Consider the following 144179-nt stretch of genomic DNA (forward strand, 5'->3'; position numbering starts at 1 on the left):
TTTCTACCCTGCCCTACATGAAACGGTTCGGGGAGACCCCTCGGACGTCCAGCAGCACGCAGGGCCTCGGGGCGCCTTCCCGGGAGCCTCTGCCGATGAGACCCACTTCCTGCCGCGGGAGGCGGCGGCCGCGCAAGGCCGCGGAGGAGCGGCAGCAGCGCCCCACTCGGCCCGGCGCGGCCGGGCTCCCCCGCAGCGGGGAGGGCGGCCCAGAAAAGCGCTGCGGCAGCCCCCGCTCCCCGCGCCGCCGCCCGGGGCATTCCCCGCGCTCCGCCCTGACCCCCCCGCTCCCCGCGCAGCCGCCGGCTCAGCCGGGGCCGCCTCGGCCGCCAGGTGTCGCCGGCGCACGGGCGTCCCCGCGGCCCCTCCTGCGCCCGGAGCCGGCGGGGCTGGCTCAGTGCGAGCGGGCGGAGGCGTCAGCCCGCAGCGGGGACGCGCAGCCCAGCCCGGCTCGCCTCGGCTCGCCCCTTCCTCGCACACCCCCGCGGCCCGGCTCGGCTGACGCTCTCGGCACCGCCAGCGGCCGGCCGGGCGGGTCCCGAGCACGGCCTGCGGCCGCTCTCCGGAGGCGGCGGCGGGGAGCCGCGGCGAGGAGAAAGCTGCTGCTGCGGCGGCGGCGGCGGGGGGAGCAGCCATGTTGGAGCGGGGAATAAAGTGACTTTCCTCGGGGAGGGAGCGCGGCCGGCGGTCCGCCGGAGTCGAAGGCTCTCGGGCGGCGAGGGGAGGAGGGGTTCGGCTCCCGGCGCACGGATACCGCTCCTAGGCGGAGGAGAAGGGGAAGGAGAAGGGGCAAAGGAACCGCCCCCGGACCCGCGAAGCTCCGGCGCTGCTGGTGAGTTGTGGCTGCTCATTGTCTCCCGGCCCAGGGGTGCGGGTCCGGCTCGCGGCGGGGTGTTGGCTCTCGGCCTCTCGGAGCGTGGGACGTCGCGGGGGGTGAGGTGACAGCGCGGCCCCGGAGCAGGGTGGAAGTGATGGTGGTCGTGGGAGAGCGCCCCGCGAGGGGGCCGGGGGCTGCCCGGGGAGCCCCGGGCGCGGGGAGCGCCGCTCGGCGCCTCCGGGCAGGGTCGGGCCGGGCTGCGGGGGATTTCCGCTGCCGGTGGCGGCTGGGAGCGGCTCCGCGGGGGCTAGGGAGCAGCTCCGGGAGGCTGAGCCCTCGGCGAGGGGAGCCGAGCGAAGGGAAGGGTGAGCCGGGGATGGCAGCCCCTGAGCGCTGCCGGATTTTTTGGTGATCCTGTGTTCGTCACCGTCCTTTCCCCACCGCCTCCTCCTCTTCAAGCGAGGCAGCGTTCTCCTGACAGCTCTTCTCCTCGCAGCCTCCGCACGTATGACACATCGCTCCTATTGCAGGTCTCCCCCCACACGCACACCCAAAATATGTAGGTTTCAGTGCGTGGCATAAGAGTACTTCTGCTCTGAGCTTTGAGTTAGAAGCTGACAGGATACGTGAACATTGTCTGACCCTGAACTTCTGTGAACTCCTCCCTCTCCTTCCTCGCTCAGATATGTAATGGCTTGAGATCAGTAGAGCAAAATGGTTCTCTCGAAAGGACGGTGGAAATCAGGTGGGATCTTGTGTATTTTATATTTCTGTTCAAATTTATTATGCCCACCAGTGACAGTACCGTGTTCATATGAGTGGATTAGCTCTTGCGTTAGAAGAATGCTGACCTTGATCCCCTTTGTCTCTCCTGCAACAATTTTGGTAGCTGGCTCTGGTTGTTTTAAAGTCATTGCTGTCTTTGGCACTTTGCTGATGGTTGTTAACAGTGTTACGGGTTTTATGAGCAAAACGGGGTTGATTTATAATCCAAACTCAGTAATTTGAAAAGCATCCATTTCCTTTTTTTTTTTTTTTTTTAATTATGGTGAATAGTTTCTGTTCTTTTGTAATTTTAACCGATCAATAACAGCATTCTTGTAGGTATCACGGTATAGATACAAGAGCAAGCCTGGTTTGGTGTTCTCCCATTACTTCTCTCCCCTCTGCTTTTTTATTGTATTAATTGAACTGGAAACAATATCACCAAAGGTTAAATACTAGGAAGATGGTGGGGGGCAGAAGAAAACGTTTATGAAATTAGATAAATTCAGATTTGTTTTTCTTATTAGAATTGGGAAAAAAAGGAAGTAGGTGATCTGGTATTTTATATGCTTAAGATGTTAAAGAAATTGCCATATTGCTTTGTTGTAAGAATTCTGTATATTCACACACAGCTCTTGTTATTTACATCTGCACTTCAGTAAGTGACACGAGAGAGGCTTGTTTTGAATAATTAATGTGGAAGTAACAGATATGAAAACATAAAATCACATGTTTGAATACATGGTGCAGTTTTTCCTTTAAAATTGTTTGTGCTTGAAAGAACAAACTGAATTCAATTCTCCAACATAGATAAACCATTGTAATGTTAACTTGGCATTAAAAGGACCACTTAAATTGGAAAGATGAAAGCATTGGGGTTTTTTGCTGGTGTTATTTAAATACTGTTTTGACAATAATGAGTCTGACTTAAAAAAATCTTTGGGAAGAATATCACAATGAGGTTCATACCTTTTATTTGCATATTGTGCTGTGTAGCCTTGTGTTTATCCAGGATGGAGCTCTACACAAATCATGAGGTGGGTTCTGCCTACATCCGTACTGAAGAGTTTGCAAATTAAAGCCCATGTTGTCTGAAGCAAATTATAGTTTGAATGTGGGGAGTCATTTATTTTAAGCTTGGCTAAGAATGTAGTGCATTAATTGATCTTTTTAATATGTAAAATGCCACTAGCGTGTAGTGAAATACCTAATTTATAATTGCAAATATAATTTAAATTGAGAAACAGATCATGGATGTGTATTTCTCCTGAATAGCTCTGGCTTCAATTTCTGCCTAACACTGACTGCAGTGTGTAAATATGGTATAGCTTATGACAGGGATGTTAAGATGCTCAGTCTGCATGTGTTACTGTTATGATGTTGAGCTCTTACGGTAAGACTATGCAGAATTTTTTGACTGGCCTAGTAACATACTGTAATATTGTAATTTCTAAAATGATTACCTGCTGCTAGAAAAAAAAAAATAGCCATGTTTTACTCATCTTAATAAGTTTATGTCCAGCAGTATATTTGTGTAATTGCACCTCAAAAGTGCAGTTGGGAAAGGCTTTGTTGAAATATGGTTCAGTGAAGAGTCTACATTAAAATCTTTCCATGAGTTTGCTCGTGACCCTCTTTTCATGTTAAGTGGAAGCTGTTGATATTCCATGTACAAATCAGTTTCTATTTTTTGTCCAAGAAAGCTAATGAGCTGTATTTTAAAAAGTTGTGTATACTAGTTGTTTATTTGTTGAATGCATCTATATGGTATGATGTGAAAATGGACAAGATCATGTCTAAAATCAAGCTCAGTAATTATAAAGCTTTTCTAGCGTAAACTTACTAAGTGTTGCTTATAGTTCTGAAGTTACAGATTTTTTAACTTTTTAGCTGCATGCTTTCTAATGCTTACTCTCTTTTTATTTCTGCAGCAAGCATTGTATAGCTATTAAGGCAGCTGGACACCACTGTAATCAGTGTCAGTTTGGAATTTTATATAATACACTACAACTTTAGCATGTAAAAATGCTTTTAAAATGCCAAATGTTTACTTGAGAGTTATGGTTCACATCTAAAGAACAAACTAAACCAGCATATTGTTAGCAATCACTGCCTTATTTTGCGATGCACATAATTATAGCAATGGCTTTTGCCTTCTGAATGTAAGAACTGGGAATTGAGGGGTTTTTTGTGCCTGTTCACATACTGATGTAGCAACTTGGATGATAGAGGTAAAAGCATTTTATATTTACATATTTTAATCACTATATATCACAGACAATAATTTGCTTTTAAAAAATAAGTCTAGGCCTAGGGGGCTTTTAAAATTCTCTCAATATTTTATATCCTGTTCTTTTTGGGCCCTGGTAATGTTTTTCCTCATGAAACAGGGCTTTCTCCAGGAACACCCACTAGTGGTGTGGGATGTTTGGATTTTTTTCCTGTGTATTTTGTGAAGAGTCATGATGCACTTTTGACAGTTTTTATCTGAAGAAGAATTAAAGTTAATGCTTGTTGGAAAAATGACTTTTTATAATTCTGTATTGAGTACAAATCCATAGATACTCATTCTTTGCTAACCTGATGGATTGGCAATTCTTCCAGAGTTGTTGGTTTCTTGAACTTCCTTTAGCAGTGATGTCAACTGTCAAGAGTTTAGTAGAGCTGGCTAATTAGAACATGTACAAACAGTAGTTTTAACCACCGATAGTCACAAGGAATAAACAAGACGTGTACTTCAGCTGATTTGCCAACTGGGAGCAGAACAACATTGGGAAAGGGGAAAAGAAAAAGGACTACTTTAGTTCTGTAATGCTGTTATGTGGAAAGCAATGACCATAATGGGTGCATAAATCAGCTAATTTGCATTGGACCAGCTTTTGGTACATCAGTCCTTGAATAGTAAGGCTTTAGCCACATCCTTGGAGATCATTATACCCTATACCTGGCTGTGTTATAAGATACCATAGGCACATTGATACTTGGAATTGTTCTAACAGTCCTTTACTGGCATATTTGGGGTTTTGTGGTATAGTGCTTGCTTTTAAAGGATTAGAAATCTCATTCACTAGGAAACATCAGTTTATCAGGAGTGCTATGCCTAAGCACGAGTGTTGGGAAAAAAGAAATATGATAGAGCAGCATTGTCAATGCAGCAGCAGAAGAAACAGCTGTCGAGTCACGTTTTAATTTTTCAGGCAGTAAGACGGAATTATGCAAAATGATTTTAAGAAGACCTAAAAGTACCAATTTTATAGCATTTTTAACTAAACACTAACACGTTTCTCTTAATTTCAGGACAATTCTCTGCTCCCTTATTTCAGTAACATGTTAAAAATGCAATAAGCTGAAGGACAGTTTTATCTCATGTTTTGGTTATGAGCTTTTTGGGTTTTTTTATTTATCTTCTCTGGAACAACTAGTTTTGCATATATAGTGATGATCAGGGCTGTGTTATTACAGCAGAACAAAGAAATGACATGTCTTTCACATGCACTCCTAGCTGCAGTTCTTGCCTATCTTTGATTTTAAATTGAACTTCTTAGGTATTTTGCGTAAGTGAATGTTAATCTGTGCCCTCTAATCAAATTTCATTTAATTATTATCTGTACCTCGTAATTGTACTCCCTTCTCTGACTGCTGTTGTTTTTAAAGGTTTGGTAGAGTTTCACAACAGTCTCTGATTTTTAACATCTGCATGTAGTCAGCTTCACTGAGGATACTTGGATGCTTTCAGTTTCTGTTAAAGTTGTCAGAATCATGACATTCTCTTCTCTGCTTGGTGAATTAGAGCATTTTGCAGGCATGTAGCTGTACTGAGACAATAATATCATAGTCAACTGTCATAACCTGTATAGTCTTTCAGAAATGTATTTTCCCAAGTATTTCTGACTTCTTGTTCTTATCTTACGATATGTAAGTATCTTTCTTTGGCTGTTGTTCAGGTGTGTGCAAGGCGTCTTTATACAGCAGTCGTCGAAATTAACATTTTGTGAGGTTTACAGTTAATTGGTCTTTGCTGAAGTAAATATCTTTGCAAAATATGGATTACTAAGAATTACCAAAGAATATTTTCAAATATTTCATCAACAAAACCATTGTCTTTTAATTGAAAGAAGAGTGTTTGGATTAAGAAGTTATGGTCTGTAGGTTAGTTTATAAAAAACGTAAAGAAGCTGGTTTACAAAAATTTAAGAAATTGACACTGAGATTAATTAATATGATTGATAAGAAAGGCCAAAGTCTGTGATGACGAAAGCCCATGTTATTACAATTAAGTGTATTTTAGGATGAAATTGTATTCTAAGAAATTCATTAGCCTGTTAGAAAAACTGAATAAAATGTAAGCATTTGATGTTCTTGATTTGATGAAAAACTGCTATATTCATAAGTAAACCAGCTGATAGTCATATGTGGTTCTCTGAGACATTTCTTAAGAGAACCTGAACGTGTTAAACAGCTGTCACTGAAGTTGTGAGGTAAGAATTGTAGAAGTTGGTAGGGCACTTTGTGGAGCGGAAATGCTGGTCATATATCTCCGTATGTCTAAGAACACTGAGAAATTATGTGATTTTAGCACAACTAAGGTTTCATTCAGTGGTTTTAGGAGTTAGTTATATGCATAGTAATGGATATTGACAGAGCGGGAGATGAAGCAAAGAAAACAACTGTTGCTCAGCATATATTTATAGAGGACCAATCTTGTGAAACTAACGTCTGGTTCTCTTGATAAGATTAAATACTTCATGTGGTATGTTGTTGATATTGCAGACAGGCGTCACTGAAACTTTTTACTTGGCTCTTACGTGGCATTTTGATTATGGAACTAAAATGATAGATCAAGTGACAACGTACGAAATGGTTTAAAACCCAGTGGATAATGTGAATCAAGTGGTTACCTATAAATAGTGGCTGTTACGTAACTGCATGTGATGAGGGCTCCTCATCGTCAAAGTACGTTGGTGAGGAAGCCCTGGGAAACCTGCTCAGTGTCAGCTGTTGGGTATTGCCACTAATGAAGTGAAAGTCAGTGAGAATTGCCCATTATTTCTCCAGAAAATTGGGAAAATTATAGCTCCAGAAAACTGGGAAAATCATAGATTGTGAAGAATAGGTCATTAGCACAGGGTGGATGCTTGGGAAAACCTGTTTGTTTATTTTATGCAGTATTTTATATCGGGCTTTAAAAGATTGGATACAGAGTAGTAACTTTTAAAATAAATCATTTATATTTGGTAACTAAATCAAATATACACAGTTATTAATATTACCTTTTAGTTTGCTTATTTTTTCTGTAAAGGTTTGGAATAGTTTCTCATGTATAATACAGAACAGACACTAAGTGTTGATCTGCATTCAGTTTGTGGGGTTTAGGGAGAGCTTTTAATTTGAAAATATAGTAATCAATAATATAATTAGTGGTACACAGGAGAACGAAAAACAGTTATGAAATAATAGATTACATTTTTTATTTCCATCAGTTATCTGTATGTCTTGAAATGAAGTTGAGTTTCCAGTGCAGAGTTCATAAATATTCTCTGTAGGCCAAAAAAGATGTGGCTGTAAATACATTTAACTGGGGAAAATGAAAAGGCATTTTTTCAGTCTGTCATTAGTTTATTTCCAGTGCATCTTCCTCTGTCCTTTCTCCTTGTCAGGACCTGGTTGTCATAAACAGCAGTGGAGTACCTACACGTGCAGGGGGCCTGTTGCCTGCTTAGGTGCTATTCAGCCTTAAAGCTGTGTCATAAATACCTACTAAATGGTTCAAGCATCTGCTTGTAAAGCATGGGTCTATTTCATAATTCACCTTATTTATGTGTGCCTGAAACCAAAATATAAAACTAAAGACTTCCTATATGACTATGAGAGACAAAGCTTGGGCTGATGCTGCCTGTGAATAACTTGGTTGCTCCACAGAAGAATTAAACCTGGCATAACTCTGGTGCTATCACTCAAAGCTGCAGTGATTTTCCCTTTGCTGGCTGCTGCTCCCATCCCCACATTCCTGCCCTTGTACCAGCAGGTGTCTTATGACTTTGTCAGGGAGGTTACATTGTGTGTTTGGGTTCAACTGTACTTCCATGTTTACAGGTAAATAACAGTCACTTTCTGCAGTATCGATGGAAAAACAGCAGTTTGTAATGCTTTATTTTTTTAAATATCCTGAGCAGATGGGAGGGGAAACTTCCTGTGTACAGAGAGGAAAGGAGGTGCTCAGCTGCTAAATATATCAATCATATATGCTGCATTAAAGTCTTAAAAATGATGTGTAAAACAGCAGCTCAGAAACCTGCTTTGGTACTGGGTAAGAAGGCACAGTGTGGAAATAATTACTGATATATCTTGTAAAATAGATTCTTAATTTTTAATATAGGTACGTGTTTGAGGTGAGAGTTATGAAATTAAATAGGATTTTTGGTGTGGATATCATTAGTGTTGGACGAAAGACGTCTAAGGAAACTAAAAATTACATTTTATTTCTTGCAAATAATATTTAAAAAAACTGAACTAAATAAGCTGAAAATTAACTACAGTAGGAGTTTGAAAATATTTGGAAGATGCCACAATAAAAAAATGACTTAACTGTAGTATTCGTGTTTTAAAATGGGCCTAGTACTGCAGTTGTGCAGGATTCTTGTTTTGTTTCTGAAGAATTAATCACCTCGGGAGAGACAAGATAATTGGCATCACTGAAGCCACAGTTTGGATTTAAATCAGTGAAATTTACAGACACAGTGGTCTTGAGAATAATGACCTGTATGATACTCAGGTAAAGCAATTTCAGAGGCAATTCCAAAAATGTAAGATTTTCTATAATGTTTCATTACCTTTGTAAATGTGATTCAGTAGGTTATGGCAAAGAAGCAAAATATTTTGAAGCTTACGCTATTTACCTTCGGGATTAAACAAGATAAACAGCTTAACAGTGTTCCCATTTGCACAAGTCACAGTATTTTTAAACCTGCTGCTCTTAATTCTGGGTTGTTTATCAGGAAATACAGTTAACCTAAATGTCTTTTGGAGGCTTGTTTCTGATACATCTCAGTACAATTCTCAAAACCAAAAATGTTTCATCCATAAGCCAAAAAACAGCTTTAAAATGTATTTAGTCAGAAGGTGGCCTTTGGTTATTGAGCACAGTCTTTTTTTTTTTCCCCTTGTGGGCTGCACAGGAGAAACAACATAATGGTGTATAGTAATTAGTTTCTTCAGTAGTTATATGTGTTTTTTCTTGGATTATGCAATTTTAGTATTTTAGAAGCAATACAAAGCAGATTATGAGCTCTGAAGATATGGATTTGGTATGCTTTGTTAGTCAGCTTAGTTACTAATACTTAGTATTTTAAAATGTGTTTGAGTATGGTTTGTGTCTAAAATATAAAATGTTCAGTGCTGTTAATCAAGTGTTCTGAACTTGCTTTCTTTAAAAGGGACTTTTTCCTTTTTTTATACTGTTTGTGGTGGTCTTACATAATAGGAGTTTTGGCTTCCTGGTATTTGTGAATATTTCTGGTAGTGGAAGAAGTAGACATTACTTGAAGGATTTAAGTCATTAGTTGTTTCTCACTGTTAAAAGTTAATTTGGGCATGGATAGATAGCCAGTGATCATTTTCTGATGCACCTGTAGCTGCATCTAACAAAATACCTACATTCTTCTTAATCATCTGTTTCTAGCAGCGGGTAGATAAAACCTGAAATTTATTTCAGTAAATAAATTATTCACATCTAAAATATGAATTATGCCAGATTGACCGATTTGCATTGTGCCTTTTTTTTAAAATGCATATATCTGTAACCAGTGGAGAGAAATAAGTTCAGAGGGTAATTCAAAGATCTTATTAGAGATCCACCTCTCTTTCCCCATTTACCGTGGAGAGAGCCCATCAGAACCATTGTTCTTGTATTACAGCATTACACTTGGAGTTGAATTAAGCACTTATTTCCAAATAATTTCTGTTGCATCAGTAAACTGAGGAGGTTTGCACAGCTGTCTGCATTACAAAGTTGATGGTGAAGAAGGAAGAGAGAGACTGGCTGGGGGATGGAGGCAAGCATTTCCTTACTGGTGTTGGGAAACTTTAAAGCGTCTCCAGCACTGCTGTGAAATTTTCTCTTAAGTGCCTCAGGTGCCTAAAGATGATGAGTGTCAATTCCCACTCCCTTCCACCTCTCCCATTCATGCATTTTGGTCTTTCAATATGTAAGCAATGAAACATGCATATTTTTCTTTATTCATCACTCCTGCTTGTGAGTATTTAGCATTTTAAAATTCTAGTCATGTGAGTAGTAGTGATAGTATATTTTAATATTGAAATAGGTTCCTGAAGAACTGTGTCCATGTTGTGTCTTCTGGCAATTTCAGAAACTAGGATTGCAAGGACAAATAAAAATGATCTGTTTTTTTGTAGTAGAAGAATTTTGTTCTTTGACTATATGTGCTCTGTGATGAAGTAAGACAAGTGAAGATTTGAGCATATCTTACACCTGCAGTTGATGTTCATACTTGACTTTTTAATGAGGTTATACTTCATTAAGTTAATGGTGAATTTACGTATTTACATGATTGGATTGTCATATCTGCTTTTGGTAACTGGAGTTGTATTTTAGTTCAGAGTCCGTTGTTTGTTTTGTGTTTTTACTTGAAAGATAGGATGTGAAATCTCTCTTGTACTTAAATTTTGAGAATTATTTCCTTGGATTGGTTGACATTATTTGCCAACCAAACTATGCTAGTTTAGATGAATTGTTGACGATATTTCGAAATATAACTGCAACAGGTTTTGTGTGACATTGTGTGCAACAGGTGTAGTGATATTGGTCAGTTCTCATGAAAAGTAGTGCATCACTAGCTAAAAAAGTATGTAGGGGTGGATTATGCCAATTTTGGGTTGTTTAATTTGAGGCTTCTTTAAGATGCTGATTTTAAGGTTATAGGTGCTGAGGATGCTTTGAAAATCAGCCTTAGTGGAGTTGTCTGCACAGACATGTTAATAGAAATTAACATTTATACCCATAATATCCTGACAGTATCTGAAAACCTAGTGGCATAGATTCTAGTAAATACTTCCAAGAAAAAACTGCAGGAGAAGCAAAGACGGTGTATCTATAAAATACTTCTAAGCTGCCTTTATACTAACAGCATGGCCTAGCTTTTCCTGTTTCTATGGCTAGATGTTATCTTGCTCTCAGTCTGTTTATACCAATGTGAGTCTAACCTGGATTATTTAATCTACATTAATGCTTTATGTCTCAATGTAGTTAATTGCGTGGGGCCTTTTCCAGTCATATATCATACCAAGCTAACATAGTATGTAACCTCACTGCTTCCAGCCAGATCTGAAACACAGACTTGGAAAAGAGCCCCGTTAACTGTCCTGTATAGGGAATGTCTTCTCCTAACTACATTTTATATGCAAGGCTTCCAATAGTAGGTTGTTAACCCCCCCCCCCCCACAAAGGTCTTTGTCACTGAAGAAGGAAAAAAGCCTGAAACGTCTGATAAAGCACAGGAAGTAAAATTGTTGACAGAGAAAATTCCTTTTCTGTATAGTCACTTTTATGAGAAAGTGCCACTCCCCAAAGGTAATATAATTAACTGTTAGTGGATCCTTGTGATATAATAGATTTATTTTTTTTTCTTGTGTTCAAAGGTTAGAAAGGGATAAAGAAAACTTCATGGATTAATATTCTTCCAAGGGTTTTTGTGGTATTTTGCTGTGTCGTCTGTGCTATGTTCTAGTTTATAAATGTTTGCTTCTCTGTGATCATAAGAGGCTTTGGAAAAATAACATGTTCTGTTTTGTGCAGAAGTGGGAGACATTTATGATGGTCTTTTCACCTTGTTTATCTCCTTCCACAATGTGCACAAGCCTTGCTTTTTTTGCTAGGTAGTAATATTCCAGTTGGATTGATTTATCGTGGCTCTTTATTGGAAAGTCTAGGAAGCTTTTTGATTAAGCAGTGTGAAATACAGAAAAGCTGCACTGTTTTACAGCATAGAGATACATCTTTATTTTTAATAATGTCCCTTTGCCCTCTTTGGATGAGTAGCTCTGTTGCGTTTTTGAACCAAACCTTAGGGTTAGCAGTTGGGTTTTCTTGGGTAGCAGAGAGGGCAGAAGGTGTCAGAAATGGGGGAAGGAATGCATAACCAGGACCAAAAGAGCTTTTCAGGTGGTGCATGGTGTTCTGTGCACTCATCCAGAATTGGATTACTGGAGGTTGTTTGTCCAGGCTTTCCTTACTCTTCTCTGGGTTTTACTACATGTGTTGTGTAGAAATCTGTTTACTTAAATGATTCCATGAGATTAGCTGTACAAATTTGTACTGTTGTAATAAAGATGGAAACTTTTAGCTTCTGATAAGGGAAATCTATGTGTGAAAAGATTGCCATGTAGAATTACTTAATTCTGTGTAATTTCAAAGTGCTACTTAGGGACAGTCTATCTATTACATGGAAGAGGGTTTGATCTTGAATTTTGTTTTCTAAATGGCGTGCTATCTAACTGTTAACTTGAAACAAGTAAATGGAGGAAATATGGCATACTAAAAAGTAATTAAATTAATAGAAAAGAGAAAGCCAGATGGATAGAAAGAGATTCTGACCTTGTAGAAAACAGGAGGTATTTAACAGTATAGTAAGCATTAGTAGGCCTTTGTTTGTTTTGCTTAAGGAGTCTGAAAGTAACTCCACTAAATGTGACCTCTTTTTAGATTTTGGACTACTTAAAATCTTATTTATGATGTATTTGGAAGTCTTCTTACTTGAAAGGTGCAAGGAAAATTTCAGGTATTTCCTTAGTGAAACTTTCCTGTATATTGAGAGGAGGAGGTTTAAAATTGCAGTTCTATGCCTGGGTGAAATTTATATGTAGCAAATGAGATGTAAAAAAAGGCAACCCCATATTCTTCACACATGCAAGAGCATGTTCTGTCAGCACTTTCTGCAGTTACTTTTGTTGCACACTTCATGATTAGTTAATGTGTGTTGGGCATGTTATAAATGCATGTCTGGCATATCAGGATATGATTTATACTGTGTAAATCATAAATACTTCATTCAGTATTTTCACTGCTCATTACCCAGAATTGTCTAGCAGCACTTGAGAGAGTAAATGAATTCTCCTAAGACCTAAATGCTGTCATCAGCAATATCTCTATGTTTACATTCTCAGCTGCATGGACCACTTTTTGAAATTACCTGCTGTGTGAATAAAGAAAAAGTCTTTGTCATGCTAAAGTAGAATTTTAATACAAGCACTAAATAAATTAAAAACACTGCTCTTTTCTGAAAGAAATTGATGTCTCAAATTTAGATATCCAGTCTCAAAACAGCAGTATTAATCATCTAGTTGGGATAAAGAGAAAGTTGCTTTTAAACAGCTTTTGGTTGTTATTCAAAGTTAATTGTTTATTTTAAAGGGGGAAGTGAATTTTCTTTGTATGAAATGGTGAACAGTGCTAAAATTAACCTGATCTGAAGCATGTGATGCACTGTTTAACAAAATGATGCAGTTCAGTTTAGGATCGTTTAGGAAAATAACAATATCTTCTAGGTGTTTTTATTTATACAGTCAGATCAACATAAATAATCTGAATTAAAGCCAGAGTTTGAGTCTTTATCACAAGGGGTCATGCCTCTGTAGGAGTACTGGAAGTGACATTCCAGTCCTGGAGGGTATGAGACTAACTGGGTCAGGGCATGGTGGGGACCGGGATCTTCTTAGCCTGACTGTGCCATGGAGAATGATGTGGCCACCAGGGCTTCTCTTCTGTGCCTCTAGCGGGTGCATTTTTTAATGATAAAACTAGGTTGCTACTTTAAAGCTCGGAAAAGCATCTTAAATTGTTGCTTTAATCCTTTTCTTTCAACTAGTGATACCTGGTAAATTGCTGAGTTCTTGTTCCTGTCTGTATTCTCACTAACTTGATCATTTGGTCTTCCTAGCTGGCAGACATACACTCAGTTAAAGTTTGATGTTGGCATTGATGTAAAGAGATGTCTCGGATATAGATTAGATTGAGAATAGTGTGAGCTACAGGAGAACGAACATTCATTTGCAAGGTATTCACCTGTTTAAGCTATACTTGTTTTAATGAAAAAAAAAAGCTGTGGTTTAAGAGTAGAAAAGCTTTGAAGTAAATACGTATTTGCTATTACCTCTAAATGTTCTGCCTAGGTTATGTACTGATATGTATGGGATCCCATTGTGATTAAAAACTTTATTAGTTAACTCTGCCTGTCTATATGAAAGATAGCAAATTTGTGTTACTCTGACTTCTGGCTTTAGTTCATAAAGCTGTAATGTGAGGCACAAACAAAAATGTCGCTGATTTTTGCCTGGTATTATCCCCCTGCTACTCTACAGATACAGCATAAAAACTGATTCAATGTCCTAGATGCTGGTAAATGTCTTTATTTATAAAATCTGGATAGGAGTATGCATGTGTTTGTTTCTTAGTAAAAGAAACTGAAGCTGAACCAACTTGAGTAAATTCTTTTTCCCCTACTGCACTCTATATGAGGTTGAAAATAACTTGCTTTAGCCTTGTCCCCACACCATGCTTTCTGTCAATGTGGTGGTCATGAAGGTAGAGTAGTGATGGCCTTTTCCATCACCTGATGGTCCAGGACAGCTTTCCTCCCCTGCAGACTTCAAAGGACTCCCATGATAGGAGGAGGTAACACGGCATGGTAAATATGTTGTGGTTTTCTCTCTGAGTGGGAGTTTAAATTAATGACATTTAGAAGAGTTCATGTTTAGTCATCCCATTTTGTTAGATGAATTGTTTGCTGCAAAGCTCTTTCCTGTATATGCTCATGGGTCTAAGCACTAATGTGTCAGACTGCTGTTCATCAGACCTATGCATTCCAAAAAATGGCACGTTTTCAGTTTGTCCTCCAAGATGCTCTGCAAAGTGCATGTAGTGTACTACAGAACAAAGGGAGATCCTTAGGTCTTTTAGTTGACTTGGTGATTAAATTAGGTAGTCTTCATAGAGGATGCTTTGACTCTGGTCAAAAATGAAGTGAAAACCTGTTCATTACAAGCCTTATTAATTCTACCCTTACACCTCATGCATAACCTCATCTTATTTTAATAAATGTCAGCTAGTGTAATACATAATTAAACTGTTTTGAACCATTTCTCAATTATCATTCTAAATTGTGAAACAAACTCTGTCAATCCTTTAAGTCATATCAAAACAAGCTGTTTTTTGGGCTTATTGTACTGTCTTAAGGAAATACATCAATGAGAATTTTTGCTGAAGGTTTGTAAACCATGAACTGCACAAGAAATTAAGCTTCGGAAGCTTACTGAGATGTAGATAAAGTCATAATGTTCTGATAGTAGCAGACTCTGATCCCTATCCCTGCTTTTATTTTATTTTATTGTGAAGTACAAGGGATTCAGCATGGTATTTACAGCTGGATTTGTTTGTTTACACCTGAGAACGGAAAGTTTAGCTTTAGGTGTCAAGCTAGTATATATGACAGGCAATGTCTGTTTCAATTCTTTTCCATTTTTTTATTTTATGTTCAATCTGTTCTGTATAACTGTTGAGGAAATACAGTAACATTTGATTTCAAAGGGTTGATACAAGATATTTTAAGTGCTTATAAATCTTTGGGTTTGGCTTACAAAGTTTTCTTGGCCTTGCATATGCTAACTGCAGTGGGATGCCACATGTGTATAGCTTATTTCATTAATCTTTGAGTTGGGGGGTTTTATCTCAAGTCTTCTACCAAATGAAAGTTTGCTACTGCATTTTGGTATTTTACATCATCTTACTGGGATACTCATGAGCCGTTATTAGGTTAATTTTCTTTATATTGGAAGTTCTAATCAACTAAAAGTATTTTCTGCTTGAGTTTTGTACTTGTTTATAACTCTGTCATATTTCAGTAGTAAGCAAGAGCTAATCTAGTGTGCAGAGAAGCAGGATACCTGGTTTGTGTAACTCTGTTGTAAGAGATTTTCACAGCATGTGGCAGTATATGTAGCAAGAATAAGCTTAAAAAGAGTTTGTCCCAACTTGACTTTGTAAATCAGATTTGAATATTTAAAATGCAAATTTAGTGATAAATTTATATTTCAAAAACTAATCAATGTGAATGGTGTTAACCCTGTGGAGGGGAGATTCTTTGATAGAATTATAGAGGTTTTTATTTTAAAGTCTTGTTAGAGTGGTAAAGAAGTTGGATGATGGATGTGGGGGAAAGGGCAGCTCATACAGATCAGTCAGTCTTATTCCTAGGGCATCCTGATTCTGTCTGTCACTGACATTCAGCATGTGAACTCTGCCATTTATTTTCCTCTTGATGTCTCAATTGAGACAAATAGCTGATTTTTTTAATTTTTTTTTTTTTTTAAATCCAAAGCTTAAAGCTTTTTCTATCAGGTTATGAGATAGTTGTATGTTTAGTTACTTTCCCTCAGAAGTTAACTGTGTGACTTAGTTAATTGCTCTTTGTTAAAGGGGGAAGTTACTCTTCAGGCATAGTTTGATCAGCTGCAGTGTAAATGTATCTGCATGAGTGCTGTCTTCTGCATGCATCTGAGATCTGCAAGCTGCATGTAGTTGTATTTGCAGGTTCAGTATTTTTTTCCTTAGTCTCTCATACTTAATGAAGTTCTTCAAGCTTGTTACAGGTACAGATTAATTCTTGGGAAGATAATTGATCTGTATCTAGAAAATTTATGTTGTATGTGGGAATCATGCTATCTTTGTTACAAGGACCTGATTAAAGTTCATGGAAGCATATAATGGGGAATTAGGTGTTGGGAAAAGAGGTCCCTCTATGCTTGGTTTGTTTCAGATTTGCTTTGGTAGTGTTTGACTGTCTTTGCTTTTATGCTGTCAAAATGTCATTATTTGGATCTTTCCCAATGTTTTTATTCAAGGGATAGGAAACAGAAGGGAAAGCACTAATTGGGATGAGTCTAGGAAACATGCTCTGAATACACGTACAGCATTTGTGCTTTCTTAACCAGATTTCCAGCATGTGAGATGTGTGATGGCAGAGGCATTGTTGACAATGTAGTTATATCTCATAGGGAGTCCAAAATGTATTTTCATCCCTTCTGCCACTAAAGCAAAGTGTGTATTTCTCCTTAGTGAGGTTCTCTCAAATTCTTGCATTATAAAGAGGAGCTTCTCTTGTTAGTTCATGAGTAATGGCTACATCCTACTATCTCTTTTGTCAGCAGAGGGTAGGATTTCCTCCTACACCCAGGGAAAAAAGAGAAAATTAGAAAATAGAAGCTAAAATCAAAATAAATGTGAGAAGAAATAGGCCAGCTTAATCACTGATTCTGTGAAACTGCAGTTCTTTCTTTAGGTGAGAAAATTACTCTTTTCAGGGGACCAGGCAACACCTCTGTTGCTGGGCAGAGGGTACTTACATGTATTGATGTTATACATTTGATTAAAGTAGAATGGAAAACTACCTGCAGTTCTGAAGCACCTGGTACCTTGGTTGCTTCACTGGAAGAGGCTAAGGCACTTAAAAACTCAGTAAAATCTGAAATTGTGAAAACTTAGAATTCTCTTTGTGCCTCAGCATAATTGTGAGGGCAGTATAGGTGGCAACAATTTAAACAAAAGCATGAGGGGAAATATTTTGTGGTGGATTGTGTATCTTTTTCATTATCTTCTGTGTACTGCAGTCCTGCAGCAGTGATACCTGAGCTGGCTGTAGAGCAGTTGTTGTGCACACTGCTACTGGCAGAAGCCTTTCACTGGAAGTGGTTGCAGAAAACGTTATAAAACTTTCTATGAAGTCTTACCAGTTGTCTCCCTCCATGACTTGAAGTTTTTTATTCCCTGCAGGTTTAAAAACCTTTCACTTTTCAATGTTCCATTTAACTTCAACATTTGGAGACTGGAGTCTGATATTTTTTTTTTTCCAACTGTTAATCTGTTTCATTATCTGTGACAGCAAGTGGTCAGTGAATGATTATTTCCCCCTCACCTCAACAACTTGGTAGACCATTTGAAATACAGTCTAAACACAATAAAAATAGCCCATGTCATGCTGAAGTTGAGATGTTTGCTGAGGCTGTGCAAAGCAAGAGCTTGTTTGAAAACTGTGTATTTTGTTGGATTGTCATCACCGGCTATCTATCATATTACAAGTTTTCAAATCTAAAATGAAGTATTCCACTGTCAGTCCTGAAATATGCAGTATCAAAATGTTACATGGAGTGTAATTTTTGGCCATCCTTTAGATAAACCTTTCTCTCCACTGTTGTTACACTAGTAAGGTTTTTACTTGTGGGGATACACAGCTTAAAACAAACTTACTAGGGAAGTGTATGAGTTTAAGTGGTCAGGATCTCCGTTTGAATCATTGGTAAGAGTTATGTTAGAAGACAGGAAGTGTGGCATTGCTGATACTACTGAATGAGAAAATTGCTTACAACTTCTTGCCTGTAAACCAAGCCTTTGTTTTTTGGGTTTTTATTTTTCCTTCTCCACCCCCACCCCCAAATCTGGAAAGCCAGGTAGTTGGAAGCCATTTTTGCCTTTTTCTTCTTTATTTATTTGTTAGCTTGGTTATTTTGTTTTTCTCTAGACAACAGTCCACAAGCATAATGGCTTTTAGCTTTAGTTGACTTTCATATTGGTAGTCTAATGGCGAGATTTAGATGTAAGTTTATATAGAAAAGACAAATAATACCAAAAATAGAGAGGGAAGAAAAAGTATTCTTTTGGATTTTTTTTTTTTTTAATTTATTTAGATTCAGAAAACTCATATTTTTAAGGATGACGTGAAATATTAACACATTTCTGTTGTTTTTCCAGTCTATATGATAATTATTGATTCTTGGGAATCAGTACTTTGGCTGAATATTTTGAGGGTTGATAAATTGATTGAATATTTCAGATTTGCTAAATTACAGTCTGTCAGATTTGCAAGTTACAGATTTTCACCGGCAAAACTAAATCAAATGTGATCTTTATTTTTCAAAATAATTTGGTTGTGTATATCTTTGCTATGATCCCTGTTAATTTCTTCAGTTCTTTTTTACAATAACTTACTGGACTCAAGTTTGGGAACTTCAGAAAAATGATACGATTTCTTACGTGTTTCCTACGTATCGTGAAAAGGGTAAGATTTCCTACGTAATTCGCTCAGCATCTCTCAGTGTTAAAAATAGATCTGTGAAATTCTTCCCATTTTTTGGCGATTTTTCATTTGTAATGGTGCTATTTTGGTTACTTTTATTTCTGATATTTAAACAAGCTATGCTAGCATGAAAGTGGGAATTTTTAAAATCAAAGCTAAAGGGGGGGAAAATTGTAAAAATATTTGTCAGGATTTGAGCCTTAGAGTAGTTAATTTCTGTTGCTTTCAGTAAAAGCATCTCACAGATTAGTGTTTTGTTCTTTTTATTTTAAATCTTCATTCTAGCTTTTCTTATTTCACTGAATCTATTTCTTTATATCCAGAAAGGTTACCTTCAGCAGTTCAGGAGAACTTAATCCCTCGCCTATCTAGTGCAATCAGAAATAAGCTTTAACACACAAGGAAGAGTAAGCTAAACAGCAGAAATGCATATTAAAGTACTCTTACATAAGGAGGGTATTTTTAAATGATGCTGTCTTAGTGGTGTGGATTTTGTAAAGGCACTCATGGTCTTGTAAACAGATGCAGTTAAAAAAACAAGACTGTCATCTTAAGCATGAGAATTTTTCTGTAGAGATCATGGAGGGCTAAGAGACTAAATCCATTGTCAGTGTTCTTTTTCATTTTACTTGGAAGGTTGGAGGGTTATTCACTGGGGTGTTTTGTTGTAGTTTTTACTTCATAGCCAGATTCAACTTGAATGTAATTTTCAAGAGCTTTCACAATTTCCTTTTTTTGATGCTTTTATTAAAATAAGAAAAAAAGGAGATAAAAGATGAACCTGCAAAAAAATTTCACTACCTTGAAGGCATACTCGAGATTCTGAAAACACTTCTCTGAGCGGTGTCCATTATAATGGAATCTGGATCAGACTAGGAGCACCTGTAAAATGCATTTACTTTCTTCTGTTGTTATAATAGCAAGATGTGAACTTCAGCTGTGTCCTGGGCTGCATCCAAAGCAGCGTGGGCAGCAGGGCCAGGGAGGGGATTCTGTCCCTCTGCTCTGCTGAGACCCCACCTGCAGGGCTGCATCAGCTCTGGGGTCCCAGCACGGGAAGGACATGGAGCTGCTGGAGAGAGTCCAGAGAAGGGACACTAAAATGATAAAAGGGTCGGAGCACCTCTCCTGTGAGGAAAGGCTGAGAGAATTGGGATTGTTCAACCTGGAAAAGAGGGTCTGAGACAACCTGATTGCAGCCTTCCAGTACCTGAAGGGATTCAGTTAGAAAGATGGAGAGATGTTTCCAGGGGCATGTAGTGAAAGGTCAAGGGGGAATGGATTAAAATTGAGATTAGTTTTAGATGAGATACTAAAATGAAATTATTTGCTGTGAGGATGGTGAGGTGCTGGAACAGGTTGCCCAGAGCAGCTGTAAATGCCCCTTTCCTTGAAGTGTTCAAGGTCAGGCTGGATGGGGCTTTGAGCAGCATGGTCTAGTGAAAGGTATCCCTTCTTATGGCAGAGGAGTTGGAACTAGATAATTTTTAAGGTCTTTTCCAACCCAAACCATTCTAAGATTCATAGAATCACAGAATGGCCTGTTCTGTAATTCTAAATATGGCTGTAATATTTGTTGATGCTATTGAAAAAGATAAAATAATCATAGACTAGGTAATGGGGGAAAAGATGGGGAAAATGGATTCTAAAAGAGCATTCATAGTTTATGCTTTGATGACAGGCTAGTAACTGAATTTATAAGCAATCCTGAAAATTGTCAAGAAAAATGGATATGTTTTTGTATTGTTGACTTATTGACCACTTTATACTGTTCTTTGATTTTAATCTGTAACATGTTTCATGTTGCAGTTCCTTGAAAACTTAAATCCTAGCAGTAAAATCCCAATTTGACTACTGGATGACTTAAATAATCCCTACAGGAAACTGAGGATTGATACATACATTTATCCAGGGCAAATCCTTCTTCTAAGATTAGTTTATAGATAGATTGTTTACATTATTTTCTTTCCAGAAGTACTGGTTTTGACAGCATACTTTTCAACAGTGGGCATGCAAGTACAGTGAAGTTACAATTTTTTTTCATATTAATATTTTTCTTGTTTAATTTATCCATTTGTGGCAAAGTGAGACTGTCCACTTCGAGGGATCAAGTAGTTGGTTAATGTGTTCATACTGCTGTATATTTTTTCCATCTATTGTTTAGCGATACCTGTTCTTATATATTATGATAAAATACTGAAAATGCTTCAAATAACTGCATCTTCAATAATAATGCATTTATTTCCAATTTCTTGTTGTTCCTTTGCTGGTTAAAATAGTTCTGTAAAATGTGGAGCATTGAGAAAATAAACAGAAAAATCATCAGTGATGGCCATATAGCCCTTTGCTGTAGTATATTACTTTTCACAGTCAAGAAGAATCAGTCTTGCTTCCAAGAAATCAATTCCTCTATTAATATGTATGCTTAAGCAGTGTACTGTTGTACAACTGTTATTCATATGTATATCGTATTTTATGGATTCAAATGAAAATTCCTTGCAGGTTAGTAGCTTATTGTATCAGAAATTTTAGTTGTAGTTGCTTCAAAACCAGATATAAATATGCATTGTGACAATGCTGAAATTATGTAAAATATCAAATGTTCCTGTCAAATTGGCTGAGTCATATATTTCTCTGAACTTTTCTTTTTTTGTTATTTCAAATTTAAGGAACTGTTTTGCAGCATACAAGACAATTAGAAATAACAACTTCAGTATTTTTACTTTGAATCGTTTCTACTGCATGAAATTTAAGTTGGCCATCTAAGGTAGAAGACTGGACACAGATGGCAGAGTAATGGCTGGCTAGGGATCTACTTCATAGTTTAAAGGAGTACTTTAATTTTACAGGCAAGGAAGTCTAGTTTTAAAAACAGACTAGAGGAATTAATTTTTTAGAGCAAGCAGTTTAAGAGCAAAAGAATACATGATATTAAAACAGAATAACTTTCAAGTGCTATGCCTTTGCTTTAAAATATATCTGATTTACCAAAACCAGTAAATTTATTTACAGTGCACATTGAAAATTTTACCTAGACAGTGTAAGTAAGGAGTTGGCATACTCCTGTGTTTCTTACTCTGTGTAAGAGTTGGCTTTTGGCTTTGCGCTGGCATCCTCATAAATCACAGCTCTCTATTTTGATGTTTCTGAAAAGGAAAGGAATTGTTGTTGGTTTACCTGCAGGGGATGAGTTACAATTCCATTAAAAAACAGATTTGAATATTACCTTTTTTCTGAATAAAATTCCTCTTTGGGTTTTGAAGACCTTTGATAATTCTAGACTTTATTCTCTACTTCAGTTTCTCATGGCCTGACTTCTTATTTCATCACACTTTTGGGCTTTCCACCATTTTTGAGGGTGGAATAAATGAAGAGAGTACCAGACTGGAGCTTGCTGAGGAATGAGATCAATTTCTATGGTATCAGTAGTCATCATTCCTTTGACTAAATGTTCAGATGATTTTTAGAAGATAGCAACACTTCATTGACTTAAGGCTTCCTGTGCACAGTAAAGGAAACCAGAGATCTTTGAAGTATTGGAGATCTTGTGTGCCATTTCCTCTTAAAGATTAAAACTTGACATAGGCACTTAAGGATTCACTAATTAGACGAGGCAGATCATTAACATATTTTTCAATAGGTTAAAGATATGTTATCACTTTTATTCTTTCTTGCATTATTTTTATAAGAAGACTTCACAACTACAAACTAGCCCAAACTTTGTCTTACAGTTTTTTATGTCCTTTTTCGGAGTGATTTCTGAAGGAACAACCCCTTGAGGCTTCATAGAGATCTGACTAATTTTGTAAAGTTAAATTAAAAACAAAAATCATGACACTGAGTAAAAGAGAAGAATGGTATCTTGACTGAACAATTAATTCTTGTTCCCATGCAAGGCAGAGGCTTAGTTTCAAGATGGTCTTGGTTCTGAAACTTAGAAGTGGTTCTTGAACTTCTTTTTTTCTTGAAAACGCTTGAAAAATGGGTAAGTGAAGATTTGGAAAACAGAAAATTTCATATTTTACTATAAAATTTCGTGAACCGATAGGAACTTTTGAAAAGTTCCATTTGCAAATGAAATTTAAAGCAAGGCTTTAAATGTGGTAGGTTGGTCTAATGGTTCTTAGGGAAGTTGGAGAGTTTTCATGTCTTCAGTGGGAAAATAATTAAGTTAAAATAGAAATTTAAAAAAGGAAAAATTTTACTCAGTGGGGGGGAAAGACTTTTTTAAAACAAAATACAAATAAGTATGTTAGCCCATAAGTGGACTTCTTTCAAATCCTTGTTTCTTTGATGTGTGAAATAAGGCTGCTTAGGCAGCCATAGGGTTTTGTGGTTCCTGTTTTATTCCGGAAAGCTGTCAGTGCAGTTCTCTTTTTGCAGGCTCCTGTACCTCAGTCACAGCTGCACCTCCAGCAATGGCGGATTTGTTCATTACTCTCCCTGCAGAATCACCCATCGGTGAAAACTTGATCCAGGCTAAGTGTAAGCAAATAATAACACTTCTGTTGACTTGATCAGAACATGCAACAATACTGCTTTTCAGCTTTGTGGTGGCTGTGGTAGCACAGTTGATCCTCTGTTCACTGTAGGTTTGAATCAGAGTTACACTTAGAGTGTTTTGAACAAATTCATACCGAAAAGCTGGAAAACTCTGGTGTTGTGCATCATGTGAATTGTGTGGGCTTTTGATCTAATAATTAGGCAGCCTAATACCCAGTTTACTGTCTTGAAATGTAGATCAAATCTCTGTCGTTTTCCCTCTTTGTTGGTGAGAGAACTTGTTGCAGCTTACTCCAGTAATTTCTCTCACGGCTTTTTAATTCCTTGTGAATCTTCTCTCTACTTCAGTTTCTCCTCACTCCTCATTTCAATTTGCATCTGTCATTGCCCGTTGCGGTTCTGTGCTCAAACTTCTTTCTTCAGTGCTCTAGTTGTTTTATCATGGAAGCATTAATGTATGTTTAGCTTTAGAACTTGTTTTATTTTAGTTTTTTTAATTGTAGATTCCAGAGTAACTTTCCTATCAAGAACAATTTTTTATGCACTGCTTCACAGTCTTTTTTAGTAAATGTTTAAGTATTGGTATGATACTAACAATGAAAATAGGTGATTCTTTTTTTCTTTTCCCTAAGAGTGCTTAGTGATAGGACATAATTTCTCTTCAATAGCTTATATGGTATCATGGAATTGAAGACTGATAAACTGAAAGACAATTGAAGTAGGTTTTATATAAATTATAATGTGGACAGCAAAGTAGAGGCTGAGCTGTTAAAGTGAACATCACAGTGAAGTTAGGACTGTGTTTAGATCATTGTAATCTATGCAGTTCTTATATGTTTACTTGGTTGCTTTCTACTTTCGAAGATTTTTGTTTGAGATTTTGCTCAATTTCTTTTGTTTGGTTAGTTTCAGTAATAGTATACTAACATAATATGTATTTTTACTTGTTATTTCTCTGGAACTTGAATTTTTTTTTTTAGCAAGCCCTGTTTAATTTATCAAATCTGGTCTTGATTCTTGGGAACCATCTTCACTTTCATCAACTTGAGTATGTTTTGTATTTTTTGTATAAAACAAAGGTGATTATGCTTCTACTGCAATTCATCAGACAGAAGAACTTATTGCCTGCCACATGTGCTGCCATCATCAAGTTTCTCCTACTGCTCTAAGAAAACTAATGAATTCAGAAGGGAAATACTTCATAACTACATAACAATTTGTGACTGTTTTATCTTCATTCATGATAAATGGCTTCATTTTGGTCCCTGCTTCCAACAGTAGAGATAATTAAGTTGTGAAGGTCCAAGGCTCTCTTGATTCTGTAGGATCATAGAATGGTGTGGGGTTGGAAGAGACCTTAAGGATCGTCTACTTCCAACCCATCTGCCATGGGCAGGAATACCTTGTACTAGACCAGATTGCTCATGGCCTCATCCTGCCTGGTCTTCAGCACTTCCAGAGGTGGTCCACAAGTTCTCTGAACAACCAGTTACGGTGCCTCACTACCCTTACAGTAAAGAGTTTCTTCGGACTGTTTAATCCAAATCTGCCCTCCTTCAACTCTAAGGCCATTCCCCCTTGTCCTGTCAATACCTGCCACTGTTAAAAGTCCCTCTCCAGCTCTCTTGTAGGCCTTTTTTAGGTATTGGAGGGTGCTAAAAGGCCTCTCCAGAGCCTCCTCTTCTCACAGCCTTTCCTTGTAGGAGAGGTGTTCTGGCCCTCTGGTCATCTTGATGACCCTCCACTGGACTTGTTTCAATAGGTCCACGTCTTCCTTGTGGTAGGGGCCTCAGAGCTGGATGCAGCACTTCAGGTCTCACCAGAACAGAGCAGAGGGGGAAAGTCCCTTGCCTTGTCTTGCTGGCCTCACTGCTTTGGATACATCTCAGGGTACAGTTGGCTTTCTGGGTTGCAAATGCACATGGACAAGACTCATTGAGCCTCTCATTCACCCACACGCCCATGTCCTTCTCCTCATGGCTTCTTTTAAAACAACTTTTCAGAATTTCTGAAAGGATTTTTGTAAGCATTCTTTATCTTACTGTATTATGACGTTGTTTTAGTTCTGTGGTGAATTCTATTTCAAACTGAATTTAAAAACGTCAAGGTCGATGTCTTATAATATGTAGTCACCATAGCAGCATAGTGAAAGAAGAATCTGAACTGTAGAGACAATAACAATCATTTTGAAGAGCTAGGAGTCCCCCAGATTATATCTAAAGCTTATTTAAATACCCTGGTAAAAATCCCTTCAACAGGTGTTCCTTATAACCTCTGCTAGGCACATACTGGGTTCAGAGATGGACCTTGGAGAAACGGTGCACGTTTCAGCAGTGGTGTGGAATAAAAGATACAAATATCCCAATGAACTTAGATCAGTGAGATTGTTTTGAATTATCACAGTTGTTTGAAATGACAATAGTAATAATTATTTTTAAAGAGAGTCCATGAGATTAATCCAGATAACTGATATCTGACTAGTAGTTTTTAAGTTAATTTTTTTAAAGTTAAATTTCTAGATTTAATACTTTTAAAGTAACAAGATTGGGAAATAGAACCCAGATTTGTGCTCGGTTCCAGTAAATGTGGTCAAAGGTTTGTTCCAGTCATTTTGATGCAAGAAATGGTAATGCCTAGAGGATTATTTAGAGATAGTACCTATACAACATGAACCATGTTGGGAAGAAAAAGATGAGTTCATTTTGCTGTATGACTACACAGTATATCTTTAGGTGGCATATTGGCTGGACTGCAATCCAATGGTTTATTTCATACGATTAAAATCAGGAATGGCAGAGAGTGCATGTCAAAAATTCAGCAGAATGAAGCATGTACAGTTCAGCAGACAGAAAATTCAGTTTTTTATTTCCCTATTGCATAGTAGCTATGACCTGGCCTTCCTTAAAACTAGTATTTCTTTGTAATGAGCAAGGTTTGCTTACTGTTACCAAACACAAGCATAAAATTTCTTAATTGTGCATGTATATTTTGTTTCTCTGTGAAGCAAATCTATAGTTTACTTCAGTAAACAGTAGTAGTGCCTCTACTAATGCAAACCTCTGCCATTCTGGTTTACCATTCAACTGATGAGAAATTGCATTCTCAAATCTTGTTACAGAAGTGTATTGAAAAGATTAGAGTCCAGGGAGATAAAAAAATTACGGCTCACTTCATGGCAACAGTCTGGCAGATTTTTATTCTTAAGTTTTCATCTGAATGTAAGAGTGAAATAATTGCATAACTAGAATCTTAAAGGTTTGGGGGGTTTTAGTTAAGAAACCTTCTTTAAGAGCAATTGTAGTTAGTTTTAAGTAATAAAAAAACTCCACTTGTTTTACTTTAAAGATCATGTGGTTACTAGGTGTTGTGCTGAAACTGTATTCAAGATGCGCAACTTAAATTTCAGTATGGTAGTGCCTGATTATCTTATGCTTTACTAATGAGACAGGACTGGTCCTTTTGAAGGCCTTTTCTTTGGTTCCCTTTCATTAAATAGTAATGTAGACTAATTTTAAAGAAAGTAAAGCTATAAATCTGAATTACAAGTGGAAACTAGAAGCTTCTTGGACTGTTTAATTTCAACCTTATGGATCCTAATTACCAAAAGGAAATAAACTGCAGTGGGAAGATTTCTGGTTACTCTTCAGCATTCTTTGGTATGTTGAAAGGTAGCATACCTGGGTGGTAACGCAAATACAAGCTTCCCTTAGAATGCATGTAATATTATTTTAGAGAATATTTTGGCAAAAGGATACTGTTTTCCAAGGCTGTTGAAGTGTGCAATTCAAGATCAGCTGAAGTACTTGACATAGAAACAGTAGTTTGGCGAAAGAGTAGCATGTTCTCAAATTTTAAAGAAGTAGGCCTTCTGTTATATCAGTTAAAACATGATCCTGTGCTCTGTGAGATGACAGATGACATCAGTTGGACTTTGTATATTAAGGGTAAATACTGTGTATTTAAAGATTTGAATACAGGAGGAGAAAAACAGCAAAGGTGATCCAAAGGAGGACAAGGAACAATGAACCAAGTAGATTAAAAAGAAAATTACTAAGGTTGCTCTTAAACTTGGCTTATTAGTTTTGAATGTTAGTGCCATTTTAGCATGGATATTGTCTTTGTTTCTCTTCATCCCAGCACATAGATTCCCATAGGTTCCCATAAAAGCATTATGGGAACACAGTTGCTGAAGGAATGTAGTTGGAGAGGGAGGAAGAAATTGGCCATCTCTCTCATTTGTAGAGGGATAGTGGTCCAAATTGTTCTTGAGCCTATTGTGATAGGAGAATGGGTAATGGTATTAAACTAAAAGAAAGTAGATTCAGACTAGATAAAAGGGAGAAATTTTTTTATGCTGAGAGTGGTTAAACACTGGAGCAGTTTGCCCAGGAGGTGGTAGATGCTCCATCCCTGGAAATGCACAGTCAAGTTGGTCAGGGCTCGGAACAACTTGGTCTAGTTGAAGAGGTCTCTGTTTATTGCAGGGATGTTAGACTGGGTGACCTTGGAGGGTCTCTCCCAACCCAAGCCATTTTGTGATTCTTGTTGAACTGGACTAGTTTGAGAGTTGTGGCATCTGGTGACATTATAATACCAGGGTTGGTTTTTTTTCTCCCCTGGAGTTTTACAGCAAAACTGCTCCAGTATTTCTCCAAGTGAAAAACTTACTTTCAGTACTGATCTTTATTAGAGCATAATATTATATGATGCTGAAGTAAGGTTCTGTAGGGAATTTGGGTCTATGTAGAGGCAAAAATTTAAATTTACTTTTTCATAAAACATTTTCTGTTGGTGACACAAATCTTAGGTTTATCCAGATCATTGACAGCAGTAGCAATACCAGCCTCTGCAATGCAATTAACACCCAGAATGGAAAGTAGTTTGCTGTGCAAGGGTTTGGCTCACTGTTTGCCCTTGTCAGGATGAGACTGGGTAAGCACTAGGCTCTAGCAGCAGAAGAGTGATAGTGTTTATAGTTTGGAAGAAATTATTTTGAAGATAAATATAAAATTCTACTTTCTTCTGCCTGAGAAACAAAAAAGGGCAAATGCATCTGCCCAGCACAAATATATATTTGGAAACAGTGTTCTGTACATCCTATTTGATTCCTTAACTGTTTCTTTACAGAAATTTTATAGTAAAATATCCATCTGTCCTTACTCTGCCTTTAAAATACAGCTTGCAGGAAGATCCTACAGAAATTCTGCTTTTGTTGATGGTATCAGTGTTGCTTGAATGGCATTAGTCACAGTTACTTTACTTTTTTATAATTCTATTAAAAATAAATTTGAATACAATATGTCCTTCAGGTTGTGTTTGTGTGGTTTAATGCTATTGACTGATATTAATACTTGTTACTTTCCAAGGTTTCCTGTATACTAATGCTTTCTTACTGGTCAGACATTTACATGCAGATACACAGTTTTCTTTTTTAGTGGTTGCTGTTTGTCTCCTTTACTGAGTCAAGATGAAGTGTTGTCATTGACTCAGTTCTATATAACCTTTTGTTGTTTCTTAATCTTTCTCTGGTCTCTGTTCAAGGTCCAGAAAACTTGCTTGGATACCTTCAGGTAGAGAATTGTTTGTACTGAAAGGAGATAATGTGAAGTTTGAGTAAGCGTCCTTTGATGTGCCAGACTGTTTGCTCAGTCTGGAAGGGGAGCGGCCTCTCAAACTGATTAACTGGAGTCACCCAGATTACGTAGTGGTAATTTCATTGTTCTGCTTAGCTTCAGATCTGGGAACAGCCTCAGTTGTCTGGACAGCCTCAGTTACTTGGAGGAACAGCAGTATGTAGATTGTGTGTAAAAGACATGCATGATCTGCTCATGCAAAGAAAAGGAACATTGAGTGATACTGGAAGATCTTTAGTCTCCGTATCTGTTAGTCTCCATGTAGAGTTCTTGTCCTTGAGCCACCAGTGACAGTTTTGACAGCTTGATGTATGGCAGTTGCCTTATTTTGTATGTTTAAATAATGTTGTACCTTTTTTTTCTTTTCCCTGGCTTCTTGAACCCTGAAAAATATCTGTTGTGAGTCTGTCACCTGTTGAGACTTAATTTGGGAGCAGAATGTTCGTACAGGAGTAAGACAGAGTCTGCATGTAGTTATTGTGGTGGGAATCACAGTGGCCAGAACCTGTTGCAGTAGAAGAAGGCTCTTGTGCTTTGCTTTATTTCCTATCCATTTGTTATTTTCCCCATCATCTTCCCTTAACAGCATTTGCTGTTGTCCTTTATTTGGTTCACAGATTGCTTTTATTTCAGATCCCAGGTTTTGTTTAGCTAAGCTAAATAGGCTTTTAGCAAACCTGTAGTTTTTCAGGCTATTTTTCTGGTACAGTTCTATCATAGTGCTTCCTGTAAGGACAGTCTTACCTTGGATTTGATGTGCACTAATGATCAGTGTTCTCCTTCTGTGGAGGTACTAAATTGGCTTAAGCAGCCTCATGCTTTCCTCTTTGCCTTGCAGGGCATACTGCCATCACCTTGTTGCCAGCACAGCTATTTGCAAAGCTGCTTGGCAAAACATATGTTAAAACTCTTCTTTCTTACCCAGGTTGTCAGCTAAATAATCATTTGCATTAGGAATGGTGTCTTACATGGTTAGTATCCTTGGCAATGAATACTGAAATGATCCATGCGTGCATATTCGGTTGACCAGTAAATGGCGACATGAACACTTCAGACAGACATAGCAACATTTGTCTATATAACAGAACAAATTGGTGCCATGCTGTGACAATCTTGACTGCTATGTAAAAATTAATACAGCAGGAAAATACTGTAATTAGCTACTGTTCAGACATTTTCTGTTACAGAGGAATCTCTGAAGTTGTACTGATGACAGGATTGGAGAAGGGAAGAAAAGACAATAATTTGTAAGTTTTTTTTTTAAATACCGAATCAGAGAAGTTGATATGTTTGGGTAAAAGATGTTCATGGATTCAAAGAAATTTTTGAACCATAGTTCAAAGATTATTTATTTCAAGGATGAGTTTATTTACTGCTCCTTTGGAATTACCTATGGAATATCTCAGTGCAGTTATTAAACTTACCCTGACTATAAGAAACTGTTTTAGGCTGTAGTTTCTGTTAGTAGTTGCTTTCTTAGTTGTGGCCAAGGTATTCTATCTCTCTGTTATTTCAGGAATAATAGTTATAGCATTGACAGTATTACTATCATCAGAAGTCTCTAGAAAAACAGAATACAGAAGAAGATGGATAAATCTTAGGCATTAAATGTCTCAATAGTGTCAGTGTTATCATCTTAATGTCTTGTTTTGTGCCTCTATGTAATGCCTTCAGTGTATCAGGTCTTCTATGTGGCCAGTTATTTGTTAGAAAAATGCACATATATGTCATCAGTACTGTAGGATGTGTTCTGTGCCTTGATGCTTACAGGTCTCTTAATGCACTAAGTGAAAGCTCTTCCTGTGTTGCTATATCGTTCTTCCTTAAGAAAATAAATAAATAAATTCAAAAATCAACCATCAATTACTGTGAAAGAGTTTGTTTTTCCTGGCTTGGGGTTTTGTTGTTTGGTTTTCTTTGCATGCATATAGAAGTTCTTCTGCATGCACATAGTAGTGTAAGAGAAATGCATCCCAAGATGTATGTTTGTAAACCATTCATGGCTCTTTGATATTATTCTTAGGCACAGAGTTGTACATACAATAATTATGGAAGGGCTTGATTTTATATTTGCCTGATTTGCTTTACTGTCAGGACTTTCTGGGTTGCTTGATGGGGCTTTTTTTCTGTTCACACTATATAGAAAGTGTATAGAGGTTCAACAAGTAATAAACCAAAAATCTGACACTAGAGCTAGAAAACTGATTTTTTTATAACAGTCTTCATTTTGTGTGCAATCTTAACAATTACAATTTTTTTTTTCCTGGGATGAGTTCTCACTGGTGGTTCATTTCCAGGCAGGCCATCATAAGATTTCCCAAAAATCTCTCCCAGTGTAATTAATTTCTGTTCTAAGAGAAAAAGGCCAGACTGGTTTTTTTCTTGCTTAGAAATTTGTAGGCTTGTTCTAAGTTCATCCAAACAGATGTGTCTCCCAGTTTTTATCTAAATTCATATTGCTCTGGTGTCTTTGTATCTTAGTGCTTGATTCAAGAACATTGAAATAAGTTGAAACCTTTTCATTGCCTTAGGTCTCGGGCTGTAAATAAAACTTTTGCTAGCACAATAAGAAGCAAATGTTGAAGGCTCTTTTGTGGGAGTTCAGATGCTTAGAGGACAGGTGTTTCTTGGCTGAGAGCTACTGGAGTTTGGGAGAAGGTTCTTTGGTATGAGATTGTTTGATTTGGTGCCTGAACTGTGATGGAAAAAAAATAAAGCAGCCTTGAAAGCTGTACGTTTTTATTGGCAAAATTGCTCAGGTTCACAGAAAATTGCAGATGCTTTTCAGTCTTAGAACCAACACTGTCTTCTTGAACTAGAAGGAATTTCCTGCTGTGTTCTTCCAGAGACTTGCTTGTTTGCAAGAGTGAGAAAGACTGTCTCAGAAGTGATAGTGCAACATTGTAGATCTATTGCTTAATTAATAAGTGTTAGGGAAAAGCAATCTTTGTGTGCGCAACTCTTTTTTTTTTTAATATTTTTTTCCTGAATGCTCTATTAAGGCTTTATGATTGTTAATCAAAGCTCAGAAACTTACAGACATTGCATTTGGTTTCCAGTGCTCATTACATCTTCTGAGAGCTGAAGTTCTGTGACTGTCTGGTAGTATTTATGCTACATCCATGTAACCTTTTAGTTTTTGCCTTCCCCTTCAATAGAAAAGAGGCTTTCAGTTTATGAGTCTGACAGCAAGTGTAGAAGCTTTGCCAGTCAGCTCATTTGTTTTCTTGGCTTAAATGTCAGCCAATTTAACCAGACTCATACTGTGTTTTTTCACTTAGCAGTTGAGAGATCAGAGCCTTTGATAATTAACATGGAGCTATTAATCAGTATGACATATCTAATCCAGGGAGATCTATCAAATAGTACATCTCTGTTGATTTTGCTGTTTGATATTGCTTGAATCTACATGGAAGCAAATACATGTCTACATTTTAAAGAATGTAAACTTGCTGTGGTTACCTAAGTAAAGCTTTTTTGTCCAGAGAAAGAAGATAAGCATAGGATATGAAAAAAGAAGGGCAAAATTTGATCTTTTGGGCAAATTTGATGTTTTTCAGTGTTTTAAATTCTCTACCAATAGCATAGTTAAATATGCCTGTAGTAATGTTCAATATATATATACATTTTACTGAAAAGATTAATTAAAAAAAAAACAACCACAAACCCCTTGAACTAATTTATGTCCTTCATTATTCTTTAAAGGCAAAGGGTTTGGGGGGGAGCAGGGTGAAGATAAGGGAAAGTATTCATAGTCAAAATTAAATTAGGACAGGGTAATTTCCATATATTTCCTCTCTTTGGAGTGGTTCTTCCAGTTGATGATCTAGATCAGGAGCTGAATATAGATGCTCTCATTCACTTAGGGAGGAGCCTATTTGCCTATATTAACTAGTAAAACTATCCTCAGATAAGAAGCTAACCTTTGTAAATACCTTTGTACCTCCAATTTTGAGTAATTGTTTGGCTGTGATTCTATAAGTACATTAAAAAGGGCTTCACTGGGAAAGTTTAGTTCTATATTGAATATTGTTCCTAAAGGAAAAAACTGTGAGAGTCCTTTTGCCCTTTTTGCACTGGTGAGATCAGACTAAGCTGAGGTATTTGACTTCACAGTTTTCTTTCATCAGTAACAAAGACCTTGTTTGTCAGGTGTCGCTTGTATCTGTACAGTGTCAGTTCTTTGACCCAATGCAGCATAAAGCTAGTAACTTTTTAAGCAGCTGTGCTCCTGACAAGAGTCTAGTTGACCAGTCTCAAGTTGCTTCCAAAGGCCAAGGAAAAATGCAGTAGAAATTTTTTTTCACTGATCTTAACAAATGTGAGTTGAGACAAATACAAAGAATAAATGCAGTGACTGAAATTCCATGTTTGTAATCCATTCTTGTAGAGTAGAATTGTGATTGTAAGGAGGTATATCTGTACTATATGTGAATTTTATGAGTGCTCAAACTGGTTGGTTGTTATCCTGGATAAATTATCTATATATTTCTCATTAGTATAATTAATAGTTTGCTCTGTATTTGATGTGCCACATGCTAATGTCAGTGGTTGTGTTTATTTTTTTAAATTCAGGTAGATTGAGAACAGTTTGACATAGTGGAAAGCTGATTTTTTTTATTTTTCTTTAAATAAGGGGACAATATCCTTGACAGGTGTTTCCTATTTCAGTTTGTAATTAATACCATTTGCAGCACTCTTGAGTTTTTCAGGCCTCTCTTTCTGACACAAGGAGTTCATATAGAGTGCTGTTACCTGTTTTCTTTGATGTCTTGTTCCTGCGCACAAGTCTTGTACCTTAGTTTGTTAACTCATCTTTAAGGGCCATGCTGCATCCATGCTGTTCTTCCTGCTGTTAGGTAGGGTTTCTGATCCTCTCCTTTCCTTCCACTAAAGCTGTTGTCTTACAGGTGAGTTTTCCAGAACAAGAACTGCCTTTAGATGTTTGGAAAATACCTACTGCCTTGTAAAGCAACCTGTAAAAACAGTCTGGTTGCAACTTCACGGTCTATCTAAGTAGAAAAGTAATTTTAAAATGCTTAATCTCTATGTAGATGGACCTCGATGCAATATAACTTAAGAGTCACCACTTAGACTGATCCAAAGCTATTTGAAGTTGAAGGACAGGTTCCCTTTGACTTCAAAGGGCTTTGAATCAGCAAAATCTTAGTGATCTTTTGGTATTTGTGACCCTCATGAAATAAACTGACTAAAATTTAAGTTGTTAAATAGCTTTATTGGTTTTGAAAAATTTAACTGAATTTGTTTAAACTTACAAGGATTAAGCACACCTAGTAATTGTGTACAAAGGTCTTAATGCCTTACTTTTTTAACTTCCAAGAAATGAAGAATCTGGGAAATTGAAGGAAGTGGAAGGGCTTTTGAGAATGTTGGCCACTGGCAGTGTAAGACCTTTGAATTTTGGTGAATACATTTGTGCAAAATCTAGCTGAGTTACTGCTTTGGAATCCAAGTGCTTTCATGTCTGCCTGCTGTACAGTCTGGGTGTAGTGAACATACAGACGTGCTAAATGAGAAGTGCTGTCCTTCAGGTGTGATTAGTGAGATTCAGAGAAAGTGAACCAAAACACACCTGTTTAAATCTAATCTTACCTGGATCAGTTTAAAAAATGGAGTTTGTTTTCAGAACTGTATTACGAAGATCACTTTTAAAAGACATTGGGTTCAAGACAGGGGTTTAAGACTAGAGTAGTGGACTGAGTTAATGACAGTGACTGTTGGAAAACAGAAAAGGTAAATTTTAGCATTGTTTTCAAGGATTAACTTGCATTACTTTTAAGGACAAACAGACCAGTTTTTCAGGGTTGGACTGCAGATTGTAAGAAGCAGGAGTTCCCTTAATACAGTGTTGCTTCCTTAATTTGATATTAGTATAAGGATTGAACAAATATGTCTCTGCCAGCTTTTGTAGGTTGTATCAGATAGTGACATATCAGATTGCTTGTCCTCATTCTGTCTGCAGAAGACTAGAATTTGCATTAGTTGCATTCAAGTGTATGCAGCTATCTACTGTGACATCTGAAATACTTGATTTGGGTATGACTTAGAATAGAGAAATTTGCAGAATAGAATATGTCAAGCCTGTGGGCTCTGTTCTAAAACTAAATATAGAAATAACTGTATTCTTTTCACAGTCATTAAGAATTTGGGGGAGCATTGCTTCTACATGTATATTGCTAATCAAGTAATTCCATTTTGGATTTAAATTAGATTTGCTGTTAAAGGGAGATAATAGGTATGCATCTGCTGTTAACTGGTGAAAAATGGTTATCAGACAATTTGGACTTTTCTGGAAAGTGCTGTCATTTTAGAGAACCAGTGTTAGTTTTGGATTGTACAGATGATATTTTCAAAGCTTTGTTGTTCACTGATGTCTTGTCTTGAACTTCCAAGATTGAATAGGTTCTGCAACTTTGGCCATGAGAATAAAGAAGGCAAAAAGAGGACATTTCTAAGTGCTAGATACTAGTCAATACTTCCTTTTTTTCCCCCCTCCTTTACAATTGTGTACTAGCAAGAATACTGATGCCTTAAGGGAAAAAAAATAGGTTTCATATTGGTGAGCATCTTTTCCTTTAAAAAGCTGACATACATTTCAGTAGAAGAAAACACATGTGGATTCTTGCTCCTCATTCCTTTTTACTGCTAAATTATTTAAAAACCAAGCTATGAATTTAACCTGAATGTTAGTAAAAATGGTACTTCATTACTCGATTAAACAATCCCATAACAGGAAAAATGTTATAATTATAGTTGACAAAATACTTTGGGGGTTTATTTATTAGCTTGAGATTTAGAATGTTTTCTGGAATTTCTAATCCATATGTCTGCTAATTTATATGTAATATTTTTCAGCAGTAGACCTTTTTGATTAAAAATTTGTGTAGGCTTAAGTACTTGCCAGGATCAAAAGCCAGGAATGGCCTGTTTCCCTTTAAAGGCACCTGCTTTTTCAGTTACTGCCCAAGTGGAAAATTGGAAGGAAATTGTTGTGCTGTCAGAGAGCTTTGGGGCATTATATAGCTAAAAATTGCATGTATCCTTTTTTGAGAATAATACATGGAGGAAAATGCAGGTTTTAGAAAAACAAAATGGAAGAATTGAGTAAAACTACACATAGGTGAGGTGTCCTTCCAAATGTTTTACAAAATTGTCCTTTTAGAGAAACACAGGCAATTTTTTTTAAAAAAAGTTTGAATGCAGAAATAAGAGTTTCAAGATCTTTATAGCCTGGTCCTGAACAGGAAAAGTAAATGTTCCCTTTGGAATGTTCTCTGAATGCAGTTTCTTAACAATATCGTGCTTTTGAGTGAAAGAGTAAAATTATTAATCTTAAGGGCTTTATTGCACTTACAGCATTGCATTAAAGGGGCAGTTTAGAAACCGGTGGCTTAACTGTATTTACAGCAGTGTATTTTATTTCCTGTGTATCAGTACCCAGTCCCTTAATAATTCTGCTTTATATAGCTGTGATTGTCTGAGGTGTTAGTTACCCTGTGTTTTAATCCACCTCTTTCCCACTGGATGCAGCTGTTTCTTTGCCAGTGATTTTACTGTTCGTCTCAGACTTTGGAGCCAATATCCCAAAGGTCTTCTTTTATCCATCCCTAATGTGTTACTTGCTGTGCTAAACAATCTTGTCTTGTGAAAGTTTAGCCTATATAAGCATTCTCCTACCACCAGCAGCCACTTTCAAATTTGTTCTACCAATTTGTTCTTTTTATTATGAAGCTGAAAAAAGAGTAAGTTCCACAGTTGAAATGTGTATACTTAAAGGGATGCTGTCAATACGAAAGTAATTGTTTTTGCAGTTTGTTATTAAGTGTGGATCTTTGGCATACTACTTCTTACATTTCTCTGTTGAAATGAGAACATAGAGGAAAATCTGATTTTGTATGTGAATAATGAATTTTGGAAGGCAAAATAGGGGCAAAATAAACTGATGGGGGAAAATATATATGAGCATTTTAGACTTCAGTATTCTGCACTTGTGTTGAACACTGCATGTGTGATTCTTGGAGGCTATGACCAGATGAACAAATTACTGAGAAATAACATGAAGGGTAAACTGTCCATATGGAGTGAGGAAAGACAGAACTGTGTGTCTTGTTGTGCAAGGGCACACATATGGCACACCACAAAGTTCGCTTACCAGCTCAGACTTGTGGCAGCAAGTTTATTGACCTGGACCTTTGTTATTATTGTTTGTTTGCTTACAACTTTCCAGGGAGAAAGTGACTGCTGCTTTGTTCCCAGTTCCATTCTATTGCTTGACTCTTAAGAGAAACATCCATTCTAGCCATTGTTACCAGACTCTGGCTGTCCTAGTTCCCTAGATGGGATGGTGTTTGAGAATTCCTTTTGTGTTTAAAACTTCAAGCATTGTCCTCTTCTTCTGTTTGTGAAAAGGGTAAAATATAGAGGAGTTTGGTAAGTTTTCATCATCAAAAATTGGGCTGAAAAAGAGAAAAGGCTACAGTCTCCTTCTGCTTATTGGGATTAGTAAAAGAGACTGTGGAGGAGGCCACAGAGCACACACTCAGCAGGTTTTCAGATGACTGTTTCCTTTATTATTGAAGTGTAAAAGTCATGACTAAGTTAGCTGTTTTTCTAAAAAAAAACAAACAAAAAACCCAAACAAACCCAAAGGTTCTTTTTTTCCAAATGAAAATAAGAATTGCAAAAGTGTATGGGCATCAGCCTCTCAAAACATTCTTATACAGTTCAGTAATCTTGTTTAAGGATATTTTTTTTGTGTATAACTTGCATATTGTGCAAGTTTTCTGTAAGCCTTCAGGCATTTTTATGTCAGACAATTAAAGTTCCTTTTCTAAATAAATAATTTTTTCACACATTTTGTTCATTTTTTTTCAGGCTTCCTTAAGCCAGACTCAATATCGATAGAATGAAAAAATTTAAGAGAAGACTTTCCTTAACCTTGCGAGGAAGCCAGACCATTGATGAATCACTGTCTGAGCTAGCAGAACAAATGACAATTGAAGAAAACAGCAGCAAAGATAACGGTAAGCATATCTTTCACTTTGTAGAAAATGTAAGAATTTTGTCAGGCCCTATTCAATTGAGTATTGCAGGGATTTATTTCAGTTTTCACAGTTGCAGGGACTTTATCACTAACCTTTTCTTTTTTTTTTTTTCTTTTCTTTTTTTTTTTTTTTTATCTTACATTCCGCTACCCTAGTTCTTTCAACAGGTTGATATGTTATTGCATATTGATTTGGTTTGATTTGGTATTAAACTGTTATACAGCAATTTATGAAAAGCTACCTAAATTTATCTTTTTATGTTGTGTGCAGCAAGGCTTATAGATGTTCTTGCAGTGTATAAACCCATTGTATGGATTTAGCAGGTCTCACATCAGCTTCATATGGCTTCAAATTCAGTCTGTTCTCAAAATCATTATTTAGTAATATGATTGACTAATTGCTTAAGCATTCCATATAAAACTGTTTACCTTACATTGGTGATGCAGTACAGTACACTAAATTCTGTAATCTCTACATGTCTCTCAGTAAGTAATTCTCTTGACCAATATGAAGGTGGCTAGAAACATTCAGGATAACCAGCTTGTCTCTGTATTCTTACATAAGTCTTTGGCTGATCCCATAAATGTGCCGGCTGCTGTGAAGTCCACATTAGTGATGATGCCGCTTTTGGATGCAATCTGCAGCAGTAATGACTGGAAGAGGTTTTGTTGCTTGTTTGTTTCCTGGGCTGCAGCTTTTAAGTCATATTTCATCTTCAATGCTGATTAGTGTTATTTTTTGCTTTGCTGATATCTAAGATTTTTTTCATTTATCAAGAGATCTGAATTCTATTTTTCTCCCACTTCACAACAATAAAGGATTCTGAATTTTCCCACTGAAAACTGAAAGGGCCAGGAAATTCGAGTACAGGTACAGACAATGGAATTTGCCCTGCAGATTTTTAAAACTCCATTCAAATTCATTGCATACCAAGATTTTGGAAGCAGAATTTACCTTTGGCAAAACAAAGCTAATAATGTTTTTCATTTTCACATTTAATCCCTGGTATATTCATTGCTGTTGTCCTGTTTTTACTATGGGCCATCCCCAGTATTTTGTGAGACAAGGTTTATTACAACTTTCTGTATGTTGATACAACAGGTCTACTCTGGAGCAACAATTGCAGTATTTTTGCACTGATACCTATTTAGTCCTTTCTGAGACATTGAGTTGTCCCACATGATTTCACTTGTATTTGCCTTTGTTACTGATGTGTATTTTTTCAGACCTGTATATACTTCTGCAAGATTGATTTCATTATGTAAACACGTGCAAAGATTGTTACTTCCATGCTGAAAAATGAACGTAAAAAAATGAATCATCAAAGCATCAATGAGTGTACTAAACTGGGTTGCTGAATTGATTCATTGAAAACCGAATCCAGGAAAAATAAAAAGATTTTACCTTAAACTGGACCATGTCCTGGGTGTCAGCTCAAGGGACAGAGAACACAATAACTTCTTTACAGAAGCATGAGCTTATGCCCTCTTAAACCGTCTATAAAACCATTTGCAGCTTGTAATATTATCTGAGAATAATCCCAAACAGTAATACTTGGATGTGTGTATACTTGTTGCCAAACTGTGACGAGCTTAACTTGTCAGTAGATATTTCATGTTAAAATAAGTAAAAAATACAATTCAAGAAAATGTTCCTAATTGCAAATTACTTACCTAGCTTTTAGTGCTGTTTTTATTTTGCTTTTCATGGTAATTCATTGGCCAAAGGGAACCTTACATATTAAAACTGTGATAATAATATATGCCATGGTAATACATGAAGAACGTAGTCGATGCCTTAGTACAGTCTTCTTGGATACACTCAAGATGTTGTCGGTCTTCATGAAAGAAGACAAAGAACGTAACCCGTACTTTGCTGTGCCTAATTTTCAACTCATCATTTCATGTTATTAAAAAAAGTTTTACTGACACTTGCTACCTTTTTCAGATTCTTCCAGAATGCAGTTATTAGTACTTGGGCTATCTTTGATCTTGCAGAGGTGAACAGGGTGCTGCATTGTGGATTTTTGTTTTCCTTTGCTTTTCCTTTCTGACCTTACTTTTCTTAGAAAGTAGGGCTGGAAAATGCTTGCTGCTCTAGCTAGTCTTGCTTTTCTAAAGGACGCTCTACCATTTCCACAGATGAAGATAATTTGGAAAGAGTATTTTTCAGGCAGACTGCAGGGATTGGGCTTTGGGCAACAACAATTGTTGGAAAAACAGACAAGAAGTTATTTTTCTCTTTTGGTGAAAGACCAGTTTGGCAAAGAACATGACCTGGAAAAAATCCTTCAGTGGGCATTTAAAAAAATTTGCTTACATAGGAGTGCTTAAATGAAAAAGGTTTTCCTTGGCATCTTAAAAAATCACAGTGCTAAAAAGCCTCCACTAACTGTAAATATCCAGCTGAGACACATGAGAGGATGTAGTCTCTTGAAGAATATTTTATAAAGATAGCTGCATCAAGATCTTGAAAGTGCATCCTTTACTGCGATGGTGGTGATCTCAAGAGGCAGGAATAGCCATCTCCATAGTTCTGCTTTAAAGAATAAATGGCTCCTTTACCCTGTGGAACAGAGAAAGAAATGTGCCCAGTTAACAGGCTTTGAATCTGTTCCTAAAGAAAGTTTAAAAGCACTGTCTAGTAAATCAAAGGCATGCCAATATATTAATCTCAGAGAATCAAAGTCAGGGATGCAAATAATCTTCAGAAAGTGGTTCCTCATGTGTGCTTTATTTTCGAGCATTACGTTATGAACTTGAGAAGTAAGAGTTGAAGGGCATTGAAGCTGTGCATTTAAGGTCAGAAGGCAAGACTAGATCTTGAATGCTGAAGGCTTTAACAGCAGAATTTAATTCCATTGTTATTGTCCAATTTTTTTGTTTTAATTTTTTCTTTCTAGCAAATTGCTCATCTTGTCTCCTGTCATTCCATGCTGATGGCTGTGTTCACTGAGGGTTATAATTTATGCTATTTATTTTTCCTTCCTGGGAAACAGCTGTGTTACTGGGTTATAGAGATTGTAGAGACTTTGTCCATAGAAAAACACATCTGTGCTGACCTAGAATCCAGGTTTATCTCCATATTGTTTATATCCTGTGAAATACTTTCATATATATATATATATTTATATATATATATATGCATGTCTCCTGTAAAAATCTTCATTAGAAGTTGCAGTTCAGCACTGCCATTACATATGTAGATCACTTGTGCATGATACTAGGGACCTTTCCTTATGGTCACCTTTTTGCAATAGCCTGTGTTGTTCAGGCCCCTGCTAAATGTATCTTCTCCCACAATTGCCTGTGATTTCAAGTTAACTGCAGCTCCCATCCAGAGGCCCACCTTGTCATTAGCTCCAGCTTTGAGTGGGTTGTTTCAAGATTCAAAGAACAGTACTCCTAATGTAGAACAAATTGTCCCATTTGTAGCTTGCAGACATAAAAATAGATCTATAACTTTTGATTTCTTTGCAGTGCATTGGTACCACTGAATCAGCTACCCTTTTGTATGCAGTCTCATTTAATACACGGCCTCCTTCATCGTTTGATGTCAGTACAATCTCAGTATGCATCACTCATCCATGGGCAGCAAAATGGGATTAGCAGGGATCAACCCGTATTGTTCAATGCAGTAGCACAGAGCTGTTGCACTGAATATAGAATAACCATTGGGTTTGGGTTTTTTGGAACACCATCAAATTATTTAGTGACCAGAAACCTATATATACTTAAATATTTCTTACAAATTATGTTCATCATAATTGGCTTCTGGATGAGGAAGCACTGCCAAATCAGGTCATAAACCATAAAAATTGAGGGACATATCTGAAGCCTTATGAACTGTATGAAGTGCACTTCGGGCTAGCCTTTTATCTAGGGACAAAAGCTTTTCATGGTCTGTGATGTTTCAACATATAAAACTAATTAGGTGGATTTGTTGTATATTTTTAATTTTTCATACTAACAGTGTGCTGGCTTGCTTCTTTAATTCTAGATTTTACCTTAATATATGAATTTAGATTAATATTAAAAATATTAAATGGTAATTTTTAGCAGTTGACAACTAAATTTGCCCCTGAAATTTTTCTTTGGCAATGACATACTAATGAAATTTGGCTGGGAGTAACATCCAAATCATGCATATTTAAAGCCTAATTAAGTGTAAAATTTATGCAAATACTTCAAAAGCATATGATCTCTAATGAAAGCAAAAAATGTGGCTGTATTGTCTAATATTATGAAATGCATTATCACAAACTCCAAGCATGCTTTTAAGAATAATTGCAAGACTCATTCCAAAATACATCCACAGCTCTTGCATTAATTTATAAGTAATTTGGAAAGCATTCTATTTTGTTGGGTTTTTTGGTACAGATAAATACACATGTACATACTGAACCAAAAAAGATGAAGTTCTGATAGAAATGGCTACGTGAATTTGTAAAATAATACTTATCTCCATTTGGTCTCTTTTAGCTCAGTGATGTGATCATAGGATCCAGTCTCATGAACACTTGCATAATTTTTTTGTAATTTTACAGGTGTGAGTAATAATGGAAGGATCAGCTACGGTAAAGTGCGTAAGTGTTTTTTAGGTTTAAGGCATTAATGACTAGTTAATACTCTGATAAGAGGGATGAATGTTTATAAAAATTAACACATTGCGATACTGTCTCAGAACATCCAAATGCCTTTGTAGTTTTAATCATTTCATGTCATCTTCAACAGAGCTGAGAAATTCCCATTCCATCTGCTATGTATAATTCCTTGAGTGTGGAAGGAAAACAGTGTGTTGCAACATATTTTCAAGACAGTGTACTTGAATTGAAAATATGAGCACAGAAATGCTTACTGGTAATAAATTGGTAAAATTTCTCTGTTGATGTTGGAGGAAAGTATCAGTATGAAGGTGTGGGTGGGTAGGGGGAGAAGAAATCCCCAGAATTTCTAGAGCTCATTCTAGAGCTGCAGATTACTGTGAGTAATTGGTAGTTGTCACAGCTAAACACGGATCCTTGTAGTGTCCCTTACGCTGTACTGGCAATGTTTTTATTGTAGTCTGTATGTACCCTTCTGTGCTGTGGTCTGCATCCATTTCTGTTATTACTGTTCAGTATGGTTTCTCCATCCCACGTATGCTGCACAACATAGTGTTCTTTCTTCCCTTCTGTTTTAATTTGCTTCTTCCCACAAAACCTAGAGGCTCTGTTCATATGTGGAAGTGCTTATAAAGTGAAACGAGCATGAAAATTCAATGCCTGAAAGCATGCTGCAGAGACCTATAGTCTTGGAGGGCTGTGTGGGGTCTTTGTCCACTCTTAAGTGTTCTCCTTAGAAGTAGAATACAAGTTTGGCAGGAACATCATGTTTAGATTCAGAAGTGGACTCTCTAAATACACCAGATTTCTGTTAGTGTAGGCTCACTGATGAATATGCAGAGATTTTTTCTCAAATGTTATTCAGGTGGAGTCATTAAGTACAGAAAAGTAAAATAACTAGCCAGCACTCTTTCTGAAAGCAGGGCAAAAAGGAGCCAGATCCTCTGTTCTCTGGTTTGGTTTGCAGCATGGTCTCATAGATGTTTGCATTGGGAGTTGTGTGTGTAAATGCAAGGATAGAGGCCAAGGATACTTGTATCTTGGATATGGTATTGACTTGCATTGAATTAAATTGTAGCTGAAATCTTTTTCTGGATGGTGTGGTGTAGTGTAATGCCTTTTGCAGTTACAGTTTTAAACTGATGGTATTTTATGCTTATATGATATGAGGTACAGAGCTACCATGTTCCAGTACAGGTTCTAATGACCAAATATATTATCTGAGAATTATCTTCTAAGCAGTATGAAATACGTAAATCTTAAAGGCAGGGGTTTGGTTTTCAATATATTTCACTTGATTGTGATCTTTATTGTTTTGGTACCCAGACTGAAGGCAAAACCTCACTCTGCATGAAGTCAACTTTGAAAGGCTTTTTATAGTGTTTTTTAGATGTCTTGATCTCATTCTTTGCCTTCATATTTGTAGTTTGGTTTTTTGCATTGTTTTTGTAGTTCAAACAGCCAGAAAAATTTCTGTCCTTTCTGTCCTAAATTAAAAAAAAAAGGTTTATGGGACATTACAGTGCCATTTTAATAGTTGAGGTACTTAATTTCTTTGGAGGAAGTTGACAACTGTGTTTCTTCAGAGTTATATTAGCATATTTTTTCAAATGTTCTACCAATATTTTTTGCCTTGTGTTGTGCAGGTGAAGAACATTTGCTCTGGAATGACTGCTGTACTGAAATGGATTAATTCGAGCAATGGGAGTAATCCCTTGAAGTTTTGCCAAATTTATAATTGTAATATTCAATTGTTTGAAGATTTCATCTTATTTTTTAATGAAAAACACTGGCTTAAATAGTATCGAGTGGTTGCTCTGTTTTTAGAGTGACTTAATGTTTTCCTGGGTATCACATAACAGAATCCAAGGAAACTACCCCATAAAATAATCTATAAATACACAGTATTTTGTAGTGTTCCTCAGCCAGCTCCTAGAGAGTTCATATACAGCAAGCATGTTGCTGCTTTGGGTTATTTAAGTGTATCTTCTATGGAAGCTGTCACCTGCAATCAACTAATTTTACTGAGTGGGTCTGACTGCCTTTACAGCAGTGTAAATAAGTATTATACAGTGCAGCATGCCAATTTCTGTAATATCAGAAATTCACCTGCTTACATTCTAGATTTTCTGGAGAAATAAAGGGCTTCTCGACAACAGTTTCTTCAGCAGTTTGTTCAAAATATTTTATATTTCAAGTCCAAAAAAAAATATCAGGTTTTATTGTGTAAAAAACTGAATAATCATTAGCAGAGCCTAACATTTAGATCAGGTAAATGAATGTGCAGTAGATGATGCTGAAATATGAGTAAGTTATACGACAGTGGCGTTTGAGAAGCCTACATAAATAGTTTTAAAAGGTTGTGATGATGCATCACAAGCCTCATGAATGCGAAGCTGTTCAGAGATGAATATTTAATTTCACAAATGTAGATTTTTGACACTTTTCCATTCTCTATCAAATTGAAAATTATAAAAACTAGCCTTGTAAGTTTTCTGGAGCAAGTGTGAGGTCAAGGTGGTGGAAAAGAAACTACATTGAGTCCTGTCCTATAAAATCCAGTAGTGGATTCTCGAGACATTTAGTGAGATTTTATTATACTTGAGCCAGTCAAAAGTCAAGTTGTAGCTAGAAGTGTCAAGTGAGGTTCTCCCTCCATCCTTCTGCCGGCAGCTGTGCTCTGTGTATCCCATAGTAATCTAGTTCAAAAACCTAAACCAAAATTGCAATTCTTTTTTGTTGGGGGCTGGGGGTAAGAACCTTGAAGCCACATTTTTGGTAGAAGCAGTAAATTGTGGCAGGCACAAAAATTCATCCTTACTTAGAATATGGAACATGCCTGGGTTCAATCCCTATTCTCTACCTAAATCAGTAATCATAAATGCTAAGTCTCCAATATCTCTTATTTTGATTATAAAATCTCCACATGTGTATTTTAACTTTATTTATATGAATTTAAAATACATAGTTATATGGTTTACTTTCCAGAATGGATAGTGATTGTGGAATCAAACATTTTTTTGCAGACATAGCTCTGTCAGAGATATTTGATTTAAGGGAGAATGACACCTTGTATGGCTGGTGATTTAATTCTTTATTAAAGTGAGTTAAAGAAAATACCACTGCAAAATTTAGGCAGTGAAATCTAAAAAAAAAGCTTGGTCTCTTTGTCACAAACTAGAGATACTCATGGGACGGTAAAAAAAAATGAGTTAGTTGAGTATGTGATAATATATATTCATAAAAAGTGTTTTAAAATGCATTTACATTCCTAATGAAAACTCTTTATTTCTTTAATCCACCAGCTGACTGACGTGTGACAGTATGTCAGTTGCTGAGGCTTTGCAAAGAAATGCCAGGCAATTCTGCAGGCTCTCTGGAGCTCAGCTTAAGTAAATCCAGTTAAGTAAATCCAGCACAGGAAAGAAAGTGGTAGTGTGGGTCTTTGTTATCACAGATGGATGAGGAAAAGAAACATTGTGGATTAAATGAAAAATTGCTTAAATCAGGAGTAATTTCAGGTCAAGGTTTGTGGTTAATTTAAATTGCAATTAAGGGAAGAAGAGAACGCATCTTTAGGAAATTGTTGGGTTTAGTTAATTCCTTGGACAGGTTTCTTGGTTATGTACACTGCTGTTCTACTTGACTCTGGCAGTTTTCATAATTATGAAGTAAAAAGAAAAAACTAGTTCCACTTATGTTCAAACATATATTTATGCCACTTCACAATTGAATTATTTCAGTGGTTCATTTGAGTTGTTTTCTGGTTTTGTATGTTTGTTAGCATTGGTGTTGGCATTAATTCAAATTTAACAAAGCAATGGTACCTTACTGGGTACAGTGTTTTCTTAAAATACGTGTGTGTATTCCAAAACATTTAATGATCTATCATCTCTTAAACCACTATTAAGCCAGGCTGATTGCATTTTGAACAGTGTTTTCTTTGAACACTGTTGTATTTATTTTGGGTTATGCCAATAGTAACAGAAGTTTGAATGACAGAATGTGAGAAGTACAGGAAAATAATCCAAATTATATAAAGGGTTAGTTCTGCACTCATCAAACTTGAACATTGAGTAATACAAAAGTGCACAGTCACCATGCATTTCTTAATTTTAAACCTTGCTGAAGGTGCACACTTAAGCAAGGTGACACGGATGTGGCATTTAAAAAAAGTGGTGTGTGTTTTTATAGATAGAAAACTAATGTGTGTATGTAGATACACTATTTTAAAGGGTGTCTACTGCAAGAGTTGTTCAGGGACAATGAAAAGAAAACTGTGGGCATCCTGTACATCAGCATAATATTAATAAATATTCTCAATGAGAATGTTTTTTAACTTTTTTTTGCACTTAAAAGCTGGATTTGCATGATAGTTTAGTAGGCTGCCTAAGGAATGAAAGAGTTGAAACGGCATTCCTTGAAAGATGAGTCCAAGATTACATGGTGTTGTAGCCAAAATAAGAAGAGGATATAATAACAATTGACAAAATACAATTTTAAAGGAACCACTGAAAAGTCTCTGTTTCAGCTTTTTTTCCATACCAGTTTGTTTTATCAGTATGGAGTTACAGATTATAGGGTAGGGTGAGGAAAGAAGCTGTAGATAAATAGTAGATAAAGACCCTTATTGGAATGGTTGAGCCAGCAACAACCAACACAAGTGAAATGCCCAGGTGCTGTGGAAGTCTTGTGCTGTAAGGACAGCTGGAGTTCTGCCTGTCTGTTCTTCAGTCTCTGAGGATGACATTTGAGGACAAGTCTAAGATTAGAGTCCAAAGTACAGCATCATTTCCCCAGTGTACTGTATCAGTTTCTAGCTCAGAGGCTCACTGAACTAGGCAAGTCTCTGTGTGGTTAGTAACCCTGAGCATGAGACCTTGCTTAGTCTCCCTTTGAGTCATGCAAGTTTGGGTAGTTTTAACATCCTGTGGTGGGAGTTCCCACAGAAGAATCATTCAGTGTGCCGTATGCAACCTGCCATGGCTGGCTTTTTCACTCTCGTGCTGATGGAGGTGGTGGATGCAGTGCATCCCCTGGTACCCTCCGCTGAGTCTGTGGGTTGTATCATGCTTCTGCTGTTGTAATCTAGTTGAGAGAGGAAGACCAGATTTGTGCATGATCTCAAAATGCAGTAGATCCACTTGAACAGTGAATTTTTTAATGTTTTTTTATGTACCTTTTAATTTCCATCACTCATTTTGCCTGTTGCTGAATATTAAACCAACAGCAGCATGTGGTTACTGAGTTTATTTACCAAGTACAGTGACACTTAAGTGATGTTTGTGAGTTTTATATAGGGGAAACATTTTTTAAAGACAAACCTATAATCACAGAAATAAAATTATAAGTAGCTTTTATAGATATGTGTAGTAAAGGCATATAAATTTTACAGTTTAGATGTATTATATTCAAGGCCAGACAGTTGACTAAACTTGCATTTTGTAACTGCAGTGTTGTACTTTAAATATAATGAATCAGTATATTAATAATTCTGGAAAAAATGAAGTGAATTAAATGAAATTGTAACTTTAAAAGAAATACTTGTGAGTCTTTAGAGAGAGAGAGAGAGTTACGTAGTCTTTTCAAAAGCACTTTATTTAACTCTTGTATCTCATAAATGCATGAAAACTGTAATAAACAGTCTTATAAATTAATTTCCAGCAAGAGTTTGCTTGATCATTTTCAATATTTTTTCCAGCTCTTGGCTGTTACTGTCACAATTTCAGGGAGGAGGTAACACAGTGCAGAATTAATGTCTTTAGAAGCTCCTAGCAGACAGCAATGCACACTGAATAGTTTATAACAAATATACTTTCCAAAATGTTAGCCTTTGTGTTATACCATCATATGCCATATAGTCCCTCCTTTTTGTAAATTAACGTGTATCAGGATTTTAAACCCCTGTTTATAAACGAGTAGTATTAATACTTGTCTTAGTCAGAAATCCAGTGTCATGTGAGTGTTTTCGTACTTCATTGTCTGCCAGTAGTTATGCCTGTCCTACTACATGACCTAAATTATCGTTGCAAAATTTTATAATGAGCTCCAATGGGCTACAATTTAGTACAGTACTTAGGACAGTGAAGGAAGGCAGTAGTTGCCTATGATGACAAAAGTTATTTCTGTATAATTGGATCTTATAATCAGTCATATATCTTTCATTTTTTTATAAATTTACTTATTAATGTGGTCTGTTTTTATCCTTATATTTGAGCTGAACTTTGCGTGTTAGGATAATTTAGGAATTTTCTTTTAAACTATAAATACACACAAATTTACCAGCATCATGAGGAAAACAGATTTTTTCAATAATATCTCTGTGCATTACACTGTCATGTTAGTAATGAACATAAAACTCAATCTCTACATAGACATTCAGTGTATTCATAAATTCTAGCCTCTTTTACATACTGAACAGTTCATGAAGGTGGATTGCTTTCAGCATGAGGAGACAAAAGCCGTAACATATACGGTACTATTCATTTATTCATCACTGCATGTAAACTTAGTGTGAGGTGTTTAGGCTAGAAATTTAATCGAATTCAAATCAAATTAGCAAGAAAGTTGGAAAGCAAAAAGCAGTTTTTTAACTTACCGAAAGCAGTGGTTGTGCTGAATGTGAAACTGTTCCCTGTCATGTGGAAATAGTTACAGATTCTGTTAAAAACTGATGAGGAATTTGCTGCCTGCTGCCCTAGGATAAATCTGTTGTTAAAGGCATGCAACAAGGAAGCTGGTACCACTCTTAAGTCAAAAGGGTGATGCAAACTATTAGAAGAGAAATAAGCATTTGAGACAAGATATGCAGAGGTTTGAGGACCCTGTTCATACTTTACAAACATATACACAGATGTATGGTGTATTTTTTCCTGGTGTTCACCCACTCTGACGCTGTGTTTATGAAGGATGCTAATGAAAGGATGCAGGCAGGTTTTTAACAGTGCTGACATGTCTTTTCTGTTTTCGGCCTGCAGCATGGTTTTTTTCCCCCAGGGCTTTTATTTTTTTCCCTGCAGCAGCTGAATTAATGTTTTTTGGGTTTTTGTCTCACTGTGTTATTCATGTTTACATGCAAAAATTCCTTGCATAATTATTTCTTAAGGTCATTGACTTGTCTTTGGGTAATTCTGTCTGTGTACTTCTGTCCCTGCTTCAGAGTAATCATAGTAATGTATCTAGAAGGTTTTCGTATGGGGGGGGGGGGGGGAGAGTGTTCCATTCAGGATCCTGTTTTCCTTAGGTTATTAGGTGTTTGTTCCTGTTCCTTTCCTTTACCATTGAAATTCTGATTTCATATAATATGTACTCCTAGCTATATTTTTCTTACTCCCATGGAAGGGAAAGGAAAATTTTGGGATCCCTTCATGTGGGTATATAATAAGGTGGAGTGATGGAATAGCATCCCAGACTGCTCCCTGTCCCAGGAGGCAGGAGTGAAGCTCTGAGCACACCCTGGGAGCAGTGGCTCCAGTGGGTGCTGCTGCATACGGTAGCACTCACACTGTGCTTGCTCAGTGTGTGGCTGCTGCCTTTTCTCTCTTCTGTAATAATACCAAATAATGAATCTGTAATGTTAATAAGAATCAAATAATGGAAAAGTAAAATTACTTGAATCTCAACTGTTCTTTAGGCATAGCTTCTGTTCTTAGGCAGAACAGAAAAATAAAAACCTGTATAGGGAGTGTTTTCATGCAGCTGCCAGATGACTCTGGTCTCATTTTCTGAAGTGAGGGTATTTCTTTCATCTTTATTTTCTTGTATGAATTACTTCTTTGGTGGTTCTGCTAAGTCCACTTTTGTGACAGTCAGTGCAGATGGGCATCTATTCTGCTTCTTTTGGGGGTTAAAAAAAACCCTCATCTTTTCAGAGGTAGCCTGCTTCTAAGACCATGTCTGTCCTGGAGGGCTAGTCCGTGTGTGAAGAGTCAGGTTGCTGAGGGAGCATGAACACCCAAATTCTGCTCACACTTGTAAATAAGATGGAAAAATTTCTAACGTTTCATTCTTTTAGAAAGTGCTTATCGATGATAATAACTTTTTTTTAAAATCTCTGTGAACCATCTGAAACACAATCTAGTAGAAAGCCAAAATGAAAAATTGAATGCTAAATTTTTCTGATAGCCTGTAAGTTAATAACCTTAATTATGGCATGACAGCTCTGTGAGGTATAGACAGGTGTGTTTACTTCTAAAGATCTCCAGTGGCAAGGCTTTGGTACTGGTGACCCACAAGAATTTTGAGAGGGAGAATATTTTTGAAGGCTTATAGCTGAATTTGCTCATCACAATTGATCAGCTGTCCTGTTTAAAAATAAAGATGAAGCATTGTGCAGTAAGACAGAAGAAAATAATTACAATGCTCTGGTTTTATCAACGTTCTAAGATTTTAAGTCTATTCAGGGCATTTACTCATCCAGCAGCAGAGTTACAGGATTTAGTAAAATTAAATTTAGGTAACACTTAATGCCATGTTTTGTACTTGTTTGTTAATAGAGAAATGGCCGTAGTATGGTGGTCTGCTGTTAGCATGAAAGATAATTTTACCAGACTGGTGATTTCCTGTTTACTAACTCTTTTTTTTTTCTTTCTTTTTTTCTTCTGGCATGTTCCTGACAATCCTCCTTGCTTGTGGCAATGAATATTTTGATCCCTGTGAACTGTAGAGCCTATTGTGAAGAATGGCAGGCCTCCAACGTCTCACAGCATGCACTCATTTCTCCACCAATACACAGGATCTTTCAAGAAGCCCCCTTTACGGAGACCACACAGCGTCATAGGGGGCAGCCTCGGCTCTTTCATGGCAATGCCCAGAAATGGGAGCAGATTAGGTAATTTTCTACACTGTTTGTTTAAATTAATTTTTTCTGTGAAAAATAATGTTGGTATTGATTCGTAACAAGAGGTACAGATACTCTAATGCTTTAATAAATCTCTGAGCATGCAGTAATTTTTTTCTGGAGGTCGAGAAATTTGTTCTTAAGGCACTGAATGTCTCTTCAGATTTTCAGGAAGAAAGCAATTAGAAGAACACACAGAAATCACCCATGATTTTTTTACAAGTTTAAAAGTAACAAAATATTCTTTCTTAATACTTTGCAAGTAGCCCCTGTATCCATCTCAGTTAAGCATTGTCAAGAAATACAATAAATGTAATATGAAAAAACAGAGGATAATCATGCTATATGCAGAATTTTTAAGAGAACTTCTGTATTACTTCTCACTATTATAGAGAAAAAAAAATTAAATTAAGGCCACTCAACTATAATTATCTTTTTGTTGTGGTCCTGAGCTATATTTGCGCTTCTGTGAAGCAAATAAGTTATGAAATATTTTTTCTTCAAGTAATTTGTCATCTTGCTGCCTCCAGTCACCATTAATGTTTTATCCTGCTTTTATGTTATTTTAAATTACGTTTCATTAATTGATACTGAAAAATGAGAGCAAGTCACAGCTTAATTAGAGTTTTATTATTTTTTCAGTCTCCTGCCCTCCTTTAGAAGTGTGATAAACTGATCTTCGAGATAGTCAAACCACTTCTATCCTCCTCTGGTGTAATACCATTCATCATGTTCAAAAACTTGTCGTTTTACTCCTTGAATTACCATTCCAACTGATAAAAGACTTATATCTTTTTGAATTTACTCTAGCAGCTGTTGCTATCACACTAGAAAATGGGTTTTAGTGTGCCAGTTTGACTGCTGTATCAATTTCTGACTTCACTCAAGTCCTGTACGCAGTATTTGCTTTTTCATTTTTACCAAGCCAAGCTTTAGTTAAGTTGCCAAGAATCTAACAGATTCTAATAGAGTTTTTTAAAAAATTAATTGTGTAGTTAAAGAAATCTGTGTTTATTTGAATATGTAGTCTTTATGGATTATTTTTCAAACTAGGTATATGTAAACTAAGTACAGGAGCAGCAAAAATGTTTTTTAAATTTGCAAATGTACTGTAAATGCCTGTACTCTCTAATTTGTGTTTTACCTTTAACAACAATTTGTAATTTTTTAAGTAGTACGGAATAGATGTATGTACAGAGTGTGTCATGGAATCATAGAATGAATGGTTTGGGTTGGAAGGGACCTCAAAGAGCATCTTGTTCCAACCTCCCTATTGTAGGCAGGAACACCTTCCACTGGGCCTAGTTGGTCTGTATGTCTATGTTAAACACCTGTTCTTGCTTTGGATACGATAACGCCTTTTTTTAAACTCCTTACTTGATTAAAATACAAGCTACTTGTGCATGTTATCTAGCGGTAAAAAACAGGAGTATAAGTACGTGCAATCAGAATTTCTCTTTCTGCTCCTTTTTCACATCTTTCTTTCTTTAGTTCCTGCCATATGAGAATGGTTATTACTCATCAGGAAGCTGAGGTTTTCCCTGTTGGGATAATGACATCAGAAACAAAATAGTCAAATATGCTACACTGCATGAGACTTTCCTGTGCTTTCTTCATCCACCCTCTTTACAGTTTTTCCTCTATTTCATAGGCAGAAAAGTGGTGTCAGAAAGATATGCTTGAAATACCACAAAATCATGGCAGGTGAAGGATGGTTGTTAAAGGAAACCAGATTAAATTGAGACCTGCCACAAGTGCATCTTCATGCCTCCTTTATTTGAATGAGACTACCACTATAAAAACTGAGAAGCCTAGGAGGGTTTCGGAGTTTCGTTTGCTTTTTGAATATTGAACTTGAGTTTCTGCAGTTATCATAATCTGTAGAATCCCAAGATACTTTAAAAAGAATTTCTGCTTGCAAATGCTCTGTTACCTTTATGTTTCGTAAAATACTGTGTAAGGGAAAAATTTTTGAGCTGTACCTTTTTTAAAATTTCTTAGCAATTTTTAAATTTAGTGTTCAGTTATCAGGATGATTTTAAATAATGGAGGTGATTCTCAGACCAGACTGTGAAACTACTGAGTGTTTAGCTGATAGATTTTTTTTTAGTTCACTTGTATCTGTACAGCTTCTGCAGTCTTGCACCTCTGGAAACATTTAGCTGCTGCAGTCCCTGATGAAGCCAGAGCTAATAAACCTTTTTTGGACCTGACCTGTCTGAATGCAGAATGAATCTGATTGTCCTTGTTCCCTGCTTATATTAATGTCACTTCTGGAGAGACTCCTGGAACGTGCAGAGCTAACTGAAGCTGGCCCTGATGGTGAATTGCAGTAACAGCCAGGAGAGAGTTAATCCTGGCTTTCGCTTGTTGTGTTGATTCAGTTATGAAGAAGTTTTGTTTCATTGTCATAAATATTATTTGAAAGGAATGATGTTTCCATACAGCTTTCCTAGCTCAGTAAAGAATGGCAAAGGCAATTTCTCTCTATGGCCTTCCTCAGTTCAAAGTATATTATCACTGAAATTAATTGTGCAATGTAGCCACTTCGTAGAAAAGTAAGCTTTGGAAAGTGCACCTTGGAAGAAATCCGTTATGCAAGTCACATGATTATTTTTGTAATAATTTGAAATAAGGTGGAAAGATCATGCAGTCTGACTTAGTACGAATTAGTGACTTCGATTATAGCTTACTTGGAGGAGTTCTCATTTGCTGCACCATAGGTTCCCTGTATTAATTTCCTCTGTTGTGTGTTCCTCGCAGCTGAAATGAGGACAGCCTTTTCCTTTTAATGTACTTCTATAGTTTCCCTGTTATTGTGTAGTCATTTACATCTAGCTTTTCATTACATGACCATTCTGGATATTTAATAAGATATACAGAGTACATTAAAATAAACATCTGTGTAAGGGAGTGGCTTGATATTGCAGCGAAAACATTTCAATACATTATTGAATGATTAAAACCTCTGAAGACTATGCAAGCAAGCTTTCATGCAGGTAAACTTGTCTACAGAAAGGCTTAGAGAAATTAGTGAAATATTTGCATGGTTTTCATGATTGCTTATTTAAACATCATTGTGCACCTGTGTAAAAATGATTAAAATGTCTGGGTTAATGCCTTAGTCTGGGGTTTATGCCATTAAAATAATGAACGTAAGGCTCTACTAATGCCTTTTTAATTGAATCAAATAGAAAGATGTATTTATATCAGATGATAACACAGTCGTTTTTAAAAAGCTTAAAATTATATCTGTTTAGAAAATAATTAAAACATCTGCAAACCCTTATAGATAGGAGCATTTGGATATTTAGCACATTGGAAATGCATGTGCTTAATAATACAGTTTTGGTTGCTCCAGCCAGTATCCTACATAAACCCTTTTGGTTCTGGATATATAGCTTATCCAGACTTACCAGAATTAATCATATCACAGAGGTATTCAAATCATCATCTTATATAAGTCTAAAATATTTCATTTTTAGACTTGAATGGTACACACCCTCTTTGTCTTCACATTCCTGATTTATTATCTTCATAAAACAGAATCTCCTCACAACTGCATTATCTGTCCCATATATATAGGTTTGTGTTACTAGTTCTTCAAACAGTGCTTATTTGTGTGTTTTTTATAGGTTATCTTCATAGAAGAAGAATTATCTTTGTCAACTAGAGTGCCTCTATGTAGTTCTGAGCATTGCATTTCCAATTGTCTTTTTTTACTAGTAATTTCATAATACAAATGCCTTTGTGAATTAAATGTGAAAAATACGACAGTATCAATCCCATAATTATTTAATTTAAAGTATCAGTCTCTCTGAAAAAGAAACTATGTAATTGCACCATGTCTAAAAATGCAGTACTAGTTTAATTTTGTTGGGTTTTATTTTGTGGGATTACTGAGATAGCTGTCCCTTGCCTAGCTGCCATAAAGAAAATAGACTTTGGGTCCAAACCAATGGACTTATTCTAACATGAGGATAAATAGATTGGGGAACAATTGTCAGTAGCTGTTACACTTCATTTTACTAACAGAATCTCAAGAGCTGTAATTGCTAAATTAGATTACATTACTTCTCAGAAAAGTATTTAAAAAGAGAGTTTTTATTAAAGAACCAATATGGTGAGTGTGCTATTATACCAGATATAACAGTGCTGGCATAACAGCTTTGCTGCAAGTAGTGTTTTGAATAATGCTTTTATATTACTAAAAATAATTTTCCACAGTTTGTTAGAAATTTTTTAAAAGATAGCTGTCAAGTCACCACAGAGAATAAGACATTTCTTAGTGACTTAGCAAGAGAGTCACATTTTTTCTCCTTAGCTTCAAAACTAAGGCTGATCTTTAGGAACTGCTTTCTGGAAGTCTTTTCCTGTGGTTCAAATTGCCATGCCTTTAGAAGCACTGATGAGTATTTAGCTTGTTTGAAATCAGAAGTTTGCTCATTATATAAGGAGTGCAGGTTAATTTTTATTTTTTTTTTAATTTAGTCCAAATCTGAGCATGATTTGCAGGGAAAATTCTGATTCAGTGTGGGTTTGTAATAGAAATCTAATATAAATCTGCATCACTGCTGGAAAATTTGCTTTGTGTGAGATGTATGCTTTGTTTGTGTTTAATTACAGTATTTTGAGTTAAAATATGTGTTGCTAATAGCTTACAAATTAATCTTTCTTTTTCTATCCATTCTGTTTGCCATAAAAGGAAATTGTTTGTACTGAGGAAGAATTTATTCCTTTGAAGTGTGCATGATTCTATGTGAGCCAAGCTAGACAAATATTTTAGAAGATCTGCAGATAACGAAACATTGCCCTAATGGCTTTTTTTTTCCCTAGAAAAATCCAATTTTCTTGCTTGTTAATGGTGGTGAAACTTGCAGTTTCTCTTTTGGTTTCGTGGGGCTTTTTTAAGTTGCTGTAATGCTTTGCAAATGTTAAATATTTTCAAGTGTATTGGTGGTAAGGCTGAATTGATCTCTGTGTGTTTTGCTAGTATTAGCATTTTTTAGGGATAGAGTTCTGGTTGTTTAGAGTTTTTAGTTGTTCCTCAGCTTCTCTTATACCTTGTAGAAGATAACGATTAATAGTAAGGATCAGGAGCCAGCAGAGAAACTGGTGTCTTTTGAAGCACTTATTATATATGTATAGGCATTTAATCTCTGGAGTAATTTTGGAGTTCAGGTATTTCAAAGCTGATGATGGAGCCTTACTCATAGTGAATTTCTTGTATGACCAATTTCCTGTGTGTCCTCTTGCAAATCATTTGGCTCTTTATGCTATAATGACACTGCTTTGATTTTCTTTTGTTCACTACACTGTATCTCCAAAGTCTGAAAAATTCTTTGGTGCTTAAAAGCAATATATCTATGTATATGTATATATAATATACATAAGCTTGCATGTGCATGAATCTTAAGGATTGTTTAAAAATAAAGTTTCAGTTGACGTGAAGATCCCGTATCACATAACTCAAGCAGTTAGGGAAATTCCTCCGTAAGGTTACAAATTTCACTTAATGGCTCTGACTTCACACATGGGTGCCAGGGGATTTTATATTTGAAGCTTCTATTTTGTCATTTCTGAAAATACTACTATGCCTCTTGGTAGGACTTTTAGGCTTCCTGAAGATACATTTAGGTTACCAGAATCCAGTAATCTGCTTTGAAAATGTTAATTATTCTCAGTAATGTTGTATATCCAAGACCACCTAAAAGAGAAGTGGTACTGAGAGCTTTTAGCAACTGAAGCTGGGAGGGGGAGCTGGCTTTTGGGAATTACAGATGAGATTAGAATGTCTGTCTTTCGTTTTGGAAAACTGAGTTCTGCTGCATTTCAAATAAGTTTGCATAGAATTCCTATAAAATAATCCTGCTCATTTTGTGGTTATTACTGAACCATAAAAAGTATGTATCAAGACTGCCATGGCTGTGATGAGTCTTTGACTTTGCTGTGTAAGTCGTTGCACAGTAATCATTCAGTTCTTTTCCATCTATACAGAAGAGCTGTTTGATGCATTGCTGTTTAACTATTTTCAATTCTTTGGATTATTTTTAAGATATTGTTCATGAAAATTTGAAAATGGGGTCGGATGGGGAAAGTGACCAAGCTTCTGGAACGTCATCTGATGAAGTTCAGTCTCCCACAGGAGTTTGTCTCAGAAACCGGATACACAGACGAATCTCAATGGAGGTAATTCACTTCTCATATACGGATCATTTAAATTGTTAGGAGAGTTGGGGGTTGCTTTAATTGTTTGTTGTAACTGGTTGTTTTCTCAATTAACTGTAACCAACCATTCTGCCATATATTTCATGCAGAGAGCATTATTTCAATACTATTTAAATTTGTCTCCATTTGTCACACCGAATGATGGTTATCTTGCACTGTTTATGAGCTGTTAATTTTGAAAATCTAAATATGTTTTGGAACTTGAATTTTTGGGAGGAATTTCATAAGTGTAGCATTTGAATAGCTTTCTGTTCCATTGTGTGCAAGCCAGTGAATGTGTTCAAGAAGATACATGGTTTAGACATTTTTTACTTAAAAATGTTTTCTAGTCTTTGCAAAACTAATGCTGCAGCAGCAGCGATGGTCCTCACTGCTTCAGCCTTTTCCTCTCTTCCTGTTTTTTTTTTCATGAACGGAACTTTACAGGATGGTAAACAAAAGGAGGAAAAGTACCTTATGAATAACTGTGCACATAATTTCCTTTATTTATGGGTCTCATTATGAATACTAGCCACCCTTGTGCTTGCTTTGTTGTCATTTCCCTTGGTGAACTAAAACAGAACACTTCCCTTTTTCTAGTGTACAAAAGTTACAGTTAAAATGATGTCTTTGTTACAGAAGCCTGTAGAATTTTGTAGTTGCTGCTTTATAGTATACATAGCAATAAGCATAGCTGTAGAATTTTGAATGTTCATTCAAGGCCTCATATAAAATACTGGATTGGGAAACTGATTTGGCTAAGTTACAGTACGGTGTACATGCCCAAAATTTTTTATTTGTGAGGCATTTTGTTATGCTTGGAATTCCAAGACTCCAAGCATGTAGTTGCAGATATAATTTCAAAAGTGTGAATTAGCTGTATTAATTGTTTAGGTAGTTTCTTGCACCTGGGAGGTTTTGTATTCAAATTCTTTAACTTCTGTGTTATTTGATCTAAGACCTTTGTTCTCCTGGCATTGCTTGCTGAAGTTTACTTGGGAGAACAAAGGTGTATTTATTGGTTTATGCAGGATACTTAAATTAGGGAAAAAATTCATTGTGAAAACCTGCTTATAAGAATGTATGCTGGAGAAACTAAAAATCAAGGAAATTATTTTAAAGGATTATTTACTTTTTGTTCATTGTCTGTTTCTTCTTCATTTTGTAATGCATATTTTGAAGGAGAAAGAAACAAAGAAATTAATGATTCGTAATGAAATTAAGAAACTGAAATGGAAATCTGTCAAGTCTTCCAGAGAGGGCTAAGAACCATTGAAGGATTCTCTTTTGTATTAGAATTCAAGAACTCTAAAAGAAATTAGTAAATACCTCAGGAATAGTAAAAGTCAGGAAATTCTGTGTAATCTTTCAGAAGGTTTTTGTTTTTTTTTCAAATAAAAGCATCTTTTCATTTGCCTCTTCAATTGTAAAACAATTCTAATATTATTGTCTAAGAGGCTTTGGGAAGCTTTTAAGTTTTGTTTATGCAATGCTAATTTTCTCACTTTCCTCCAAATTCCGAATGCTTGCTTCTGACTGTTGAAATTAACATTATTTCTTCATTGACTTGCTCAGATAGTGAAAGAACAAACGGTTTTTTGGCATCTATTCCTGTATATTCTGTGAGAATTGTAATGTTTCCCTCAAATCACCATAGTATTGATACGGTGACTTTTCTTGTAAGATTCCATGCTGATGTATGCAGTCTTAATTTTGAATTTTAAGAACGGGAGATGTTTTTGGTGGACTTCAGTTTGCTTTTTAGAAGTACTTTGTAGCAGATTAGGTTAGACTTGTACCTGTTTGTGCATTCCAGAGGGAGGAAAATACAACAATCTCATAGCTTTGGTTAAAACACCTTTCTAATGATAATCTTTTCAGTCAACTTTCTCATTTCCTAAAGAAAAAGGCTTTAGGTAATTACATTGTTTGTCTGTCTTTTCCTCCTTCTGTTTATCCCAATGGGCGTTTTCTGTCAGATTTGACAAATGGCTAGAAATCTCAGATTCAAATTCTCTATTTCTGTGGAAAAAGCTCTGCATAGGGACACCTTGCTAATGTATCCACTTCTAGTTAAAAACCACAATATCCACTTATGAGTTGAGCTGCAAAATATAAGTCCACAGAAAACCCAGTTTTACTCCTTTTGCTCTTTGTGGAATGGGATCACTTGCTTCCTTGACCTTTGAGAGAACCGAATCAAGTTTTCTTTCCTCTTGTAAAGAGCTGTGCCTGTATGCCTTGTGGGATTTGTGCCATGGAGTTGGCTGATTCAGTAGTAACATTGTGACTATATAAAGAGAAAGAAGCAATCTATGTCAAGATGTCAGTTTCTATTATTTCAGTTTTATTTTGATGGCTGGTGGGGATCTGTTGTCTCTAGACAATTGGGTGGCCTGAGGAATACTCCCTTTATGGCCATTTAGGATGAGTTATAGCTGTGTGCTATACATCACAGGTTGGAGTAAATTAGTACGTGTGTGACAGAGTATTTTTGCAGTAGTCTGCTGAAGTCATCAGCCCTTGCTGAAATCCATTGTAGAATGTATTTAATTATTAAACACACACAGTTGGATGATGTGATAAAGCAATATTCCTTATTCCTCCTCCCTGAGATAAATGTGCCTGTCACACTGTGGATGTGTCTTTTCTTGTGTTTAGTTTGACCAATATTCTCTGTATTTATAGTGGCTTTGTACATAATTTCTTGGTTATGTATATTTGGTTCTTTCTGCTGAATTTACAGAAGTCCTAATTCATTTTGGAGGTAATTAATCAGGTAAAGTTGAAACCTTGACACGGTCTTTTTTACTTAGAGGAGTTTTGTATTTATAACCAAATTTTTTATCCTCAGCTTGAACTTCCTCTAAAATTCTGAAAATTAGCAACCCAACCATATTTTATTAAATGCTTGCTAAAAAAATGCATACTGTACTCAAAGTGCTAATTAGCAAGCAAAAAAAAAAAAAAAGTGCAGCATTATTATTCCTGACATGTATTGTCCATTAGAATACACTGATTTTTAGTGCCCATCTCCACTGCAGTTAAATAATGCATAGCTACAAATAAAAGTTGTCAAAGAGCAGATATATTCTCTGCTGCAGAATATATGAAAGATTCTGTTGGGTAATAAAACTTGATCTTTGTAAAATTTTTACATAGAAAAATACAAAATAGACAGTGGAGAGAGAAATCAAAAATGTGTTTGTTATAGCACAATCTCCATAGCAATAGAAAGCTGAAATTTCATAACCTTAAATTGTCCTTCTTTAGATAGAAAATCATCATACTGCAGTGTAACCTAAATATGAAACGTTTTAAATAAGAAGTGGTGATAGTGCAATGAAAAAGAATCCTGCTCAGCAGTGAAAAGTCTGTTGGGGTGAAAACTTTCCATGCACAGTAGCAGCCATGGAAATGCCAGCTTTCAGTCTGTCATTTCCACCGCCCCCATTCCCCCATCAGTTATAATTTAGGCCAGCATGACAGGGAGAAGATAATGTGGTTGCTTCTGAATTCGACAACGCTGCAGTTGTGGTTTAAGATTGGGGTTTTTTTAATGATTGTTCCTTCTTATCATGTGCTTAGAAGACAAAGAGAAAATACCAGAGTCTCATTGTGTTGCCTAGATAAAGTTTATTTTGCTTGTAATCCACAGGCTACAAATTGTTGGTAAAGCAGTTGCTTTTTCTTTCTCCTTCCTTCCACTCGTTCAGGCAGGAGCCATGCTGACAGTAGGTGTGAGCATCTATTGTGTGAAGTTTGGCTTCAAACAGCTGTTAGGTTTTAATTAAAATGTCTTCTATTCTCATGCTAATATTAATGATTATTTACTGAGTCAGTAAAACGACTTATCAAACAAAACAGATGGAATAATTTTTAAGTATCAGCGATACAGCTTAAGAACGTCTACACATATATGGCTGTTTTAAGTGCAGGTGCTTTCGACATGCAGTGGAAAACACTTCTTCCAGATCATGGAACTATAGCTTAAAGCATTTTTAGTTTGATTTTGCTGGAAAAGAAGTAATGCATTAATACAAATAAAGAAGTAATGCATTAATATAAATTCATGTTACAAGCTGTAAGTATTCACTGGGGGCCCTTTGCCCATGCACTGGATAGTTGAGTGCATCATTAAGAGCTGTGGTGGATAAAAAATAAGGAGAAACAGTCTGTGCAAATTGAAACATCTGTTTCCCTTTCCCAGAAGTCCAAGGTCTGTTAGCTGTCTTAGCATGTGAACTGGCAGAGGGCCATAACCCACTGTTCACCAGCCTGTTTCCCAGATATTTTATCCTGAGAAACAGTTCTTATCCATCTGACTGTCACATTAGTGACAGAAGTGTGTTCCAGATCAGACTGCTCCTACCACACTGCTATAGGGTATAATTCTCCCCTGGGAGGATTAGCTGTAGGGTTAGTACTTGTAGCTGAACAGAAGGAAATAAGAAGGCTACAAATTGATGCTGTAGGCAGGTGTGTATTGTGATGGTCACCTTCCAGAAGTAAGAATGTAGATGAAAAATAAGTTTTTTGTGAGCTTCACTCTTTACCGGGGTGTAACTGCATAGGGGGTGTTGACAAACAGTAACTCAACATGCTATTGGTCCACCTGGGCAAGTGTACCTTCTCCTAAGAAAAATACACAAAATTAAGTGATGTTTCAGCTGATAGAAGTGTTAAGAATTTGTTCATAGGTTTCAGATCAGAATGTGGTTCATAGGTCTGCGTTTTCATGTGCATATAGGGCACTCTCAGCTCCATTCAATTGTTTAAATGCTTGAACAGCAGACTGGATGCAGTATTGACCCAGGCTTTTGGTCATGGGCAGTACAGTATTTTCTTCTGCCATTAGTTTTGGAACCAGGAAGCCACTTTATCCAAGACAGCCTGAGCATTCAGCCCAAAGTATCTTGCCATCCAGGAGGCTTCCTTGTATACCAAGCAGGCAATACTACCTGGGGCCTTCTCTGAGCAAAGTTTCCTCCGTCCCGCTTCCTTCTGTGCTTGGCAGCTACAGAACTCTCTCTGCCATATTTACTGAGTGTTGTCTATGACTCCTGAGAAAATGGTAGCTTTTTTTCTGATTGTCAGTTCTATGAATCTAAGCACATGATCACCTACCAGAAGATTTCAGTACTAGACAGAAAAAAAAAAATTGAAGCTGTGTACAATGAAGATTTTTTATTTTCAGTGGTCACTATACTATCTCCATTCAGTCACACTGATCTCATTTTTCTCAATCTTTTTCAAGGTTACACTAGAAAATGTGTTACCATTTTTATAAACTCACACTTTCATGTTTCCATGGCCCTTGGTGATTTCAAAAGCCCCCTTCTAAAAACCCAGGTGCATGTTCTAAATTGCTAGTATAGTTTTGTTAAAGCTGATGGACCTCCTTTTCATCTATTTGATTGGCAGACTCATTTCTTTTACAGAACACTGACGCAACAAAAAGAAAAAGAATTTCAGCTTAGGTAACAGAAGACTTTAACATGCCTTTTACCAGACTTTTTAAAGGGTAACTGCCTTTTTTATCAGCAATTAACAATTTTTTTTGCCCTTCTGTTGGGAACCTTTGTCATTCTGGTGCTGAAGTTCTTGCACTTGAACTTCAAGAACTTGAAGAAGTTCAAGTGCAAGAACTTGAGAACGCTCCTTTAGAAAAGTTACTGCACTAGGCAATGTTCTTTCTATGAGGATGGAATATATGCTTTCTTGGTTTTGTGTCTTAATGACTTGGATTTCCTTTAAATTCCATTTAGGAGTAGTCTAGTATCACATTGGATGTGTTCAGTCATCTATAAAACACATCTCTTGTAATCACAGAAATGCCTCTGATGAGAAGTCAGAAATGGGGTGCAGTGTCATACCCTGTACTCCAGCCTTTATCCAGGAAGGTCTGATTTCCCATTTTCGTATTCAAGAAGTTGGTTTATTTTTAATTAGCCTTTTTTTTTCATGGGACTTAGCTTTTGGTACTTAAAGCATTGTTGATGATGTAAATGCTAGCGTTAGTAAGTAATATTACACAGAACTGTTTCAAATGTCCGAGTTTGTGTTTTTGCAGTGGTGTGTTCTCTTTCTCTTTTTCCTTCCTCTTGGTCTCGTTTTTCTTAAAAGCTGGTAACCTATGTTACCTTTTTTCTTTCAGGGTAGTTTCTCTTGCTGCTATGTTACAGAAACTGATGAAAATGTACAGAAATTCGTGTTTGAAAATCAGGAAGGTGTGGTGGTGAGGCAGAGCTTGCTTTATTACCTTCTGTTCTGCCCAGCACCTACCACTGAATCAAAGAGCCATAGATGCTGAATTTCAGCAGGGTTTATATTGAGGCTAATGCTACAGAGTGGTATCTTGATAGGTGATAATTTAGAAGGCAAACAAAATCAGGCATGGTATTTTTATGGCTTTTATTATTTTTCATATTTTTCCTTACATTCTCTAAGTACACTTCCTGACAAGCTTTCTGATGCAATAAAATAATAATAAAACAAAGAAAAAAAAACCAACAAAAAAACCAAAAACAAAAGCAAAAAACCAACCAAAAAAAAACCAGAAAAAGAATTTTCAAGTGTTTCTGGTATAATCTGTTAAAAATTCCCTGTGTATTTATATACTTGCTGAAAGGAAAGTTAATGTCTCACATTTGATTTTCATTCCTCCTTTCTCATATATTTCAAAATTGGTTTTATGACACATGTATTTGTTTTAGTTTGGTTTCATTGGTTGTGGATAGAAGTTCCTGGAATGCAGTTTGTGAACACTGTTTGTGCTGAACAGTTTAAACCTTTCTCTCTAAAACTAATGGGAGAGATGATGTAAATAAAATAACAGCCTGTGTTTTTTTTTTGAAAAATGTGTGAAAGAGCAGGTTTTTTTCAGCTAGTTGGTAGCCTAAGCAGCATATCCATCAAATGAAAATTCTCACTAAAAGTATTTTGAGAAAGAAAGCGCTCAGAATTCAGATTTTTACCTGCTTAAAAAAAATCTATTGGCCTGTAATTCCTATTTCATGCCTGCAAAAATACTAATGGTTGCAAATACGGCTGAAAAGATGCTTAGCACATTTCCTAAGATTTTCATGGTGCTAAAGTAAATAAAAACAAAGATACCTGCTTGCAATGCTGCTTTCTATGCTTCTAATTTTTATATTATTTATATTTATTTTACATTTTTATTTGAGGGCCATAGCTACTGTAGATATTGGCCATAATGTTCTTCAGCTACTGGCAGTTGAAGTCCTTGCTTTGTTGATTGATGATAGTAGATGTGCTGGGAAAATGTGACACCTAGTCCCAAACCAGAGATTTAACCCTATAATTTTTAATAATATGTCACTGATTACACTTGGCTCCTTGTCTTTGCCTGGCATGTCAAAATCCAGTCTGACAAACAATGTTTGTGTTGGGCAGGAGGCAGAGAACATGCACTGTTTGTGCTCAGTGGTGTTTCTTCTGAGTCTGAAATGGCCTCAATCTCATGATCAAATCCCTGAAAGTGCATTCTCTATCAGTATATTTGGGAAAAAGCCTTTTGATTTAATTGATTAATGAAATCCACTGTATTTGGGGTCAATTCTGTCCCAAATATACTCAAAATTGACAATTTCTTAAATTGTGTTGCATTTCAACAGAATGGCTGGATCTAGCAGTGATCCTTTGTAGATTGATCTTAAGATTGTATTTTCATTACGGCTGCTAACTGAAGAGGTTCTTTGATGACCCTTTCCTCAAATTTAGCAGAATAGTAATTGAATAATTGTGATTTAATGTTTCAGTAAAATAGTAACATTAACAACATTCAAGTATAAAGGAAAAATGTAACATTCCGATAAATCACACTGCTAAGACAAAAAAAAAATGCACTTTATGCATCATAATGAAATTATAGCTAAACCTGTCAGTTGTGTGGGGGAATGACAATGGCTATATATATATAAGGAAGACTGGTATAGATAACTCATCACAGCTGTTAAAATAGTCTTTCTGGTTACAGTAATTGAAGCCTATTTATAAAGGTATTAAAATAGTGTGCTGCAAGGATGCTATAGGTTTCTTTTGGTGCATGTGCATGCTGCTGTTTTTCTTTGAGACCTTTAAGGTCTACAGAGCTGTAACCAAGTAACAATTTTTTACAAATATGTTCTCTAGTTTGCAGGTTTTTGGTTTTTTTTTATTATATTTACTTTTGCCTCTAGCAGTCTTTGTTCTATATCATAATTTTGTAGAGGATCCAGTTGGCTTCAACTGTGCTGTCATTTGACAAAAATGCACTGAAATTTGATAAGGCAACCTTCAGAAAAAACTCCACGTGGTATCTGATACTAAAATGATACAGTGAGTACATGCTTAAAAGTTGTGTATTAGAATGTTTAAATTCTTACTGGCGCAAGCTAATGTCCTAAAATTAATTTGTTTGCTTTTTGTATTGTGAGGTAGCACATAATAGACATTCTTAGTTAAAATATGCAAGGAAAGAATGGTGTAAAAACTTGGTGTGTTTTGGAGGTTCTTTTACAGTAAGCATGTAAAGAAGTTGAATTGCGTTGCATAGAAGGTTATATGATGCAGTATTTTAGATGTCATTAGGCATTCTCCAGTGAGGAAAAGCACAGTGACTTACTAGTGAACAGCCTGTGGTTGCAGCTGAGATGTCTCACTGGTGAGAAGGCTAATCCAGACTGATGCTTACACAAGAGCATTTTCATTTGATCCATAGTGGATTGTTTGGGCCATCAGACTGATGTCTGTAGACTCAGAAGAGCAATTATTTTCTCTTTTTGAGTCTGTAACAGAATTTCATGGATGGAATTTAGCAGAATCAACTCTTAAACTAAAATTTAATGGAGAGGTGACTAGCAAGTTGTCTGTTGCCATATAGGTACATACCTTAAATAATGGTTGGTCTAGAAATGTAACTCACCAATAAACAGAATAGCCAAAGCAGTAAGGATTGATATATAATGATGGTGCTTGTCAGTATAGTTTCTGTCATCCACTGACAAAGAGCTTCCTACTCCCCTTGGCTCCGAACTTTGTATCAGTGGATAATAAGATCCTTTCTCTGGAAGGTGTAGTTATCAGACTTGGTTACACCCAGCCCTTTCTCCTCCAAAACCAATGGGAACATCTGGCCACGGGCAGTGAGATACCGACTTTGGAGATACTCAGCTGTTAGATTTGCTGAATGAAACACTCAGAGTGAACTTGACGTTTATCAGGGTTTTCCCTTCAAGTTTTTCTGGCAAGAGGCACAAGTCTTCCTTCTCTTGCTGCAGTTGCAGTGTGAAATGGCCTAGGAGTTCAAAGATTAGCAGCAGTGCTTCTAGTCCAGTAGGTACAAGGGAGACTTACTGTTGGAGCAAGAAAGGAGCACTGTGTAAATCGGCGCATTCTTTTCAGGTTAAAAATGAAAGTAGTATGGTTGTAGTTAACCAGAAAGTAGTTATGGTTGTAGTTATGGTTGTAGGACTTGGAAGACCTCAACAAATCCTTCCTTGGTCAAGTTTTCTGTTTATGTATTTTTCTGTGTTAAATAATGTTTTTTCTGTTTCATCATAAATATTACTGTTTATTGTCTAAATCTGCTATGTGAGTCAAAGACAATGATTTGAGTTGACAGAAGACAGACTAAAAAACGTGAATGTTTCGAGTTGCTTTTTTTTATAGTTTCAACATGTAAAGTTCAAACATTGTCTGTCCTGAGTTAGAATAATCTTTATCAACTTCAGTGAAATTTACTGAAGTGTGTAGAGCATCTTCGCCAAAAAAATGGTGAGTTAAGGAAATCTGTAAGTTTTTTTGTTATAATACTTGATTTAAAGTGGAAAACATAAAGTGTTCTTTTCACAAATAAAAATAGGTTTATGCTGTAGAACAATGTACTTTTTTTGACAAGGTTGAGGAGGACTGAAAATTACCTGTTGGTCAGAAGTGAGACTTTCTGAAAAGTGTCACAATGTGGCACTATGTAGTATTAAATGAGTCAAGTCAGGCAGTTAGAAAAGGGAATAGCTGGTAAGTTTGTATTATGGAAAGAGGAGAAAAGGATAGGTAGCTAAGGAAAAAGTTGACAGTTGAAAAGTTGGCAGTCTTGTGAATGATTTGCTATGGGTGGCAAGTGAAGAAGCTGATGTTTGCAATAGTATTTTAGGCCATCCAGAAGAGGACCAGAGGTAATGAAATAAAAAAGTTAGGATTTTTGTGGTTTACTTATTTGCCTGAAAAACAAAGTTTGGGGGCAAGGTTGTATTTTTTTTGTTTATTTTTCATTTAGAAGACAGATTTGGTTACGGAAAATGTCACTTCCTCAGTTCACAGAACCCGCAAAATTTTAGTTGGAATTCCTGACTCCTTTTCTTGTGCCCAAGTGCAAGTAGTCACTGGTAGATGGAACTTCCACTTCACGTTACAACAATACAGTTGGATGTTAACCAAATGAAAGAGAAGGCTGGACAAAGTGTAGCTCTTCTTACAGCATTTGCTGTAGCTGGCATTAGAAATAGATGATAAAGATAAGCACAAGTTAGGGTAGTCTATCTCCACGGAAAACAAAGTGGTATTAGTGTCACAAGTGCTTACAGGTTTATCTGCCATGAAGCAGAGTAGGACAAATGTGAAACTCATTTCAGACAAATTATAAAAATAGATGCATTTCTCTGCCAGTAGTAAAGCAAAACTGAGAATAAGCATTGCATATGAGGATAGATAATGTGTTTTTAAGTTGTAGAAGGAGAAGGAAAATGCCAGAAGCATTCCAGTTCCCCTAACAAATCAAATGGTGGCTGAGTATGTTCTCCAGAGTATAATCTGGAACTGGATCAAAAAATAGGTCATTAAATAACATACAGTTAGCCGTAGGCATTTGATCATTTAGAGTACCACGTTTATTGAATACTGATATATTTTGTTGCAAGTTGGCCCTAAAGATAAGTATAAAATAATTAACTAGAAAATGCAATGAATTCACAAAAGCATTTTCTCACAAATTAGACCTCATTTGGAAAAATAAATCTTAAGTGGTATACAAAAAAAGAATATAGTTTCAATTCTTTAAAAGATTGTTTGTTTTACCTGAAGTACTTTGTTGCCCCTTAAAGCTAAGGTTTTGCATTCCAGTAAACTCTTGCTTCTTAAGAGTTATAAAGGAATGTAGCCAGATTCTCTCTCTCATAGCTGAGGGTCTGTGTACAGCACTTACACACCTGTTACATTAAAAAAACTATATATAAAATAACATAAGGAGTTGCTCTAGTTTACTACCTTTAAACATGTAGAAGATTTATAAAGGGGTGCAAAGTTAGTGTTCAAAAAGGACATTTAACTCTGTACTGTTGACAGTCTCAAAAATCATAGGGAGAATTCAGTCCCGCCATTGATGTTACATGTTTCCTTATGACTTCTTTAAACAGCATTGTAACAAGATATTTTATACTTTGGTTTAATTTTTTTAGTTTTTTCTTTTCTGTGGGAAATGCTAACAGGTCACTGTATTCAGTTGGTCATTGAAAGAAGTGTGAACAAAGTTCTCTGTCAAGAAAGTCTCTCATTGCTTCACAGAATTCCACAGAGATTTAAGACAATTTGAAATTCCTAAAAATCTGTTTCCTACTGTTGCTGGCCCTCCAGGCTGGTGTTACACCAAAACAGCAGCAAGCCATGTGGTTTTGAAGGGAAGGGCAGGTTTTGCTGCTGGTAAAGCAGCAATGGCAGGATTGCAGTGGGATGGCTGCAGGAGCAGCAGAGGGAGTGGAGATGGTGATTGCATCTAACGGGCAGGTCCAGGCTTCCTGCACCAAGGCCAGACTCGCCATAAAGGCTGGTCAGCACCAGTGGGGAAACAGGTTGGTTCTCCTGGGCTTTACAGCTGACCCAGCTGGCCAAAGGGCTAGTCTGTGCCATCTGGCATGGCACTCAGCAATAAAAGCTGAAGCAAGAGGGAGGAAGGAGGACATTTGTGACTATGGCATTTGTCTTCTGCTTCTCGAGCCATGTGCATGCTGAAGCCCAGCTTTCCGGGAAGCAGTTGTACACCTGCGTGCTGATAGGAAGCTGTGAATTAGTTCCTTTTCCCATTCTGCTTGGGCACACAGCTTTTGCTTTTCCTATTAAACTGCTGTTACCTAAACCCACAAGTCTCCTCACCATCCTTCAGTCTTCTCTGCTTTTTGTGGGAGCAGAGAGTGAGTGCTACGCTATGTGAAGACTTGGCTGCCCAGAGTGGGAGAACAAGTGTCGTGCTGCCATCAGATGACCAGGCTGCCTGAGTATCAGCAGGCTCCCTGGCCTTGAATACTTAAGGCTTAAAATTGGTAGGTGTGTGGTAGGTTCTTGCTTTTCTTTGAACATTATCTCAGTTAAATTAGCTGGGTTTTTCAACTGTGTCAGACTGATGTAATTTTAGTTTCCAGTTTTTCTATTTAGCCACTAGGAAATGTTGTGCTTATTCCTCTCAAGCACATCTAATGAATCCCCTTTCATGTTACTGTATAGCATTTAATTATAATTGCTTGCTTTTCCCAAGAGGTGGTTGCTTCAATTATTGCAAAAACTGAGAAGAATTAAGGTGGTATAGACAAATAGAACATAATAATTTCCTTCTTTCAGGTATTTGGGTTTGTACTCTAAATTACTTTCTTCAATTTTGTCTATTTTAGGGAGTTAGGTTAATGAAAATTGTAATACAAAGGAGACTTCTTATATATAATTCTGTAATCTTTCAAATATTGGTGTCATAAAAGCCATTTCTGGCTGGTAGGTAACAGATTTTATTGTATGGTTTTAAAAAGGAAGTCTTGGCTTGGTTAGCCAAATAAGCATGAGTTTTGGAGGTATCGTACTGTAAATCATTAGGAAAGATCTATAAAGTACCTACTGCAGTTTCCATGAAATCATTGTGGTTTTCTCACAGAAAATAACCTTTCTTCAGTTCAGGAAAATTAAGGGGAATAGATATTGCTTTGATCTTATATATAACACGTCAAAAATTTAGGCTTTCAGCACATAATTTTATTTTTTTTTCTGAGGGGAGAAAAAGAGCAGCTGTCATGTATTGTCTACTACATTACAAATATAGGGAAAGAAATGTTACTAACATCAGGTATTCTAATTCTAAAACAAAATAAAAAATCACCTTTTCCCTTAGTTTGTGGTGAGTTAATTAGGGTTTTTTTTTAAAGAAAGACATTGCAGGGGATGGAGATGAGGGTTGTTGTTTTATGTAAAAGTGGATTACTGTTTTTGGAGGGGTTACCTGAATTCAAACAGATTTTGGCCCTTGCAGCAGTACTTACACCCACTACTACCTACTGTGAAGCACCAGATGTAAGTTTATAGCTCAAGAACTTGGTTTAGAACTGAGGATGTCACATGAATCTCTGAAGTAAAGTCATGGGGCTTATTGCAAAAATGACATAGACAGAGGTTTTGAGAATGAAGGAATAGGAATTCTGTAACAGAATTACATCTACCTCCCATTATCATATTTTCAGCGCCTAAAATATTTTTATCTTGTTTCTATGGTAGCTGGGCTTCAAAGTAATGGATTCTTTGTACCTGTGTAGAATCTTATAATTGCTTAGTTTCCCTTGCCCTCCATGTGAAAAGGTGTGTGTTTACACTGGCAGGTGCAGTGCACACTTAATGGCATAATTTTCAAATTGCCATTGCAGCATAAAGGGTGCCTTTGCTCCCTTCTTCTTATATACCCATCAACTTTGTATGCTCGGGAATGCTTCTTGGAGGCTGTGGAGGTGGGTTTGAAGCAGCTCTTCAGCTGTGCCAACAATGAGTGCTGTGAGGGGAGAGAACATGCATATTGAGAGCTTTGGGATATAATCTGGTCAGTATTTCCTGAGGCCTTTGAGTAGAGGTCCATAACTTCAATATCCCTATAAACATTTTCTGTTAAAATCCCTGTAAACATGGGACAGTGAGAGCACTACAATAGGTTTCTGTGCCACAAGGGTTAATAGGTAAGAGCAGGAAAAAGCTATTTTGTCACAGAGTTTATAGTATAATGGTGGTATCTGTTGTGTTCAGGAAGTTACATTGAAAAACTCAGCTCACTGATCGTTTCTTTTGTTCTTTTGGTATTTATCAAATTGTTCTTGAGCCATCAGAAAAAGCAAAAAGCCAGTATATCGGCCCAGTGTTGATCTGGGATTACTTTAGAAAGGGGAGATAGAAATTGATGCTGATCCTTTTCTTGTCATCCCTGTCTTGTTCCAGCAGGTTTATGGCTTTACTCTGCAGTGAGATGTCAAAGCTGCTTTCTTTAAGTCAACAGGGCATGCCTTCCTTTGTGCTCAGCTGTTGTAAACAGCTACCAGAATTTTCTGAAAAATGCAGTAAATTATAGGATGAAATAATTTTTTTCATAATCTGAAACCTTCTTTCATAGGAGAGAAGCATTAGCAGAGCCTGGTGAAAAGAAGGAAAATACTGCAGTAGAAAATACTGTTTTACTCTAGGGAATACTTGTGGTTCCTGTTACAATTTGTTGGTTCTACCAATCTCCCAAAAAACCACACAGGCAGTTCTACAATTGCCAATATTTTAAAAAATTTAAAATATGCAAGTTGAAAAATGAGTTAATAAACCAGAAAGTATACCAGACCGAAGCCATACTTTCTGTTTTCTTTTAATTTAGCTTCAAAATGTTGGTCAAAGCTGCCACTCTGTGAACAGCACTTTATTTGTTCAAAGACAATTTAAAAATTCTGTACTAGATGAAAAACAGAGACTGAGTTTTCCAGTTGTGCAAAGAAGCTCATGTTGGGCAGCAAAGTATAAGCTAACAGACTTTGTGCTCTGTACCTAGGAGGTGTGAGAAGCAAAAGAAGAACAGGAGGATCAGCTGCCAGAAGAGCTTTGCTGGCCTCTCTCCAAAAATGTCTGCCTGTATCGGGTGGCCATAGTGAATAGCATTTGTAAATCATCCAGGGGGATGAATATTAGCACTTCAGTCCTACCTGAGATTCAGATAATTCCCAAATTACATAGGTTTTTCAAAATATATCTCTTTAACTGGTATTTTTGCTTAGCTTTTGCTCCAGATAGGTATACAGGTCATGCATATACATGGTTCAAATATACTCTCATCACTGAAAGCTTAGCAAGTTGTTCACCAAGATCTCAAGTCTTGAAAAGTCTGATGATCCAGTTCTTTGTCAGCCTTAAGCCAATTTGGCTGCCAGCTTCTCGGGCTTGCCCTGCTGTGCCTCCCCTGCCCTGCGTTCAGGCTGTGAGCTTGTCTGACCTTACACTGAACCTGTTTGGAGCACAAAGCTGGCAGGAAGCTATGCACTTTGCCTGAGAGTTTCTTGATGATTTAACATGCTGAAATAGTTCAAAGCTGCTGCAGACATGAGTAGAAGCACATGGTCAAGCCTGAGGGGAACCAAACAGGGATGTAGCTGCCAACATTTGGGTTAGCTCAGGATGCCCAGCTGGAGGTGATAGGTAAGACAGAAAAGAGTACCTTCAAGAGGGGTTTACCGCCCTTAGGTCAGTATTGATTAAATCTCAGGTCTACCATCAGAAATCCAGTTACCTCTTGTGCTGGAGAAGAGTGTGAAAACTTCTGGTGCCTCCAGAGATGTCCTCAACACCAGGGTGGAATTGTACACTTTGATGTTGAGTATGATTCTCTTTACTTGGATAAACTACCTACACTGAAAAACAACTACCGCTGTTTCAGAGATGACTTCCCATTTTTTGTGTGTCTGGCTATGATGTCCTGTTATCTCTTGAGATGGTGGCTGGCCTTTTTAAGACAATATTTAATATTTTTGTTTCTTGGCGTGTTTGAGATTAAAGCCAAACTGAAAATAAAAACAATAAGAATGTGCATTCACCCCCAAAAAAATCTTCTTTTCCCCCTCCCATTTGGTAAAAAATGAAGTGAATTTGTTTCCCTCCTGTCTTAGAAATAATGTATGTTGTTGGAAAAATTTACTGGGGAAAAACAGAATCTGCTGCAGAGAGAACAGCTTTCATATAATGGCATTTTCATTTTCGAAAGATCCTGTAGTAAAGAGTTAGTGATAAAAGAAATGTAATAATATTTGTAATAGTTGGCTCTAATAATGAAGTAATTAAGTGTTTTTGTGAGACTGGAAAAAATGGACTAAGTTTGTAGCTTTTTGTAGTCAAGAGAAGGAGAGGATGATACATTCTGAATTATGGAAATCTCTTCTTATACTAAAGTAAATGCTATATGAGAAGAAATGCATTCACAAGCCTCTGAATTCTCCGTTTCTGGTATTCCAAGTCTCTATAAGTATTCAAGTGAACTCAAAGCATTTATCCACAATGTATTATTTGCATTTTAATATTTCATTCCTCTTGTCAGAGTAATAAGTTCACACAGGCTTTTTAACCTGTTATATAAGCAAGTTGTTATTTTAAGAAGAGACTATGCTTTTAAAACTATTTCTGTGAGATTATTTTGCATTTTATAAATATTTCAGTTTTATATAGTAACACTACAGATGCTAAAAATGTTTTAGAAAATTCTGAATTCTACTTGTCCCTTCTCTTTTTAACATTATTTGCTGCAGGATTTGAACAAGCGCTTGTCCCTGCCCGCTGACATCAGGATACCCGATGGGTACCTGGAGAAGCTGCAGATTAACAGCCCGCCCTTTGACCAGCCAATGAGTCGGCGCTCTCGTCGAGCATCCCTAGTAAGTGTAATGCACCTGCCCTTCTCCCCAACCTCTCAGGACTTCACAGTCCATTTCATGCACAGGCCTGTATTCCACAGGTATACTTCAGCTTCATTTCCACTTGGACTTTTTATTCCTGAGCATCAGCATGTACTTGTCAAAATCCAATGAAGAACTTCACACTTTGTTTCATTTTCCTTCTGCTGACTTGGTGCTGTCATATTTCTCAGTGGAGGTCTTGACCTATTGAAGTCAGTGGCTAAACTCAACTCCAGAAGTACATACTTAAATCCTTCTGCTTTTTAGAGCAGGGATGATCTGTTTGAGCAAATAGGCCACACAGTCTTAGGTCAAGGCTGGGTCTCCTCGTGATTTAGTAGGAAGGCCCTAAAGCAGCATAATATGAAGGCAAGTCCTCCTCGCTGCTCTTGTTGTATTTGATAACAGTTCTTTCTCAGAATTGCTGTGGAGACAATTGTGGGGGTTTTGTGGGTTTTTTTTTTCTTTCTTTTTTAAAGCATATGTGATTTCCTAAAAGAATGAAGGAATAAATTCACATACATTTTTGGATTATTGGGTTATTATTTTAAAAAGTAAGTCTTTTCCTTAGAGATGACAGAGGATTCCTATACTGTAATTAAGAGTATAAATGCTGAAAAAACTTGGATATTTGTACATATAAGTTATGCACATCCCTGGAATAATAAAAAAGCAAATATTGCCTTATTTTTTTAAAATATGCTAGATTTCAGTCATAGTTTTAGCTATCAGTGTTCTTTAGTGTTGAGGTCTTAAAGAATTACTAGACTGTTACTGATATTCTGGGTAAATTCATTGGTGAGAAATGTCACAGAGAAAAACTGAATAGGTTTATGAAGTGCACATTGCTGTTTTCTTGATTTATTTACATGTTTACTGAAAAATAATTAGTGAAATAGGTTTATTAGCTGTAAAATACCTATTTTCATTCATTATGAATAAAATCTATAACAAAGCAGTGTTTGAGTATTTTTAACCTGCAAGAAAAAAAAATTGTGTGCTGGACTGATAAAGCTCAGATCTGCATGCCACCTTTTGCAAAAACAATATTAGAAACAAAGAAAATATTTGAGTGAAGCTCTGGAAGTAATGATAATGTATCAGGCTTAAATACTTGTTTCAGAATTTTGTAGCTCATTCACCTCTTAGTTGCTGCTGTAGCATGGAACTGAGGAACAGACTTCCCCAAACCTCTTTTCAGATGTTGGCAAAAATACCTTTTCAGTAGAACCTTGCCAGTGGAGTTAAGTATTTGAGGCTTGGGGGAATTTTTCCTGTAAATCTGAATTCCCTTTCTCATTTAATGGTGACCCCTGAGAGCTGCTGAAGTTCTCTCCTCTTTACCTCTGAGAGGACTGACAGAAAAACAGTGCCCTCTAATGAATGTGGCGTGTGCCTGGAATCAGCTTCCTGTCACAAGGTTGTTTTGTTTCGCCTTTTAAAAATGTTTTCATTTTTAAAGGGCTTTCAAGTCCAAAATGAAACCTGCCAGCACTCCTGTGGTATGCAGGCATGCATTTGCTATTTCAAACTAAGCTTTCAAAAAAAGAAACCCAAGGACTTTGTTTTAAATTGTTCTTAAATTGTTATTGAAAGCCTGCTAGCAGAGTTTTACTTATAATAGATGAATACTATGCTCTGCTTCAAAGGCATATCTTTTCAAGACTTAATAGGAATCAAAGGGAAAAGGCTATAAAAAGTACCAGGTGAGGACTTGTACTTTAGGTTTGGTGTTTCTCTTTGAAATACAAGAAAAAAAATCAGTTTTTACAGTAATTGCATTTTGTGTGTACATATACAGTATGGTATGCACAATCACTAGAAGTAAAAGACCATAAATACTGTGCATCAGTGTTTCTCTGTAAGGCAGGATAGATGCATATTGCAGGAAAACATGAAACAGTTTAAAAATTATTTTGAACTAAAAATGAAACTGATCTTAGTTTGAGGAATTTAAAGCTTATTTTTCCTTAGGAGTGGTAAGAAACCGAGATGTGTTCAAAACTTTAAATACATTGTAAAGCAGGTCTTGAAGAATACATTTCTTCTGTATGTAGGAAATATTGTATGATCTATTTTTTTTTAAACAGATTTTAAGTTTATGAGTCTAATGAAAAACACTGAAGTTTCTTAAAAATCAGGCTTTTGAATTCCAGACTGTCTGGTGATAGCAAGATTATGAGTCCTTCTTCATTTTCTCCATAAACTAAGCAGCCTGTCTTTTTAATTCTGATACCAGCTAATACTCACTTCAAGATATGTTTATTTAACTAGGTCAAAATGCACTTCGGAAACGTAGTATTTATTTTGCTAACATGGCACCTATATCAGTGGTATGTTTAAAATCTCACTGGAGCTACAAGGGTAGCAAATATCAACTTTGCTTATATTTTGAGATAAAGAGTTTGTCTTCGACAGGCTCCCAAATGTGTGTGATACTGAAGTCTCCTTATACAGCTAAAACATTTCAGTTCTAATACTAGTTTAATAAAGCAGAATTGCTCTTGTTATATTGATGTAATTATACACCTTTTTTTCCCCTAGATATACTAAATATGTTTGCAGACAAGATCTTACTCTTAGTTCAGATGTATTTTCATGCATGTGTTCTGAAAACTAAGTGTTAATCAAACTTTTCTTCCCTTAATATTATATTCTTGTCAAATCTTAATACAGTCAACAGTTTTTATGTTACCCTGTGTTACAATGAAATAGTAAAAAACTATCAAATCTATCAGATTTTTAGGAGCAAATCAGCATGTGACATGTGGATCTTGGTGCTGAAGACAGCTTAGGGTCAAAGGATTGTTCCTTGGAAAGAAAAAGCCACTGAACAACTATATTTGGAAGTGCAAGGAGGGGATGATGCTGGGGTGAAAACCTGGCTCTTTTGTTTCAGTGTGTTCAGTTGTCAGTAAAGCATAACCCCATGAAGCCTATAAATTTGGGGGTTTTGTCAATTGCTTCGAGTTCACATACTTAAGTGTTTACTTCCAGCATTGTTTACACTGCAGGAACAAAAGGAAGCTTTGGTGTAATTCACAGTGGTTTTAGGAGAAAATAATTCTATGAGATAACCATGTTATATGAGAATAGCAGTGGATTTGAACAGGAAAAGAATAATGATCTTAGAGTGTTCAGACGTGAATGTGTTACATAGGCAGGGACACCTTTCCTGCTTGCACTGAAGAGCTAAATTGGTGACAAAAAAAGAGAAGATGAATAAATACATCCAAGTAAAATACACAAAGATTTGGCGTTAATAGGTATGAAATGTGAACTGCTGAGACAAAGCTGAAACTTGCTGAGAAATGATGCTTAGGGATTTTCTTGCTAAGGTTTTAGTCCAAAAGGCATTGAGAAGTCAGAATGGAAGAGGAAGCTTGGAGCTAAGATCTTGAACATAGCAAACAAATAAGGTTACTTTGAAAAAAGCTGAGCTAGGGAAGTGATGAACTAGTTTGAGATGACTTCTGTGCTTTAAGCTATAACAACCTCATTAATAGTAATCAGATCAGAAGAGTGGAGAAGACCTAAGTAGGAGGTTGGTTAAAGTGAGGTTTTGGTCTTAGTGTAACTCAGCTCACAATCCCTCCAGGATGCAAAATAGGCTGAGCACTGGGCTTGGGTGCCGGGATGCATCTACATCATACTGTGCTAATTTGTTTTAAAAATACTGGAATTGTGCAGTGTTAGTCAAGTATTGTCAGGTAATTTTCTGAAATTAACTTTAGCTTGTTAAATGATGTACAAATGAAGTGTTTTAGTGATCAAGTTGCCATTTCTTCTCATTGCAGTCAGAAATTGGATTTGGAAAAATGGAAACCTATATCAAGTTAGAAAAGCTTGGAGAGGTACGTATAGCTTTCTCTTGGAATGATGACAATGTCATATCTAAAATTTAGTGTAAGTTTAACTGAAATTTTCCATATCCCTGAAAATGCTGTTGAATTTACTTTTTCAGTAAACCAAACATATTCTACATGTGTAACAATTTCACAACCACACAAATGTTTATGCATATATAATAAGCAAAAGGAAAAAAAAAAAAAAAGGCAGGAGAACTGTCAGAGAGCTGGGGAAAAGCGAGACTCCATTAGCAAATATGCTGTGACCTTCTTCTGTAAGCTGGCTCTTTTTCAGATAGACAAAATCATTCTGTTGAAGGTAACACTAAGTTTGATGGTAACATTAAGTCTGGTGTCCTCTTGCCATGACTTAGGTGTTGGAACACTCATGATGGATCAGAGGCCAGTGCTTGCAAGGGGCAGGCAATAGCTGTGCATGTCCTGGTGAAGAGCACACCTGAGCTGGGCAGCCAGCCAGGTGCTGCCAAGTGAAATATGTAACACTTGGAGGGGGAAGCAGCTTTGCCTCTGACTTCCAGTGAAATAGTGGAATTCAGGAGGGGCCAAGTGTCATTCCTCTCCAGTTTTACTGAGGCTGACCAATGGAATCAGAAATGGACAGGAGTGCTGAAATGGGATGAAGTGAGCATTGCAGAAGGCAACAGGGCTGGTTAGCATCTCTGCTGTGAATATTGCAGTCAGTCCTCCATTTAAAACATTTTAATTTCTTGTTAATCAAATCTAAGCCTGCCTGATGCAACTTGAAGCCTATTCCTGTTTTCCTATCACTTGTTACCTGGGAGAAGAGCCTGATAGCCACTTGGCTACAACCTCCTTTCAGGCATTTGTAGAGAGCAGTAAGATCCCCCTGAACTTCGTTTGTTCAGGCTAAACTTCCCCAGTTCCCTCAGCTTCTCCTCACAGGATTTGTGTTCCAGACCCTTCACCAGCTCCATTACCCTTCCCTGGACACTTCAGCACCTCAATGTCCTTCTTGAAGTGAGGGGCCCTGAATTGGGCCCAGAATGGAGATGTGGCCCCACACGTGCTGAGTACGGAGGCACAATCACTTCCCTGGCCTGTTGCTGACACAGACCAGGCTGCCAGTGGCTTTTTTGGCCACCAAGGCACACGCTGGCTCATGTTCAGCTGCTGTCAGCCTGCACCCCCACATCCTTTTCTTTGGATCATCTTCCCAGTCACTCTTCCCCAACCCCATAGCACAGCATGGGGTTGTTGTTACCCAAGTGCAGAACCTGGTGCTTGGTCTTGTTGAACCTCATAAAATTGTCCTCAGCCCATGGATCCAGCCTGTCCAGATCCCTCTGCAGAGGATTATGGTACTGTAGTGCTCTAGGGCAGTTTCTGTACCTTTGTTACTTTTTTGTGGCATTTGCAGGGATTCATTTTGCCTATTGTTTTGTCAGAATTTATTGCCTTAATTTACTCTGCCTCTAGAGTCTTGCTGTCTAAAAATATATAATGAAGACAGGAAGCTATCCAGAGGAGTTACAAATTTTCTTTGAGGTTGTGGAAGAGTATGTCTGCAGCCTTTGGAAACATAACTGCAGCATAGTGTAGAGATAGCCAAGCTAGGTATCTGTAGCCAGAGAGAGACTTCCAGGAGTGTAAATGATCCCAGCAGTGAACTTAGTCAACTTAATGCTACCTGATACGACTTCTTTGGTAGCTCTGGTCTATTTAGGTTTCCATATAATTTTCAGAGCTGATAGGCATATACATCCCTTGTGCCTTCTGTGAGTTCAGTCCTGTGCTTAAAAAAATACGTACATTTACATATGTTAAAAAAATATAATGTAAAAACTATTCATATCCAAAATGAAACCTAGTAGATCCTCAGACAAAAGTTAATATTTTCTTATTTGACTAATGTTCTGATAAAGGAACAACTTGTAAAAATACACTTCTTTTTGCATTTTATAGGGTACTTATGCCACAGTTTATAAGGGGAGAAGTAAATTGACAGAGAATCTGGTAGCTTTGAAAGAAATCCGCCTGGAACATGAAGAGGGAGCACCATGCACAGCCATAAGAGAAGGTGGTAACTTTTTTTATTAGTTCTTAGAATTTCAGATACTTCTGGATTTCTTTTCAACCAAAGCACCATAAGTACTTGTAAATACGTAGGCTACATGGCACATTAGTGAAATTGCTATTAGTATTCATAAAGAAAATTATAGTCTTGACATATTCAGTTTTGTTTCAAATTTATTTACTTTATGGGGGGTGATTGTGATCTCATATGCAGTATTACAAGTGGATGATTAAATACTGAATTAGACTCCTGTTAGTGAGTAACTTTCAGGGACTCAGAATACTTTTCACAGAATTACTTCTCTCAAAATGTATAGTTTAGGAAATACAGGTGTGTTACTCAAGGGTGTGTTTGGTGTTTTGATTAAATACCTTTCTTATGAACTAGATTTATGTGAGTTTTATGTTGTTTAAAATAGCTTTTTAATTTAAAAACCCCAGATAGCTTATATGGATGACCTTAACTATAAATTGCATTTACTTCTCATGTGTTTTGCACTTACTTATTTTGTTCTTCCTGTTCTCTCTTGCAGTGTCATTATTAAAAGATCTGAAACACGCAAATATTGTTACATTACATGATATTGTGCACACAGACAAGTCATTGACTCTTGTTTTTGAATACCTGGTAAGCTTTTAAACAATTAGTGAGATTTACATTTGATTTATTGTTTCTAAGAAACAGAAGCATAACAAAATCCTGTACTCTTTTTTAAGATACTGAGACTCTTTGAGTTTTCTCCTGTATTTACAATCATTCAGTTAAAAATGAGAGCAGTGTATTCAGTTCATAAATTGCTGTTGTGATCATTTCATAATTTCATTAATAGCAGATAGTGGTGGTCTGCCTGATCAAACTGTCTACTTGTCCAGAATCATTACCTTTATAAAGTGGTAATCACACTACTGTTCAAATGATATTTTTCTGTTCCTATTATATTTTTCTGTTGTGACATAGCTGGCTTACAGTGTAATTGGAGAATATACCAATTCTATAAAATACAGTGCCTCACATATGTAGAGGAGAAGGCAATGGCAGAAAGTGTTGCCTGAGACAGTGCAGCTTCCAGGAAAAAGGATATTTCTATCCTCTGGAATACCAGGGGTATTTGTGTCCAGGCTTTAGGAGTTTTTATCACATAATACCTTTTGCAGAAATTTAATTCTTCAATGTATCATTTCATTTCTAACAATAAGTAGTATGTAATTTGTTGCACACAATTTTACTGAACCATGATGATGGTGTTTTGATAGGACAAGGACCTGAAGCAGTACATGGATGACTGTGGTAACATCATGAGTATGCACAATGTAAAGGTGAGTGGTTTTAGTCACAGTGGCCGCCTTCCAGCTTTGTCCTAAGAATTTCAGAGAACTTAATAATGAGGAGACTATATGGTGTAGTCTCTTCAAAAATAAAATAAAGAAACTTAACTTCCTTTTTGGCCTGACTTAGCTACATTTGATCATCATTGCCATCATTGGCATCAGATGATTTCTTTGTTTTAAGTGTTTAAAACATTGGAAAGAGGAGATGATACAATTTCATGTGTTTTCATTCTCTTTGAAGTTACATATCTAGAATTTCAAAATTCCTAAAACATAATACATTCAGAACTCTTTTGACTTCTTGTCCTTCCATTATTTTGTACTCATTTACTAAGTCTGTAGTTTGATATATCCTCAAATTTATATATGGACACTGAGGAAAATGTAGCCTCATATAACACATTATGAGTGTGGTTTTGGATACCACTGCCTACCACACAAATAAGAAATCAAAAATACGTATTTAAGAAAGAGTAGTTTTCATCTTTCCATTAGTGAGAAAATAGAAATAAAATTTTACTTAGGGTTTAATTTGCTTTTTCTTTTAGCTATGGTTGTGGCCAGGTCAAGTGACTCAGGTTCCAATCTGGCCTGCTGAAACTAAGTCAGGGTCAGGTGTTACTTCTCTTGTAAAAAGCAGTCTTTTATTTGGAAAATTTAGTGTTCTTTAATACTTAGAGCTTTAGAAACTAGCTCCCAAACAGAGTGCAGTACTGTTGTGAAATTAGTGATTTGGCACTCAGGCTAGATATTTATTAGTGTTTGGTGAGCTTTCCCTTTCATTCTGTTGTCACATTACTGGAAGTATCTCCAGGGAAAGACATCTGCCCATAACCTGCTCTGTTGCTTCCTCTGAGAGTCTGCAAAGGGAAATTCTTTCATTTGCTACTACTCAGAGAGACAACCAAAAATTGTAATTAGGCTTGTGTTTTTAATTATCTGCAAGTTAATAAGCAGTGCTTTAAGCTTAAAAAAATTAAGGGAAAGCTGCAAGTGGGAGCCTGACTCTTGTAATAAGTGCAGTTATTGAACAAGCCAGAATCTGCTTGTGGTAATCTGAGCTAAGCAAAGGAATTGTTTTTCCATGTTTGCCTATGGTTTAAACTATGCTCAGAGAGCAAATTTGTATGGCCAATACCTTTGGCACTTGGGAAACCACAACAGCTGCTTAGCTGCGGTAGCTGTAGGTGCTTACCTTATAATAACTGTGGGGGTTTGAGTCATCATTAACATTTGAGAGACCTCCCTGTCATCACTTCCTCACATTCCTCAGCTAATTTTAGGGTTTTGTGTGTTGGCAAAATGAAAATATGTGTGATCTCTGCAGGTATTAGTGTTTTAACCAAAATTTTGAACGAATACGTGGCATCCTGTGCATTTCCAAAAGGATCTCTGCCAACTGTGGTGAAGCTTCACAATTTCTGTAATCTGCTTTGCATTCTTGACTAACCTTGCAGTCCCAGTGTACATTAGAGAGGACCATTGACTTCTATTGAAGTCCTGCTAATAAAGCTTGGGACTGACTACCCCTGCAGCAGTATGGGCCTGAGTGGATGGAGCAAGACTTGTTGCTTTTCATTCTGCTCTTCAGAAAGGAAAGCAAACAGAAGAAATCAATCCCAATTCCTGTTTTTCTAGCACAGATGAACCCCATGTCAGCACACTGAGAACAGATGGATGTCACTACACCTGCTGTGTATTTGTCTAGTTTATGAGGAAGAATTTGGTGGTGTCACTTGATGCAAAAATAAACCAATGTACTAGAATACGGTCATATAAAAACATTCTAGTGCTTTTCTTAGATGTCCTGTTACATGATTAGTTTGTTGCTTTCTGTAATGTTTTGTATTTTTTTGTTGTACATTTGATTACCTATGCTGAGTAGCATAGGTGTGGTAAATGCCAGCAATGGCTACCCAAAAGTCCCATGTTCAAGATCAGACCCTTTGTACATACAGAAACTGCAAAGTTTTTAGTTCTTAATGCAGTGATACATAAACTTGCTTGGCTGCCCACTCCTAAACCTTCATTTGCCCCAGACTGCTTTTATATCTATATATGTGCAGCATTGATATGCATGACTGAAGTTGTTTGCTTGGCTTGCTATTCCAATGGATTAAAATAAACCTGTGTGTGTCAAGGTGAGGGGATGAATGTAAATACCAGAGGCAGTTGGGCTGCTTTAATAATCCTCATTTACCCATTTCTCCATCTTCCCTAAGCTTGTGAATCTACGTGTATTTTTCCAGTAGCATGCCAAGAGCTTCTTTACGTAGTTCAGCACAGTTGGATAGAAACACTGCTGAGCTGCGTTTCCAGAAGGGACTCAATGGCAGAAGGGAACTTGAGTATTTTGTCAGAGACAGTTATCTTTAATGACATTAGTGTGGAGAAGAGCAGTGGTAAATGTTTACTTTAAAAATAAACAGCCCTGTGGTTTTATTCAGTTAAACAGAACAAATTGCTCTTAAAGTCTTTGTTGTAAAGTATGGTGTTAAAGCAGTGCATTAGCGTAAAAGGATTTTAAATCTTTGAACAATAATGATAATGTCCAGAATTTGCTTATAAGGAGAGTAACTCATTTTATAGAGAAGTAATTTTGTCCTACTTACAGTACTTAACTCTCCAGTGCCCAACTAGTCATGCAATCTGTAGATTACCATTTTTTGTCTAATTTATATAAATGTTCTCTTTTGTAGCTATTTTTATATCAGATTCTTCGTGGTTTGGCGTACTGTCATAGGAGAAAGGTGTTACATCGAGATTTGAAGCCACAAAATCTGCTAATTAATGAGAAAGGAGAACTGAAGCTTGCAGACTTTGGTATGGCCTATAAGTACTCTATAACAATTTTTTTTTTCTCTCAGAAAAGGAAAATCATTTTTCCTTAAAAGGAGAAATGAGTACATTGGGTCTGTAGTGAATTTGGGTGTTCTCAAATGGAAAATGAAAGTCAGCCTTTTACAGGGTAAAGTGTAACTTTTAACAGGGTAAAGTAATCAGTGTAATATCTCTATAGGTAACACTGGTGCTCCACTTGCAATTTCAAAGTAGTCTTACAGCTTCCTGTGAAATTGATGCTTAGTCAAATCCTTAAGGTGGAGCTCACCTTGCTTCTCCTAGCAGCAAAGTCACTCTAATACAGGGTAATGACAGGAGAGAGGAAGGGTTTGTTCATGTGCTAAATTGTCAGGTGTTGCACTGTCACTGATACACGAAATTGCTTGGGATTTACGGTGGAGTGGGGCATCCACATTTTCCTGTTATTTTCTGTGTCTGGGAGGTCCTCTGAAAGTTGTGCTCTGTGCCTCGGGTTTTACCCCTTCTGTGTGAATGAAAGTTGCTCAGATACCTGGATTTTATTGAAGATACTGCTGACAAATTGATGATGTTAGGATGGAAAACCCCTGCTGATCCAACATTGGTTTGGTCTGTTTCCACCATTTAGTTAATTGTTTGTTGCCTTCTGCCTTTTGCAATGTAATTTTCCAGAAACAGTGCAGAAGGTTTTCGCAGCAGGGAGGTGTCATATCAATCCAATGCTATACTGATTTAATGAAATTTACAGGATGAGTCCAGGTTTTCATCTGTTTACCTTTCTTCTGTGCTTAAGAATGCTGACCACGAGATTGCCATAAATACTAAAAGGCAATAGAAATCTCTTTATTAGGGCCTTAAATAGCATTAAGATATGGTATTTAGCAAGTATAATAAGGTCCTAAAAATAGTTTGTCAATTTCATACAAAAAGGTTTTCAGCAACTTGTACATGACTCTTCATTTCCCTTTTTATCAAGGATTGGCAAGAGCGAAGTCTGTTCCTACGAAGACTTATTCCAATGAAGTTGTCACATTGTGGTACAGACCACCTGATGTTCTCCTTGGATCTTCAGAGTATTCAACTCAAATTGACATGTGGTTTGTATAGCTTTGTCTAATTCAAGTTTTTGTTCTGAGTCAAGCTGAAAAGATGTCAACTTTGCTGTTAAATAGTAACATTCAAATATTCAACCTTTGAATTTTTGTAGGCTAGAACTGAGGTAGATTTTTTGGGAAAGGATTGGTAGACTGGGAGGATGCTATTATTCCTCTCTGAAAATGCAGAGTACCTTTTTATTGCTCAGAGTAAGCAAGCATTAGGCCCACAGCATTAGAGAAAAAGAAAAGCCTTCTCCTAGTGATAGGGTAATGTGGTATTTTACCATGAGCTTTAATAAAATTGATTGCCTCAACATCTGTAGGAAGAGGATATAATATAGCTATGACATAGGTTTTGATTGGTCTTTGACAGCTTTTCTGTTGCTACACTTCTTTCTAAATATTTTAATAGTAGTGTATGGCTAACAACCAATAATTTGTTTTAATTGAAGAGAAATCCCAGAAATCTTTATGAGCTGAAATTAGAGGATTATTTCTGCTTTATCTTTTTCTCTGTCTTTATAAAGGGGCGTCGGATGCATATTTTTTGAAATGGCATCAGGAAGGCCTCTTTTTCCTGGTTCTACTGTTGAAGATGAGCTGCACTTAATTTTCAGACTTCTTGGTAAATGGATACTTTTAGTAATATTTATGTTAATGCACCATATTTGTATGAGAACTGTGAATCTTTATCTTGGAACAATATTTTATTGCATTGTAGTCATGGTTGTGAAAAATGATTCAGCTGACTATACAGCTGAGTTTGCACAACATAGGCATATTGAATTATATTTTTTTCCCCTTTCTCCTTTACATTACAGGATTAAATGCTTTTTTTTTAATGTCTAAGTTGTTTATTTATATTTTTTAAGTTGAATTTTTTACTGCTTCTAAATACAGGAACTCCATGTCAAGAAACATGGCCAGGCATTTCTTCCAGTGATGAATTTAGAAACTACAACTTTCCTAAGTATAAACCACAACCTCTCATCAACCATGCACCAAGGTACTTCATGTTTTATTAACAGAAAATATGCATCCCTGTGGCTTTGCATATTCCTAAGTGGGAATGAATTTCTGAGTACAATCTGCCACAGAATGGTGTAAAACTATTCATCAGTTGTGTTATTGTGGGGAGATGATAATGCAAAACAGAACCTGGTATTATGTGATTACTTCCTCTAATAGGTACCACAGCTCCTTAATGACTTGTAGAACGATAAAACTCCGATTAATAATGTCTCTATAGTAGGAGAATTCACACAGCATTTCCTAACGAACACAAATTCTCTTCTGGTTATATTCTAGACCCAGGCCGTTCGTTAAAATGGCCAGGTTTCCTTGTAATCATTTTAAAACCATAATGAGGAAGATGAAGGGTCTGTGCAGTTATTATAAGTAAAATCAATAACAAAGATACTTGTTTATCTTGAAGAAGATCTAACATTGTATCCCTCTAGTAAATGAGTAGTATTAAGCTAAAAAGAGATAATTTAAAAGATTCAAGTAAATGATCCAGATAAGCCTAGTAAATGACAATCCCAACCAAGGATTTGTGTGTCCCCAGTGTTTTCCATATAGTCTTGTTCTGAGATATTAGGACTCATAAGTATTCACATTAACATGAATAAATGTTGCTTAGGTAAAAGAATTTCCATGTTTAGATATAATTTTCAGGTTTCATATAATTTAATTAAGTCAGATCCTCTGCAGTTCTGCTTTCATAAATACAATTCAATAACTGTTTTAATTTTTAAAAATATTTTTATTTTTAGGCTAGACACGGAAGGAATTGAATTGATAGCGAAGTTCCTTCAAGTAAGATGTGTTTTGTGGCTTTACTTTATAAAAGTGCAAGTTTCGAATTTTAATGTATTACATACAAAATGTATTAGAAGCCAAAGTATTTAGTTCTGTCTCAAAGTGGAATATGTAGCTGAGTCTGTAGTGGATGACTGATGTGAGAAGAAACCAGTGTAGTGTGAGAATTAAAAAACTGATGCTTGCTTTTTTTTCCCCCAAAACTGATTTTTCTCTTACTACCTTTTGTAAAAACAGAATTATTTATTCTATGTTAGCCCTGAAAAAACTAAATCTCTTGTGAAATACGGTATTAAACCAGAACTTTTAAATACAAATGCTAAATTTATTTAATGATAAACTGAGTTTAATACTAGAGAAGGAGTTACTAAGGTGTAATATTAGTCCTTGATGTTGCAACTCTATTCAAAAGCTGAAGTGATATGCAGGTTTAATCTCTGAATCTGTATTAAAAATGAGCTGGAAGCAAGATGGAAGGTCAACTCTGACACCTTTGAGTAGATGCAGTACTGTAATTTATTTGTGTGCAGCTTTTTAAATGTCTGCATTCTTGCCTAGAATAGGCAGTATTCTTCCATCTAGAATAGATGTCAAGCAGGAGATACCTAATTATTGTACCATCTATAAATAAAGATTAGGTGTAGTTTTGACCTGCATCTGTTTGCAGAAGTTATTTTTACTATTTCAGCAATCTTGTTATATGTTGGCAGTACTGATTTTGATAAAATTTTAGGTAGTCATGTGTAAAATGAAAGTAATGAAAAAAAATTGTCCTAGTGAATTATGGGAAATACTGAGAAAATAGAACTCTTTCTCCCTTTCTTAAAATCACTTGATGCAAAGAGATTTTTAATGGAAATCAACACAATTCTATGCTTTTATGTTAATAGTATGAATCAAAGAAGAGAATTTCAGCAGAAGAGGCCATGAAACATGCATACTTCAGAAGTCTTGGAACAAGAATACACACTCTGCCTGAAAGTAAGAGGAGTTGTAAAGTAGCAGAGTATTGTTAAGATAGAGCATTAAAGCTAAGTACATTGTGTAAGGAAAAACTCTAATGTATTAAAGAAGTCTGATATCTAGTGGCTTAAATATTTGTGAATTGGAAACTTTTTTTTTTCATCTAAACTACATAATTAAGAATATAATTTTGATCAATAAAACATAGATTTACATTTGTATATGAATTAATTTCTTTGTTACATTGCAGGTGTTTCAATATTCAGTCTAAAAGAGATTCAGTTGCAAAAAGACCCTGGCTTTCGAAATTCCACTTACCCAGAGACCGGTATGGAAAGCTTTATATATTCTCATGCTTGCTAAAAGAATACCGTGCCAGAGGCATTTGGAATTGAAAAATGCTTTGTTATATTGGTTTGTGTGAATATACTGAAAAAAAAATCCGGAATGATTTACTGAGGTTCCTGTATACATATAAGATGTATAAGCTCAGAAAGATGGGAGTTTTACTAGGGATGGGCAGGGACTGTGAAGGTGAGAACATTTTGGAGTTTCAAACCAGTACTGCATGGGGGTGAGTGATGGCAAAGTGAAAAACCAATGCAGTGAAGGCAGTTAAAGGAAAGATGCTGATGCTGATTGAAGCACAAGAGGTGTTGCCTTGAAGTAGGACGAAGATCTGGATAATAACTTAATGCTCCGTTGTGCAAATGCTTCGGTTTCTTACCATGGTCCGTGTTGTGTTGCAGGACATGGGAAGAACAGAAGGCAGAGCATGCTTTTCTAAAGGGGGCAGTGCAGAGTCGAGCCCAAGCCTATCCTGTCGATCAAGGACTCGGATCCAAAGGCAGTGCTTTCTGTTGGTGGACTTGGAATCGCAGTTTGTCTACACTGTCCTCTTAACAGTGGAGTCTTTTTATTTCCAACCTGCAAATTATGTTTTTATATTTGTTGTCACAGTGTGACAATTTTTTGTACAGTTGGTTTTAAGGTCTCCTCTGCCACTAGAGCCAGTAGGTTACAGCTGTTGATGTAACTGTAGCTGCAATTTTTGTGCAGGACTGAGAAACACAGTGCATTATTTATTGCGGAATCATTGCTGCTAAATAACTACTGTCTGTATAGTTAACACAACAGTTCCATGCCTGAAGAAGTTGCAATGGCTTTATAATATGTGAATGCATCTGTTTCTCTTGATAAAATGTTCTACTGCTGCGGGGTTTTTTTGTATTTCTTAAACTGCAGTGTTTCCTGGAATGTAAACATAGCTTTGCTTGGCTATAGGTGAGCCATCTTTAATGCTCTAAGTTCTTGGCACTTAATTCCTTATTTAACATTGGAAGTATGTGTTGAAATAGTTGAAAAATTATAATGCATATTACGTTTTTGAAAAGCACATGGTGTGAAGGTTGATTCAAACAAGTGAAAAGTAATTTTGATTTGCTCTCAGATCCTGTTAGTTATTGATAAATTAGAGCATGGAGGCTGGAAGTTTTGTCAGGCTTACTCCAGCATAACATATTTGCACATTGTTGTGCATATGGGGCCTGCGGAAACAATAACTTTTTTACCTTGTTTTTAACTTAGAAATACAAATAGTAAAAAGACAATTCATGTATGTTGGACCCTGGCTTACTTTTCATTACAGAGGAACAGGACAACAAATTACACAAACATGGGAATAATGTCACATTTTCCCACCTTGTTGCTCTCCCATTTGTGCATTATTCACTTGAAATCAACTGGAAAGATGCAAGTTTGTACTTGAGAAGAACTCACTATGCTACAGAGCTTTTACAATGAGAACTTAGAGAGTTTTTCAGATCTTAGATGTTACCTGTTTTCCAGAGATAGTAAACATATTACTACTATGCTTATGCATCTCAGTGAGCATCATAAGTACACCCTTGGTGATGGTTACAGTATTTTTAAGCATTTGTGTTCACCTTTATGAACCTATTTGTTTAGTGCATCTTAAAGAGACTGTAAATCTTTATTGGTATATTTTGAAATGGTCATGTAAATCTTTGGCTGGTATATCATGAAAATAGTCATAGGTAACTTAATTTTTCCTGACATTCACTGTAAAGCGTTCAGGGGTCCTACCATTTCTGTTCAGGAAATCTTGTAGTTTATTGTTATTTAACAGTATTAAGTGAATTTTTGTATATTTCATTTTAACTTTATTTGTGAATAGTGATTGTGGCATGTTTGGGGGTGTTTTATTAATATTTCATTGATACTAGTAAATTTGAATTGGGATTTTTTTTTTTTAATTTTATTTTCTGGAAGAGAGAAATTCATGTGTAACGGTGACTATTGGACCACTACTGCTTTCAGCATTTGTAAACCGGTTTTACGTTAAATCTTGTAGACCTAACAAACTGCTGTTATTTCTAACTGACCGACCTGTATTAATATTGTACTTTTGAAAGTATAAATATTATGTGGAATTCTTTGGTTTTGTTTTGAAATTTATAATAACAAAAGCCCTGTGTTGTTAAAAATACAGACTAAGTGAACTTGCAGTTCTTGGGGCATTGTTGGCAGCGTTTAGCGAGGTCCGTGTGTAGCGGGAGCCCCCAGGGTCACCTTTGGCCGCTGCTTTAGTTCATTCAGTGCAGAGGCAGTGGCAGTGGCAGTGACATGGCTCATCCATGGCTGAGGCTGCTCAGGACCTGCTCAGTGTGATGGTGCAGTCTCAGTGCTGGTGAGCCAGCCCTGCGTGTCACACGGCCTTGGGAGCGTAACGTGAGGCTCGGACACACGCAGGGCTCCTCGATCCCAGTGCGAGCGCTACGGCTGTGGCAGAGGCACAGTTGGCACTGATGAAAAACCTTGTCCTGAAATAGTTGTTATATATATTTTTATAGTTGCTAAGGATCTGATCTAGATTTTATACTGATGGACTTTGTAGGAAATACGTTGTAGACGTGACAGTGTTGAAGAAAGAAGTGTCAAAAAAACATCTTTTTTTACAGTAGTGAAGATAGACTCAATGTTCACTGTGGATAAATGTGGGATTTAGCATTTCTAGAACAGTAATACTTTATAGGTCATAAAAGAACAAGTAATAATGTGACACTAATGAGTAAAGGACTTAAAGGTTTACCTGGTAAAATGAAGTGCATTAATAAACTTAGAAAGGGATCAGCTGCAGCTAACAAAAGGATGTTTCATTTTAAGTAGGAATTCAACTTTTTTGTTACAAATGAAAAGATCTTCCATAAAACTAAAGGAGGCTGTTTATAAAGAATCTTTTTCTAAGGACCTACAAGTGAATCTGTGTTCTTCATTAGGAGGTAGCTTTAAAGAACATATTTAAGAAATTTGGTATCTGTTGTCAAGCCAGTTTGGGGCTCTTTAAAATTGCCTGTTATTGAAATTCTTTAATCATCAGAGAGAGTTCTGTGGCAGTTGCCTGTTTGGGGCAGTAGTCAGCAAGTCTGAAGTTGCTGGGCATCTGACATTCTTTCCATGGGATTGTGTACTCTGCCTCCTATTTGGCAGTCAGGTACTACGGACTTGGTTTCACTGTCCCCAAGAACTGTAGGAGTGTTGGCCTTTTTGGGAGAAGACCTCAAGTGTGTCAGAAACCAAGCAAAGAGTCACTAAAAATGGATGACTTTCAGTGTTTGGTGTGACCACCTTTGCTTGACGATGGCCGATCAATCAGTTAATGAGAAATGGCCTGCATGTCGTGGCTTATTTTCGGTAGTTATTTTTAGAAGATACCTGGTGTGTCCCACCTAGCCCAGGGTAGGGCTGGCAAGGTGTGGGTGTAGGTGTGTGTCAGAGTCAGGTGGGCAGGAAGCCAGGACAGAGGCAGGTGCTGGTGATGTGGTTGCATTCACGTGCAGGTGAAGGTTGAAGGGGAGAGAGGATGGGTGGAGGATGGGGATTGACAGGACAGGGTGGGAGATGGAAGGGGCAAACCAGCAGCTCAGCAATGCTCTAGTGGAACGTGCATCTCAACATGGCTGTGTTATTTTTGTGCTGCTTTACCACAGCATTAAGTAGCCAGAGTGTATCCCTGAATTGGGCAATAAAAGTTAAAATAAACAATTATTAAAGAATCAACATACTTTGTATTTGCAAATCATTTGAAAAACTGCAAGGTAGCATTCTTTGGGCTGCTTGCTTGTTGTTTGTGCATGAATTTTGCAGTGTAATAAAGGTACGTTGTTTCTGTTCTGCAATGTTAAAATGGAATTAAGGTTAAGAATACATTCCGTTATTGAGGACAAAATATATGAAAGGTATGTGGTAAATATCCGCAGGCTAAGTATCATAAACCCAGGAATTACTCGGAATTAAGGTCAGACTTTGGAGAAATCCAAACAAATCAGGGTATGGAAATACAGAGCTACAGCACATGATGACACTGAAGAGAAATCAAAACTTACATTGTCTGTGACATGATAATTTTGTCTGGTTACTGATGAGCAGAGTTAAAGTAATTCATGCACCTTATTAGCACATTTCAGTACCTTATTTACCTTCAGAAATTTTGGCTTTAAAACAAATGTAACAACTCTATCAAGTGCCTTAATTTTGGGAAGGAACTTGAATGCTTACTTTAAGCTGTTTGGGGGTTTTTATTTTTTCAGAGATTGGGCTGTTAAAGATTTAATGCTCTCATTTGTGTACATCCACGTATTGGTATCTGTGTCATAACCAGTTTAGGAGACTGGCAAGGTAACAAATGCAGTTATGAAACATAAGTATGTAGCAGTTGGAACATTGTAGGTAAACTCTGACTGTACAAGTGGGATGATGGTGAAAATGATAAAAGCCAAGCAGGTACAGGGGCTTTGGAATTTCTACCATGCACCTTCTTTCACCTCTGGAGTTCAGCTGCACAAAAATCATAGTCCCGTTCTCGGCCATAGTGGGAACCTGTTTTCAGAACTGGGATTAGACTTCAGATATTCTAAATTGGTTTCTGTAATCTCTTGTATGTGACTTTCACTGGGTAGTGCCTCTCCAACTGAGTTAAACTGATGTCAGTGGAAAAGGGGAACGATTTCCAATTATTTTTTCATGTTTTCTAAAATCCTTTAAATTGTTTAAGGTCCGTAACTTTTGAGCAAACTTAAACGATGAATGCACACATACACACGTGCTACTGTGATAAATAACTGCTTCATTTATTGTGCTGGCTGCATCCTTTAAGCACACTCAAGAAGTAGGCCTGCCTGAGCACATCACTTTCATGGTTCTAATGAAATATGAGTTTCACTTGGCTCAGATGCCCTGCCTTGAAATACATTTTTCCCCAGAGAGCTATGAAGTTCCTTCATTTGTTGCAGTGGGATCTTTCTGCTGATGGAATTACCGTGGTTGTGGATTGCAAACCGGGGGAGATGCTCTTCCCTATCTCTTCTCCAACATACTCCTGTAAGAGCACCTCCCTCCAGGCCTTGTGTCTGCACTGTCACCTGCCCCTCCTCTTTCACACCCTGAGCTTGTTTTTTCAAAGACTGTTTTTTCCTTTCTTTGCTGTCTTGTTATTTGATTTGCAGGAGGGGGTAGCTGGCTTGGAGCCACATTATGAATAATTAAGTTTACATTTATGCATTTGCGCTTCTTGCAGAGTGAATGTGAACTGATGGGAATCTTTCACAAAAGAACTCCAGCATATCCTAGAATCCTCTCTTCTAGGATGCTTTCTTCAAATACCAGCCCCTACCCAAGGCAGGCTGTGATGCTGATTGCTCCAGAATCCTTGCTTGAGGTTTATTCTGCTTTTTTCATTTAAATAAATTCATACTGTTTTGCACTCATGCTGTCAGTCTCTTTGCCCTCAAGATATAGGTTTGTACTCCATCTGTGCAGAGCACTCACACATTAATTGGTAAAAGCAGTTACGGTTTGGGGCTAAAAAAGATTTTAAAAGTTGTAGCTTCCTGATGGCTTCGGAATGTTATGCTTCAATCTTAGGCCTGTGTTTGTTTATCCTACAGGATATACAGACAGTCTGAAGATCAGAAGGGAATAGCTATGCCCTTATATAAAAGACTGTGTGTACTTACTGTGCCTTTTCTAAATTCATTTGGGTGTCATGATGGCTTCTGAAGATGTTTCCTGTAGGCACGAGATCACACAGCCTTTTAATGCAGAGTGTTGTTCTGTTAAAATCAACCCTGCAGTCTCGTTTGAAAGGACCACCTTCCCTTTAAACAGAAACCTTGGTGACAGTTCTTCACTTTGTGGGTAGGTATTTCCAGATGGATAAGTGCCTGTCTGAGACCAGTTTTAGTCAGACAAAACAAATCATTCTTTCTTGACATCATGGATGTGTTCCAGGTCTTTTGCCATAGTTTATCACCTATCACTGTTTTCCCCACCTTGAAAGTTTTCTTTAGAACTGAAGCTGTGCCAGGGCCAAAGGTGTGCACAAGCTCTTGGCAAAGCTTCCCTGTAGCATTGGCCCTTCTGGGGGATACTTGCTTTCCTGAAGAAAGAAGGTGCAGGTAAGCCAAACACACCCTAATTGTGCACCCAGCCTATATAGGAACTGGGAACTTTTTGTGTATTGCTGAAGCTTGAATAAAGTGAAAATCTTGTAGTAAATCCCCTAAGTATGATCAAATTGCAATTACTGCCAAGAATACTGAAAAGAGAGTAACTCCCATTTTGTTCCCCAGGATTGGTGGCTTGGAGCATTCCATCCCACAGAAATATTGACACTTCCACAGTATTTATGTAAAAACATTTATTTTATTTTCTCTACAGTTAAAAAGATACCTGTTAATAAAATTCAGTAGATCTCCAAGAGAATAATTTCTTCAAAGCATAAGGCATAACGGTCTAGTGTTTCATATAAGTGTTAAATTTGAGAGGCCGGACTTTATTTGTATAAATACTTCCCAATAGCAAAAATTTTTTTTCCAGCAATCTGAAGGCAGATTTTGACAGCCTATTTTTTTTTCAACTAAAAAGTCAACTAGCAGAAGATGTGTTCTCTTGCTATTTTTATTCTCTCAAAGACAAGAAAACAACACTTCTTCCACTTTCTGTTTTCCGTTGTTTTATTGGATTCTCTCAGATCCTTTCCAGTAATTTTTTCAAATAGCATTTTGTCCCAGAATTGTTGTGTTCTGCTATCTTTAAAAAAAGTCCAAAATCATTTAAGGGCTGGAGGGTGGAAGGGAAGCTGTGGGTGTGTTGAGCCTTTTGAGAAGAAAAAAAATTTGCCTTATTAATAGTAAAACCTTGGAAGAAAAAAAACCACATAGGAATCTGGGTACTTTTAAGAATTTCTTCTCTGTCACACCCTCCCTCCTCTCGTGGTCAGCTGTTTTTTTGCAGTATAATATTCCATACTAGTATGTTTTCATCTTTTTAAACTCAGGAACATGGTCTCAATTGCCAGTATCTCCCATTAGCTACAGTGGCACGTACAAGACAAGACTCTGCTACTGTTCATGCCTTACAGGTGTAAGTAGGTATTCGTGGGTTTTTAAAAATGAGGCAGGAGTCAGCTCTCTAGTGTGAAATAATTGCCTCTCTGTAACTTGTTGAAAAATACTCCATGTACCTGGGAGGATTGCATTGGAAGAGAAATGTTAAGTCTGCAAGCCCTTGTGATTTATCTCCACTAACCTTGTCAATCCCATCTGTTACATGCTGCCCTTTCTTCCAACCTATTCTGACTTCACTTTGTATAAAATTTGCATTCACTCATAAATTTTGCATAGGTTCATCTTCTCTTTTTGACTCCATGGGGTGGCACATCTTGAATTCTTGAAACACTGAATCGAGCAAATGACGTCCCAAGTGCTTCATTTGTTCTCCTCATGTCTGGCATTCAGTTGCTGCCTTTATCAGCTGGTGCTTACATGGCTACAGCAGGTTTTTATCACTGCAAGTGGAACTGACGAGCAGTTTTTGGTTGTACAACCCAGGAGCCTGAGGAAAATCCCTGAGCTGTCTTTTGTCAACCGCCTCTGCCCCAAAAATGGCTTGTCAACATCAGAACTGCATTAATAAAATGTTTATTTAGCACCTTTCAGGTTGAAGGATCCAAAAGCACTTTACAAATAACTACACACATCATCACTGAAATGCATCCAAGCAGAAAATCAGCAGACAACTCACTGCATACATTTCAAAAAGAACGGACTGTGGCCAGCTGCTCGGCCAGAAAGCAAAGTTGAGGTTCAAATGACCTGACAAATGGATCGGATTTGGGGTTGGCTTTTAAGGTCTCATCTGAAAAACCAACACAGTAAAGCTGCATTCAAGCCAATTTAGCCACCTCAGGAAACTGAAGATTTGCATCAGCCCTGCCAGGATTAGAGTCTGTGGTGCCAGGGAGTCTGCCCTAATCCTAACCTGACATTTAGATGACTAAACCATCCCCTCAAGGTAGAGGACATACCCAGTAAGTTCAAGTTGCAAGTATATAGTAACACAGTGCTGTTTTTTCATCCAGAATTCAGCTGTTTATACATAAACATCCCACATGTACAGTCTCTGCCTCTTTGCAAACACCAGGCATCAATTTACAGACCTGTAACTGGTCCAGCTATGGGGGAAGGGGAAACGTGACCTTCAGAGCTTGAGTAGCACAATAGTCTTTCCAGGGAAGTCATAGAAGGCACTTGGCACAGCTGAACAAAGCACCTGGAAATTATCAGGAATGATCCTCATTCCCTGGGAGGACAGAGATTACCTGTACTCTTTTCAGCTGTAATGTTAACAGTTCGTAAGAAGTATAGGCCAGATAAATTCTGAGCAATGTCTCATTTTCTACAGAAGTACTCTCAAATGCTGGAAACGTCTCACGAACATACACAGCCCAGTTCCTCCCTGTTGCAACTTGACAGAAGAACTTGGGCGTAAATGTGGCTTTGTTACTCTGAACTACATCTCCTGGCTGTAACATGGATCATGTTTTCCACTTCAGCAAAGAAAAATTATAAGGCTATTCTTATACAATTTGAAAGCACTTAATACAAAGTTACATTAATACACTGCATCATATGGCCTATCCGTGGAGAAAATACTGAAGTACTACCATAGGGCTGTTCAGTACTAGTTTTTTTTTCTTTCAACTTTTTATCTTAATACTAGAAAATGTATAAATCATTTACATGACTTTATGCAAAAGAAGGCACAGCCGGTTATAGTTTACACAAGCGCAATGCATAATATGCAGAAAAAGGGATTAAAAAGAAGCTTCACATCCCTGTTAGATACATTGTTGCAATCCATTAAGAAAAGTACTTCATCAACAACAGAAGTGTTCAACACTTGAGAGCTATGATATAAAAAAATTATAATTCATTTAATGCATAACAGATTTATATATACTTTTATATATAAACACTGTTGAAAAATGCTAACATAATAAAAGTAGATTATCCATGTAATGAAAAGTGCAAACCATAGTAATAAAGGGTTTCACAATGTCCTTCTCATGACACAGGAAAAACTAGCCCATAGGAATGAAGTGTTAAATCCACCAATACATCCTTGGTGTGATAAGGCATCATCAGGATTTTTGAGCATTTGGAGAAAGCAGTACTGGTGAAGAGGCTCTGTCCAGACTGGGAAGTGGCACTGGTATGTGACCATTTAACAGAGTTGGAAACTGTAAGAGACCAAAAGGTAAAAATTACTCTTTATCTCAAAACATTCAGCCCAGGAAGCACATGGATTTAGCATTAGCAACTGGCTCCAGATGGTTTCAAGAGTTGTGATGTCTATACAGTAAGACATCTACCAAATGCCTACATCAGCCATTAGGAATGCAAGAGAGAGGACAAAACCTGAAGAATTTGTAAATGCATGAGGATATAAAAATCTGTTGCTGGCTATTTTTTATATAAAAGTTCACATAATACATTTATCATCACCCTGGAAAAGTGAACACTACAGAGGAATCTTTGCCATCCATTCTGCTTCCAAAAATATTTTTCAGTCTACACACTATTAATTACAGTGCATCCTGTTTGTCTTTCTTTTATGCAGGAAAGAGTTTGGCAAAAGTGAAAGTTGAGATTGTAGTTTTTAGAAAAAGTACAATTGGAGATACAAAGCACAGGGAAAGTTACTCTCAAGTAATTACAGTTTCTGTATTAACTCAGAAACTACAAACTAGCTACTCCATTCAGCAGGTGAAGAAGAATGTATTGTCATTTACTGTCACCTGCTGCTTCAGAAGTACTGTGCAAAAAAACTTAGCCAGAACAGAAGCCAGGTGTTCCTAGTTTATGACAGAATTGTGACTGCACCTTGCCTGCAATGGAAGGTATTGACTAGTTCTTAATGTCTGAGCTGAGAAAAAGTAAAGTGGTAGGTGGAATAAACCTGCTGCAGCATGAGGCAGGAATTATCCCAGTGGTAGATACTGATCTGGCCTCGAGGCCCAGCTCCATGAGCTGTGCTGGGTTTCTGTTGGCTTGAGGGAGACAGAGCTCAACAACTTCAAGCATCTGGTGTATTTTTACCCCTTATCAGATCAGTCCTTGGACAGCCAGCTGTGGTGTAACCACGCCCTGCACGTAACCTGCTCATAACAAGTTTACTCTTCCACTCAGATGGTAGTTGGTGATACCTGTCTTCCACCACTCAGTGTAGAGCTGGGCTGAGCAGCGCGGTGCTGCAGGGGGTCTGGCACCATGCTCCTGGCCCTAGCTGGCTGATACCTCTGCTTTAACCACGCCAAACCTCAGGAAATGTTTCCATCACTTCTGCCAAGATGCATTAAAACACAGAACCTGATTCAAGCTCTTCCCTGGGTATGCATGGAGTGTGGGCTGTGGCCTGTGCAGGCAGCCTGAGGAGAGCTCTACCCTGATGCCTTCGCTGGCTGACCCGTCACTACTGGGTGGGCTTGGCTGCCATTCAGCTGTGGTTTTCATTTCCTATTTGCTGTTAAAATAAGGCTTTGTGCTCTACAACTTGTCATCGTGGCCTTTGCTTGAATCAATCATCAAACATAAGGCCCTTTGGGTCTCTCAGAAGGAAAAGCCAAGGCCACTCCTCACTTTCAGTTCCCCCAGGGAATGGCCGGCATGTGTCCATAGAAGCTCATTCCACATCTTGGCCCAGGCACTTCTCAAATGAAATGTCTGGCTGTTTCTAACTATGTGTGCAAAACTAAGGTCCAGTAGGAGTTAATGAGCTTATCTGAAACACAAATAAGGAGCCCTGAGCTCCATGTGCAGCTGGAGGTAGAAAGACTATCCCGGTGCAGACAGTACCTGAGCTGTCTTGAGCTAAAGCCCTTGGTTTGGGCAGTCAGACTCCCTAAGGTTCTGAGACCAACATGGGGTCCCTGTCTAGCAGTAGCCTTCTCCTGTTAGTGTTGGCCCTCCACAGCAATCAGGGTGTTACTTCCAGCCCAGTGGCCATCTGCACCTTCAGCAGTGTGCAGATGGCCACTGGGTTCCTTGCCAATCAGCAGATCAACATCATTTCTTCTGTGACTTAGTGAATTAGCTGTTTTGCAGTAACTACAGCTGGAGCTGCAAATACCGTCCCCACTATCTTCCTCCTGAGCCTCAGGCAAATGCTGCTGTGGCCATCATGGGTTATTTAATAACTTCTGTATTTACCACATCTCTATAAAACTTTGGGAATTTCACTCTGCCAATACTCAGGAGAGAGTGGGCACAACGCTGCCTTTCTGATGTTACATACGGCAAGGTCATGCTCAGAGGTTATGTCCTTGATTGAGGGCACATGGATAACTGGCAGGAGAACTGGAAATGGAGCCTTCAGGTTCAGAGAGCGTTGTCTTTCTGAGAAGTAGCTCATTAGGACAAAAGGATAAACCTACACCCACCTCTGGTGATACCCAAACTGTCTTGGTTTTCCCAGAGTCCATGTTCCAGCCCTCCTGGCTGGTCACTGGCTGGTCTGCAGTCTCTTCCTGCAGCTCTGAGAGCTCTGTTACCTGCAGCTCTGAGAGTTCTGTTACCTGCTCTCTCTGGGGTCCAGCATCTATTTCTCTTTCCTTCACACAATATGTGTGTGCTTTCTGCAGCAGACACTGCCCTGTAGGTTCTGACTGTGCTGCCAAGGATTGGAAGGGTACAGGTAAGTAGGCCTCTCTTTAAAAGTGCCTGTTAATGCCTGTATTTTTTGGATCTGTTTGAAAAGCTCCAGACTGATGTGAGGAGATGTTCCCACAATGTCTCTTCCATACGTGTGCATTTAGCAATGAAACCTGTGCATTGGGAAGACCTACCTGGAACAGAGTGTTTGGTCCCTGCAGCCTGGCAGGACTCAGAGGAGCAACAGGACTGAGGCTGCTCCAGAAGTGAATGCTGGACAGCAGTGGGCTGGGGGTCAGCAATAATCCATTGGGGGTCTGCAAGAAAAAAGCCACACCATAACACACAGCTCAGAGTTACAGCTCCACGCAGCACTCATCACCACTAAAGCCCTACACAGCATCCACTGACTCTATTTTCCAGTGAATTCAGATACACAGCATAGTCAGCAGCAGCTGCCCATCGAGCCCTGCCTCCTGTCTCTGGATAACTGCACATTTAATATTCCTTCATATGCAAATTGATTTAATTTCTGTTTGCTTAACGAGATGCACAGTTATTGTTTATTTGAACCACAGTCACCCAACTGTGTAACATACAGAATAATACCATGTGTGTCCCAGTGCCTGCCAACAGCACCTAGTCTCCTTCAGAATCAGTTTTTGCCTTTTGAAGGGCAGCAATTCCTTGACCTGACTCCAGCTTTTGAAGCATTACTGCAATTGTGCGTGGAGCTGAAAGAGTCACTGCTGGACTTTCACGTTTACGCCCCTGATGGTGCCTCTTTGTAATGGAAGAGGCTTCAAGAAGCTGGCAATGCATGGGTTGAGCAGGGAGAGACAGGTGTATGGGCTGGGTGCCCAGGGGGACAGCAGAGAGCACAGCTAATTGTTGGAAAAGAATCAAAATGGCAAGAACTTAGAATCCAAGACTTTCCCCAGCTCAGAGGTGCCTCCTTCCAGTGCCACGATACAGAAGAATTGCTGGGATTGCCCTCTGCATTCTTAAAGCACAACTGGAGGGAAGGTAGACTTAGAGCACATGCAAATCTTCATTCAAATGAAGGATTATGTGAATTATTCTGTATCCAGAATAACTTTCATCATGTCAAAAAAGAACATGTGGCACTTCTGAAAAAAATATTTGGCAAAATGAGTTAATATCACCGGTAATCTTGATGCCAATTATCAAAATCAGTCCTCTTTAGCAAGGCACTTCATGGAATTTGAGTACTCACTTAGCAAGTAAGCATGTGCTGTGTCAAACAACTGCCTCGGTGCTCTTCTGAACTGGAGCATCCTTTTGTCCAGTGTTTAAAATATGTGAAGAGAAGACAGAAGATAGAGAGTACCTGCACGTCCCTGTAGTAACCAGCAGGTCATGTATTCTGGTGCTCCCCACCAGGGCAGAAATACAAAGTCCCACACAGGGCAGCTGCAGCCTGGGGTCCCCCTTAGCAGCTGCTGATGCCCGGGCCCATCACACCTGCCTCTGCCAGACCCTGCAGAGAGCCGGCTCACACAGGCACTGCCACAGCTCAGGTGCATTTCGAGTACCACAGACTGATCTGCCAAGCAGCACCTGAGGCATCGGCTGCTGTGTCTGGGGCTCTGTGCAGGCGCACGGGAACACAGACCTGCTGTGACGTGCTTGCACTGCAGTTCACAACAGGGTCAAACAGGTAGTTTGGCACCAGCAGAAGAGATGGGAAAGACAAGGAGAAGCAAACATTAAAGTTATCTTGGTGATTCTGAAAGGCTGTTTAATACAAAGACCTTGGCTTGAATGGTTTTGCTAACAAATCTCAGATGAAGTGGGGTTCGTGGAGAAATGTGTAGGGAAAGGACCCTGCCACCTTCCTTGTGCTAAAGGTGGATCAGAAACACCAAACCCCATAGAAGAAACCATGTTTGTCCCAAGGAGCAATAAACCTGTGGTATCCCTGGTAAAGCAAAAGGTGTTGATGCAGTAAATCAGCAGGTCACAGGAGTACCAGTCAGGGTTGGAATATATCTGCAAGCCAACAAAAGGGGCAAAGAGTGGGTGCAAGCCTGGCAAGGAGAAGACCTCAGTCTTGATTTCATCAAGTGACAGCTCTTGTCAAAAAACAAAAAAAACCCCACTTGACAAGCAGGCACTTGTCAAGAGTTCTTTACAAACACTCTTCCCAGGACCATGGTGCTTTCATGGGGAAGGAAATCAGCAGCACCAGCAAGAGCCCCTTTCCTGTGCCACGTTTCAAGCTGATGCTCCATTGGCAGGCAGCTACCAGTGGAGATTTATGAGACTGACAACACTGAATTAGGTCAGGATAAATACTCAGATCTACTTACAGAAGAGCCTACTAACCTTAAAACCAAAGATGTAAGTAGCTAGACCCAACAACATTCAACTAAGGACACGGTATTTTGTCAGCTTTACCAAGAACTCCAGTGAGCTGCCTCCATTCTTTATTTTTTTCTCTAAGAAGCTGCAGATATCTAGAACTCAAAGTGCAGTTCTTGAGGGGATCTTTTGAAAATAATGAGGAAAACTTGGAGGTGTTTATTCCTACCTAGATGTAGCCAAAGCCAGTCTGCAGAGAGACCTGAAAAACTGAGTTGCCCTCCATTCATCTCTAGAAGCACGCTAACATGCCTAAAACAGTGCTAAGGAAAAGCTCATATCCTTCAATGAGCAGAGCACTAATGTCTGCAAGTTCTTCCAGAACCAAGAGCCAGCCAAAGCAAGACTCCAAATCTGTGTAATATTTAATGCAAAAAGAGCACAGGGCCTCCCAGCCTTGTTCTCAGTATTGCCATCAGCCAAGCATCAAAATCACCAGAGGAAACCTAAGTGTAAACAGCACCACAGGACAGGCAATCCCTAAATTACATGTGGAAATTGATGTGTCACTTCATTTTGTGCCCACATGCAGCCATACATCTCGTATTAGATGTGGAAGTTCCATTGGGAAGTTCCTGCTTTAAAAACTTCATTGTAATCTAAGCACAGGAGCAATTTAAATAGAAATAATTAATTGCACAGAGAGAATTATGTTAAGCAATGATGCTCATGCCCCCTGACTTCTGTGACAATGTATGTAAGTACAATCTTGTCACTTCAAGCTGTTAGAAAGCAGGCAAGTGCTGTCACATACATTTCTTTTCTAGAATTGATTGTGAGTAACATGTGCCCTTTCACAGCATTCCACCTGAGAGTATTCCTCATGGCCAGTAGGTACAGTGGAAAGCCATTTGAAATATCCTCTCAGGCAGCAGTACCTTCTCAGAATATACATCACTCCTAGAGCAGACATCCTGTTCTGCACCTGCCCCTGGCAGCAGGTGTTTTGCACTGAGATCTGATAAATCAGAGAACGTTTGAGCTATGATGCATGTTCTTCCTTGGATAATGTGATGAACAGCAGATTTCCACTCTAAATTATGGCTTTAGTTGTATTGCATTGTGATATTACAGTAATCTGAATGCAGCTGCTACATAATTTTCATTTTATATTCACTAGGACAAGTGTTTAGGATGCAGGTGCTTCTTATCCACACTTCGTAAAACTTCTGTAAAAAAGAAGGCAAAAGGAGAGGATAAAAGCTAAAAAGCCGAAAGTTTAAATAAATAGACCCAGGAACAACCCTACACAGATGCCATATTCCTTTTCTGTGATAGGACAACCTGTAGAAAAGATTTGTGATGGCTTTAAGTTGGGTAACACTCATCACAGCCTTAGCTCTCCCTCCTGCTAAAGCAGTGCCACAATTCTCAACGTAATTCCCTTCTACGTCTTTCAGGGCAGCAAGTACACCAGTTTATAAGTGCATGGGAAAGTTAAATATTCAAAGAAATAATTACAAAACAAGGAAACAAATCTCTGTTCATCCTGTGGTTTGGGGCAGCAGCAGATGGGTTTGAAATAACTCACACTGTCATTGTGTCTGGTTGGCATCTGATGTTGTGAGATTTGCTCCCTACAAAAAAAATACTGTGGTTATACCACAGTTAGAGGTTATAAGTTTGTCAGTGCATCTCAGTTTTGGTTTGCCACACTTCTGTTCTTCCTGCCAAACAAAACTTCACTTAAAGGCTTTATGATGCCAAAAATGACAGGTGTCAGCCCACAAACTGCTCTTTCTTGGTGACACAATTTTATATCTCAGTTACAGGTGTGCCTGAGCTGCACAACCTCGCTCTGCAGCCAGCTGACAAGCTCAGGAGAGCAAGTGCTGTGCTGCCTGAGAGCACTTGCCAACTCACTTCTGCCAGGCCTTTGTGCCATGCATCAAACACCTCCAATACCTTCAAAGAGGGAAGAGGTGATGGGATTCTGGGTACCATGTGCCTTCTAGGCAGTCTGAAGTAAATGAGGGCTTGTAACACACCTTTGTCCTTATTTGTTTACTGTCCAGTTTGCTACATTCAATGCTAGTATTTGCATCAGCTGTTACTTCAGGGCTGGGCATCTTGGGGGATGTTCCACATTGGGATAATTTTATGATTGGATTTTTTTTGTCTGATTTTGAGGTGGTGTTGGAAGACAAAACTCACCAATGAACATACTGAGTCATATCTATATGATTTTCCTCTTCTGCGCTGAACTCCTAGGCTTTTTCTCATAGACTAGCTGGAAAATGAGAACTCACTGTTGACATTACCACATACATGTTCTTAAAAAGAACAAAATAACCTTCTGGTTATTCAGTAGGTCTGTGCTGAAGAGAAGCTCTAGCAAGTGCTCTGTAAATTTGTACAACCTCAGAAATTTAAACTGATTTCAGAGCTTAGAAATCACCATCTTAGAAACCACTTAATTTGCTCCATATTCACAAATTAACAAAAAGGTCACACTGTTTGAATGGATGCAACATCTAGTAGAGAAATCTAACCAAGCATACCACATGCTTGAGTTGTGACCTACAAAACCCTGTGGTTTTCTTTCTGGCTTTTTTTGTTTGTTTTGTAGATCTGGAGGCTGGTTTGAACCGATAAACAATTCACTAATGGCTGCTCATCTCCTTATTCTTTCAGGCAGTCTGTGAACTGTGATGGCTTTTCCCACACTCAATTACGAACAAACTCCAGGAGGAACCTATTTTCCACCCCTTGTACAGAACATTGCTGTGTTTCCCTCTTTCCCACGTGTTGGGGTGTTTTTCCATCACATGGTGACAGACCCACAGAGCTAACACTCTTGGCCACATGGAAGGAATGCCTGGAGACAGGCCGGTCTTACCTGTGCAGTGAAGAAAGCTGGAGTCAGGGATCCTGAAGGAAGCGCGGGGCTGTTGAGGGCGATGGAACCGATGTCGGTGCTGGAAAGAATCATAGGTGGGGCAGAGATTTCCAAGCCTTTGGGTTTTTTAGCCTTTGGGGGAAGAGATGGGGATTTGGCCTTGGAGCCTGAGGAGAGGTTCAGAGGCTCAAGGGAATCTGAGTCGTGGCAACTGGAGTCAAGGAAGAAGCTCTTGTGTTCTGTAGGGAGGGGTGAGGTGGGAGACAGAGATGGTGATCTGGAGGAGGATGACGATGGAGATGAAATGCTGGCACTGTTGGGTAGCATTAAAGAAGATATTTTAGGTGATACTGAAGAGTTGAGGAAAGCAGAGGCAGCTGCTGTTTCAGAAGTAGAAGGCAACGACACCATGGGCCTCGTAACTTGTTTGTCTGTTTTGTTTGTCACAAATCTGATAACAGTCCGGACTTCTTCAACTGGTGTGTTTCCTTCTGACTTCTCCAGTTTTTCTGTTTTGATTGTCTTGTAAGGGTCTGGCTGGTTCTGCAGAGAGTTGATAGTGAAAGAGGAGTACAGGCCAGAGTGGATATACTCATTACGGCTTGTGCTTTTCAGTGCTGACAAGCTGTGCTTGTGCTGATCCCTGCTCTCTGAAGGCATCTTACAGTCGCTGTCCTGCAGCAAAAGGCTCTCTCTGCTGATTTCCACAGCATGTGGATCCATTTTTAAAATCTCAGGAAAGGAGACAAACTTGTACACAAATTTTTGCCCAATCACTTTCTTGATGATGTTCTGCAAATAGAAAGAAGATGCTAGAAAGATCAGCATTTCAGAGGCACCCAGTACTGCACACACAAGGGCAGGGGGCACTGCTTCCTCGTCAAGCTACGCAGGTCGTTTTGTGGGGCTCCAAATGCTGATCATCCTTGGGTTATTCCAATACCTCTCTCTGCTCAACCAGGGAGTCAACTCCTGGCTCTTCATGGTTTCCAAGAAAACCACCATCACTTGGTGACAAAGACCTACTGGTAGCCTGTTTGATTTCTGCTTCTCCTAAAGCAGCTTGGGAGTATTTTCTTTCCAGTAAAAGCAATTCTGCTGCCTTGTGGATTCAAGCCATGCTACCACTTGCATTCCATAATAAAGGCAAACTCCTTCATTCATGCCTCCTAAAACTGACACCAACTACCCTGAGGATGAAGTACTCTCAAAATGTCTGCAAGAGACAAAACCACCTCAGTCTCCTGGCCCCAGTTATTCACCCTCTACTCCTTAACATAAGGAAAGGATTGAGATTAAGAGTGACTGTCTTTCTGTCAATGAAGACAGAAATGCTCCCTTGCATGAGCTGGAAAAGTACTTTTGTCCTGTGATATCCCCTGCACCATCTCCAGGTCTGCATTAGCCTCAGGATGCTCACTGGTGCAGGCAGAAGGTCTTTATCAGTCTAAACTGACTATGGAAATTAATTATTGAAAAAGTCCCAAACCTCTCAAAGGTTTGTAGAACCATTTATTTTTTTCTTGAAGTGTCCCCTTTATGTAAAGAGCTGATTCCTTTTGAGACTTTTTATGAACATCCTGTTTCTAGTCCTAGTGCTCCTCCTGCCAGCCCTTGGCTTGCTTGTTCTAACACAATTCCCAAGGATATGTGAGCTCCTCCACAAAGGCACTTTATGGCATAGGCCTGGCCTAGGGACTGGAACATTTACCACCCTAAGCCAAGTGCTGTGGAACAAAAGAAGAAATATGTCCTGAGATTTCCATGCTAGTTTCTCTCTTCTTCAAACCCCTGATGGAGAGTTTAAGTTGCCTCTGAAAAGCCCTTTCCAAGAGGCTTCCCTTTAGTCCAGCACATCTGCTGCATCTCCAGCTGCTATTCTGCAGACATCTGCTTTGCTGTACATATGGGAATGTAAATATTTATAGATTTCCTAAAAATCTAATTGGTTTTTCATTCTACCACAGCTTCTGACACCAATAGTGGAAATATTTGTTAGACTGACTGAAAATGAAAAAGAAGGAAAAGGAAAAGAAATATCACTTTTCTCTATGTGTAGACAACATGTAGTGCTGGGTGCTTGTAGTGCCTGCACTACACCTTGTTCAGTCACAAAAACAAGGATCATTTTGTGAAAGAAGAATCTGGGTATCTGCACTTGGGTATCAGAACCTCTTCTGTCTTTCAGCTGAGCTACTGCGCTCTGTAATTAATTTGTCTGAATGTCCTGGCATTTCTTTCAGACACCTTCTTAAACACAAAACTAACCCTACAAAGAACCCTGGGATGCAGCTTTGCATCACAGGTCAGGAGCTGTGGCACAAATAGAAAATGCTGTTTCCCAAGTTGATAACAGGGACCTGTAGCAAAGAGAAGAATTAAACTCAGCAAGTTCAGACTAAGGGCACAAACTGCCCTTTTCCATGCTGAATTGTACACACATCTACCCACCTGACTGATGCTGCAGTGTCTTTTATTGCCCTCCAAAGGTTCAGGACAAACAGCCCACAGAATCTCAATCTGCATGAGCTTTAATTCCCATGGCTTTGGACTTGGCCTAGATTTTTTTTTTTTCACTGCTAATTAGGTGCAACATTGGATGATTGCACTTTTTTCTGCACTCGATACTGCATTCTTTTTCCAAAGAGCAAAACCTCCAAACTATTCACATACCAAAAAACCCCATCCCAACTGGATTTTTGTTTTCTTTCTTTAATATATATATATTAATTTAAAATAATGCCTCCCCTTTGCTCCTGGCAACTTTGAATTATTGTTGAATCAAGCACTAGAAACTGAGATCCTCCTTGGAAAATGTGACTCCCAGCAGAACAAGATTAAATGTATTTAAGGATTGCAGTTTTACACTGATGCAGGCTTGAAACAGGGGAACATTGCTATAAAAAGCAACTGAACGGACTGGTGAGTTTATACTTCCTTTGTTATTATTAAATACAGTTATATTTTAAGAACATTGCAGTGCTGCTCCTCCAACTCTGCCAGCCTGCAGCAAAGGCCCACTTAACGATGGCTGGAGATGAAAAGATTCAAGTGCAGATCCCTCAAGCACTTTGCAGGCTTCTCTTAAATGTGTAGCCTGAGGAAATCTCCACCAGTGTGAAAGAGAAAATAAGGACACAAATTAATGAAGTGCCTCAGAAAGGCACTGACTTTTCCATATTTTTTTGACAAACAATTGAAGGTAAAAAGCAATGCATTTTTACCATCATCTCAGTGATCTGTCAGAATCATTCTGAGCTATGGTGGTTCAAACCACAGAAGACAGTGACAGGCGCCACAACAAGCGGTTTGAAAGGGCAAAGAATTGTGCCTTCCTGCATCTGCAGGGGGACTAGACCATTTGCTTGGTAGCAGGACAGTAAGTCTATGTGAATATTTAGCCCTGTTTTATTGTTGTTTTAATTTTCTGTGTAAATTCCCTCATGAACAGGCTTGCAATGAGTGCTAGTGGCTGCTGGCCAGGGCTGCAGGGAGCTGGGCCAGGACTGCTGGGTCCATGCAGCTGCTGCAGAGAAGAAATGAGCAGCCGGGACAAGAGCAGGGGCTCCAGTCCAACAGCCAAAACAAACCCTCATCAATAGACAGCACTCTCTGATACTCAGGGAGTGGGAAGGCAGCAGGGAATGCCCCTCTTCTGTTGGCTTCTTGAACACTTTACACTTCCCCTTCTCTGCCCCCAGTGTACAGAACAGTGACTACAGCAAACGTGCCCACCCTCTCCTGTTGAGAAGATCTCCGAAAGCCGCTGCTAGGAGCCGGGTGGAGCGGTGCCTGCTGCCTGCTACGGAGCTCAGGCTTATTCACACCCCAGCACCTCAGGAACTCGCTTTATGAGCCCTTCCAAAAGCAGCCTCACCCGAGAGCTCTGAATCACCAGGGATGGCTCTCCTCTGCCCCTGTCCTCCACAGAGCAGCTGGCTGAGCTGGATGCCAAAGGCTCGATGGACTGCTTCTCCCTGCAGCCTAAACTAGACTATACTGGGGAGGGGTTGTGTCAATTGTGTATATGCACTACTGAAATCTATCATGTGTTTGTGTTTCATTTTTATCAGCTCTGACTCTTGCTCTGTGTTTGAGCCATTCAGAGCAAATGTGTAACTATACTACCAGAGTGACTGAAGGGTTTTAGTGGCTTGGCCCAAACCTGTTAGCTAGCAAGTTTGCTGGCTACAGGAGCCACTTGGCTGGGAAATGGGATACACTTCCTAATCTAACTTCAGACTAGTGAGGGATTTCAGGAGCAGGAAGATCATTTTTCCCTCTTTCCAGGAAGTGACCTATAATAAGGATGCCTGAGATATAAAAATGAATGACAGAGCATAACGACCTTGTCTGTAGGTACTAAATATCCCTGATCAGAAAAGAAGAAAGACCAGAGCTGTAGCTGCTGCTCCTAAGTCCCACTTGGATGTGTTGCAGGTTTCCTGGCTCTAAGGGTACTGAGGGGTGCAACATGTGTAGGAACACAGGCTACAGATTTCTCCCAGAACTCTATCCAGGCTGCTTCCAACTATTGGGACCCCTACCCACACAGAGGGCTGCTCACACTCCAATGTCTGAAGTACATATGCTGGCAGGAGGTACCTGTGGCAGGATGGTTTGCTCAGAAAAATGGGAGTGTGTCCACATCAGCATGTGCAGGTAGGCAGATTCTGCTAGCATCACAAGTTACGCAGTTATGCTTACTACACTGTGTGTGTAGAAGCCAGATTTTGTAACTTTTTGATGCAGGCACAGGTGCTACTACACTGTGCACCTGTACTGACCTTGGGAAGATCAAGACCCTAATTTAGCTGGACTTCAGTCTTCTTCACTCACCTCCATCTGGAAGGTAAAGGTTATTTCTCTGGTTGGCACCTATGACCAGGTTCTCTGCTCTCTCTACTGCAGTTCACCCCTTTTCTCTCACATTAAACATGAACTATTTTATGTGTCTTTTTGAGGCAGGTGTTCTTGGGTTGTCTCCTCTACCCATCACCTCTTACTGAGTATCAAGTCCTTGGGTTATATAGTATATATATATAACCCAAGGATTATATATATATATAGTGCTTGGATAGCACTATATAACCATTTACGCCATTTCAGCCAAGCACTTTCTTGACTTCCACAAATCACTTTTGGATGAAGCTCCTTCCAGTTTTCTATAAAGGTGCTTTCTAATGCCCCTTAAAGTATTTCCTTGTAATACCTCTTACCTGTACCACTACATAATGTATAGTTGGTACTCCAGCATAATCACACTGCTATTGTTTCACTGTAGGATTGTATTTCCCCTCAGATATTTTACCTTCCCAAAAGTGAAATAACAGTTTTTGTTATCACTTTATATCCTGAAGTTTAGTAAGCATCCAAGCAAGGGATCCTCACCCAAAACAACTCCTCCATGCTTCCACCCACACTAGGACATTAAAAGTACAAACTAGTAACCAGGTTACTGGGTTTGACCTGTTATGGGAGGGGAGTGAATGCATTGGCACCTCTGAATCCTGAGAGCACCTGAGAAGCCCTGTCCCTGCACTGCAATAAGCACAAAGCAGCCCATATTATTTTAATACTATAAATCATACTGCCAAGCCATCTAAACAAGTGGGCAGACATTAACTGAAACTAAAACTGAAACAGACTGAATAGCACTCACTGAGTAAAGCCTCGGGCCACGTACTGTTCAGAGAGAATGCAAAAATATTGAATAGCTGCTCATCACAACAGTATGTGACTGTGTAATTAAAGATGCAGCAAAACTCATGCAAACATTAGGGTTATCCAGGGAACTGTGGTTCTTTTATTTCCTAACTTCTGAGGACTTTACTTGCACAACTGCTACATCCTATTAATGTCAGTATCGGTGTGTAATTTCCTGGATTCACCCTCCTTCCCTCAAAAAAAAACCTCATGAGAAAACTCACTAGCTTCTCTCTTGTGGTGTCATCTTGAAATATTCATAGGGACTTTCAGAAGTCTAGAAACCCCTGGTGACTTCCAGAAGATATGTGCCATTACAGCTACCATAAAAACAAAATAACTGGGTAACTTGAGGGAAAAAAAGAAACTTATTAACCCTACTTTTGAAGATATTTTACTTCAAGCTAAAGTGCTCCGTATGGGAATAGTGCTGAAGCATTTCCTTGCCTGAAAGCATTACAAGAGATTTCTGACCGGCAAAAGTGTGTGACATGATGGACACAAGCTGCAGGTAGAGTGCAGGATGCTCTTCCTCAGTGCTATCTTTCATCTGTGCTGCTGCTCTGTTGAGGCAATAGGGGAAATGCATTAAATAAAAATTAGAGGGGGGGAAAGAATTTGGGAAACAAATGAAACAGGAAATGGCATCTTCAGATTATCTACAAACCTTTAGCAACTATAATCATGGCAGCAAATTACAATGAAGACATGCCATACTCCACATTTCCTGGGGTGCTTTTTATGTGAGTTTAACATAAATCTAGCCATCAGCCTCAATAGCATGTCATGCTTGTTTTCCTAGCCAGGCTAAGGAACTTGTCCTAATTGTGTTATTTTTCTCCAATACTGGAATTAATTTACTTTTAAGTTCAGATGAATCAGATGATGAATTTTAACAAGCCAGTGGTCCCCCCAAGCAAAAGGCAGAGCTTATAAACCCCCATTTATCCAGCAATCAGGTTTTATTTCTCCATGGTGATTAATTTCAAAGATAGACCATGAAACATTAGTTCAGTGTCAACTGTATGCAGTAAGAGCAGAGGGCAGTCCAAGAAAGCGAGGTCCAGCCAATGTGCTACCATAATTTCTAAAAAATCACTGACCCTTGTCTCAAACTCACATGCTGCCAGATCACTTATGTTATAAGTAGAGAAATCCCTGTTAATACTTCCACAGTGCAAATGAAGTCTTGTCCAGAGTTCTGCCTCATCTTTTCTGCTGCCACTCCCCCATCTGCAGCTCAGTGTTTGTTCCATTTGTTCAGTGTGCATCCCATTTGCCCCAGCACCCCCAGCTGCCAACACATCCATCATTGCACACAAGAAGGGAGGGGACAAGGAACTCAGAAGGCTCCTTAAGGCTACATCAGAGACTAGACTGCTTTTGGGTTTATTTCACAAATTGGTGAATGGTCTAAAGGAAAAGAGCATTAAAGTCTGAGAAAGGCTCTTTCATGTCCCCAGTCCTTCCTTCCCATTTTGTTCTGCAGGGGGGAAGGAAGAATGTCAAGGAGCCTTTCCTCCCTTTCTTGACTTCTTCCCTTCTGCGCTATGCAGTACAGACTGAACTGAAGGCAGAGGAAGCATTCAGGACTGAACCCACTGCTGAGCACATCCTGCCACTCTACAAGGATTCACTATCTGCTAGCTTATGCCATTATCTCTCACAGGTCAAAACCTGCAGCAAGTTGCTCTGTCCCTTTGCAGTCTCCCAGTAATCCACCTTTCTCCACTGTCTGGGAACCTACAGGACACAAAACACTATACCCACAGAGCAAGAAGCTCCCACTGTTCCGTTCTAAAGGAGTTACTCTTTCAATTTAAATAGAAACAGACATAGATTTGGGTTGGGGTTCAAACCCTGATTGCAGTACATGGGGAAGAAAGAACTTATCCTTCTTTCCATCTAGAAGCTGTGATGTCCACAGGACTGCAGAACACTGGAAAAAATGGCTAAAATCCTTGTGCCACACTTAGATAAATCTGTCAGACAGAAGAGCATCTCTACAAACAGCAGTTGTCTGAACCAGAGCCCTGATGAAGAAACTGTACAGCCACTCCAGCAGATGCTGCTTGAGCAGAGACAAAACATGACAAAGATGTGTGTGTGCTGGAAGCCAGGAACTGAAAACAGAACAGGGGTTAAAAAAAAAAGGTTAAGGGATAAAAGAAGCAAGAAAGTCTCAGGTAAGGAGCCATTATATTCCATTACTTCAAAGAGATCAGAGAGATCTCAAAGCATAAGCATTACAAATATCTTGTTCCTTGTTTTTAAGCAATGTCTGTTCAGTCACTAAGAGCATATTTGGGCTCTGCCTGGCTATGCTGTTCATGCACCAGCAGGCACTCTGTCTCCATTGATCCCAGTCAAGTTTATAACCAGAGGGGTTGGAGTCATATAACGAAGCAAGCTTCCCCATGCTGAGCAGAAGCCTTTTTAACACTTAGTGAAGGGGATTCATCACACCAACTGCTCAGAACAGCAGCTGTACTGTCCTTACCGAATCCTTTTGTGCCTTTGCAGTCAGGTCACCTTTGAAACATGTTAAGTGGGAAAATCTGACTTCTAGTGGGCAAAACACTAACATCTCTAAATCTGAAACTAAAAAATTTTTCCAGAAGGAGCCCCTGTGGGTCATGAAAAGTCTGATCATCCGATTTTTCATTGTTCATTTGCAGTCAACACGTTTTTTGATCGCTGTGTTAGATTGACTGCATAGCACTGTGCCCTGCAAGAATTACAGCACTACAGATGATACAAGACAACAGTACTCTAAGGTCAGTTCAGAAACAGTATCTACTTTCCTCTGCCTTGTGCAGGCAGCAAACGCCCTAATTGTGTAATACTGAACACAGGTATTACTCACTATATATTCTCATCTCACCCGCTTTTCTGAAAATCAAGATGAAAACAGGCCACTAAGCATGGTTATGAAGTTTTCCTTTTTAATATACAAAATCTGTAACAGTCTTTGTTATTAACATTTAATCTTAAAGAATATAGGAAAAAGTAAAACCTAGTAACTTGGAATTTATATATGTTATTGAAAAATATCCATTTAAGGAGAACTAATCCTGAGAAGATTTGATATTGATTAGTAAAAACAATAAAATATTCATCAAAAAAGAGTGCGGAAACTCCTTGAATTTACTGGAGTCTAAAATTGAGAAATGTGAATATGCAAGATTTGTGTTCTACAATATTTGTCTATTTGTGTTCTACAATCTTTTCCTTCTAGTATCTTGACTAGTTAGAGGAACTTCTGAACAGCTTCCACAGAGAGGAGAAATATTAACTGGTAGCACTTCTATTTTCTTAGTCTGCATGAGAATAACAAAATTTACCTTGTCATAATAGTATCTGAGCGCCCGGCTCAGCTTGTCATAATTCATATTAGTTTTGTTTTTTCTGAGTCCCCACAGCTTAGCCACTTCTTCTGCCTTGAGTAGCTTGAATTCGCCATCATTAGACGTCCAGCAAATGAGGTGCTCGTGTTTCTGGTCTAGCAGCAACTGCAAAAGGAACTGCCACAGTGTGATTGCACTCTCCATACCTACAAGGGACAAAGGAGAGCAACAGTGTGAAAAACATTTGGGAGCAGGTGTTCCACCCAGCGCTCTTTTCAGTAATAAGATCCGTGCAGGAGTCATCCTATGTAATTGAGAAAAGGAAGCTACCACATCATTCACAAGAAAACATCCACAAGACCTATAGGTCTTCCACTGCTTTTCCAGTATTTTTCCCACTGCTGTTCTCTGAAGGGACACATAAAATAGAGGAAGTATTTGGAAAAGCACTGTCCTCGAAGTTCACATTATACAAGGTCACCACCAGCTATCATCTTCTATTCATTGTAAGCAATCACTCTTCAAAGGAATATCTAAGGCTGGGAGAAAAGGACTTAATATAACTATCCACTGAAATGATATTAAAAACCTGCTGTTTGCTGTCAGGAGGAGTATACTGGACTTGTTTGGATATGTCACCATGAAAAAGGCAAGGACGAGGGAAGACCAGAGCTATTGCCCTTGATTACAGGACCAGAAGCTACATCCCTTCTCTCCCTCACCACCAGAGAGCCTTTGTCTATTTTGTTTTTTCCAGGGCCTGAAATTACAATTGCTGCTTCTGTTTGCCAATTCAAATAGCTCAAAAGATAATCTTTATTTTTTTAGAAAAGCTGAAAGTTCAGTACACCTAAGCACAGTAAGTGATGTTTACCCTGAACCTCTCTTTAACAGGAATCTTTTCTTTCATTATCATACATATTATTGAGAATTAGGAATACTTTTAACAGTGCCTGAGTCTCACACCTGAGGTTGTTTTGATATTTTTTTCTCTGCTAAAGGTTGTTTGAGTATAGTTTTCCTCTGCTAACTGCCTGTGCTACTGAGCCCTCCCTAGAACAAACCTTTTGTTCAGGCACTGCAATAAAAGAATAAGCTGAATGCTTATACAGGGATACACTTAAAAACTTAAAACTTAAAAACTGGGCGCATTATTGCTGCTAACGACTTATCATTTTAATGAAGATGCAGCTAAAATTGACCTTTTAAACTACCAAATCATCAAATGAGATTTTCATCCACTTTCAAAAACATTCCCAGCCTTAGCATGTTAACACTGGATCGAATAATTATTTCTTGGCCTCTTCTGATTCTTAACTTGGATACGTTATGTCACACAGATTTATTGCTGGTATTGATTAATTGACTATGGTGCTAATGGGGCTAATTATTACCTGACTTACCTCTGTGCAAGAAACAATGGGTATTTTTGTCTTTATCTAGGCAAGCTCAGGATTTTTAGTGCCCTCGTTCATTCTGTTTCCCAACACACGGTTGTTTGTGCCCCAGCAGGTGACACGCACAGGATGCCAGGCTCGCTGCCTGCCCCTTCCCTGGATGCGCGAACCACAAGAGGGCACAAGACTTCCAGCTATCCCCGGCAGGGATCAGGCCAGCGGGAGCCTGTGGGAACAGCTGCCTCTTCAGCTCTGCCCCAGCGGGAAGAAAACCACCGTCCGCAAGGTTCACGAGCAAAAAGAAAAATAAAATGCATGAGCTTCACTAGTGTAAAGCGAGTTCATGATACTAGAGAACGGCGTCAACAGTTCCGTGGAAAAAGAGAATTTGGAGCTCTGTTTTGGTCTAAATAATTTTTAAGTCCGCTGGCCAAACAAGGGTTGGCAGAATCAATGATGACTTTACTATCTCTTCAAAATCCTCATTTCTCTAATTAATTTAGAGTCCCTTCTGAAAGACAAAGACTAAACTACTGGTGCCCAGCTGAGTGACATCATAACTACACAGCATTTTCAAAGGTCATTTGAGGCTCCTGGGACTGTTAGGGATCCTGGAAACAGAACAGCCTATATGGAAGGTTTGGCACTTTCAAACGTCTGCATTTGCTTCATTGCAATTTTAAACAAATCCTTTTTCACACAGAATAAGGCAAGAAAAAAATTCATAGCTAGGATTGAATATACCTGACAGCTGCTCTCTTTACAGCCTTTAAAAATTCCTTTAAACTACACCCTCTTTGCAGATATTAGCATCTTTAACAGCTTATTTATTTATAACTTCATAGATAATAATACTTGTAAGTTTTGAAATTTCCTTTGCTAAAAAGGTGTATTTATAGACAATCATATTACTTTTAAATAATCCTACTTTCTGCACATCACATACTTTGCAGCCATACCCTGCATAATTTCAACTTGCATACAATTCTTCCTAACAAGAAATCACAAACAAAATTTTTGTTGCTCTGGAAAACTCTAAGTAATGTGTAAATATCTTTTTTGAAAATTGTACCAAAATATATCCTGTTCTGCAAAGACCTCTCAGCAGCACTTCAGCTGAGGAAAATAAAGAGGGATGAGAACTAGGGAAGTACCAACACAAACTTCACCACCACATCATCACCCAAAACAAGTGTAATACCTCAGAGACACAATTCTCTCCTCCAGATCTTATGCTACAAGATCAGCAACCATGGCTCTGAAGAGAGGTTAGGTGGAACTGAAAACAAAGCAAAGAATATTTTGCTGCAGCCTGCTCCATCCCCATTCACCTCTGCCCATGAAAACTCACAGGGTAATCTACAGCGAACTTTGTACTACACTTTCCATTATGAACCTGTTTTCTGATGCTTATCATCTGTAAAATGTAAACAGTTTTGGATTCCATTTTATCTACTGAGTGTGGCGCACAAGGTGGCTCAGCCATGGGCATCATGTAAAATGCATGAACAGCACAAGCCTGGGCAAGAGAATCCTAGAGGAATACTCACTCCACAAACCATACGTCCCGGTGAGCAAGGAGACGTGACTCCCATCCGGTTATTACATAAAAGGTTATGCCACCTTTTTGGAAGTGCCTCAGTCATTCCAGCTGAGATCCATGGATAATCTCTGGGGGTCACTTCAGGTGCTGGAGCCAGGGCAGATGGCTGTGGTGGGATTAGATTTAGGCAGCTCCTCACAACCCTGTCTTGCCTGAACATCAACTCTCCCAAGCCTGTGTCTCTGAACAGGCTTTATAAAGGACCTGCATACCTCAGACTTCAGCATCAATGTGCTCAGTTGGTACATGCATAAATCTTCTACTGGTATGACCCAAGTCTGCCCCTACAGAAATGAGATTAAAACAGCTCAATGCTGCATTGTGCTTCATCCCCTCCATCTGCCACTGAGTTCCTGTATAAAGCTTCCCATATTGCTCGTACAGCTACTGTATGTATGATTCCTATATGAGCCAAATCATGCTAATTACATTTTCAGCCGATCATTAATTGTATGGTCCTACTCTTCTAACCACCAAACTTGAGATGTTCAGGTCTGAGTCACACTGAATATTCACAGCTGTAACTACCTATAACAAAAGTCCTGTTCTACGTACAAATGGTGAAGTAAAATCTCAGATTTCTTGGATTTGGTAAACTGGGGTTAATCTCATTTCCATTCTGTAAAATGTGATTTGCAGGTGAATAGTTGCAGCAGGATGCTCTGCCTGGACTCCTGTCTGAGAAGGAGTTTGGAAAGCAAAGAGATCCCTTCTGCACCTCGTGACTCAGAGGGAAGGCTTCTCTAATAAACTGTGTTTGAAGCTCCCATTCTGCCCATGCCAAATTCCCATTCTGCCCACAACAATAGTAAAAATCTAAGATTCTGCAGTGACAGGATTTTTTTAACTGATACCAAATATTTAATTTCCAAACAGGCCAACAGAAATATTAACCTGCCTTTCTCTATGAGAAATGTTTTGGATTCCACAAGGCACTAACTGTCCCCTTGGGAGGACAGAATGGCCACACAGGGCTTAACTTGTGCCTCATTTGAGTGGTCAAGCAAGGGAACCACAACAGATGTATTGGATTTATTAGAAGACATATAATTCAACCAAAAATCTGGTACCTGTATTAAAAGTCATAATAAATTATGACTGTGAAGAGTTGGAGATGTTCAGAAAACACTGTATTTCATTTATGTATTTTCTAATTCTTTTGAATTTTTACTGACTCAAAGGGAATTCAGTGTCTTGCCTTACTCTGACAGAAAGGGTTGTTAGGATGTGGTCACTTCCTACAGTGACCACATTTCATTCAACTTGTTATTAATATTAAATAGTAATAATAAATATTCCTCTTACGTCTGTGCTCAGTACAAGATTTGAATGCAGGGCAATAAATAATACATGGAACCATGCACTGAATTACATGGATTAGCAGAAAAAATAGTTTTAAAAAAACCCTTATATAGATGGTGACATATATCAATGGTACAGATACAAATCAGAATGAGAAACACAACCTATGTTAGAAACATGCATCGTATGTCATAAAAACCTAATCAAAATTCATACAGACAAAAGAGTCAATTTTTTAATCCATTAACTCTGACGTCTGATTTTGCCATCTTACCATTTTTTAAATATTTATACAATGCATTTGACAGTCAAAGATGCTTTCTAAGCCATGAAACAAAATTTGCTAGTTTGACCTGACCTAGATAGCCTAGTAATTTTACTTTGTGGTCACTTCCACTATTGCTGATGCAAATAATCATGGGCATAGTTAGAAGGAATTATACTTGGAAATGCTGTGTTAGACAGCAAAATGGTATTTCAGGACTGAGTTTTCTGAAAATCCATTTCTCTGGCAGCTGTGACAGGGAACCACACTGACACCATCTGCATTAGCAATTTACGTTCCTTGCAATGTGCTTTTCCCCATACAAACCCTAGCAACTGTGTGATCAGTATGATACAACATGCCCTCCACACACCAAACTTTAAATTTAGGTCTGATGCCAGAAGGTGGCAAATCAGAGTATCTGTGCTGAAAATTCTGCTCCTATTTCAACCAAACTGAAAGACTAACAGGAATGCCTAAACTTGAAGCAGCAGCAGCAGAGTCAACACCATAAGCTCTCCCTGAAGAGGATAATGGAAATGGACAGAAACATCCATAGAGCAAAGTGAGAGCATCTGAGAGATGATATTCCTGTAAAGGATGTACCCAAATTCCTCACTTAGGCAAGGGGCCTACATGCCAAATACTCTCTCTCCCTTTAGCATATGAAGACTGGCTTCAACCAGCACAAAAAAAACACAGTGAAAACATTATGGAAGTTACACTAGAAATAGTTAAGACGTAGTAATATATGTGCTCATGAGCTGCATAGGATTTTTCTTTTAACGAGACAATACATATGAAATTCCATGTGATAAAGTGTCAGTCAGTAAGGTGGCATTAAGATCCAAAAGTACGGTTATTAACCTGCTGGGCAAAAGAAAACAAATAAGCAAGGCATGTTATTAAAAAAAAAAATAACCAGGTAGAAAACCAGGAGACTCAGAGACAAATCTAGCTAACTAAAACCTCAGTATTGGAAAGATTTATGACATGAACTGTGAGATAAGCAGGATAGTATTTGAAGCATAAACTTTTGTAGGATTCTTGCATAGGAAAACCCACATGTAAAAGGCAAAAAGCTGGAAAGCTGTTCTGTAGCAACTCAGGACTTGTGCAGAGGTCCTTAGCTTCCACACAACTACGTTACAGCTGTAACACACCTCTGCTCTCCCAAGTAGTCCAGGTTTCCTACTTGGATTTTTTTCTCCATGTTAGCTCCCCTACAGCTTTTCTAGAACAGAGAGAAACTGCTGCTCCTGAACAATCAACATGAGTAAGTTTTGAAGGCTGAAACTAGGAAACTGTCCAGGCGTTAGGATCAAAACCAGTCACTTTTGCTTTGGAGGGTTTGCAAGGGAACAACATCTGGGAGCCTGAGCTATAAACCAGATCGTAGGACTTGGGGCAGCAGAGGAGGGACAGCTGAGTGGGACAGACTGGCTGGGGTGCCCAGAGGCTGAAAAAAACCAGCTGGTGACCAATTAAATCAAGAATACATAAAAGGTATTAGCCAGCATTATGCCATATAGGTAGTCACAGAGAGATGGTGATCAGACATGTACATGAAAAGGATTAAGAGGCTGAGTCAGGGCAGGGAAATTAATTTCCCTTAGCATATGAAGAAACTGCTGATTCCTTCTGTTCCCAAAGCAGCTGCAAAAGATCCAGCTCCTTTTGTATGTCCCATCACAGCAGGCACACACCTCCACTTACATTTCCCTTACAGGCACGTGTGTGCTTTTGCAAGCACACAGCATTTCTCAGTTACAGATGCCTTTTTTACCATTTCAACTACTCTGGAAAACATGTGTACATTTTTTTTGTACGTCCATTTTCTGCTTTTGTATCCTAATTCTGTCCAGCACGTTTCTCCGAGCAGCGTGACGTGGGGCATTGTTAGTTTCTCATTCACGTTAGCATTTGGCTTCCTTTATTTCTGCAGGTTGCAGCCAGGAAACTGGAAAATGGGCCACAGGAAACCTGGCCTCCTACATCTGTCCCAGTTTGTAATAGCAGCTCTGGTTTTATTTTTCTAAGTGTCTCAGGTTCATTTTAACCCTTGAGATGACTGCTGCAATACCATGTGCAAGAATGTGACTTTTGCTATTATTTTTTAACCACCATTTCTCAATACTAGAAATGGAGATTTTTACTTAACTAAATTAAAGTCTATTAATAGTTAGAAAATAAACAGTTACATGTGGTTTATTTTTTAAACTCTAGCTGAAAATTACCAAAACATTTATATCAAAGAGCATATCTAGAGAAAAATATGGAATAAGGCCGTGTCTATATACATCCTAAACACAGTTCTAAAGTGAATGCCCACATGAAAAGTTGAAGAGCTTATAAATCCTCTGGGACAATTTTTTCTATTTTACATTTTAGTTTCTGTAAAAAAATTAAAGTACACTTGTTTTCCATTTAATTACAGAAGCAAGAGTGTCGATCAACAAAAGGAACTTTCCTAAAATAATTTAAAAATTAGTCAGCCGTAACATTTCTCACTGAAAATTCATCACTATAACTATGACTATATCATGAGACATGTTAAGGACAATTGCCAAATCTGCCCAAATCTTTGCTCATAACTATTTGAAAGAAAAAGCTGAGTCAGTCCTAACACTTTATTTCTCAACAGAGATGGTTCAAGGGTGATAAATAGGATGTGGTTGGTGAGGAGTTAGTGATTCTGCCAGAAAAGAGAAAAACCAAATATCAATTTGTTTACTCAGAAAGTTTTCAAATATTCATCAAAGGAGATCTTACTGCTAATTTAATTGGGCTTGAAAAAATAAGCTCTCAGCTAAGTGTGTAAATATACGTGGTTTCATTTGCTGCAGAACTTTCTCTATTTAAGGTAATAAATCAAACTAGTGGTGCAATCCATACCCAGGACACTTTAGGGAACCAATTTTGTGTATGATCCAGAATGCTGGTAATTTTTCCACATCCAGCAACCAGGACATTTCCTGTCAGAGCATCCTCCGAGTGCTTCTATTGTGTTGAAACTGCAAAAACTTTCTAAATCAGGACTTCCTCCTATTATATTTTAGAGGCGTCTTTCTGGGAAATGCAGATTCAAGTGAAAAAAAAAAAAAAAATTGAATTCCTGCAGCACCACCCAGTGGAAACATTAGAGAAAACCACAGGGGTACCCCAGCGCACAAGTTCCCATTTACTACAAAACTACAGTAATATTGCCACACAAACACAGACTGGTTTAAGGATGTTCCAAAAAAACAAAGAGGGTTTGGCTGGATGATCTACTTAACAGAGTCATAGAAGGTATCACTACTCCACTACCCTGGCATAACAGTCATCTTTTTACTTTAAATTCTAATTTAGAAGATTATTTACAGTAAAAATTTGCAAGGTCTCCTTCTCAAACAAAAATACTCACTGTTACGGCCCAGCACATTTAAAAAAAATAAACAGACTCCTGTGGTCAAGAGCAACACAAAAGAGACAGCAGCAGGATCTCACAAAATATTAAGGGATAACATCAAGTTCCACTGCAGAGAAGAAAGCAATCACACATACGTCCAGTAATGCTTCAAGTAGGTACATTTGGCAATACAGTGTTTGCCGTTCTTAATTTTTTTACCTAAGTCAAAGAAAAGCAGAGGCAGATGTCCAGAGGAAGAAAGTTTTGCAATCTCCAAACTAATACAACAAAGGGCTGGTTGCCTGCCAAGCAGAGGTGTGATGACAGCGCCTCTACAACAGGAGTGTTTTCACATTTTCTATAAGGATACAGTTCAAGAAACAGTTTTAATCCCACTGGAGTAAAAGCCCTTAGCAGGAGGGAAAATGGCTAGTTGCTTCCCTGTGAAGGCTTAAAAAATAACCTGCTCAATTACTTCCAAAGCTAGCCGTATACAAAAGTACATAAATCTGTAATGGCTCCAACCCTTCACCTTGGGACAGACATAAAATGAGCACAGACTCCTCACACTGCTTTCTGTCTGCTCATGTGGTGCACATCTGTGGCATGCTGGCAACACGCTCTGCTGCAATCTGAGGGACTCCTGCTTCCAAACCAGTCCTATATGTTTATTTTTCCCATATGACTTCCTCTTATATTTTTGTCAGCATCAGTAGGACACAGATCATGATTACTTGACCATCCCATATAAAATTTCTGATATTTCCAGAGCTGAAGAGGGCAGAGGTTCCAACCTCCAGAACAGTGGCTATTCTGAAAGTTTACTTAATACATCAAGAGATGATTACTCCCAAATGTAAATGTTTTATCTGTACTCCTTTCTTTAAATGAAGTATTAAAATTTTCAATTTTGCAACAACAGACTAAATGCTTTGTAACTTGTGCAGTGGCTCTAATGTGTAAAATTGTGTACTATTACTATCTGCTGTCTCAAATACCTCTTTAATATATTTTATATTCACATGTTCAAACTAATCTTCCTCTCACCACTGATTTTTCCTAGACTAAAACTCAAGCAGGTCTTTTTCATACTGTGAGCAGAGAGGAACCTGGCAAAAAGGACAGGAAACAGTCCTTGGAGTTCTCTTATGGAAAACCAAGGTGGCTGGCAATTCTCATGAAACATGAAGCACAGCAAGATCATCACAGCTTAGACTGGCAGACAGACTTGCCTTACCATGCAAACTGGATTTTCAGAATTTGATGGATTACCAAAATGGGCCATTGAACTATTAAATAACATTCAAGCTTACCTGCATATTGTCATGTTGCAATGGGAGTCAGTTATAGCATTATACCAAAAACAGTGCAACACAATTCAGCAGATGGTAACCTACAAATATGGAATCATTTTACCTGGACAGTTTCTTCCCAAAACATTAGCTCTAGTGCAGTAGTTTTTGGAGCACAAGCCAGAATGCTTAGCCATAAAAAATGAGCAATGAGTCACAGCACTAAGTCAATTTTTATTATTTAAATAATAAAATATTATATAATATTTGTTGTTTTGTTTATTTTTATTATTTTAATATTTTATTACTAGTCTATTTTTATTATCTCATAGTAAAAATATAAATTAAATCCCAAAAATCTACTATTCTTCTCAGTTCTAATCAAAGTTCTGATATGTTTGTTTATCATGCACTAAGCTAAACCAAAACCCAACTAAAATATTTTAATCTTCTGAAATTATTCACTTGCCTACTAATATGCAGGTCATACCTACACGTTTCACCTAACTTCATTCATTAAACACCCAAATACCCCACAGAATGTATCACAGAATACATGAGATCTCAGGAGAAGATACAGGAGAAGATCTGGTTGTCACTCCTCTGTGTCCTATGTGCTTAAGCTAATTCCCACAGCTGCTGCAAACTGTGAATGAGAGGCAAATGAGACACTACTTCAATGATTACAGCAAACTTTGCTGTATACAGAGGGCTCAGATTGCTCATGTTTAGAAGTGACATCAATACACCAACTGGTTTGTCAATGTCTCTGCTGCTCAGAATACGTAACAGCCACGGTTTTGACTTGTATCCTGAATTCTGTATAAAATTGCACATTTAAATAAAATGCAAAGACTCTATTACCTCTCCTCAAGTTGGATGAGACTGCACAGTCATCATTATTGTGCCCTGCTCCCAAGGAATCAAAGCACTCTGCTCTGTAAAGGTTTTTATCGCAGAGCTTCAGCACTGCAGTGGCAGTACTGCAGGAGTGTTGCAGCCATACTTTCTATTCCAGCCCTATACCACACTCAGTTTGCTAAACTGACCACACACGCCACTTGCTCTGAGTCTGCTCTGAGTCACCAGACTTCACAGAGGTCTATATCCAGAATCTAAACCCACATTCCCATCTCAGCTATGTTAGTGTAGCATGGAAGAAATTCTCTGAGGGTACTCAACTTTCTCCAGATTTCACTAACTGAGCTGCAAAAGGAATTTGTTCTTATTTTTTAAATGCTTTTTAAAGATTGTTTCTTCACATGAATTACTGTTAATTGCTGGGGAGAGATAATGGTGGTACTTCAGTCTATAAAATTTTTGTTTGTGCTGTATTGTGACTTGATACAGCAAAGGCCACTCAACACTACCACAATATAAACATTTAAAAACAATAACAGACATTAGCATCCTTCTCAGAAAGCCTAAACTGAAACACATCTCATCAATTTCCATTTAAAAAAACCAACAAAAAAGAAGAAATATACAGAGACATAGTAAAGAGGTGCTGTCACCACATTAGAGGCAAATGGATGTGGAATAGAAATCTGTTTTCCAGATGAACTATCAGCTGAGTTGCAAAATAAGGATGGGAAACTTACAGGAGGACATTTGATTAAAAACACTGAGATCCTTTAGATGAAGGATATAATCCAAGTCTACTCTTTTGTGTACAACTGCAAAAGCATGTTTTACACAAACATTTTTGCTTGTTCACTAATGTTTTCAGAAAAAAACCCATCGTGTAAAATTGTATTACTGGGACTTAGGACTTAGTACTTAGATCCTAGAAAGCTTTTACAAATTTTGCATGATTGGTAATAATCATAAAAATTACATTTTATTCATTACATCATTTAATAACAGTGAAAAATAAAAGACAATTTTTAAGACATGAGTTTCCCCTTCATAGTACTTCAAATGATCTTCAAGTTAGGAGCCACAAGATAAGAAAAGCATATATTCTAAAGCTCAAAAAACTAAGACAGGATTGCTTGCGTAAGATCCAAACACATTAATGTGTAGTAAACTGGTATTTGCAAAGATCAACCAAGTTATATTCTGAATCTTCAAATCTTGGGTAGTAAATTGGAAAGCAGAGACACAGATGTGACCCTCTGAAATGGGTCTGGGGGAAGCCACGGGATGGGCAGTATCATTCACATACTCAGTACATCCTGACACTGGAAAATTTAGAGCTATGGAAGACTAGGAGGACCCTTCACAGAGCAAACAAGAGCCACTGCAGTGCCTTAGTTACACTTAACATGCAGCTAGCCTCAGTGCATTAACAGAAGTGCTGACACACTCAAAAGTAAATACACGCCTAAGTGCTTTAAAAGATCAAAACAAAGTAAGTTTGTGGCTTCCTACAGAGACTCTTGTCCTGAAGATCCTGAGCTGTCTGTATCTAACTGCTCAGATGTAGGCAGATCACATGCTATAGTCTTTAAAAAACTTTCTTTATACAGTTGATTGATATTTATCTTGAAAGTCCATAGGTGTCATGTCTATAACTGTCCTCATACAGTTGAACAGTTTTCAACACTTGGCCGTGCACGCGAAGGTCAGTGGACCTTCCTCCTGGCAGTGAGGCAGAAGCACTGCAGCACCCCTACCATGGGCACGACTGCTCAGGAATAATTATGGATCCACAAATACAAGAAGGACAAACCCCACTGCTGTAGGCAATCACAGCAATGCTACTTGAGCAAGCAGCCCAAAATCAGACATGATATTGAGAACTCCATAATGGTAAAAAAACCCTATCACTTTCAGCTGAGTCGTACCTGCCTAGGTAATGGCAAAATTTGCCTCCTATATTCTTAGCTGCAATATAACTTTAAAATATTATTTAAATATTTAGTTGTCTGGTATAATATGAGGTATTGCCCAGGAATTGCACCTATCAAGCAGATCAACAGCTCCAGGGTACATTTTGGTAGTCCAAAGAAACTACCACAGTATTCATAAAAAATAAAAATGCAGAACTGACTACAAAGTTATTAACTGGCAAGTAGTGCCTTTGTGATATTTTTGTATCAATACTCATTGGCAGGTGTTTTCTTTAGCTCTTGCTTTTAGCTCTTGCTTTTAGAAAAGCAGCAAGTGTCCTTCAAAGAGCTTTTGAATTAAAATCCACTCTTAACAACAACCCCTTAAGAACCTGAAATCTGATACAATTACCGGCACATAAAATCACAATGCATTGGAGAAAGTTTTAAGGACAAAGATGAATTTCTTTCTGTGAAGTTCACAGATGAGAGGCTTCATCCGCTTTGTTTCCATCCATGCAGCCTTGTCTTTGAGGTGCAGTGAGCTGGACTTCCTGTGCCTACACCTTGACATTCTCCTCAAAATCATGACTAAATCTTTAATCATTCATTATTCAATAAAATACTCCAACATGAGAACAGACGTATTCTGTCTTTCAAGGGCTCTCAACAGCCTCCAGAATACTCATTGATTCATTTAACAAGCCACAGATGAAGTAAACATCTGTCTAATGATTCAGGACGATGAGATTCCCTATTGTGGGAAACACGGAGGAGAAATCCACGGTGAATCAATCCAAGGATACACGGCACAACACGACTTTCATAGCGACAGCCTGTGGCATGAGCCATTGGGTGTGGTTACCAAGCACAGACAGCAGCTCAAAACCAACAGTGCTCTTTGAAACTGGCCCAGGATAACTGTCCTATAATCAGTGTCAGCTCCAAAATGGGTTCCAGCAGCAGCATCCAGGCTTGCCGCGCACCGGAGCCATCACCACCAGAAGAAAGCCACGGACTGATAAATCACCTTGTTGCACAAAGGAGTCCAACCCACCATATCTTTATGGGAAGTACTAGCTAATTTATCAGTTCTTTACTATCTTAGGTTATTGCTGCATCATGGCAGAGAACCACTCATAAAGATAATGGTAACTGCATGAACTTACAAATTTTATATGATGTCACCAAAACACACTAGTTAAAATCCTTTCTTATAAATACATGCATCACAAGTAACTATGTGTTGGTGCTCCCAGCCTTCTCCCACACCCCCTTTAGTAGCCAAGTGTCTGTTTATTTTGGTACCTATTTCTTTCTTCTGAAACAACATGTTGTCATGTGATTGCATTCCCAAGGCCAAGATTTGTACTTTCTCTGCAGCTCATGGACCTCCATGTCTGTGATGTGTATAGCTACCTTCCTACACGTAAACATATGAGCCTCAAGCTAGCAACAAGCTCCGTGCACCTTGGTGAACCTGAAAATTGACTCTCATTCTCTGGTAAGTCTTTCAGAACCAGATTTTGATCACTATTTTGTTCGCTTGACCAATAATAGGTGCCCCTAAGAATAACTCTGTCATAAGAATACCTCCATCCCAAGAAGGGCATTACAACAAGAAGGCAAAGTTTACATAATTGGATTTTCTGCACAGCAGAGGGGAAATACTTCAGTCTTTGGAGTGATGTACTTGATTTCTTTCCATGGCTTAAGTTTAATGAAATAACATTAAGTAACAGGAGCAAAGAAGCGCTTTCAGTAAGCAGAACCGCTAATGAATAAAACAAAATACACTTTTGTTTCTACATATAAAAGTGTCCATGTGCGAGGTGTTATAAACAGTTACAAGAAAGGCTGTAGCTTAGTTTCTCCCCTGAGACTGAGTTGCTTATTTCAGCTGTTGCATCTAGGTGGAGTTGGTAATATCAGAAAGGATAGAAACCTGTGGGTTTTTTCTTTTTAGGAACAACTCATAGAGTTGATTTGGAAAAATCAAGAGGTAAGCAATGGTTGTAACACTTAGCAGACAATATGTACACCTAGCACATTTTTAGACAGGTAAAGAATAAAATTATGTTTACAATAAAAGCACCTTTAACAGTTTTTTTGAGTGGAAACTATCATGCATCACATGATAGCTGGATTTTTTTTCTATTCCAGACAGAACTGTTGTATTTTTAACACATCTATGGATTACTTCTCATTCAGTCTTTCAAATATACAGAACACACAACACAAAGTACAACAGCACTATATCTATTTTCCTGAGGACATCAAGATATTTTACACTTACCTAGAATGAACACAACATACAAAATTTATGTAGTGTGGATAGACTACATACATATACATATATATATGTATGTATGTATGTATGAATGAACATGTGTGCTTCATCCACTCTGATTCAGTAGATAGCACACTGAAATTCCAGCAATATTTAACACAATAAATGAAAAATTCAATGTCCATATTTCAGAGAGTGACAGTAAGAGCCAGGAAACACTCCTCAGTAAGTTTTGGTGTTGTACACTGCACTAACTGCTCCGTAACACATTCAGCAGGTTTTTGAACACTATGTCCAGTACTGCACTTCTTTCTCTAAAACTGAGAATTTTATGAAAGAAATAAACCTCCAAAACTGAAAAATAATCCCTTGCTTCCTGATGGCTGCATTTGATTGAGACAGAGATTAGGCATTGTCTGGTTTGTACACTGTTCCAAAAATTCTTCACTGCCTGGCTAGAAAATCGAGAGACATCTGTGTCTGGAGATTGTGTCACTAATCCGCTAATACAAGTCCTCTGTGAAGTGATGTAAATGAAGAACTTTTCTGCGCCACTTGGACACAGAAAGTGCAGGAAACACTCCAGATCCTCAGAGGTAAACACGTGGTATACTGCAAGCAGTATTTTTTTGCATAATATTTGCAAATTTGTTTAATGCTATCACATGATAATTCAAGTAAGTAGCTAAGTGTTACCTCCTAGTGCATAACATTTTATTTGCATTTATTGACATTTCCTTTAGCTAAAATCCACTTGCAAGCAAGAATTTTCTTTGTTTGCTCCGGAATTTTTCCTTTTTTTCCGCAAAAAGTTGTTACTTCTAATTTAAAGATTGGTGGGGCACGGCAAAAATCTTTGTGATTCTGAACACAGACTTCTTTCATGACCATTATGAAAGCAAATCACCACAAAGTAATTACACAAACCACTAAATCAAAACTGGTATGTACAAAATCACTTGAAAACTACATACATAAAGCACCAGTACAGGAAGGCCATGTGGGCGAATATATTTTTCAAATATGGCCATCACCTCAGTATCTTGGCTCAAAAGTCTTTTAACTTTGCAATTACATGCAATTGTCAGGCATGCATAAAACATGTTTATCGTAACACAGACATCTTGCTACCCCGTTTATACGCTTCACCCTATGGAAATATTTATGCATAAATTAATCTGAAATAATTGGAAAGTCTGTATAAGCAAAATACGAGATGAACGACGACTTTTAGCTTGAAACAAAATGTAACGATTGACTTTTGGAGTCCTCATTGACCTAAAAGATGCTACATTATACAAAATTGTCATAGCACTGCACTACTAAGTAAATAAAGATGTAACTTGTCTCCCTTTCAACTGCAACGTTAGAAAGGCTGACAGGGCTTCACAAAACCCTCCTGTGTTAGGGAACGGAAACTCCTAATGAGATTAGTTGGTGTGTGTGCAGACATTACTTAGCCATGACTAAATGGGCTCTCTTCCTGCAGCCAGTGGAAAATTCAGGGAACTTTTTCCCCCTGCAGCATCAGAGTCCCTCTAACCTTCACCAAAGCCAGATCCAACAACAACTCTACACTTTCTTTCCCTTTCTGCCTCTCTCTTTTTTTTCCCCTTCCTTTACAAACATTTTTTGTGTTTTTCTTTTTTTCAGTTAGTGGTGGAAACTATCCACGTCGGCCAAGGGGGTCTGGGGGCAGGGGGTGGCTAAGAAAAGCGGGTGGGGGGAGGTCCGGGGAGAAGGCAGAAGACTACAAAGGAAACTGTAAAAAGGAGCAAATACATAAACCTGAGAGGGAGAAAACCACAGAGTTTCTTTGTGAGCTGCAGTGACTCATTTTCAAGATGTTGTCTGCTGCCAGTTTCAAACCGGAAGCGCATGGCAATTAGTCTTGCTGTTTCCAGACAAGCCAGAAACTCTCCCGACACTTTCCCCCCTCCCGCCCCCCCCTTTTTTAAAGCCCCTTTCTGCAGTTTCTGCAGGAGCCTTCCCTTCCCTCCCCCCGCGCCCTCCTCGGCCTCGCAGCGCCGCCGGGGACCCCGCGGCGCCCCCGCCGCCCTGAGGGGCACCGGGCGGCCCCCGCCGCCCCGAATGCCCAAGCCGGGATGCCGCTGGCAGGGGGCAGCCCCAGGGCACCGGCACCGCCGGGGAGGGGGACGCGATACGCCCCGGCAACACCAAGGGGCTGCGGGCAGCGCGGGGTTCCCCGCGACCCCCGGCGCCTCCTTCCCGGCCCTGCCCCTCCTCACGCCCCGGCTCCTTCTCCCGCATCGCCCCCCACACTCACACACACGGCCCGTCCCCTCACCTGCACCCGCAGCTCCCGGCGGGCGGCAGGGCCCCCGGGGAAACCCTCCAGCGGGGCGGGGGGGCCCCTGCGGCGGCGGGAGCCTCCTCGGACATCCCGCCCCCGCGACCGCCGCCCCCCGCCTCGTTACCGCCGCGCTGCCCGGGCCCGAGCCCGGGGCAGGACCCCTGGGCTCCCCGGCCCCGCGCGGGGCTCCGAGCCCCCTCCCCGCGGTGCCCGGCAGCCTCACCTCCCTCCCGCCAGCTGTCCCCGCTGCCAGCCCAGCAGCGAGCGGAGCGCGGCCCCGCAGCAGCCGCCGGCCTCCCCTTCTCTGCCCGCAGCCCCCCGAAAGTTCGCGGGAGCCGGGGCGGGCGCAGCAGCACTTGTACCTACCCAGCGGCTGAGGGACTTTTCCTCTCTCTCCTGGTAGTCTAGAGGGAGCTGAGTAAAATTCCCTGGTTCTCCATGCTGACAGTCCTCTGCAGGCTCTCTGTTGCTCTAGTAATGAGATCCTGATTTTGTTTTCCCTTTTTCCTTTTTTTTTTTTTTTCCCCCTCGGGCCGGTGTGTGTGTGTGTGTGTGTGTGTGTGTGTGTGTGTGTGTGTGTGTGTGTGTGAGCGCCTGCCCGTGAGAGGGAGCGAGCAGGAAGCCGGGGCAGGCAGACAGCGGCCCGGCTCACTTCCTCTCCCGCACTATTCCCCGGGCGGTTTGCAGTCTGTGTAAACAGCCTTTTCCTCCCCGCGCCCCTCGCTCTGGCCGCCGATGTGCAGCATGGCTGGAACACAAGACACACGCATAGTACAGCGGGCAGCGCTGACTCCGCCGGCTCACCGGGAGCTCCCCGGCTCCCCCGACCGCCACCCCTTCCTGTGCTACACCCCCAGGGAGGAGCTTCCCGCCGGCCGCCCCCGCTGCTTGGGCCAAAATAAATCCGCTTTTCCCCGGGGGACACCGGAGAAATGCTTATGAGCCCCTTACGCGCGGTGCTTCTCCATCCCGGAGGATGGTGACGGGCTTTGGCCCCTGGAGAGACGGCCGCCTTTGTCCCACCGTGCTGGGGCTGAGGTCACGGTGGAAGGGAGCGCTGGGTACCTGTGGCTGGGGTCACTGGGGGCTGAGGAGCTGGTGGGATGCAGTAGCGCACTGAACGCTCGCTGGCCACCTTCCCAAGCACAACCTCACAGGGATAGCAAAGTCCAAACGCGGTGCAACACAGTACAACAACTTAAATCGAGGGAAATAACATGTTAAAAATCAAGGAGAACTCAAATCATGGAATCATGGAATAACAGTTTTATTTGGTTTGGAGGGGACTTTTAATGGTTGTCCTGTCCAAATCCCTTGCAATGAGCAGGGAAGTCATCAACTTGATCAGGTTGTTCAGAGCTATTGACCTTGAATGTTTCCGGGAACAGAGGACCTCAGCATCTCTGGACAACCTGTGCCAGTGCCTTACCACTGTCACTGTAAAAATATGTCTTCCTTATACCCAGTCTGAACCTATCCTCTTTTAGTTTAAAATTTTTACCCCTTTTCCTATTGCAAATCATCAAATACAAGCTGGATCTTGCAGCTCTCAAGAGTCAGATCAGTGGTAGTTAGCTATTTGAGGTTTAGGTTTTGACCTTCAAGACGTAGACCTCAGATCTAAACTGCTAGTCTGGGTTTTTTAAAAGGGACACGTTTCCAGTATTGGGAGTTTACATAAATTTCGTCTCTCTTGTGTCTCGTATATCAGCATTTCTAACTTTATTTGGAAATTTTCAGAATGAGTGACATTATCTTCTGTCTGCCTCGAATATCAGTGATGTTCAAGGCATAATACTTCAAAACCAATACTGCTATTTCTTTTAATAGTAATGAGATTTATCATTCCAGCATTCTAACTGCTGTTCAGAATGTTTTTGATGAGCACCGACATAGAAGCCGCAATTATTTTTTATGGCTCTATTGGTTTGTTGCTTGCAATGCCATTGGGAACAAAAGTATATTTGGATGAAGTTAAAGAGATTGTCACAGATGGCCACGAAGCATCAGTTAATAGCATCTGAACAGAGGTATAGGATCAAATTCAGTCTCTTGAGGAAGTCCATCAGGTTTCTTCCTTCTTATCTTCTAACATGCCATAGAGGAGCAAGAATAACTTGGTACCAGCACACCAAATAATGAAACTTTGTTATTTTTCTTAAATAATTCCTTTTTAGAAGTCATTCTGAATTTCAGAATAGAGATACGAGGTCTGATAAATCCTCATATTGTATTTCCCAAATAAAGAAGCAATAAAATGTTTAATTTCAGATAGTATATTTCCTAGATTAAAGTGGATAAAGTCCTTATGGTAAGCACTAGTTTAAGTCATGAGGGTGAAAGCATCAGTCTTTATTTGGGAACTACAGCTGAAGACACAGTTTTCCAAACAGGACTGTCAGAGAAGTTTTTATGGTATGAAAATGAAACACTGGACTGACAGCTGGGAGTACTGGTACTCATCTTCTACATTTATCTTTTATTGTCTTTCTGACCAAGAGGTGAAGCAGATTTACCACAGTTGCCTTGACCAGCTATTGGTGTGGAGATCTGAGAGAACAAACTCTCAAAATCAGTACTAGTTCTTTTCTTCTACGAATAATACTATGCCTCTAAAAACTGTTTAAAATTTGTTTTTCTCCAATTTCCTATGCTGTACCTCTTTACAGCACCAATTTTTTAATGTGTTTTTGCAACACCAGTCCTTTTTTTTTGTCTAGTGAGGTAGAAACCTAAATAAGGCTGCCATGCTGGAGGTCAGATGACTACTGGATGAAGGCTCTTCATAATTACCCTACAAAAGCTGGAGTAAAAAGTGTAGAACTTGTTTAACAGAATGAAGACACCAGGATGTGTTGGAAACACAAGCAATTCAGAAAGCTCTGCAGCAAGTGGAGGAAAATGGGAGCTTTTGGCCAGGGCTACTGATCACGGCACTATGGATGTCATAGGAAAAGTATCTTTGGAAACTACACCTATGTCTTGGTAAAAGCACTGTGCTTTACAGAATGATTGCTGAAACTCTCCTCTGCAATATCTGCCTGGCTCAATTAATCTACATTTAGAGTTAACCTTAAGGATTATTGGATGCAAAAATACAAGATGATGAATGAGGAAAACTGTGTGTTTGTGTTGTGTAGTAGCTTTCTTCTGTTTTTCAGAAAACCTGTTGGTTGACATAGTTATAAAAATGCTGGTTATATTTTTAGCAGAGTCACTAGTCAACTTCTGTGTCTCATTTCACATCCATTCATCAGCACATGATATCATTACAATTAGTTCTGTCCTCAAGCTATGAAGATCTGAGGGTTTAGCTCTGGAAATTGTTGTTCCTCGCTCAGAGTTGGTCCAGACAACAGCTGTTGTAAAGGACTAAGTTTAACTGAGACAGCTCTCCTTTGACAAGTAAGGCAAGTTACTGCTGCTGAAAGTCCTAATCTGATGGGTTCAGGCAATCCTTGAACAAACATATGCACCCAGGATGTCTCTGTTTACCTAGAGACAGTGCGATTTGCAGAAGAGCCTGTATTTATAAACTGCTCCTGCTGAAAAAAAATTGCCCCAAAGCATTCCTAAGAATAGTGACTATAATTCTGCCTCATTTTATTAGATTACATCAATTAAGAAAGCAGGCTTTGTCTGCCTTTTCAGATTGTTTCTCCTGCATTTTTAAACTGTTCATAAATCTCATGCGCTGCTGTAATTAAACAATCTAAGAGAAGGAAACAGAAAAGTAAAGGTAGATTTTCAGTCCTCTAGATCTCCGTTTAAAGCTCTTTAGGCTGAGACTCGTAAGTGGGTTGGTCTAGGTTTTAGTATAATTTCACTCTGAGCCTTGAGTCCCCCTGTAATTAAATTATTAAATTAAATTATGTCATTGTAATGTCATTTTGCAGTATACAATTTTCCTTAAGTGTACATAGATGCTTATAATTGCATGTAATTATCAAGAACAAAGTTGAAAACAGTTGGAAATAATTGTTGTTTCATTTAATATTTTAAGTGCTAATATATTTAATGAATGTATTCATTGTTTCATCTTCTCTAATCATGCTTTAGTTCTTTCTAGATTACAGGCTCTGCAGTGAAGAGGCTTCAGATTTGTGTCTGCCTTTAGGACAACAAACACAATAGTTCTGTGGGAGAAACACTCCGAATCATTCTTCTCTCTTATTTTCTAGAAATTCTAACTTGAATAACCACCTGACAGGTTACAAAAGGATTTCCAGGGAATTTTGGAAACTGGGTAAATAGAAACTAATTACCTGAACTGAAATGACAGTCTAATTTGTGTAAGATTCTTGGTTGCCCTTCACAACATATTATTTAAGGGTCTTGCAAATGTTGCATCAATATTGATGAATGTTGCCCTAGGAGGTTTGGGTTTTCTCTTTCACACTCTCCTGTAGCTGAAAGGGCACAGGCTTTAGAGCCAACAACTTCATTATTGCATAAAGCCCTGGGGGATCCATACTGCTCACAAAGTGATCAGGTCCTCAGTTTTATCTCATCTCACAGGCAGCTTCACTGGCAGGAAAAGTGCTATGTGCAATGCCATAGCTCTAGCATGTAACACTGACTAAATCCATGGAAACTCAAGGGACCAGGTTGCACAGTGTTTCCCACAAGTATTTCTTCCTGGGCTTTTTGCTGAGCTATTTAGAGCAAAATGGTGAACTTTAAAAGAAGTGATGGCAGACATCAGCAGAACTGTATTTGTTCTTGAGAAACCTCTTGTTCAAAGTTGGTTCAGATTAGTGGGAAAAAATTGCATGTTGCCATCAAAAGCTTCAAAACTTCATGTCACATTTTCTGAAACAAAGAAATCCTGTAAGTTTTAACCTAAAATATTTCCTGTTAGAGGCAGGAGAAGGGCTAAGTGCTCCTTCACACTGTGAAACAAGTATACGGTACAGATGGTAGGACCTTGGCAAGGAAGCAGGAGCCTCTTCTGTCTTCCCAGGGACTTCTTTTTCCCTTAGGGAGCACGTTCTAGTCCCTCGTGACTGACTGTGAATGAGATTTGTTGTTGGTTTGCAGTTAGAAATCTGCCTTCAGTCTTTAGAGAATGATGTTTTAGAGACCCCAAGGTTTTCCTCTTCTCCCCTATCCACCCCCGGAAGGCTGTGGTGCTTGATCAGGAAGGAGTGTTTGAGGGAAATGACTGCTTTTACACTCCTCTTCCTCTGGCACATTTTGCTTTCCTGAATGTTTTGCTTTCCCTGTGTGCTGTGGAAGAAAGCACATGACCCAACATGTTTCAAGTAAAAGCATCATTGCGTGTACAATTTCATTAGGTTCACCTTCTTAGTGAAAGATTTATAAGGAATTACATCCTGTGTGCAGTGTAATTGCCTTTGATTTTTTTTGTCATTAAAGGAATGTGGTGTCACTGCATATTGAAGGAGCCTAGAGCATCTAATGGCAACCCATGAAAACAGAGAAAGAAGATTCCACGAATCTCTAACTAACCATGAAGTCTAATCTAACTGCAAAGATTAACTTTTTCAGGCTTCTCTTAAATCTTTCAATCTGTTCTACAGCAATTTCTTTTCCAGGCTAATTAATTAAAGGTCTGAGCTAGAACTTTAGTTGCATTTTATTGGTCTCTCCCCCACCCCCCCCATTTCCCATCTGTCTATTTTATCCTAACCTAATCTCTAAATATAACTGATCCAAGGTAATTCTACTGACAAATATCACCATAGCATCTGAACATAATTAAACTGCTTTTACTGTTCTCAAATGCTTTTGGTCAAATGGAGCACAACTCACTGCCACCTCTGTTTAGCCCACATTAATTCTAAAATTTTTAAGTGATGAATGAAATTGAACATATTTTACCATCAACATGTGACTTTATAGTTTTATGACACATACTTTGGGACACAGTTCTACTTTAAAATTTTCAGATAGGTGAAAATGACAACTTTTTTTTCTCTTCTAATTACTGTGTATTTTATTATAATGTTCCAATTAATGTTTTTTTGTGTTTTATAGTTACAAAGTTAATTATGCCTGTTCTTGGTGATGTGCATTTTCTAATAAAATAACTAATGTTTTCTTAAAGCCCTTCCTGTTCTCATACTCCATAACCATAATTATAATCCTCATATAAAAGACACTTTGGAAGAGCAAAGTCTTCAAAACGTTTGGCTTTTAGAAGTTGAAACTAACCCTTTAACCAGTCATTGGTGCAGACCATAAAGTACACAGATTTTGTGTTTCTTATGGGAAATGACAGCTATTAGAATAATTGTAGCTCCATTCTGCCTGCTAGAAAATCCTTTTTTTTCAAGTCATATTACACAAAAAGAGTTTAAAAATTAATGTGTCTTAATACCTGTACCTTGCATGTTCATGAGCACTCCTTTTTCTTGAATGGTAATGGAGAAAGATTTTGGAAAATAATTCAAGGCACGTTAGTTAGGACTCTGGTATGAACGCTCCTGAGGTGCCTGCTTCTCCCTGTTGACCATGGATCCTGGCTGAGATAACTCAGCCACCCTATCTATCTACTTAGGGTTAGAAGACATAGGTATATCTTTGATTCAGATTCTGCCTTCTGTACAGCTGAAGTGTGGACTAACTTTACAGCTGCTAATGAGGATATTTTATTTGCTACACATTTTAACTACGAGTATGAAAGGTTTTCAGTGTAGACAAACTCACATCTAAGTAACTGAAAAGTGACAACATTTTGCTCCTTCAAAAACTCAAGCAACGTAGGTTTGCAATGCAAACTTGATCTTGTTCCTCAAAAAAATTCCCAGTTTATACATCTTTCATATACTCACTTGCTCTGTAACAGAACACGACTACTGTCCTACCTGTACCTGAAACAGACACACTGAAAAGCTGATACCCATTATCCCAGCTGGTACCCAATCATCACATGCTTGGGGCAGTTGAAGTTCTAAGAGAACTGAGGGTGTGCTGCTGTCGGTCTATTTGGAACGGTGAGAAGAACAACACAGACTCTCTTGTGAGTTGAACAGGAGAGTTCTTCCAAGGTTTATTACCTCAGATCTTCTTTTATAGACAACACCTGAAAGTACAGAAAAGTAAAACTCTCATTGGTTAGTAAACTAACACATCACCATCATTGGTCAGTGGTGTACACCACCCCTCGACCTTCTCTTTCAAGAAAACAAGAAACTGACAAACAGCACCTGCAAGGCTGTCTTCTATCTCTGAGGATTGTTTTAATTCCTGCTTATGATTTCCCAGCCCACTTTCTCAGGGGAGACTGAGAAAGTTACGTGGCCTGCTTTTCCACAGGCACTGTGCTCCCTGCTTCTGCTCATATTTAGCATCCATATGCTGCCAATCCTACAGCTGTATGAATATTGCCCTGGCTCTTGTTGCTTCTGACTGGGTGCTGTCAAAAGGTGCCACATTTATACGGAAAGCCCTTTTGATGCAAACCATAGGCTCCTTCATAGCCAGACTTAGCAAAAGGCCATAAACACAAGCCAAAGTCCATACTTACTGAACAAATTCTTAGGAGCCAGCCATGTGCTCTATGTTTTGCTTAACACAAAATATACTCAAGCAACAACATGTTGAGGAATGCATTTAATGCAGGTAGCTCAGGGTGCAGCTGCAGTTTGAGCTGCTGTTTGAGCTCTGGGTGGCTGGAGCCCCAGGCAAGGGGCTGTGAAGTGCGTAACAAAGGACCCAGGGTGGGGGGACCAGATGCTCAGAGATGCAGCAGGAGCCGACGACCCTCAGACTTCCCTGTGCTTAGGCTGTGAGACGATGAAAGCAAAGGGGCTCCTTTTTTTGGGGTCCCTCCTCAGAGCCGCCAGCTTGCATTGGTGTTTTGTTAATTAGTTATTGTACCAAGATTAGATTATTTTAAGGATCGTCTGAGACTCTGCTAAAGGAAACCTGGGGTTGAGCTGGTGTGCTTGTGGAGAGTGTGGCTGGGAAGGGGCTTCGGTCTCAGCTCAGGTGGTACGAGTGTGACTGCCAGGGTGGCTCCTGGATGGTCAGACAGGGATGTTTCCAAACAAGCTCATAGGAACAGCTCACATGGATGTATCCCACCTGGCTGCTCCAGGTGATAGGACAGGTCTTTGGCTAAACCCTCTCATACATATTTCAGCTGCCTGCAACACTGGATTTAAGTGTGCTCTTAAACTTTGCTGAAGTAAGATCTTCCATCCTTCTGTAAAAGGTGTTGAAGCTATGTTAGGTTTCTTTTGACTGTGGTGGATTCCAGTCAGAGGTCTGTTGAGAAAGTGGTCTTCAGGGGGATTTCGGTTAAATACCAAGTTTCTTCAAAGTTCTGCATAGACTGTAGTATAAACTTGTTAGTCTGACACTTGCTCATTCTGTTAAGAGGACAATGCTATACCAAATAGATTATTGCATCCATCACTCTTAGCAAGTTTTCACAATTCATCTTAAAAATTGCTTTATTATTGCAAGAGAATTGTAAAAATACTGACATATAGAAATGTGTAGTAAACTATGCTGTAATGTAACTGTCCTTAAACATTTAAAAAGAAAAAGGAAATGTTATAAAGTGTTGGTAAATTTTTTGGATGCTGTTTATGTTTGAACTTTTCTCTGTTTTCCTGTAGAAACTTCCGTATCCTCTTCCTGTGTCCCTACAAAGTTTTGTACAATGCAGAACAAGAAATGCTACAGGGATTGTGCTCCACCTTTCTCCTTCCTGCTGGGATATCCTTTCTGTAGAGAAATGTAAAGTATGTAATATTCGAGTAAAAATGTTATATTATTCTCTATCTCAGTAATTTTCTCTAATCTACATCATATCAAGCTGAGTGGCAGAAGTGCACCGCTATTTTTACGTTTTTATGACATATTAATTTGTCAGCCAAAGGTAGCTAAAATCTATTACAAAGTTTCTTGTTTTCCAGAGTCTTATCAAGGGTTCATGTCTAAGCCAAACAAGACAAGGGTGGGTTGGGTTTTTCTCTTCATTGTTTCGACTGAATTAACAGGAAGGGGGGAGTGCTTTACCTGTCTGACACTGGAGCAATATTCATTAGCTCCCACTTTTCACTTGTCTGTCTATCCAGACTGTCTGCATCCTTGTGGGAATTGTAGGGGAACTTCCTAACTCCCAGTAATAAATAATGAAATTAGTAAAGACCTTTATCTGAGTTCCAATTTTAATTCATTCTAAAAGTTAATACTTACAATAAAATAAAGGAACAGGGCTTTAAAAGTGTAGACAATGCTAATGGGCGGTGTTCCTGGGCAGTCAGCATAGGCTTTAATCATTGTACTGTTCCTCTGTATGTTGGAAACCTGTTCTATAACCCTGAACACATATACGTGCAGATGTATATGTTTATGTTTCTCATTTGGATCATTCAGCAGTTCTTTCCTAGCCATAACAATAAGGCATGATGCTGGGTACAATGGAAGAGAATTATTCTGGTATCATTATATAATTATATAATTATATCTGGTAGACAGAGAAGATCAGAAAACAAACATTTTAACCTAAGTTCATGTGTGTTAAATAATAAAAAAACCCATGGAACTTCCAAGCTAAAAACAATGTAAAAAGGCATAAACTTTAAAAATACGTGGAGGTTTCAGATGATTTCTTGAAATACATAGCAAACAGTAAGTAGATGGTTCACAATTTACTTTTAAAATAATACAGAACACAACTCCTACCTCTGCATGGATAAGATCTGCTGAGTTAAGTTCCCTATATAGTTATCAGTCTTTTATTTTCCCACCACCTTTTCTGATAATGTATATATTTTATTTGGGTGGTAATCTTTCTTTTTGTGCTAAATACAAAAATCAAATAGAAAAAAGGGAGATGTTTTATGTAACCAGCAAAATTAATGATTTTATGTTTGTGTCCTCAATGATTATCCAATTATTAAGAAGTATACATCAATTTAACCTATATTTAATTTATCATACCTATTTATATGATAATGTTCTTGCCTGGTCTTTACTTCCATAAAAATTATGTCTTTAATAACAAGCAATTTAGTACAAGGATAGTATGTGGCAAGGAATGGTCCCTAAAAATCCCTTGTATTTAAAACTGACACAATGACACTGTAAATAAGTGAGTGGGGTTTTTTCTACTCAAATCACAAGATCACAGTTAGCAGTGGGAAGTATAGTTTTGCATATGGCAAATATTTATAATTGTGTTAGGGCATTCTTCTTCTGTGGTTAATGGATTTGATTCCAACTCCTGTTCTGCTCAGGCTCCCTCATGTCTAAATTAACAGAACACCACTGAAATCATTGGTGTTACTCTGAATTTTCATTGGGCTAATTACGAACAATTTCAGAGCCCTGTTGATGTTTCAGAAATAAATACTGGCTTGCCAATCCCAAAGAGACTGAAATATCTTAAACCCATTCTTTTAAAAAATGTTCTCTGAGCACACAGCATGTGAGTGCAAGTTAGAGAACCAATGTGTGTGCAACTGATTTGCACACTTTGATGAGTTTGCACGGCGTCTGTCAGTTCTCCCTGCTATCAGCTAACCCAGGCTTCCCATTTCAGCCAAACTGACCATTAGATTCATAGAATCATAGAATGGTTTGGGTTGGAAGGGACCTAAAGATCATGTAGTTCCCACGCAGGGACACCTCCAACTAGACCAGCTTGCTCATAGCCCCATCCAACCTGGCCTTGAGCACTTCCAGGGATGGGGCATCCACAGCTTCTCTGAGCAACCTGTGCCAGTGCCTTACTGCCCTCACGGTAAATTCATAGTAAAGAATTTTTTCCTGACATCTAATCTAAAGCTACTCTCAGTTTGAAGCCATTCCCCCTTGTCTTGTCACTACAGCTCCTGACAGAGATTCCCTCTCCAGCTTCCACACAGGCCCCCTTCAGATACTGGAAGGTTGCTATGAGGTTTGCCCTCAATCTTCTCTTATCCAGACTGCACAGCCCCAACTTTCTCAGCCTCTCTTTGTGTTCTGGTCCCCTTATCATTCCTTCCTCTGGACTTTCTCCTACAATTCATGTCCTTCTGATGTTAGGGGCACAGAGCTGCATGCAGTACTCCACGTGGGGTCTCACCAGAGTGGAGCAGAGGGGCAGAACCACCTTCCTTGACCTGCTGGCCACACTGCTTTTGATTGAGTCCAGGATTCCATTGCCTTTCTGGGCTGCAAGCTCACAATGCCCAGTCATGCTGAGTTTTTTGGCAGACGTCACCCCTAAGTCCTTCTCTGCTCTCAATCATTTCTCCACCCAACCTGCAGGTTTGTCTGGGATTGCCCCAACACACCTGCAGGTTGGGCAAAGATGAACATTACTTTAAACTCCATAAAAAATCTGTGAAAATTAGCTCTTAGGAAGAAGATCCTGTTAATGCTACAATCAGGAAGAAGTGTAACTGAACTCAACAAGTCACAGACACCAATGAGTCCACATGATGATAAGGTATAAATGCCTTTATCATGTGATTAGAGCCAACTGGAGTTTGCACTTTTAAGGCAACAAAGAACCCCAGTCAAAAAAGGTAAAGCCATATGAAGCTGGACTTCACTATCTCTTCCTTTCTGGAACTTGGTGTTTTGCACAGCTCCAGAGATATAAATTCCTCTATTCTTGTCTAACCCACACAAGAGACTTCTAGGCAAGACCAGACTGTCCTTAGGGCCAGCGTTACACCAGTTAAATATAGACAGCCTTTAACCATCTTCTTTGGTCTTTCTGGTTGTCTCAATAACCTTGGTTTGCCTATCACAGCTTTAGGAAACCACATATCAGAAGGTCCAGATAATTCTGCTCTCTGGATTAACCCCAAAACCAATGCAAGCTGTTCAATACCTTCCTCTAGAGGTTGCAGGAGTCTTTTTTCCTTAAGAGTACCAGTATAAAATCACACATGTGATTCTAACAAGAAAAAGTTTTATTTTAAAAATGGTGAAAACTGAAAGAAATGTCTATTTTACACTAATTTATTAGTTACATTTCTGATCAGCTTTATTAGATGAGACAGATAGGACCTGGGCTCCATGGAAGTAGAAAGGGGCTGCTCTAGTGAAAGACTCACTAAAGGTAAAGAACAGTGTCTTGAATATTTAATAGCTATTTCAGAGCCTGCATTTTCAGGTGCGTTTGTTGTTTAAACCTCATTATAAGCAATTCTGAACAATTATTTCTTCACCCCAGAAATACCATTTCATCATTTGATTCAATTTTTTTTAAAAGCGTGTGTTTTGGTGAGGAGCTTATTGAGATAAAGGCACAAAGATTAGTGCTCTATGTAGTTCTGAAAACTGTGAAGTCAGAATCATGACCTGTGTCTCCTGTGGGAGGTATCCAAGCTGAGCATTTATCATGATGTTTCCTTCCTCTTCCCTGTGCTTCCCCAGTTAGCATGGCCAGCAAGACCTCCATGCACTCAAGTGCCACATCATTAAATCATGGCTCTAAGTCATATTTTGAGCAGGGCTGCATCTGTCCCTTCAAGTTCCACTTCCATTTCTCTCCCACAGCAGAAACCTTCCTTTGAGGCCTGATACTTTCCCTGCTTGAGCAGAACAGCTGCCAAGGGAGTTTATGTTTGTGAAAAAACAAAAATGACTCACAGGCAGAAGATTAATTTAATAATCTAGAAACAGATGCCCTCAAGGATGTGTGGTATAGAAGAGGAAACAGCAACTTCTATGATGCCTGCCTTTCTCCTGGAAAGAATCACCTCTGTCTTTCTTCGTTGCAGCCTTGCCAGCTACTTTTAAGGTAGGACTGCTAGCTTAGAGATGTCTAGGCACAAAGCAAATCTGGAATTGTAGCATTTTGACCCTTCTTAATGAGCTTTTCTTCTCACAAGACTGCTTAATTTCCTTGTAACTGTATGGAAATAGAGGTGGTGTCTTTTTTCCAAGATGCTTCTTCCTTCATCGCCTCTCTTCAAAGTTCTGCATAACGTTTGAGTGGGTTGAAACAGGAAACTGAGATGTTCTGGGTCTCCTGGCAAGGGTTCCAGGAAGCGATGAACAATTATTGATAATTTGCTTCAGGAAGGGAGAACTTACTTAGGTGTTTTAAGATCTTTGCCAAATTATGAGA

General features: G+C 38.4%; 2 protein-coding genes across 5 annotated transcripts; one reads left to right on the forward strand and one right to left on the reverse strand.

Moving 5' to 3' along the window:
- Positions 1-422: 422 nt before the first annotated feature.
- On the forward strand, positions 423-92295 carry LOC131592620 (cyclin-dependent kinase 17). Of its 3 annotated transcripts, none has more exons than XM_058864232.1 (18): positions 423-832; positions 37752-37900; positions 42468-42506; positions 51190-51354; positions 57419-57552; positions 74136-74261; positions 78080-78136; positions 80075-80189; positions 80719-80813; positions 81440-81502; positions 84214-84337; positions 85311-85431; positions 85959-86056; positions 86332-86437; positions 87207-87249; positions 88143-88233; positions 88466-88543; positions 88965-92295. In XM_058864232.1, the coding sequence occupies exons 2-18, from the start codon at positions 37783-37785 to the stop codon at positions 89000-89002; spliced, it is 1611 nt and encodes a 536-aa protein (XP_058720215.1). In that variant the 5' UTR covers positions 423-832; positions 37752-37782; the 3' UTR covers positions 89003-92295. The 3 variants fall into 3 exon arrangements, with proteins under 3 accessions (XP_058720215.1, XP_058720217.1, XP_058720216.1); XM_058864233.1 differs by lacking the exon at positions 423-832 and adding an exon at positions 931-1562; XM_058864234.1 differs by lacking the exon at positions 42468-42506.
- A 2717-nt stretch (positions 92296-95012) lies between these two features.
- Positions 95013-131965, reverse strand: LOC131573142 (ETS domain-containing protein Elk-3-like). 2 transcript variants are annotated; one of them, XM_058826793.1, is made up of 5 exons: positions 131498-131965; positions 114501-114709; positions 105451-106242; positions 100421-100543; positions 95017-97816 (listed from the first exon to the last, which is right to left on the reverse strand). In XM_058826793.1, exons 2-5 carry the CDS (start codon positions 114705-114707, stop codon positions 97718-97720), a joined length of 1221 nt encoding a protein of 406 aa, XP_058682776.1. In that variant the 5' UTR covers positions 114708-114709; positions 131498-131965; the 3' UTR covers positions 95017-97717. The 2 variants fall into 2 exon arrangements, with proteins under 2 accessions (XP_058682777.1, XP_058682776.1); XM_058826794.1 differs by lacking the exon at positions 114501-114709 and having other exon boundaries at positions 95013-97816.
- Between the last annotated feature and the right edge of the window lie 12214 nt (positions 131966-144179).

The sequence above is a fragment of the Poecile atricapillus genome, chromosome Z, assembly GCF_030490865.1.
Source record: "Poecile atricapillus isolate bPoeAtr1 chromosome Z, bPoeAtr1.hap1, whole genome shotgun sequence".
NCBI classification, from domain to species: Eukaryota; Metazoa; Chordata; class Aves; order Passeriformes; family Paridae; genus Poecile; species Poecile atricapillus.

Excerpts from the sequence above, each read along its gene's own strand:
- LOC131592620 (XM_058864232.1), top strand. The coding sequence starts at position 37,783 with ATGAAAAAATTTAAGAGAAGACTTTCCTTAACCTTGCGAGGAAGCCAG. Across the intron at positions 42,507-51,189 it reads GATCAGCTACGGTAAAGTGC|AGCCTATTGTGAAGAATGGC; the intron begins GTAAGTGTTTTT and ends TGTGAACTGTAG. Across the intron at positions 57,553-74,135 it reads ACAGACGAATCTCAATGGAG|GATTTGAACAAGCGCTTGTC; the intron begins GTAATTCACTTC and ends TATTTGCTGCAG.
- LOC131573142 (XM_058826793.1), bottom strand. The coding sequence starts at position 114,707 with ATGGAGAGTGCAATCACACTGTGGCAGTTCCTTTTGCAGTTGCTGCTA. Across the intron at positions 100,544-105,450 it reads CAGCTTTCTTCACTGCACAG|ACCCCCAATGGATTATTGCT; the intron begins GTAAGACCGGCC and ends TTTTTCTTGCAG. Across the intron at positions 97,817-100,420 it reads GACCAAACACTCTGTTCCAG|TTTCCAACTCTGTTAAATGG; the intron begins GTAGGTCTTCCC and ends GGTCTCTTACAG.